Source organism: Carassius gibelio, chromosome A21 (genome assembly GCF_023724105.1).
Source record: "Carassius gibelio isolate Cgi1373 ecotype wild population from Czech Republic chromosome A21, carGib1.2-hapl.c, whole genome shotgun sequence".
NCBI lineage: Eukaryota > Metazoa > Chordata > Actinopteri > Cypriniformes > Cyprinidae > Carassius > Carassius gibelio.
The window spans coordinates 2,051,339-2,195,517 of NC_068391.1; the positions used below are offsets into that span (position 1 = coordinate 2,051,339).

The window sequence follows — 144,179 nt, forward strand, 5'->3', positions numbered from 1 at the left end:
TTTTGTTAGACATTTTTCACATCAAATGATCTAACTTTTTTTTTCTGTTATGTAAAGGTTGAATGTTAACCCTGACAACAGCAAGTGCTCCTCAAAGTTCCAGGTCATCAAAAGAAGTGGGAAGATGGTGCAAAGGAAGAACTCTGGTCTGAACCCTCATGTATCCTCCTTCATTAAAGGGATAGTTCACCCAAAAAATTAGTTCACCCATTAATAACTCACCCTCATGTCGTTCCAAACCCGTGAGACCTCCATTTATCTCCTCAGTCCCTCCATTGAAGCTGTGTGTACGGTATACTGTCCATGTCCAGAAAGGTAAGAAAAACATCATCAAAGTAGTCCATGTGACATCAGAGGGTCAGTTAGAGTTTGTTGAAGCATCGAAATCACATTTTGGTCCAAAAACTACGACTTTATTCAGCATTGTCTTCTCTTCTGTGTCTGTTGTGAGAGAGAGTTCAAAACAAAGCAGTTTGTGATATCCGGTTCGCGAAAGAATCACTCGATGTAACCAGATCTTTTTGAAGCAGTTCACCAAATCGAACTGAATCGTTTAAAACGGTTCGTGTCTCCAATACGCATTAATCCACAAATGACTTAAGCTGTTCACTTTTTTAATGTGGCTGACACTTCTTCTGAGTTCAAACAAACCAATATCCCGGAGTAATTCATTTACTCAAACAGTACACTGACTGAACTGCTGCGAAGAGAGAACTGAAGATGAACACCGAGCCGAGCCAGATAACAAACAAAAGACTGACTCGTTCTCGAGTCAGCCACATTAAAAAAGTTAACAGCTTAAGTAATTTGTGAATTAATGTGTATTGGAGACGCGAACCGTTTAGAACGATTCAGTTTGATTTGGTGAACTGGTTTAAAAAGTGAATCAGATATACAGACTGCTTTGTTTTGAACTGTCTCAAAGCAGACCCGGAAGAGAAGACAATGCTGAATAAAGTCATAGTTTTTGCTATTTTTGGACCAAAATGTATTTTCAGCGCTTCAACAAATTCTAACTGACCCTCTGATGTCACATGGACTACTTTGATGATGTTTTTCTTACCTTTCTGGACATGGACAGTATACCGTACACACAGCTTCAATGGAGGGACTGAGAGCCCTCGGACTAAATCTAAAATATCTTAAACTGTGTTCAGAAGAAAAACTGAGGTCTCACGGGTTTGGAACGACATGAGGGCGAGTTATTAATGACCTAATTCTGATTTTTGGGTGAACTATCCCTTTAAGGAGTTTCTGGATTTCAGCTGGCAAAACTATTAAGCTACTAAGAGCAAATACATTCTACACAGGAGTTTTCTGAATTAGTAAATTTTTAAGATTGTTCTTATGACTGAATCTGTTCATGTCTGTTGTTTTAAAATGCTCTTAATATGAAACTTTTATGTATAAATGAAATGTATTCAAGTTTTTGGAAAACTGAAAGTACAATCTGCAAGAATATTAAAATGTTATTTCAAGTATTACAATGTAACTATTAAACCAATAAAAGAAGTTAAACAGTCTTTTGTTTCTTTTTATAGTTTTTACTACTGAGACATGAGACCTGTTGAAATACAATAATTTGTAAAGTTTTACAATACATAATAAAAGTGAACCAATTACAGTAAATTTCACAGTGTAAAGTAATATTTTATTGTATTAAAATATATAAAAGGAGAAAAAAAACATAATTGTGTTTTACAGTAAAAAAATATATTACTGCAAATACATTTACAGCAAGTTAAAAGGTACTGTAAATATGAATACAGTATTTTTACTGTAAGTTTAATTTACAGTAAGTTACTGGCAAACTGCTGCCAGTAAGTTACTGTAATTTCTACAGGAAATTTTTTACAGTGTACATAACGATGGTCACGGATGTAGTTTCTTCAGGCATCGGAGCAAACGGCTGAAACACCACAGAAGATGAGATGAATGATCGTCCAAGGCAAAATGTGTGAACTCCACAAGCTCTCCAGAAATGTAGATGTTTTTGAAGGGATGCTCTTTTCTAAATCATACCCTATGTATTGCATCAGAATTTTAAGTAGCCTACTTTACTATATTTATGGGTTGGATAATTGTATAAGTTGTTTATATTCATGCAACCGTACATATTGCTGTTATTGTTTTTATTTATAACCGTTATATAGCTGATAACATTGTCTGGTGCTCTTATGAATGTTTATAGCATGATTTGTGAAAGTTTAACTACTATACTGAATGACGTAGCATTTACTTCTTAATGGCCAGTGTTTGTGTATTTCATTTCATGTACCCTGTTCTATGTCTGCACTAGTGTTAGACAGCATTTTGATAGCGTTTTATTTTTATCTATTTTTATTACCGAATATCATAGCTTGTCAGCAATACCCTGTCACTGGACTTTTTCCAGACTATTGCTGATTGCCGTCTCTAGTGGCTTGGTAGATCAACCGCGTGTAATAAATATTTTGAAGGGATCGGGTTCGAATCTGCCTTTTGGACAACTTTTTTCTCCCTTTTCAAATCACATCAGAAAAGCATTTATTTTCAATGAAAATGAATTAAATAATCAAAAAGTAGGGTAGGTGTAGGGAGGGCTTTATTGTCCCAATAAGGTGGCATCCATTTAATAATTTGAATTAAAATTTACAGTCATTAATTATTGCATACTGTTTTATAATGTACTACAATACTTAGGTGCAAATAATAGCCTATTTGCAATCTTTGTGTAAATAGCCGCTGCCTTTTTTGATAACTGCCAGACTTATGCCAGCGATGCAATGTTGCCAGATATTGCTATTAAAATAAACACAAAACTATAAATAAATAAAATAAACCGAATTATTTCAAATATTTTGGAAATTAGATAAGATGATAAACTGACCCCAATCCGCAAATTCCTACTTTATTAACTTCCTAAAGTGTCAAATTAAGTGGAAAAACTAGTCAAAAACAGATGCTGCATTTCACGCTTTTGCTCACAACTCTCTGTAGACTCGTTCACTTCGGAAGCGTCTCGCAGAGATCATTTTCGTACGGACGCTTAACATTCTGAATTATACATGCAGGCATTCATATGAGGAGTTTAGCAGCAAATTAGTCAATCAGAGAACTAATTTTATTTTTGAACATGAACAATTTACTGAGGTCCGGACCTCTGTGACCTCAGCTGGCTACGGCCATGATATTATTTGTTTATTTTTTCCTATATGGAAGTAGTGGCAGCTCCAGACAATTTTGATTGGGGGGGCAATGGGGGGTCCTGGTCATTTTAAGGGGGTCTCATGAAAACCAACAAAAAATACATTTTGGTCCAAAAATAGCAAAAACTATGACTTAATTCAGCATTGTCTTCTCTTCAGTGTCTGTTGTGTGAGATTTTAAAACACTGAAGTGTAGTGATATCCGGTTCAGGAACGAATAATTCGATGTAACCGGATCTTCTTGAACCAGTTCACCAAATCGAACTGAATCATTTGAAAAGTTTTGCGCCTCCAATAAGCATTAATCCACAAATGACTTAAGTGGTTAACTTTTTTACCGTGGTTGAACCTCCCTCTGAACAGGGCAATGCAGAGACCTTTGGTTGGGCAGGTGCTCAAAGTATAGAAGGGGCACATTGGACAAGGTTTTAAATGGCACTGTTCAAAATATCAATACAGCAATATATTGTGATGCATTCCTTGCTGATTCGCGTATCGATATGGATGGTTATATATTGATACAGCAGCAAATGCTTTGATGCAGTTTTGAAAAAGAAACAATAGAGAAGTCAATTTTACGTTTAAAATAATAATAGCTCTGGGATTAGAAACTGAAATGTCTTAAATTGTCCCAACCTGATGGCTTTTTCTTCTCTGTTCTACAGAATAATTAAGAACAGCGGTTATAGTAAAAACTATAGGAAACACTTGTGCCTCTACATTTTCCTCTTTCTCACCAGCCTCTGTTTCCTGGCTTGCCTTTCCCTGCTCTCTTTCTGTCACTTGTGCCTCTACATCTCCCTCTTTTTCTTCCTCTATCTCCATCTCCTCATCTGGTCTATTACTTTCCACTCCCTGTCCATCTAGGAACAAGGCTCAATTTACTATTTCAGCATTAATCTATTATTTTAACCATCTCTACTACTCTTGCACCTAATTAATAAATCCACCTTAAATATTGATACAAAACATAAAAAAATTGATACCTAGGGATGCTCATATTGACCGTTTAACCGTTAACCGAAAGTACAAATTTTGACCGATTAATACTATCAGTTAAATTGTTTAAAACGTTTTTTAAGTTTTTTTTGTTATATTTATTAACTCACAGAGCGCGTTGGCACGCCAACCACACCCGTGACACATGCCTGCAGTATTTTTTTTTCTGAGCAAGGGAAGCAAAATGAAGCGAGCGAAAAGAAGCACTGTGTAGGATCATTTTAACAGAAAGGGTCACAAAGTTACCTGTAAATTATGCGGCGTCGTATTAAAATACAGCAGTAGCACAAGTATCATTTACGAAGTAAACACCCACAAGCTTCGAGTGATGGAGGGCAACACAGTCTGCCCTCCATGTTATCAGGGAGAAGATGCGATGCACGATGATCTGAGGAGATTACGCACTGATTATCCAGAAGAAGAGGTTGACATCTACATGAGAGACGATCCTCCTCCTCTGGATATTAATCCTCTTGATTGGTGGAAAGCAAATGAAAGGCGCTTCCCGTGGCTGGCCACTCTAGCGAGACATTACCTGTGTATTCCCGGTACATCTGTCCCATCGGAGACCGCGGGTCTAACTGTCAACAGGTTGCGCTCCAGACTGACCCCACATCACGCTGATATATTGCTTTTTTAAAATAAAAATTAGACAAGGCATTGAGGTAGGGCTGCTATTTTTATTTAACAAAAAATCTTAGTCTAACGAAAAAAAATTCCGGTTTTTGAAAGCTTCCTTCAAACGGATTCAGTGTTTTCTTTTTGTCATCTTAATTTGTTAATTATTTAAGTTTAAAAAATATATTTAGTGTAGGCCTATTTTGTTTTTTATTTGTATTATTTTATTCTATTTCTCTCTCACTGTCAGAAATGCTGCAGGTGCGTGGAAATTTAAACTGAATCCAGGTTCTGTTGTTGATCTGTTCTGTATGCTGCTGTTTGCACTTTGCACATTAAAATAAAAAATTTTTTGTATTTTTTTAAAGGGTCACAGATACACGTCAATTTTATTTGTATTAAATGCCAATTCAATATTATAATATTATCAGTTAAAGGTTAATAATCGATTAAGGAGCGGCTGTTATCGGTTGGGAAAATTAATCGAAATGAGCATCCCTAACTGGAATATAGTGATTAATATTATTATTACTGTTGTAGTTGTCTAAAATTGAACACCTTTGCGATGTAAACAAATAACAGGCGACATTTGTTATTCATATCCTTCACACTGCATTTTGATGTCAGGTATATTATGCATTTTTTATTGACATAGATATTTTTACATTTATTTCCAGAGAGATATAATTGAGTTTACAGGCTAAAGTGGTCTTGCTGTTGTAAACACTGTTGCTATTGTAGAAAAATATTTGCTTAACATTTAAAATATAATTATTTTTTAATTCATTTCAGATTTTTTTGTATTTTTATAATGATAATTTAGAGAAAGAGAAAATCTGAATAAGCCTTACCAATGTTGTGATAATTATTTTTAAGGCACTCAACATGTTAAAAAATAAATAAGTATTGTAATATAATGAAAGTTTAGTCAAATAACATAAAAAGACCAGACCCCTCGATGCCTGTGAAACTTTTCTCCCTCAACGTTACTTCTACACTACAGGCTACACACATATCTGCATGTTCTCACATCACATCGTTCTTGTAAAATAATAATAAGTAAATAAACATCAGAATCACTTCGCTGAGAATGAAACACCACTTACCAGCTGCCACGGTGTTGAAAATATCCTCTAACAATTAAAAAATGCACGTGCAGTGTGAGGAATCGTCGTCATCAGGTGAAAGGTCATCATGTTGTTCATTTTATTTATGGCTAAATTAATATGATTTTTTAAAATAATATTATGATAGGGCGTGGGCAGGCATTCACAAAAGGGTATGTTATTACAAAAAAAAAATAATCGAGGAAATTTTGCTTTGACAAAAGGGCACTTAAGGGGCAAAGGAGCAGAGTGAACTGGTCCTTTTGGACAATTGGATCAAATAAACCAGTTTAAAAAAAAAAGGTTCACTGGTTCTTTTGCGCTGGAAGTAATGTCATTGGCGATTACTACCCTTCATTCAAGCCTTCTGTTTACCCGCCCTCATAACACTAGCACAGAATCAGTTCAGAATCAATCACCAAAAGAATCAGTTCAGACGCGCTGTGTGTCGGTCTGCTTCACGCTTTATCACGCATGCGCAGTATCATCAACTCCGCGGTTCTCGAATCGGACGCGTCTGACAGAAACGGTTCTCGGTTCAGTGTACGAATAAATGTCGAAATAATTATTATTTATTATTGTTCTGAGTAGTTTGAAGAGAAACATTTTTTAATCTTTATCCCGGGTATATATTTTTTAATCAGGAAAAGTGTTTTTTTGACCCCCCAAGACCTACAATTTCCTAAATTTCAAGGTCACTGGTTAACATATAACACATTTGAATAAATGCAGCCAGGAACACACTTTACAATGTTTTCAAAAATTACCAAAAAATAAAAACAATGTTTTGCTTCACTGTTTAAAACTTTGCAGAAAAAGTTTTCCATGGAATGCATGAACTATAAAAATATACAATTTACATGCAACGTAAATGCATGCATAACATAAGCAGACTGAACATAGTATTTCTGATGACAATTACAGTTTTTCAAAGAATTCAGAAAACATCAAGTCAAGTTCAAACTCGCTGCATGACGTCAGATCAGGAGTAAACATAGAAAGGTAAGCCAGGGACACTCAGACTGATGCCAGAAAGGCAGGGTTTTATGCGTTTTGTAATGTATAAGTGTGCATTCATACATCTTGTATGTTTATTATGTCTAGTTCTTCTGAACTGAAGTTCTAAAGGAAACGTGAAGTGTAACTCAGAAAGATGAGCAGAGTAAAGACTGTGAGAAATAGAGAAGAGACAGAAAGTGATGAAACTAATTGGAATAGCAGAGAAAAGTGTACGGCGCTCACCAGGAGAAACAGTATGAATGGACCGAGACCCTGTCGTGAGTATTATCATCTCCATAGTGTCGTATTAGTTGTGGTCATTTCTTTTACAAACACAGATCAGACAGAGTTTTATATTAATGCATTAAACGAGCTGCACATGAACAGATTTAGTTTGTTTTATTTCCAGTGGCTCATGATGATGCAGACAGACCTGTGAAGTGTCATTCTGATTTATTTAGAGAAGATCAAATATAAGGTGAGATCTTCACCAAAGAGAACAGAAGAGAAAAAAAACAATCGTCTTCAGTTATGACAATATATCCCTTTCTACTCATTAATATGAAGTAGTATTTTGAAATAATGATGAAAGAGCATCCCTGCACAGTTTTAACCCATTTTTTTCCTTTTCTTCTATTTCTTTATATATATATATATATATTATAATTCTTAGCTTTGAACGCTGATTTCTAAATATAATGGCTGATTCTTTGTACTTATGGATGTTATTTAGTGAAATAATTTTAATGTATTTTTCATATTGTTGACAGAGCTTGTCTAATTAATTAGATCATATTTTACATGTTAGTTCATATTTTAATCACTAGATGAAACTGTAAAACATGTTTTTTTCCACTGCAGTTTTCTTCCCAGTGTTCTGAATTTCTGTTTATTTTTGTGAAAGCCCATATTTTGAGGAGATAAATAAATAACACCTGGTGCATTCACACTATTTATACAAATATATTTTATAGCTTTCGATTTTCGCGTACATTACACCTGTGTGGATGCGCCACTGTGTGGTGAACATGAAAAATACATATGGATAAACAAGAATAAACATGGATGTTTAAAAAGACATAAGACATGTATCAATCTATTTTTTTTTTAGAAATATATAATTTAATTTTAATTGACATAAAACATGTCCCGTGAGTCCTGTTTAAAGAGGATCGGGTTTTTATCTGATGTAGGTTCCTCTTTTAACCACGAGAGGGCGCCAGCAGAATATATTTCTTCTTTTAGAATAAATAAGCGTTACGTCATTGGCCAAGGAATGTTCTTTGCATTGTTTTTTTTTTTTTTTTTTTTTTTTTGGATCTATGCAATTTTTTTAACAACTTGATTAGACAACTTAATAGAAAACAAAATGATACAAATATCAAATAATTCAATGACAAAATAACATAAAAAAACAAGATAAGAAATACAATAATAAATACAATATTATAAATATAAGTAAATTTAATAAAAATAAAGAATGACAAAAAATATATTAAATAACTTCAGATATTTCAAAATAGTGCTTGTTTAAAATGCTCACCGATTGCATTCCTTAAAGGGATAGTTCACTTTAATTTGATGGTCCCCATTAACATCCATGGGAAAAGAAAAAAAAGAAAACACTATGCAAGTCAATGGGTACCAGCAACTTTAAGTCTAGCTCTAAGGAAGTTGGTCATCATGTAATCTGCCAAATAAGAAGAAGTAGAGGAAGAAAAAGCGTGCCTCATGCAAAATTAATGCATTATGATGATGTATTTACATGGTGCAGAAAGTGTTTAAATTAGTCCAACATGGCATGTTGATGTTAATATTATTTTATTCTAACATTATTATCAGTTCGATGATCGATCATTACTAAAATTATGTAACTGACAGAAATTATTTTTCTCAATAAATGGGTGTAGGAGCGCACGATGGTCACTTCCGACCAAAAAAATGCCTATGCCTATGTTTAAGTGAAATTTAATTTAAAATGCAATATTCAAAATAGCAATGTATTTCTGTATTTAAATGTAAATTTTCCAATACTCATACCTGCAAATTTTGGTGCAAAAGGAAAATGAAATTTCCAGCTGTAGTCGTAATATGTAAATTGCATGCAAATTTGAACGCTTTATAAGTTGCAAAATGAAAATGAAAATGTATTACACAAAGTGATTTGATATGTGTAACATGTCCAAGCAGAAATGGTAGAAAATGATCATTTTAATTCTGTGTGACCCTGCGGCAAAAAAAAGTCTCTGGGGTATGTTTGTAGCAAAATACATTGCATGGGTCAAAATTATTCATTTGTGTGTGTGCATTACATTTTTCTTTTATGCCAAAAGTCATTAGGATATTAAATAAAAATTATGTTCCATTAAGATATTTTGTACATTTTCTACTGTAAACATATTAAAACTTATTTAATATGAACTATTTTTGATTACTAATATGCATTATCAAAAACTTAATTTGTACAACTTTTTTAAAGCAGTATTTTTATTTTTATTTTGCCTCAGATTCCAGATTTTCAAACATTGTCCTCCTAACAAACCAGACATCAATGGATAGCTTATTACTTCAGTTTTTAAATACGTCTCAATTTAAAAACATGGACTGGTTTTGTGCTCCATTTAGGACAAATAGAATTAAAATGATCATATTGATACCATTTCTGCATGCTACATGCTACACATATCAGATCAGTTTGTGTAACATATTTTCATTTAACAACTTATAAAGCGTTAAAATGTGTATGCAATTTACATATTAAGACTACAGTTGGAAAAGGCAAATGTAAATTAGAAATTTTCATTCTACTAAACTTTGCATGTATGTATGGGTTTTGTCAAATGAGCATTTAAATAAAGAAATACAATGCCATTTTGAATATTGCATTTTAAATTTAATTTCGAAACCAGAACGAAAAAGTACACGGACCTAAATTGCATTGTTTATTTAACAAAATATAAAGAAAGTAAAATAATATCATAGAATGTATGTGTGACAGCAAAATAATGCTAATTCAAAAATATACTTGCATCTGATGAGATAATGCATCCCACAAGCTGCATGGGTGATATATATATACATATATATATATATATATATATATATATATATATATATATATATATATATATATATATATATATATATATATATATATAGGGCCGATATACAACAACAACAACATGCATTTAGTGAACTTTTGATCATTTAGCATGTCATCCTTTTCCTCTTTGCTGCACTTGAGTCGACATGCAAACAAAACTTTGCACTTTGGGACCCACAATAACGGAACGGAACAAGGAAACTGAAGAGAACTTTAGAACCCTGAATAGAAATACAGAACAATAAATAGAATGTTTCCCAAAATACATTTGCAAACGGTCTCAAAGGTCACCAGGAAGTATTAAAGGCAAACAGGAGGGAGACACAAATAAACGTAACCAGGAAGAAGTCTGCAGCGCTGTTATGTAAAATTGTATAAAAGATCTTCTGTTTGCATACAGCTTCCTTGTTCCTTGTTTAGTAATCCAGCAGTTTTTCAGCAGCTGTTTTATTCTCAAGGTCATATATGACTCTAGTTATTTAAGAAGGGTTTGACATCTTTCTCATAAACAGGACGTTAATCTCCCTCATAAAGAAAATGTGTTTGAGATTCTTTTAGAGAAAGTGAGCTCTGCTGGGAAACGTTTACTTTCATTACCAAAGTATGACTAGACGGCTGTGTGTTTGTATGCATCCCCTATTATGTGTGTGTGTGTGTGCATGTGTATATTGGCTCACTTCCCACAACTGAAACTATATCCAAAGAGGAAAGATCAGATATTATTTTTCAGTCCAAGAAGTGTCTCAAGAACAAGTCCTTCAGGTTCATCAGAGTCCAGACTTAACCCTTATCTGGTCTCAAGTTAAAAACATTGAAGCTGTGTGAAGCCATCAGTATAGACACTGTCCATGAAGCATGACAAAAGGGCAATGACTTCTCTTTCACGGACAAAAACCAAGCAGAGTTATGTCAAAATGCCTGTTTTTAGCGAGTGACCTTGTAAATAGTCTTAAATGCACTTAAAGAGTCACAGCTCTGCTCACTCATTAACTTTTGTTCCTTGAATAAAGATGAATTAATATATTTTTATTAGTGCATATACAATTCTAAGTTTATGTTCTCTTAAAAGTTATATTTTCCTAACGTTAAATGTTGAATGGTTATAATCAGTGTCTATGGGGAAATGTATTTAACAGCAGCATTGGTTTTAATGATACTGGCCTTCATTAAAAAGATGCTGTTAAACACTTATATAAAATATACCTTTACTGTATGTTGTTTCTGGATTTATTTGAAGAAATTATGACAACATGAATATATTATGTAGAAAATAGTTAATACAAATGTTGCTAAAATGTAATTTCCTCCACCTGATAATGGTGAAAATGTGTCCGAAAATGCAAAAATAATTTTTTATGTGATGCATGTCTGTCCACTGTTGGTCAGTTGACTAATTTAACCAATGCAAACTAGGGAAAAGTGTTTTAAACTTTTATTTCTAAAAGCCTAAAAGTGGCTATATATTGGAAGAAACAATTATAAATGTGTATTTTTATTCCTCTGCTAAAAGTGTCTGTGTTTCCTGATGTCCAGAGGTTAAGAGAGGTCAGATATGAGTCGGCTGGAAAGCACCGATGAGTCCCGTCTGACCGTAAACACGCTTGAGGTTACATGTGTTGTCCACTACACACTTTTTAACATGCAAACCTGGACATTAATCAACACAATCAGCTGGTAATCTGATGCATTGTTTCAAATGGGGAACTCAGTGGCATTCATGGACAACACTGCATTACAAAATAACTGATATACTGTGTCTAAAACAGTGCAGTGACACATTGGTGGTAAAAACCATGTCTAAATTAAAGCGTAGCTGTGAAGAGACAAGAAAGGTGGGAATATAGCACATTGTTATCTGCAAATAAATCAACAACAATTAATTATACTAAGTAACATCGAATATGAAAGTGTAAGCTTATCTATTAAAGAAATGTGAAAATAAAATTTGTTGAACATGTCCTCACCCTCTGGCTATCCAAGATGTGGATTAGTTTGCTTCTTCATCAGGTTTGGAGAATTAGCATTGCATCACTTGCTCATCAATAGATCCTCTGCAGTGAATGGGTGCCGTGAGAGTCCAAACATCTGATAAAAACATCACAATAATCCACAGCACTCCAGTCCATCAGTTAATGTCTTGTAAAGCCAAAATACAAGTCCTCTCTCCAAAATATAGATTTTAAGTCATCTCATCTGAATCAGGAGAAACATCTGCACAGATCAAGCTCTGTTTACAAGGCAAAAGAGATCTTATAAAAGATGTGGGTGGATTTTGATGTGAGAGACTACAGGAGATTGACTTTTTCACTGGAGGAAGCGATATTAAGGACTCGTATTTTGGCAGGAAGAAATGGTTTGAAGTTAAAGCGTCTTAATTCTGGATTTGTTTCTTGTAAACAGTAGCTTGTAGCTGGACTGGAGTGGTGTAGATTACTTGTGATGTTTTTATAGCTGTTTAGACTCTCATTCTGACGGCACCCATTGACTGCAGAGCAAGTGATGCAATGCAACATTTCCCCAAATCGGACAAACCCTTCCACACCTTGGATGGCCTGAGGGTGATTATTTCATAAAACTGACGGTTGCATTTAGACAATTAACAGCGGAAAATTTGATTTAGTTTACCAAATAATCCCGGGAGTGTGGGGGTTTTATCCCTCCTAAACCTCTCCAGCATTTATGTGTTTTTAATGCCATAGTTTAAATCAGAAAGCACAACAAAAGCTCAATTTGTTCCTTTTTTTTAAAAGTCTTGTTGAAGTAGGAATTAGGAATTATCAGCGGTTCGAGACTTGGGGAATCCCTCCATGCCAACACACTTCTGTCCTGCTAAACCAAATCTGCTTGCATCGCGGTTCGTTGTTTGTTGACTAACCTCAAATGGTGTAACACTGGGTTGCACACACACACCAAAAACTCATTTTTAAGATTCAGATTAGGCAAGAATTACACTTTAACCCTCTGATGCTGGTGTTGTCTATGGTGAACGCACTTAAAAACATATATTTTTCTTATTGTGGATGTGATGTAACATGCAAAACATCACGGGCAAATTTTTTTTTAACCCAATTATTAAGCTTTGTGTTTTTTATTTATTATCTGCTATTTCAGTGGATAGAGATGAACTCATAATTTAGTAAAAAAAGGGATATATTCATAAATCTTCTTACTTTGCTATTTAACATCACATGCATCAAAGTGGAGGGATGCACCGGGATCGGGATCCTGACGCAAATCTCATGGAAATAAAAAAAGAGGAGAGTAAGGAGAGATGACTGACAGGAAGCTGGAGGATTTAGTGCTCAACGGATCCTGAGCTCATTGGTTAATATCTGAACCTGTAAGATATCTGCAGTCTAGTGCTCTAGATCAAAGGGTTAAAGCCTAATGTTTAATTATAGGTAACGTCATTTCCCCTCAGTGATGCTTTAAACCTTGCAACCTTTACATCTGTTTGATCTCCAGCATTCGTTTCTTTTTTTAATGCTTTCATAATAGTCAAAAAGGCATGCTACACAAGTGCAACCGCTCACTACATGTGTCCAGATAACACTCAGGCATTTTTAATTTTTTTGTGGCTTCCCTTTGCGGGAAACCTTGACTTCCTTTTTTTGTCTCACTGCCAGTTAAAGCAGCGTGTGTTTTCTCAGAAATGGAAGTTAATCTTGTTGAGAGTCAAAGCAAAATGAAAGTGAAACAAACGTCTCTTTACACTTGTGCAACGCTCGTGCATCCATCAAACATGTCAAACTGAAGCTGGAGCCGAACGCTTCTGAAAGAGTCTACAATGACCAAACTAAACCTTTTCACTTTCATTGGTTTTTTTATGAAAATAAATCACATTTGACATGAATAAACAAAACGAAAGTACGTCGTTGTTACAGAAAGTTTGAAGTAAATCTAAAAGAGAAGTTGCTTTTGGCACGATTAGTCTCTGAGTTAATGATCTGTCGGATAAAACAGTAGTTATAGTTAGTTTGGTACTATGTTATGCAGAAAACATGCACATCTGGAACAGTTAAACACATATGCATTGAACAATAAGAAGTGCAGATGATTCTGTAAATAAAACGTTTTACAAGAAAAGTCACAATCAAGTCAATGTGTTGCTAGCAGTTTCTCTGTAACATTTACTACTGATTTCTGAGTGCAACACTTTTTTCTTCAGTGTTCGCAGAAATAAGGTTTAAGAGCTGTGATCTCATTTCTCTTTTCCTGTACTTGGTCTTTGAAGAAAAAAACTGAATTCAAGTATTGTGAAACGGTTTGGTCTCCTGCCAGATGTGTCCGGTTTTACCAAAAGTCAGAACTTAAAAATTCCCAAGAAGCATAAGGCAGATCCATCATCTAAACCCGCTGAATTTGCACATTGCTGCAACATGAGATTGCAAAAGCGTAGTCCGTGCAAATATGAAATGTGTCCGATCTCACGATGCAGGTTTCTGAATTAGGCGGAGTACTGTCCCGGTGTTGTTCTCCAAGGCTGGACATTTTCCTGGAAGTGATGTCACTAACACCCTGCACGTCTGCCGCATTTTTAGAAACCATTCGAGTGTTTCATCCAGGTCCTTGTTTGGCTCTTGATATCCATCCAGGATGAGCAAACAGTCCGTCGGGCCCAGAAGCATCTCTCTGAGCTCAGACACGTCTACTGGTTTCTCATGATAAATGCTGGACTTTACCAGCTGGAAAAAGTCTCCTTTCGCTCGGCTACAGTCCACGTGGAAAACCAGATGGAGCCGGCGGATGTTGAAGGGGTCTGTCGTGGTACTTCCAGCCCAGCAGGACGCCAGGATTTGGGCCACGCTGGTTTTCCCGCTGCCTGGATCTCCAAGCAGAAGGATGGTTTCTTTCTTATCAGGCAGGACTGAGGTGATGTTTAGAGATTGTCCTTCTCTGGAATCAGGAGGGAAAGATGACACGGTTAAACATGGAAATCAATGAGGAATGTGTGTTTATTGTGGTTTGATAACCTCGCAATTAGCCAGAGCTGTGTTTATCAGCAGTTCACTGGAAACCCACTTTCATATATATACATATACATATACATATATTTAGCACATGAAAAAATAATTAAATTTAAAGAGTAAATTAAATTTTAATACATGTAAAAGAAAAAACAAACAAATAAATAAATGCACAGTTTAAATATATTTACAACTGAAATAATTATTTTTAAAAATACTTAAATATAAACAAAACAAAATTAATAAAATAAAAATAAAATAACAAATGTATTTAAAAAAAAATAATAAAATAAATATAAATATATATTACATTTATAGAAAAAAATTGGTAATAACAAACAAACAAATAATTAAATACATAAATATTTAAATAATACAAAATTGTTGAATACTTATAAAATAATACAATAACATAATTATGTAAACATAATTATGTAAAGCAATAAAGAAAGATAAAATGTATGACATGTGCTCGTTAGGGATCCATTTAAAAGCTCAGAATTATTTAGATTTAGAATTATGACTTTTCTTAATGGACATCTCAGAGATGAAACATTAAAGATTTTATTTATTTATTAAATTGTTTTTTACTTAGCATTTTCTTTAAGATTTCCATAAATTTTTTTATGAATTTATAAATAAATAAATATCTTAAATCAATATAAATTTACTTAAGAAAGAAAATTATGCAAATCTTGTCTTCTGGAAATTTATTTATTTATATAAATAAATAAATAAATAAAATTATTACTATGGAGTGTGTCAAAAAAAGCATTTTTTAAATAAAGATAATTAAGTGTGGAATGTAAATGTCAATATATATATATATATATATATATATATATTAGGGGAATATTGCTTTAAATAAAAAGTATATATTATCTTAATCTTGTTTCCCCTTGGAACTTTATTCTTCTTTCCCAACCAATGTTTCCAAAAACTCACTTAATTTTTATCATTTTCCAAAAAGACTCAATATCTTAAAACTTCAAGTAAATGTGTCCTGATTTAATAATGTTTCGATATTTGTACTGGAAAACAACATCAGGGTGTGTGTGTGTGTAGGTGTGTGTGTTTAGGTGTAGGTGTGTGTGTGTGTGTGTGTTTAGGTGTAGGTGTGTGTGTGTGTGTGTGTGTGTGTGTACACTGTTCTTCCTGACAGTAATTAATCTTTATTTAAGGAAGTTCCCTGTCATGTGCCAGTGTGTGTGTGATTCAACACATGAGTGATTCTTAACATGTTAAAGTGTTTGTGTCACATTCATATCAATCTGTTTCTTACTTGCTGAGAAGTGCATGTGACACAAGTGTGTGTTTCATCTGAGCGTTTGTGTCGAGCTGTGAATACTGTCGTATAAGCACGTTCCTCAGGGATTGAGGTTTTTCTGTAGCTTCTGCACAAATTAAAGACACGCAGGAGTCACAAGAGCAACAATATGCAGAATCATTTGACTAATGCTCACATCAAATAACTTCATGACAGGCTTCAGTGATTCAGGATCACATGAAACCTCCAGGTGCTTCACAGCGTGCTATAGATACCAGACGAATTACAGTACAGACACGGTCTGGGCCTCAGGGTAATAGTTCTACTGTACTGAACGTCTGCAGGTTAATCTGTAACTTCTCATAATTCATTTTCAGAACGTGCTTTACCTTCTGAGATCACGTCACATATTTGCAGCTTGTTCTCGTTCACGGTCAATAAAGCTGTGGATGAAAGAGAAGTATGATCAATAAAGTGTAAAATATATAGAGTTAATTGTGTTGAAGTCAGGGTAATCATTAACTAAAGCAATTTTTTTTTACTTATTTAGTTACTTGAAATAAAATAAACATTAACTCAAAAAAAAAAAAAAAAAAAAAAAAAAAAAAAAAAAAACAATATATATACAAAATTTTAAATAATATTTTTCAGGTAGTTGCCAAAGCAATATTTCAATTTTTTTTATTTTGTTTTACTTGATGTACTAAAATAACTAAAAGTGAGATAAAAACTAGAGACATATGATTGAATGGATGAATGATTAAAATAAAAACAAAAATAAAAATACTAATTAATTCAAAATATTCATAAAACTGTAATATCTTCTCAGTGATACTAAAATTAAAAAGTAAAAAAAAAAAAAAATAAATAAATAAATGTACTTAATACATGAATGTTAACAGTCTGAATAATATATATATATATATATATATATATATATAACATATATATGCTGGAAATGAGGTGAATGTGTTTGGAAAAAAACTCACAATCAGTGGTGGCAGAGGATGCTTGTGGGAGGAAGAAAGCACAATTAGATGATTCACTCAGTCTGGTTTTATGACCTGGAAACAGATAAAGGTGATAGAGACAGAGGTCAAGCACAAATTTGATCACTTTTCATTGGAATTCACCCATGGCTGCACACAAAAAGAGGATGTGAAACAGCTTTTTTTGCATTGTAATGATTTTATAATCTGATTATCAGCTGTTGACAGACTAAAAGCCTCTTCTTCTAAGCTTTCAGCTCATGTTCAGGCGATGGACTAATGTTTGGTCACTGTCAGGATTGTTTCTGTAACACGTCCAGTCAGGAAAAGGTCAGATCATGTGTGAAGCTTACAGTAGGAACAGCACACGTATGTTTGGTTTTTGACATAAACATCATACTAAAGCCACTCCACACGTGAATAAGAGATGTGGTATTTACCCCATGACAAAACCTGTTTTTTTCCCTGTAGATAGGCTACTGAAGATTAAACTGGGGACTTTTCTTGGTCACGTGCTTCTTCTTTCTAATCAATGGAGGAATTGTATGGAAGTTTATTTGTGACTTTATGACCTGGTTTCAGATTAGGGCTTAGACTAAGCCAGGTTTAGTCCGTAGTTATCTTTTATAAACATTTCTTAGGAAAGAAACACATTACTGGTGTGCATCTGGAGAATAAACAATGACGCTGATGTATTTAAAAACAAGTCTCATTCAGTTAAAACAGTTCAGACATGCGTTTTAATCTAGGACTAGATTTATGAGTATGTATCGCACAATTGCAAGTTATAAAGTTATAATAGCAAGTTGTATTGTTTCTCACTATTATGAGACTATATCGCATAATTCATGCATTTTTCTGAAGATGTACAAGTTTTTCCTCTGGATTGCGTGGTTGTATTTCACAATTCAGACTCACAATTGCAAATGTATATCCTAAAATTTAGGCATTTGCAAAATATGAACTCATTTAGGCCTTTTTTCTGACAATTGCAGCTCTACATCTCACAGTTGAGACGTTCTATTGTGAGTTTACATCTCATGATTTACATTTTTTCTCAAAATTTCAAGTGTACATCTTGCAATTCTCATTATATATATCATAATTAATCGGAATTAAGCCTCCATCATTTTGGGACGGAATACTTCAAAAAGTAGTATATGAAATAGTACACATTTTTTATTAGATAAACGTTTTAAAATAGTAGTATGCTACATTGTTGTCAAATGAACACTTACCATACAGTTACACACACTGTATAAATAATTTGTGGCGAGTGGGGCGGGGCCGAGAGGCGTGGGAACGAGGAGTGAGGCCAGGTGTAGTGATTGGAGATGAGCTACACCTGAGCCCCACCGCTAGTATCGAGTCCCACGTAGGAGATGGAAGGATATAAAACTGGAGTGACGACCGTGGAGGACGAGAGAGGACCAGGCCTGGGACATTATTTTATGTTTTGGTTTTTATTTGTGCGCGTCAGTCGCCGTGAGGGGCTGACGCGCTGTTTTGTTTATTTTGAATATTAAAATGATTTTGATTGTGCGCCGGTTCCCGCCTCCTTCTTCCCGATGAATATGGAGATTTGCATATCGTTACAGTGGTGCCGAAACCCGGGAGAAGGAGGGACGCGCTGCTGAAGATCCCTCGCCGCTGTGGTGAATCCGCGGTGCCCTCGAGCTGGCGAGGTACGTGCCGCCATTGACGCTCGAGGCGGTGGGCTGGAGCGAGTTGCCGGGGACGGGCGAGCTCGCTGCCGACCGCCCACGACAAGGAGGGGCGGCTGCCGTCCGTGAGGGAGCGGAGGAGTCGGCGCCGTTCGCCAGGGGGCCGGAGCCTGCCGCCTCCGTGACGGAATCCGGAGGGGCAGGGAACGGGGGACTCCTGCCGCTGCCCAAAATCGGAGGAGCCGTCGCCGTCCACCGGGCGGCGGAGGAGTGTCGTGCCGTCCGCCGAGGGCCGTCCAGTGCCACCGCCGGGCACCGCGGAGGAGATCACCCAGCCGGTGGAGGGCCGAGCAGCAGTGCGTCTGGGAACCGGATTTTTTTTTTTTTTTTTTCCTCTCTCCCCTCTCTCGTCCCTGTCGCTCCTCCTTCCATCTCCTTTTCTCTCGCCTCGTCTGTCCTACCCCCAGGTTCCCGCAGGTCCCCGTGAGCGGTCTCCCCCGGAGGGAAGGGGGGGGGGGGGGGGAGTAGAGCGCAGTCTCGGGAGTACCCCCCGGCCTGCGAGGGGCGATGGGGGTATGTGGCGAGTGGGGCGGGGCCGAGAGGCGTGGGAACGAGGAGTGAGGCCAGGTGTAGTGATTGGAGATGAGCTACACCTGAGCCCCACCGCTAGTATCGAGTCCCACGTAGGAGATGGAAGGATATAAAACTGGAGTGACGACCGTGGAGGACGAGAGAGGACCAGGCCTGGGACATTATTTTATGTTTTGGTTTTTATTTGTGCGCGTCAGTCGCCGTGAGGGGCTGACGCGCTGTTTTGTTTATTTTGAATATTAAAATGATTTTGATTGTGCGCCGGTTCCCGCCTCCTTCTTCCCGATGAATATGGAGATTTGCATATCGTTACATAATTATTGATTATTGTATAATAGTGTTGTTGTATAATATTTTGTATATCAAATTTGATCTTAAAAGTTTTATTCAATACGTTTTATTTTTAATGCATAATCATTGCAATACTTTTCTGCATTTGTTCTTATATGCATGTTACTTTTGACTGCTTTCTCTTCTTGTTTTTAATGCATAGTCATTCTGTGTGTGTAAAAGTGTTTTTTAAATGAACAAGATTTGTAGGTTTAATGTACTGTCTTTTAAAACATAAAAAAGCAACCCAGCATGCTAGGTCAAACATATAACCCAACTTGTTGGGTCAAAACAACCCAGTGCTGGGTTGTCAAAATAATAGTGATGTGTCGTTCGTGAACGAATCGTTCTTTTTGAACGAATCTTTTAGGTGAACGAATCGTTCTCGTTCACGTAATCCACTGACTCATATTTCTCGTTCAGTGAAGTTCCTCCCTCCACAGCAGCGCGGCGCTATAAGCAGCGCATGCGCAGCTCAGTGAACCGGGTAACAACTGTTTCATCCTGTCAAAGAATTACTCAACCTCGAGCCAATAGCCTTCGAGTATGAGATGTGACAGAGTATTTGATTTGTTGAATGTAGTGAACGAATACGCCCTTCAATGAACGAGTTTCATATGAGTCTGAACTAGATCTAGAGATCTTATCGTTCGTGAACGAAATGACTGAACTGGTACCCATATCGTTCGTGAATGAGTTGAATGAGCTGATACATATCGTTCGTGAATGAAATGACTGAACTGGCACACATGTCGTTCGTGCACGAGTTGAATGATACATCTCGTTCGTGAATGAAATGACTGACCTGATGGTCAGGGTATATTCTGGCAAACCGTTTACCAATCACGTTTCTCAATCGGCAAAGCACATGTCGTTCGTGCACGAGTTGAATGATTTAGTAAATCTCGTTCGTGAATGAAATGACTGAACTGGCACACATGTCATTCGTGAACGAGCTGAATGAACGGATACATGTCGTTCGTGAATGAAATGAACTGGTACATAGCTTATCTCGTTCGTGAACGAAATGAATGAGAGTAAACCGGGTCAGTCTGCCATTTAGCATGTCAATCTCGCAAAAATGCAAAGCGCAGTTATAGGTACTGTACTGTGCACATACGCTTGTTTTGATATTTAGCAACTCCACGTTTAATCCACGATTGATGAATGTGAATATATAATATACAAACTGTCTGACCAAACAATTAAAATGCTATTTAGGCAAGAAAACCTTGTGCTTTGTTCATCTGAACAACTTAATTAGACTTTATATATTGAATGCGATTATACACACATTTTAATAAAGCCAGATCAGTTTTTGCAACAACTGAATACGTTCGTTGACTTAAGACATAACAACATAATACACTTTTTTTTGCCATCTGCTGGCTTATTTTGTGTAATACGAAGAAATGGTCACTGAACGAATCAGTGAACGATTCTGAACGAATCATTTTGGTGAACGAACTGAAAATGAACGAATCACTAGAAAGAATCATAATTTCCACCACTACAAAATAACCCAAACTGGGTTGTTTTTAACCCAGCAGTTAGTAGAGTGCAGTAACCAGGTTAAAGAAGGGTAATTCACTGGGTCATTCCTGTTTCTGCATGTTCTAGTTTCACATTACCACAGAGACAGAAGCTCAAATCTATGCATGTTCAACTTAACTAATAGCTTTTTCTGAATTTTTAAGCTCAAACCTTTTCAAAAGTGCCTAGTCACACATAGCATCCGAATGACTCATGAGGTTTTCACCTGTGTCAGCTGACAAATCCCAGTTTCCATTTCCTGAAGAAACTGGGGATTCCTCTACAAGCTGTTTATCATCGTGATGTTGACTCACAAGACTAATCTTTAAAAGAATCAACAAATCTCTCAAGCAGATCTAAAACAGGTTCACCGTATCTGATGTAGACGCTTCGTGAACAAACACATGGACTGTAACCAACAGTAAAACGAGTGACCGATGAATGTTAAATACCAGATGCATGCTACTCCAAGTAATATAACGATCCAAAACCCACAGTATTACTATGGAGTGTCAAAAAAAGTATTTTTTAAATAAAGATAAATAAGTGTGGAATGAAAATGTCAAAGTACCGTTTTTTCTCATACGGACAATGATGGAGATGAAGACAATGGCTAAAAGCACGACCAAAACAGCGACAATCCACGCGTATGGAGTAGAACAGTGAGGAGGGATTTCATCTGTAAAAAGAGAAAAATGTGGGCATTAAATATCTGTTGCTTAACATATTCACATAATGTATTTTCCTGCAGGACAGAAGATGGACAAAAAAAAAATAAATAAATAATAATAATAAATTATATATATATATATATATATATATCTGTTGTGATTGTAATTTTAAAGTTTTTTTTAAATATATATTTTTTTATATTTTTATAAAGTTTTTTGCTGCCTTTGCAACTTGCTGGAGTTTTTTTTATTTTAATCTTATTTTTAAGTATTTCAACATTTTTATTATTATAATCCTGCTTCGAACATGGCTAAACCAATCAGATATTAGAGCTATGAAACAATAATTTAATTAAAGCTAATTGCACTTATACACTCAATAAATGTGTGAAATTCTCTGTTATGTAACAGAAAAAAATGACCTTCTTGCTTTAGGTTGAAACAAACATCATCTGAATAAATCTGCATCAGACATGAGCTAAATGTCTGCTGGAAAAAAATAGTATCAAAGGCACTCCCCCACATTTATCTGAAAGCGATGTGTTTTCCCTTCGTGCATGCCTTTATCTACGCATTTCATATCTCACGCCCTCACATCCGGGGAAAACCATCAAGAAAATCTGTCTCACACAAACCATGAGCCATGAAAAACAAATGCAATGATCAAATCTGTAGGCTGATATCAATTCCTACAGAGATGAACTGAAAGATCTTATTTCCCGAAAGTGCTAGAAAAAGCTTTACGCCCATGTTTTACACCAACTGCATATAAAATGTCAATTCATTTGGATCACACAGTTTTTAGTTAAATTCCATCACATGTTCACCAGTGCTTTGTAGTGAATGGGTGCCGTCGGAATGAGAGTGCATAAAAACATCACAATAATCCACACCACTTCAATCCATCAGTTAACATCTGGAGAAGACAAAAGATGAATGTTTTTAAGAAACAAATCCATCATTAAATGAGCCTGAATAAGTGGTCTGGTCTGAATAAGAAGAACAATCACTGGAGGAAGCATTGGATTATGGACTCATATTTTTGTCGGAAGCAACAGTTAGAAACAGTTTTTCACTTCATAAGACATTAACTGATGGACTGGAGTGCTGTGGATTATTGTGATGTTTTTATCAGCTGTTTGAACTCTCATTCTGACGGCACCCATTCACTGCAGAGCATCCATTGATGAGACAGTTCTCCAACTATTTAATAAACCTTTCCTACATCAGACTCACCCGGGATGCTGAAGGTGGCCGTCTGCTGGGTGCCACCCTTCACGAGGAACGAGCAGGTGTAGTTGTTCACCAGGTCTCGTCTGACCGTCAGCTTGCTGATGATGTGGACGAGATCTTCATCTGTAGACCGTGTGGTGCTGTTGGACATCTCTGTGAGGTTTGTGTTCTGGCCATCGCTCCAGATGACCTGAGCGGACGGGAATCCCTGAGACTCACAGGAGAGCTCGACCTCGTCCTGACCCGTCTTCACGATGGCCTTCTTAATGAGAGTATAAGGAGCTGGAAACCATAAACATAACATATAGCTAAAGTCATAAGCATGACAATCGGGTTCAAGTTTGGATATAAAAAACTTGTAAAGTTACTGTATACACTGCACTCAAAATCAAAACCCTAACTGGATGATCTACTAGATTTGCCAAAATAAATAAAACAATGCAATACAATGCAATATGCTCAAGAAAATGCACCTCAGAAATTAAAGAATGCAATTCACTGAAATACAGTACAATTAAATACATTTCTTTAAATATATATTAATATATAAGCTGCATCCTTGCAATATAAACAGCAATTCCTACTTACAGGAATGTAAAAATATGCATACAGCAGAAATATTTTTTTATTGATTTATTGCCGTTTTAATGCAATGCAGCTATGCATTATGGGACTCTTTCTCCTGTTTATGTTCAGTATTGAATATTGAGCATTGACTATTTCTCTCCATATATAACCATAACACATTGCAGGAGTTAATTAAGCCATGCAAACCAACTGCAAATCAACTAATATCTTAAAAGTGTTTTGTAAGTCAAACGCACCTGTAACACTGAGCACGAGTTGCTTGTAGTCTCCATCATCTTTATCTTTTACGATACAGCGGTATGTGCCTGAATCTTTTATCTGGAGCTTTTTCAAGTGCAGCACCGCTCGGTTGTCCTTCAGCTGTTCGTGGATGAGCTGTGCACGCTTTATGAACATTGCACTGGTGTAATTGTGATTCTCTATTCCTCTCTCCAGCCGATACACATCCACGAACGGCTTCGGCTCGACTCGGCTCCATATGACAGTGAGGTCAGAAGGACTTTTAACCGAGGAGAACAAACACTCTAGATTGACGTCCTCATGTAGCTTTGCTTCATAGGTGCTCTCCTGTAAACTGACTGTAAACAAGGCTGGAGGAAGACAGAGGGAGATCTTCATCATCATTTCAGAGATATACACAGTTCAATGTCAAGAGAATTATGAGAAAGCTTCAGCGTTCTCAATCAAGAACTAAAATCATCTCCTATGAGCATAAGAGCTATCATTGCAACTATTATTTTACCAATAGAAAAATTCATTTACAGTAATCTACTATTAAATTTATATTAAAAATGGCCCCCTACAAAACTGAAAGAAATCTGGTGTAGAATTAACTTTTTTTAAAGAATTATTTTACAATTAATAGTAATTTTCACAAATAATTACAAATAATAAAGTAATGAATTAAAAGTAAAAACTGGAAGTAGAATGACTAAAATAGCATTAAAAAAATAATAATAAATTTATATATATATATATATATATATATATATATATATATATATATAATTTATTATTATTATTATCTAATTTATGTATTATTTATTTAATTATTATTTATTTATATATTATGGACAATATAAATGTACATACACTGTAAATGTTATTTTTAAATATGCGAGAATATTTATTGAAAATACATTTATATAAAATATTACTGAATATTGTTATATTATACTTAAAAAAATATCTTTTACAGTGTATTTTGGGCTTAAAATTTATTTATCATAAAATATTAATATAAGAGTCACTTTATGAATTACTTATTCAAAACTGGAAGTGAAATGGAATTTTTTTTTTTATCACTCAAATGTTGCTCTTTCATAGCGGATGAGATTTAAGGAGTTCTCAGTAATGTTTTAAGTATCAAACTAGTCTCAAATGAGTAACAGGTCTTCATCCAGTAAGAGTCTAAAGCTGTTAAGAGAGTGATTCAGATCATTTGATGAGAAATGTGATGAGTTCATACTGAGATCTCCGGCAAACATGAGCACAGTATGAGACAACACTGAGATCTAAACTCAAACTCTTAAGCATTGTTTGCTTCATTGAATCCAAATAAAGAGTGGGATGAACCACTGATTAATGTTTTATCATCTGAAACAGAGAACAGACAGATAAATGTAATGGATATCAGTCATACCTGATGCTGAGACAGGCCACAGCAGAGCCTGAAATATGACGACCAGCATCCCCCTCATGACCCCTACACATAAACACAACACATCAGTCTGATCTCAAGCCTGTTTGCATGCATTTCAGCTAATGTCACTGATGTCATGAACCACAATGAATCAGCAGTGCAGTACTTCTTAAATTAACAAATGCCACCAGACCAACAAAGTCTACCTTAATAACAGTTACAAAGCAGATTTATTTTAACATCAGGCATGTAGATGATTCATGAACTGATTCGGACGCGGGACAAAACCTAAAGAGCCCCAGGTAGAAAATCTCACAAAGGCAGAGAAATAAAGGAACTGTTCTTCTTCAGGAAGGTCCACCTGTTTCTAAATGAAGCTCATCCTTTTACTCTAACAAATATTTCCCAACCAACAGCAATTTCCATAACTGTGAAGCTCTGATGTATATGTTAAGCATGAGAAATGTTCATTAAAGTAATGTGTATCATAATGATACCTGTGTGTTCATGTTTAGTCAAAAGTTTGGACCTCTAACAATTTATTTGTTTCTTGGTTCCTAGCAACCTTAATTTTTGAGTTGAGTCACTACATTTTTGAGCAGTATGCAAAAGCATAAATAGACATTTATCTGAGACTGAGAGGGATGATATTATCAGAAGCACTTTACTTGACTTTTAACACTGTAGGAAACTAGTGGCTTTTTTTTTTACAGTTGCTTTTCCTGTGTTACCACAGTTTATGTCACAGGAACAAAAAAGAGAGAGAGAAAAAAAAAACATTTTCTAATTTTTCATTTCAGAAAATTGGCGTGCAGTGACTAACCCTTGGGCAACCCGGGATTAAGTGGTTGGCAAGCTAACCTTTCAGTTTTTAGGTTTCAACCAACAACCTTTGTGATATCAGCCCTAATCTACCAATAATGTGTTACATCCAGTTCAGAACACGCAGATGGGTTTTCTAAAGATCATCCACTGTAGCCTAAATGAGGAAATTCACACTTAAACACTTTCAGAAACAAGCTACAATGTTGCCACTGGGGCATTACCAGGACATAAGGTAAAAGATAGATTTATGCTACTTATCACCCTTTAAAATAGTACATTAAAGGTACATAGTATGTAAAAGTAAAAGGTAAAGGAAAAAAAAGGTAAAAATGTTACCTTTTTAAATGTCTTTTTTTTCCCTGAGAGTGTAGATCTTAACTAGAAGTATAAACCAGCTAACTAATACTGTGTAGGTTACTGTATGCCTGTATATCTGAACAGCATTATATTTAAAGTAACTGAAGATTTACATAGTGAAATTTGAATAGAATGTCACTGTCCATTGAAAAAAAAAAAAAAAAAAAAAAAAAAATTTTTAAACAAATTAAAACACCTTGTGGTATGCATAGAAACAACAGAAAACATAAATAAATTAATTAATAAATAAAGGATTAAATTAACAAAATTTTAATTACTAAATGATTGTAAAATGCTTTATCGACAATACACAATAAAAAGGGCTATATAAATGCATCATTCATTAATTTATTCTTTCAAATAAATGTGAATTTCAGCTTTCTGAGCCTGCAGATACAGCATAACACACACACACAAAAATTTTAATAAATTTTTTTAAAAAATTATATTCACCAAAGATATTACCATTAACATCTATAGCAAGACTAACATTTCGGGCACAAAAACTGCCTCTTTTTAAGGTGCACCAATGTTGCAAAAATACATCAAAAGACGCAGTAAACACAGGATGTTAAACCTGTGTGTTATCACTGTTTTTATACAGTCTAAGGTTATCACACACTCACTGTCAACAGCACTGCAGGCTGAAAATGAACATGGTGAAACTATAAAATGACAAAACAAACACAGTAGTCAAACTCTATTTCTCAAATCATGACTTTTGATTTGCTATGTAACTACTGGTAAAGTTCAGATTGTGTATGAAATGTTGACTTACTTAATGAAGACTGTCGCACATGAGAAGTGCCTGTGAGCTGCTGATCTTTGTTTTGATTCTGCGGAGAGCAGCAGATGGAAACGCTTTTCAAGCGCGTGCGCTCGCTGCTCATTGGCCGCCCGCAAGATCGGTGACGCGTCAGAGAAGCTCGTGGGCTTTTGACAAGAAAAGCGAGTCTCGCGGGAGAAAATCCTGATTTGAGCTTCCTTTCATCTACGGATAACGGGAACTTAATGACAGCACCGTTAAATCATCGCACTATCCGGTAAACCATCACTGGAATGAACATGTCAGCTGACATCATTAAGTCTCGATTCCAGTCTGAATCAAATCAAAAAACAAAACAAAAAAACAAACGGAATTCAATAATAAATCAGCGAGTGTAGCCTATCTATAAACGCTGAACCGAGGAGAGAAACAAGCGCTTTTAGTGATGCAACAGGATAGATCTTACAAAAAATACATTACAGACAGAGAGATAGAGAGATAGAGATAAGGCTTTCTTCCCATTTTTTTTTCCTTTGTGTGTTTCACAAGACGTTCAAGTTTTATTTTGACAAGCAGAGACATGACAGTAATTTTGAGGAATTCCGTTTCATTTCCCAGCATCTCCTCAGATAAAACATCTGAAAACACTTCACAACATCTTGCTCCTGGATAGAAATGAAAAACCTGTCATCGTTGACTCACATACGTCCAGTATGAATATGTGTTCTTCCTTCCCTTTCATGTAAATGACCAAATAATCTCTATAAAACATCATAAGAGTCAATAAGGCTCATAAAGAACAGACTGAGAGTTGAATAACTTTCACTTGATCTGTGGATTATGCATTAATGTAATGCTACGTGTTTTTGACTTGGATGAAGCATATTGTTACAGGAAATAATATCAGGGGATTTGTTTACAAGGCTCGAGGTGAAAAATAACAAATCATGTTATTTCAATAGCACTGAAAGGCGCTCATGTAACTTCACTAAAAGGGTTAACTTCCTGCTGGTGTCAGAGAAACTGACTGCCATCAACACAGTATGAACCAGATATTCTGGGTTCCCCATTTAGATCAGATTTACAGATATGATGGGGTGCCAAACTCTGATTTCAAGGATGTGATTTTTAATATTTTTTTATTGTGATTTCCTTGTCCTTCCTGGAAACACACATAATATGGTGAAGATCCCCATGTCTAGCAGGGTTTTTTTTAGGCTAGACTCGTTTGGTGGGATCATGTTACTACCTGTAGATTACAGAGTGACACGGGAAAAAACTCAGGGATTTGACAGACACACACACACACACACACACACACACACACACACACACACGTTGGTTACATAATGATATTTTAAAATTAAAAACAAAAAGAAAACAGGAATGCCCTGAATAGCATCATGGTAAAACAGTGAAGAAGAGCTGAGCAAGTCATGCACAAGTATTTCTTGGTCTGAGAGTGACTTCCTGCTTAAACAGGAAGTAATGGATTCCAAAAAAAAAAGGTGGAAATGCATGTATGTGAAAGGAGAATGTAAGTGTGTGACAGGTATGTGTGTGAAATCCCTCTGTGCTTTTCATGGCATGAAGTAATTTCCAAATCTAACATGTGTTGCAATCATCGGTTTCATCATCCAGGGAAGAAAACCGCTTTGAGAATCTAAGCGAGAGGTTTTTGGTGACTGATTCTCAGAGATGCGATGAAAAAAAATAATAAAAAAAAGGAAGCTCTATATATCACACTAATGTGATGACTAAGATTTACTGTTAAGAAAGTAGAGTAACCCCCTCTTAAAAAAAAGTCAGAATGACAAACGCTGTATCTATAAACTGAACGACTGCTGCTTGTGTGATTGTAGTCAAGGTGAAGATGTTTGGTTTGAGCTTTGTTTGACTCGGTCATTTGATCCTGTTTTGATGAAGCGGTTTACTTTTCCTGGTAACTGATCATCATTTGACTTGTTTTCTGTCAGCTCAGTGTTTATTTAACTCATTCTTTCATTCTTCTTGAGAGTGGTTTCACACTATGTTGACCACTAGATGAGGTGCTTTAATGAAAATGAGCTTTCATTGCAGATGAGGAACAGACAAACCACTGGATAAATACACTTTAAGAGACAACAAAACATACAGATTGTGGAGACTCAAAAATAAGAACATGAGATTTGACATTCATTTGTTTACCAGACTAACCAGTCTTGGAAATGAAGAAAAACTGAAGTCATTTATCCTAAAGGAGCCAACAATATTAACAGTGCCACAAAAGCCAGAATATTGCACAACTAGAGAAGCGAAACTGCAGAACAGAAGAGGACAATAAGAAAGTGTCGTTTTTTTAATGCATGTCGTTATTTTGTAATAAAAGTACCTTTATTTAAAAAAAAAAAATGTTTTTGTTAAAGGGGTAGTTCACTCAAAAATGAAACTTCTATGTCATTAACTTCACCCTCCATGAAGCCATGAAGTGAAACAAAATAAAGAACATTGAAGCCAAAAAAAAAAAATATTTCCAAAAATGAATTTCTTTTTGTTTGTTCTTTAGTGGAAAAGAAACTCAGGTTTGTACCATGAAGGTGAGTAAATGATGACATAACTTTCATTAAAGGGTGAACTATCCCTTTAAATATGCAGCGTGTAATACTACTCGTTTTCACTAGATGGTGCTATTACACCATTAGACTAATACAGCATATTTTCCAGCAGGTGGCGACACTCCATTACATAGTTTTTAACCTTCCAGGACTTAAATACTTATTCTTTATTATGCAGTATTTTAAGATTGTCTTGCCAGCTATTAAACAGAACTATATATTTACGTATTATATCAGAATCTAGCTCTACCTGTCATTTTAATGATTTTAGTAGCACTTGTACAACACAAAGGTTAAATATGAGCATTGATATTTTTGGGTGTAATTGCTGTAAAAAGACAGTTTTTAACAAATCAATGCGACTGGGAATCATATGCCCCCCCACCCCCATTTTAGTTGCCAACTGCATCAACTACTCTTTTGAGGAAGTCTGTTTAATCATCTGAGGAACTTTTATTTATAACATTTACTCATAAAGCAGATGCATTTATAATAATTATGGAGCTTCTCCTTGACTCTTCAACACTATAGAAACATAAATAGCAGATTTAAATATTCTTAAATGCTTGTACATATACAACAATGTAAAAGATGATGAAATGTTTCAAAATGACATGACATCTTCATCTTTCTCTTAATAAGCATGTTTTCATAGTTGTTGTTTCCTCCAGCTTGTGTTCTGTGTTGTGTTTCACACATGCATGTATTCTTGATATTTGACCTCTTGGACATTTTGATCCATTTGTTGAATATTTTTTAAATGAAGTGAGAAATCAATGGAAACTGAAAGCTCATCAGTTGAAGTCTCTTCATTCAGAGTGTGTCTAGAGGTCCATGTTCACTTTCAGTCACTAGGGGGCAAACACAATTTTAAGTACATACGTTTAAAGCAGTTGTTCTCTATTAATACACAACTTGATTCTGATGAACATAGCTACAGTATATCACCTGGATCAGGGAACAGTGCTTTAACGAATTCGTGTAGAGTTAGTAATTGTGTATTAACTCTCTTACACACACACACACACACACACACACGTCAGCTCAGTGCAGTGTAAAAGTATAACCCAGCTAAGTTATAACTACATTTGTGATAAAGTGATTTTAGATATCTTTATGTTAGAATCTTGTATAATACCATTATTGTAGTATAAAGTATAACTTCTGCTTTCAAAAATAAAGGTGTTTTTTTGGTTTTGAACTAAAAAAAATTGGTTTCCCTTAAAAGAACAATTTCTCTTAGTGTGAAGAACCTTTTTTTCATTAAGAATAACCTTTGTACAATGGAAAGATTTCATAGATTCTATAAATAACTTTTATTTGCTTTTCTTGACCCACATCTTGCTAAAAATAAACCACTGAATAAATAATTTGACATGTCAGTTGAAATTGATAGGAGATTTGTTTTAATTAGCTATGTATCTGTCCCTGCTTTCAGTTCATTTCAAATAAAGAAGAGTTTTAAACTTAAAGTCAAAAGAGCACTTGAAATATACTAACGTGTGGACCTTTATGATATCTTTAAGCCTGAGTGTGCATTTACAGTAACTGCATGGAAAACAGCAACAAATACAGTCTTACATGTTTTGAACATTATGTTAGTAAATGATGATGGAATGTTTATTTTGGGGTAAACTAAACAGTATATACCTTTATCAGTCATTTTCTTCCACACATTAATTATGATCTACAGCTAGCAGAGCTTGCAATGCTTCAGTCTCGTGGAAAAGTTTTTTTTAAATATCAGTTTCAAAATCATTTTGATGATATAATGACTTCCAAAAAGGTGAATGGATTCTTGTTTTTCTTTCCAAAAGTCTGTTCTGTGAGTTTGTAAGTTTAGTGTGTATGAAATTCTGCCTAAAGGGTGGATTGCTTTTACAACAGTGAATTACACTCACTTAACGGCAAGGATCTCCAAAGTCAGAAAAATACATAAAACGACATGCATTTGCTTTAAAAGCCAAATGCAAACCTTCTTTGTCAAAATATAGATTAACGATATACTTACTATTAGGTAGTGCGAATGGGTTACTGTTGCGTCTCACAGGTTTTCCAAACTCAAGTGATTCACTGTCACGTGAATCTTCAGCTTTGCTCAACTCTCCTTCTCTTTCATCTAGAGATCTGTGATGTTCTTGAGATACTAAGAGTATAGAGGAACAAAGCAATGTTAACAAAAAACTAAGTCTTCGTTTGTTTAAATCTCAATGAAAAATATTCCCAAAACAATATATGAAATAAGTTCCTTTCAAAACTCTATCAATAGCATTTGTGGAATACAGTCAATTATGTGAGAAGTGAATTATGTGACCCTGGAGCACAAAACCAGTCATTAGGGTCAGTTAATTAGGAGATAATGACTAAATCATCTTTGTTAGGAGGAAAATATTTGGCTGAGATACAACTATTTGAAAATCTGGAATCTGACGATGCAAAAAAAAGTCTGAATATTGAGAAAATCATCTTCAAAGTTGTCCAAATGTAGTTCTCAGCAATGGATATTACTAATCAAAAATGAAGTTTTGATATATTTACAGTAGGAAATTTACAAAATCTCTTCATGCAACATGATCTTTAATTAATATCCTAATGACTTTTGGCATAAAAGAAAAAACAATAATTTTGACCCATGCAATGTATTTCTGGTTATTGCTACAAATATACACCAGAGACTTCAGACTGTCTTTGTGCTCCAGGGACATATATGTAAAGATGTACTTTTGTTGTGCAAATACTGAATGTATTTTCATTAAAAATGCATTATTGTAACCGGGTCATCAAGCTTGTGGTAAACCTACAACATTACGTATAGCAGTACTTACAGCGAGGAGAAGTTAGCTCTACGTTGCGGTGTAGATGATGCTCTTCTCCAGTAGTCTGGATATCTTGCTCTTTCTTTGTCGTTCCTCTCTCTTTGGACTCTAGTTCCTTCTCTCTTCTCCTCAAATCTGTCTCCAGTCTTAATCTGTCCTCCACTTCCTTGAGTTTTTGTTCCCACTCTCTTTCTTTGAGTTTGTGTTGCTCAAGTTCTCTCTGAAGCTTCTCATTTTCACTCTTCATCTGACTTTCATGATGAATATAATCATCAGTCAAGGATGAATACATGTTCTTCAAGGTGCTCACTTTCTCTTTACAATCCACAAGCTGTTCTTTCAGTGCATTCTCACGTTCAGTAAAATCATTAATGATGGATGAAAATGTGTTTTTTAAGGTAGCGTCGCTACATTCATTGTACAGCAGATCTTCTTGAGCTCCTGAAGCCTCTTGCTGGTTCTGCTCCTCGCTGTCTTTGTCTTTCTGTAACCGTTTTATAGTTGCCAGGATTAACTCTCTCAAAGTGTCAATTTCTTTCTTTAAATTACTTTCAGTGATAACTTTTATTTGCTTTTCTTGACCCACATCTTGCTAAAAATAAACCACTGAATAAATAGTTTGACATGTCAGTTGAAATTGATAGGAGATTTGTTTTAATTAGCTATGTATCTGTCCCTGCTTTCAGTTCATTTCAAATAAAGAAGAGTTTTAAACTTAAAGTCAAAAGGGCACTTGAAATATACTAACGTGTGGACTTTTATGATATCTTTAAGACTGAGTGTGCATTTACAGTAACTGCATGGTTAACAGCAACAAATACAGTCTTACATGTTTTGAACATTATGTTAGTAAATGATGATGGAATGTTTATTTTGGGGTAAACTAAACAGTATATACCTTTATCAGTCATTTTCTTCCACACATTAATTATGATCTACAGCTAGCAGAGCTTGCAATGCTTCAGTCTCGTGGGTCAGCTGGTTGCTGTAAGTTTTTTTTTAACCTTGAAATTTCAGTTTCAAAATCATTTTGATGATATAATGACTTCCAAAAAGGTGAATGGATTCTTGTTTTTCTTTCCAAAAGTCTGTTCTGTGAGTTTGTAAGTTTAGTGTGTATGAAATTCTGCCTAAAGGGTGGATTGCTTTTACAACAGTGAATTCCTCTCACTTAATGGCAAGGATCTTCAAAGTCAGAAAAATACATAAAACGACATGCATTTGCTTTAAAAGCCAAATGAAACCTTCTTTGTCAAAATATAGATTAACGATATACTTACTATTAGGTAGTGCGAATGGGTTGCTGTTGCGTCTCACAGGTTTTCCAAACTCAAGTGATTCACTGTCACGTGAATCTTCAGCTTTGCTCAACTCTCCTTCTCCTTCATCTAGAGATCTGTGTTGTTCTTGAGATACTAAGAGTATAGAGGAACAAAGCAATGTTAACAAAAAACTAAGTCTTCGTTTGTTTAAATCTCAATGAAAAATATTCCCAAAACAATATATGAAATAAGTTCCTTTCAAAACTCTATCAATAGCATTTGTGGAATACAGTCAATTATGTGAGAAGTGAATTATGTGACCCTGGAGCACAAAACCAGTCATTAGGGTCAGTTAGTTAGGAGATAATGACTAAATCATCTTTGTTAGGAGGAAAATATTTGGCTGAGATACAACTATTTAAAAAAATCTGGAATCTGACGATGCAAAAAAATCTGAATATTGAGAAAATCATCTTCAAAGTTGTCCAAATGTAGTTCTCAGCAATGGATATTACTAATCAAAAATGAAGTTTTGATATATTTACAGTAGGAAATTTACAAAATCTCTTCATGCAACATGATCTTTAATTAATATCCTAATGACTTTTGGCATAAAAGAAAAAACAATAATTTTGACCCATGCAATGTATTTCTGGTTATTGCTACAAATATACCCCAGAGACTTCAGAGTGTCTTTGTGCTCCAGGGACATATATGTAAAGATGTACTTTTGTTGTGCAAATACTGAATGTATTTTCATTAAAAGTGCATTATTGTAACTGGGTCATCAAGCTTGTGGTAAACCTACAACATTACGTATAGCAGTACTTACAGCGAGGAGAAGTTAGCTCTAGGTTGCGGTGTAGATGATGCTCTTCTCCAGTAGTCTGTATTTCTTGCTCTTTCTTTGTCGTTCCTTCTCTCTTCTCCTCAAATCTGTCTCCTGTCTTAATCTGTCCTCCACTTCCTTGAGTTTTTGTTCCCACTCTCTTTCTTTGAGTTTGTGTTGCTCCAGTTCTCTTTGGAGCTTCTCATTTTCACTCTTCATCTGACTTTCATGATGAATATAATCATCAGTCAAGGATGAATACATGTCCTTCCATGTGCTCACTTTCTCTTTACAATCCACAAGCTGTTCTTTCAGTGCATTCTCACGTTCAGTAAAATCATTAATGATGGATGAAAATGTGTTTTTTAAGGTAGCGTCGCTACATTCATTGTACAGCAGATCTTCTTGAGCTCCTGAAGCCTCTTGCTGATTCTGCTCCTCGCTGTCTTTGTCTTTCTGTAACCGTTTTATAGTTGCCAGGATTAACTCTCTCAAAGTGTCAATTTCTTTCTTTAAATTACTTTCAGTGAGTCTGAATCTCTCTTTTAAAACAGTCATCTCTTGTGCATGCTGTTCTTGTGTTTCAGCATCTCTTTCCTTTTCCCATGATAAAAATGCTTTTTTCATGAGGTTTTCATATGATGGCTGGATAAAGAATGTGGACTCATTGTTTTGTGTCATTATTTCAGTTTCTCTGAACAGACTTTGAACACTTTGCTCAGAGTTCTCTAACGTATAAAACTTTCTCACGTACTTCCTGACACTGTCGATCCCTTCCGGTTCAGTTCTTCCAATAAACAGTAACATAACATAGTCTAAGGCTTTTTTGCCAAATACTTTAGCGATTGCTTTTAAAAGGTATTTTTCCTTCCCAGTCACTTTCCTGTGGTCAGTAACTAATAGAAATGCATGAGGTCCAGGAAAGACCAGAGATGCACAATCTTCCATCTCATCTTTGATAGATTCGACTCTTGAGGAGAAGGGACAGCGTGTTGCCATATGGCTCATCCAGGTGGAAGGTGTTTTCACCACAGTGACCTTTTTGCCAAAGACATGGCCTTTTCTGTGGCGTTTTACAGTTTTTCCTGCTCTTTCCTTAAGAATGATGTCACATGCATCATCCATAAGATCTTCATCACCGCTGAGCATAATAAATCTAAGCTCTGTAGTGGAGCCAGTGGATCCAGTGACTGTGCCATCTTTCAGAAAGAAGTGAAAAGTAAACAGATTTCTATGAAGCCTAAAATATTTTATGTATGTATTTAATTAACATAATTGTACATAATTTTAAAATATATGCCTTTGATTTTGATCACAGAAAAAAAACTCTATCACACTAGAGGTATCCTAATATAAATCTCAAATTTAATTTAACATTTTATATTTTTTTACAGCTTATTGCATGTTAAATTTATGCTTGTTTTGTAATAGCTTCATAAATTTATATGGATTTAATGAAAAAAAAAGGATTGTAGTGCAAAGTAACAGAAAATTAAATTAAATTGACTAAAATCTGGAATATTACTTACACTGTTGTGTATTTCTGTGTTGATCTGTTGGAAAAAGATGTTAAAACTAATTTTACTAAACACTATTGTTTGTTGTTGTTTCTTTACTGAGTACATAGTAAAATACTTAATTACTGGAATAACAAAACACTTACCGTGACTAATAAGTGGGACTGCACAGAAAAAAATAAGAAACAGATATATGAATGCTCTTTATTAGAGTACCAAATGAAAATAGTGTGCTTTTGTTTTATACTTACGCCTATCTGAATCTTCACTTTGCTCTAAAAAACACACAATAACATTTGTTACTCGTGCCTGATACATAACAAGAACTGAGCTGAACAGTTTGTAATAGAAACTCATTTTCAGGAATTACTAAATATGCAAAACAGAACCTGAAAAGCATCAGAACCATAAACTAATTTAAACTCAGAAATATTCAGAAGTAGAATGCAGATCAATAATACTGATTACTGATTGATAATATTGAAAGTGTTACCTCCTCTTGATATCGACGCCATCTTGTTGTTTATTTGGTATAGTAAGAAAGATGAAGACCAAGTGATTATGAGAAAATTAAAACTGAAACTGTCATGGACCCAGACAAAATATATTCCTGCAAAACAGCATTTGAGTCCGATTCACGATTAATTCAGATCTGTATAGAAAAATCAGTATAACCCAACTGTATGCAGGCAGCAGACCTGTTATGAACAGGAAACATGTTTACATGCAAATGAGATTGAGAACGGAAGAGCTAACCACAGAATGAAGAAAAGAAAGTCTGTATCATGTGAAATATGATAATAGAGATTAGGTGGTTGAAGTAGCAAGAATCAATATAAGCATAAGATGTTGTATGTTTAAACTGTAAAAAATGCTATTTACATTTCCTGCACAAATACGAGTTGTTAATTTGGCATCCCCGGTGTTCAGCGGCTCACAAACCACAGAAGATTAAATCTGATATTTTCTTGCTTGGAGTCTGTGGTATATTTTCCTTATGCAGGTGTTTTGGGTATTTGGTCGGTCACTTTCAACAGTTGGGCTTCACTGTAAACCTGTAAAATCTTCTAAATGAGGTCTGTCATAAGGGTTAATAAACAATGATGAAAATGATAATAATTTTTCATTTTTGAGTGACCTATCCCTTATTTTATGTCATTTAAATACCAACATCATCCTTCAGGAAGTGACATAATTTTGGTGGAAAACCACAACACAAACCCCAGTAAGTTAGCAATGGACTTGATTTCTGTGATGTTTGTGCTATTAGTTGGTGTGTGTCAAAGTGTTTACAAATAAATAAATACATAGAGAAGAAAATACTGTTCTGAGTTTAAATTACTTTATTATTGTACAGCTGTTGACAAGACAAATAATCCACTGTAACGTAGAAAACATCAGAAACAAAACCCTCAAAGTTGTTTGGTGTGCGGTGTCTGAAGAATTTAAGACCAGCTGTTGGCAGTCATCCTCACGATTGTCCTATTTTGTTTACATATATGTAATTAACTGCACCTGTTTCCTTATTTGAAGACCATTAAAATAACAAATTGAATAATAATAGTAATAATAATAAAAAAAAATCACAAACAAGACATTTCTATGCCACTGGTTTGGTGTTTCTGAAATCACTTTGAAGGAATGTAGCATGAAAGAAGCACGGAATCCCATTCATTGTATTCAAATAGAATTTCTATTGATTGGAAGATTTAAATGACATAACATTTTTTTGTTGTTCATAGAAATTCTGTTGAAAACTGCTGGTGTTAAAAATAAAATGCAAAGAAAACACAAATCTTATCACTTTTATTTAGAGTTGGAAAGCATAAAAACAAGACATCCAGTTAATATGTTCCTCTGTGTGTTTTAAATCATTCTTAAATATTAAGATTAATTTACTAAACCTGAATAATCTAAGGACATGCATCACTGATTACTTTTTAAAGCTTGTATTTTGTAGTATGTAGTGAAATACATTATAACCTTCCCAGCCCTGCTTACAAGTTACATTTCTATTGAATTGTTTGATAAATAAATAAATAATTTAAACCAGAACAGATGCAAATAAATATTAAATACATTTAAAATAAAACATTAATAGATGCAAAAAAATATATATATAAATAAAAAATAATAATAATATTCGCAATGGATTGAAGAAAACTTCATGAATATGTCATATTCATTATATAGCCTAGGCTAAGTGAACTGTACTGCAAATCCACCACTTTAGACTGAACTTATGAAAATTATGATTTCATCTACTTTTACAAAACTTGAATTCACATTTTACATTTAGCTAGCAGATGGTTTCATTTAAAGCAACTCAGCTGATCAATTGTACTCGCCCTTCACCGGAAAACTGGAAAATGCTTCAACTCGCTTCAATTTCCATTCAGAATGGCTGGAGATTTGTCCTCACTTTCAGACACTAATGAAAACAGACAGACAGAAAATTTAAATGTCATATCTTAAGGTTAGCATTTCTTTTATTAGGAACAAATTCAAAAAACAGTGCCATCGCTCCCTACACGCAGAGTACGCAATCTGCGTAGGGCACCAACTCCCAGAGGGGGCACCATCCCCGCCATTCTCCCATCCGTGCTCGCGACCGCTCGCACCTCATGTTTTCAGCTGAATGTTCATAATTGATGGATGAACATCTATGCCCAGGTAAAGGACATCAACAATCCGGCGCAGAGAAAAGAAAACTAAAAAAAAAAAAAAGAAAAAAAACGGGCATAAAGTTGGCTTGACGTTGGACGTTCGAGAGTCTCAAATTTAGGGACCGTCTCTAAAGTTACATGTGATATTGGTATACACTTTTCTAACGTCAGTAGCATTTGAGGAGAATGGCTTACAGCAATAAAAACAACTGTAATTGTTAATTTGGGTGTCAGCTATAATGCCCAATTGAATTGAATGTTTGATATTTATTAAAATAAACTGTAAATCATATGTAAATTATGCTACTTTTTCACATGGGCTCAAACAGGCACATTTCTGTGAAAGTTTTTTTTTTTTTTTTTTCAGGTTCCCTTAAAAAAATTACCCATGGTTTTAACAATAACACCACAAATCATCCTTAATATTTTTTTTTTATGTTTTTGTTGCTATAAAAACAGACCTAAGACATCAATAGCTTTTAAAATGAATTAAAATGCATTATATACAAAACAATGAGGCAATAATTATTGGTTAATAATAAAACTGTTAAAATACATAATGTAGGCAAATACAAAATAATCAGTTTATGTACACTATTACAAATGCCTGCAAAGGGAGCCAAATGCCATGTGATTGCTGCTGTTACACTTACATGACAATCAAATCCTTGTTTAGGCTACTGACCAAACATTTCATTCAAATATTCACTTAATCTTTCATTTTTGACCACCTTTTTGCTATAGATGACACAGCCTTTAGAATTTCTTCAACAAAAAACGTGCATATCACAACCCTTAAAAAAATAAACCATGGTTTTATCATAGTAAAACTGCTTAATTTCCTTTTGCATGATTTCTGAATGCTTGAGACTATCAAATAAATTAGAGTCATAATAAAGTTACAGCCATAGGTAAATGTCGAGAGCTACAATTATAATTTGTAAATAATCAGATTTATTCATTAACTTTTTTATTTGATTAAAGTTCTATTTTCACCCCTATACTAGGTGTTTTTTTTCCCGTCATCATATTTGAGGAAGGGGGGCACAACAATACAATCCTGCTTAGGGCACACATTAAAGGGGTCATGAACTGCCTTTGTTTTTTATTTTGTTCTGTTCTCTGAGGTTTACTTATCAAGATTTTAACATAAGAAAACATAATAATTCAGAAGTAATGGGATATTTTCTGTCTTCTTTTGAAGCCTCTCATCAGAAAGCTCTGTTTGAATAGACATGGCAGATTGTAGACGTAAACGTTCACTGTATGTTTGACAACTACATCCTTCATAGATAGACACTGCTTGTGATTTAGATAAAAAAAAAACGCATAAATACTCATATCAACAATCTGTAATAACAGAAAAGAAATAGTGAGCAGGTAATGAAAACAGTTCCTCAAACTGGTGTGAGGCGACATCGGATCCAATATAGTCGCACAGCTCCATCTTTTCGTTTAAATCTTTCTGAAAATCCTGCGTAGAACTGTGCTTTGTTTGTAAATGGATCAGCAGTGAAATAAAGTGAACAAAGGTCCGAGTTCTTACTGACGCACTCTGGGTCTTCATTAAAAATAAAGTTCATCCACTCTTTCCTAATGTTGGGATGCAAAGACTGTTTTTCCACAACTTGACTCTGCACAGCATCTTGTTGTGTTCAGACAAACTTTATCATTTTATCTTTACCCTTTTGAGCTAATTTGCTACATTTGATTTCAGTGTAATCCTGTGTTCACTTCTTCTTTTTATTTACACACTACATGCACAATTTAGTGGGCGGGGCTAAACAGGCAGTGCTGTAGAAGCAGGCATTGATCTTCTTCTGCAGAGGCGGAGTTTACCCACACTATTACATCATAGATAGGACAAGGGTCTCCAACACTTCCCGAGCCCTAAAGGCTGGATGATTGGTTTCTCGTGGTGGCTCGTACTGGTTCTAAGCACACAACCCCAGTACCTTTCTTCTCGGAAGTACATGATGAGCTCACCAGGTCATGGACGGCACCTTTTACTGCCAGAAACCAGGTCGGTGGGCTCCTTCTCCCTCACTTCCCTCAATGGTGGTGCAGTGAAGTGGTATTCGGCAATCCACCCCAGTGGAGCGGGCGGTAGCGATGTAATTGTGTCCTACATTCTGTCCCAGGGGGCAGCTGCTGCCTCCAGCTGTCTGCCAGCTGCAGGGCCCCAATCTGCTTGTTGCCAAGGTCGGGCCCCCAAATCTGCCCCCGCCTCCTGTGCCACAGCAGCCACCAGCAAAGCAGTATTGTGGAGCCTGGCGTGGGCAGGCAACCCCGCCTGTCCAGGCCCCCACCAAACCTGGTGGCAAACAGAAGAGCAAGTGGCCCAGAGATGAAGGGATGAAGGGATCCCCTTCCCGTATCACGAGATTTACAAACATAACTATATCCTGGGGGAACACACTCGTTTAGATGGAAAAAGTCGTCTGGTTTCTGCCATGTCTCAGTTAGACAGAGAAAGTCAAACTCACGGTCAGACAGTAGATCGTACACCAGGGGTCCTTTAGTGGAAAGTGATCGTATGTTAAGTAATCCAAAGAAAAAATTGTTTTTACCAGAATCATTGCCAACCCATCTGGCCGGGTTGATTAATACCCTGCGATTGACCCGCGATGTATACATTTCCGATGTGGAATGTACACAATATCCAAGGGAAGATGTGGAGCTGACAGAAGATTAAAAGGACGCAAACAGAGCTGAGTAAGTTCCGCCGCTGAATACTGGAGCATCGCCCATGCTACCGAGTGGTATACTGCAGAAAGAACGACCCAGATGTAGTTCATCCACATCAGTAGCTCAGTGATCATCATAGTTGAACCGCGTGCCGGCGAAAGAACACTTAGTAACCGGCACTTAGTAACCGGCAATCGGCTGGAGATGTGACCGTCAGTCAATCGGCAACCGCATAGAGCATCAACAGTCATAGGTACGCAGGTAGATCAACCAGCGTACAAACCCGCCGAATCAGCGTGGAAACAGAGGTCAGATTCCTTAAAATGATTTAAAAACAGTTCATAGATGCATCCATGCATTCATAAGTGCAGGACGATTTTGAAGCGCTAAAAGGTTTAAAATTCCCTCCCTGAGCAGTGGCAGCTAACAGCGCCAGCGTTCACCCGGAAGTCTCAATCAGCACTGAGACTGCTCTTGTCAGAATAACCAATGATCTACTGTTGGCAGCTGACTCTGGGCTTTTAACTATACTTGTCCTTCTTGACTTGAGCGCTGCCTTTATACTGTCTCACATAACGTACTTCTTGACAGATTAGTCTCCATTGGTATTACTGGCACTGCTCTGTCTTGGTTTAGTTCATATCTATCTGGACGCAGTCAGCGTATTCAATTAAAAGGTTTTAGTTCAAGAATATCTACAGTCACCACTGGTGTTCCCCAAGGTTCTGTTTTGGGCCCGCTTCTCTTCATTATATATATGCTCCCTCTTAGTAATATTTTAAGGAAATATGGTATTAATTTTCACTGTTATGCGGATGACACCCAGCTTTACCTGTCTGCCAAACCTACCGGTTCTTTTCCTCCGCCATCTTTGTCAAGCTGTTTAGCTGAAATTAAAGACTGACTTTCAGCGAACTTCTTGAAATTAAATGGCAATAAAACTGAGGCTCTGCTTGTTGGCACTAGATCTGTTGTGTCTAAATCTAATTGTTTCTCTTTACACATTGATAATACTGCAATCTGTCCTTCCTCTCAGGTTAAAAGTTTGGGTGTCATCATGGATAGCACACTATCTTTTAAAGCTCAGATTAATAATATCACACGGATTGCATACTTCCATTTGCGCAATATTAATCGTCTACGTCCATTTCTTTCAAATAATAATACTGCAGTTCTCATTCACGCACTAGTCACCTCACGTATAGACTACTGCAATGCTCTTCTCACAGGTATTCCCTCCAAATTGCTGCATAAGCTTCAATTGGTTCAGAGTTCTGCAACTCGTGTTCTCTCTAGAACACCTTATACTGATCACATTTCTCCGGTTCTCCAGCAATTGCACTGGCTTCCAGTAAAATATAGAGTTGAATTCAAAATCTTGCTACTCACTTATGAAGCACTTCATAATCTTGCACCACAATACCTTACTCTACTTCTCCAGGTTTATACTCCTTCACGTGCACTTAGATCTTCATCTTCAATTTCTCTTGTGGTACCTCGGATTCGACTTACTACTATGGGTGCCAGATCTTTTAGTTATGTTGCCCCCTGCCTATGGAACTCTCTTCCCCTCGATGTTCGCAATAGCGACTGCTTGTTGACTTTTACAAAGCGTCTTAAGACATATCTTTTTATACAGGCTTTTTTATAACATTTTTTATTGAGACTTAAATCCACTTTATATGTATATGCTGTTTGTTTGTTTTGTCTTATGCAGTGACCTGTATATTGCTTGTAAGGTGACCTTGGGTGTTCTGAAAGGCGCCATGAAATAAAATGCATTATTATTATTATTATTATTATTATTATCTGCTCTTTGGGAGATGGTGAACATTCCACTCCCTCCCCCGGAGGAGGGCCAGATGGAGAATCTTTTGTTTCATTTTTCCCACTAAAAGAGCAGTTTCCTTTATCTCTGGGTTCCAGGAAGGACCTCATTCATCCTCCTCCTTTGCTAGTAGCCGAAGCCTGAGTGTTGCCTTCCGAAGAGAGTACAATCACCTCCAATGCTATATGTCTATTTGCTTCCGAAAACTCCTTTGGGAAGGATGGGGCTTCAAACAGTAAATGTTACGTGACATTCAGCCAAGTATGGTGACCCATACTCAGAATTTGTACCCTGCGTTTAACCCATCCGAAGTGCACACACACAGAGCAGTGAACACACACACACACACACTGTGAACACACACACCGAGCAATGGGCAGCCATTTATGCTGCGGCGCCCGGGGAGCAGTTGGGGGTTCGATGCCTTGCTCAAGGGCAACTAAGTCATGGTATTGAAGGTGGAGAGAGAACTGTACATGCACTCCCCCCACCTACAATTCCTGCCGGCCCGAGACTAGAACCCACAACCTTTCGATTGCGAGTCCGAGTCGCTAACCGTTAGGCCACGACTTCCCCTAAAATAGGAAATTTTCCCCCTAAAACAGAGTCCCTGTTCCAAGCAGAATGATTGTACTTTGGAATGAATGTACTTTTTCCCATTTTTATCCAGTCTCACCCAGTAAGGTAATGCTTTGACATTGGTGAGTGGAACTATTTGTTCCAACCCTCGGTCTACACCAAATAGTGGCACAGGTGGCTCACACAAAGCACTGGAAGGGGCAGAACCCATGGCGTTTTGGTAGGGATCCCAATTCATCGGTTACCAATGTGACGTCTCTGTTCCTTCATTCAGGGAACTAGGATTACCATACGGAACCAAGATGTTTCTCAGTGTATGACCCCTTTAAATGTAATGTTGCATTATTGTGCTACTATTAATTTGCATTCAAATGTGTATATAGCACCATATAGTGTTTACAATTACTTTTTTTTCATCATGAGAAAATTATTACTGTAGAATGGAAACAGAAGAGAAAATTTTCCTATTTGTCTCAAAGCATGCATTGAATATGTCTACGTAACAGTGAAGTGGTTATATGAATGTTTAATGAATGTGTACTACTATTTTATTATTTATTAAATTATTAGGCATTATAGTGTAAGTTTAAAATGATCTTCTATCATCACATGCATAAATCAAACTGTGCATAAATAACATAATTCTTACTGTTAGGATGGTATAACTCATTGCTGCTACTTCGAACAGGTTTCATTCCTTCAGGCCTTCTATCCAGTTCGCTCATTCTTCTCTCCATTTCACTCTCTCTTCTCTCCATTTCGTTCTCTCTTCTATCCAGTTCGCTCTCTCTAATATCCAGTCCTCTCTCTTTAATATCTGGTTCCATTTCTTTTCTCTCCATTTCTCTATGTCTCATGTCTGGGTCCATCACTCCTTTCTTTAGTTCTATCTCTCTTACATCCAGATTCATTTCTTCTCTGTCTCTCATATACAGATTATATTGCCTTCCATGCAGGTCCATCAGTCTTTTATCCAGTTCGGTTGGTCTTCTCTCTGCTCTTTTCTCAGTTTCTCTCTGTCTTATATCCATTTCCATCCCTCTTCTGTTCAGTTCCACATGCAAGTCTATCGCTCTTCTATCCAGTTCTATCGCTCTTCTATCCAGTTCTATCGCTCTTCTATCCAGTTCAATCGCTCTTCTATCCAGTTCTCTCTGTGTAATAATAGGTTCAATTGCTCTTTTCTCTGGTTGTCTCACTTTAATATCTCGATCCATTGCTGTTTTCTCAAGTTCTGTCTCTAAAAAATCTTGTTCCATCTCTCTTTTCCCCAGTATTTGACGTATACACCAGCCCGCTTGCGTTTTCTGTTGGTTCATCAGTCTTTTATCCAGTTCTTTTTCTTTTTGCTTCAGTTCTTTCTCTCTTCTCTCCAGGTCTCCCTCTCTAATATCTGGATCCGTTTCACTTTTATATAGTTCAATTTCTCCTCTTTCTGGTTCCATTTCTTTTCTATCTGGTTCTATCGCTCTTCTATCTGGTTCCATCACTGTTTTGTTCAGTTCTCTCTCTCTTCTCTCTGGCTCCATCTCTCTTGCCTCGGATTGAGCTCTTGCATGTGACTGTATGATTTGAAATTAAAATAGTATTTTTACAAGTTTTTTATACTTTGCTTCTCACAGATTCTTTAAGATTTACATTTAATTATTTATTGGAAAAGGTCATGCTTTTATCCCAAGTCACTTCAAGGTATACAGTATATTCATCTTTGTGTGTTCACGGGAATAGACATTGTCACTGAACACATGACCTTGTGTAATGCTCTATTTGAGCTAAAGGAATGCAAATATATTTCCAATGCTTGAGAGATGATAATGATTCACATTATCATCTCTCTAGCTTTGGAAATATATAGCTTCATTTTTATATCTTCTGTCCATTTTTTTCAGTTTATTATTTTCCTCACATTCAGCATCAAAATCTTATACTATGTTTTAGATTCTCTCAAACAGTCTAAATGTTTTGTGGAAAATAAGTTATATTTGCGATGTAGTTTTAGGCTCATATATTATGCATTTAAATATGCATTCATAATTTAATATGAATCAAAAACTGCAGCAATGAAGGATGAATTAAGGTAAACTGAGCTACTTTTTGACATTGAAAAGACTGTCAAAAGTTTCTCAATTTACCTGAATTCACACATGAGTAATTTTAAACGTTTAATAATATATTTACACATATTCCTCATTTGTAAGTCACACTGGATCAAAACATGAACAAATGCAAATAAATAAAACTGAAGAATAACTGTCTCACAAGCTTTTATTATTATAAACAACGGCATCATCTATGAATGTGAATTACTTATGATGGCCATAAAATTTAATATGGTAAACTGTATTAAAATTATTATAAATTTAAAGGGATTTTTCACCTGGTCCCCATTGACTTGCACAGTGTTTTTTCCCCCATGGAAGTCAGTGGGGACCAGCAATTGAAGGTGAACTATCCATTTAATTATTGTAAATAATATAACATTATTACATTAATATATTATTAGAATTACTATAAATAACATGACTCACCTCTGATGCCCCCATTTTCTCCTGCAAGTAAAAACACAGTCATGTCACAATGATCAGTGATTTTTGTATTACATTTACAAGTTTTCTAAAAGTTCATGTTTAGATACAAATTAGATACAATCCTATTAAATATGCACTTATTAGCATACATTTGCGGAATAAATCTGAACATTGGGAAAAAAGACAGGTTTAAAATTCTTGATTTATTTTGTTACATTTTAGTTTTACATTTTTTTACAAATGGAATTATGGATATCTCCTTTCGTCAATCCGTAAATCATAATATATCACCATGTTTTTAGGAATAAAATCTCATATAAATCACATATAAATCAGAGTGTAGGATATGCATATATGTTAAAAATCTCATAATTGACTAATGCATAAAAAAACGTATTAGCCTGTAGTGTCTTACCTTAATAATAATTATTAAAATACATAATTTGCCTATGATTTAAAACTCTGACTCATGCAAAATCTGGCAACACTGCGCATCCTGTGACAAAATCAACAAAACAATCAATAATAAACAAAAATGGTTAATTAGGAATAAATAAAAAAATATCGGTGAAACAACACGACCATAACAAGCCCTATACAAACATCAGAATCCTTTTTATATCGCAAGTACAAGGAAAAGCTGTTCTTAGTTTGTGACGCACAACAGAATCTAAGGCGTCACTCAATCTGTCATGGCTGTGAGCGGTCGAGTGACAGGCGCGTATAGCTGTGAGCGGTTCAGTGACAGGCGCGTATAGCCATGACAGGTCGAGTGACAGGCGCGTATAGCCATGACAGGTCGAGTGACAGGCGCGTATAGCCATGAGCGGTCGAGTGACAGGCGCGTATAGCCATGACAGGTCGAGTGACAGGCGCGTATAGCCGTGAGCGGTCGAGTGACAGGCGCGTATAGCCGTGAGCGGTCAAATGACAGGCGCGTATAGCAGTGACAGGTCGAGTGACAGGCGCGTATAGAAGTGAGCGGTCGAGTGACAGGCGCGTATACCCGTGAGCGGTCGAGTGACAGGTGCGTATAGCCGTGAGCGGTCGAGTGACATGCGCGTATAGCTGTGAACGGTCAAGTGACAGGCGCATATAGCCGTGACAGATCGAGTGGCAGGCGCGTATAGCTAGGGGTGTGCCGGTTTCAGAATTGGTGATGACGGTTATTCCTGTCATGAATCACTTAGCAATTCTTTCTATGATTTAAAACTCTGACTCATGCAAAATCTGGCAACACTGCGCACCCTGTGACAAAATCAACAAAAGAATCAAGAATAAACAAAAATGGTTAATTAGGAATAAATAAAACAAAATATCGGTGAAACAACACGACCATAACAAGCCCTATACAAACATCAGAATCCTTTTTATATCACAAGTACAAGGAAAAGCTGTTCTTAGTTTGTGACGCACACCAGAATCTAAGGCGTCACTCGATCTGTCATGGCTGTGAGCGGTCGAGTGACAGGCGCGTATAGCTGTGAGCGGTTCAGTGACAGGCGCGTATAGCCATGACAGGTCGAGTGACAGGCGCGTATAGCCATGACAGGTCGAGTGACAGGCGCGTATAGCCATGACAGGTCGAGTGACAGGCGCGTATAGCCATGACAGGTCGAGTGACAGGCGCGTATAGCCATGACAGGTCGAGTGACAGGCGCGTATAGCCATGACAGGTTGAGTGACAGACGCGTATAGCTGTGAGCGGTCGAGTGACAGGCGCGTATAGCTGTGAGCGGTCGAGTGACAGGCGCGTATAGCTGTGAGCGGTCGAGTGACAGGCGCGTATAGCTGTGAGCGGTTGAGTGACAGGCGCGTATAGCCATGACAGGTTGAGTGACAGGAGCGTATAGCCATGACAGGTTGAGTGACAGGCGCGTATAGCTGTGAGCGGTCGAGTGACAGGCGCGTATAGCTGTGAGCGGTCGAGTGACAGGCGCGTATAGCTGTGAGCGGTCGAGTGACAGGCGCGTATAGCCATGACAGGTTGAGTGACAGGAGCGTATAGCCATGACAGGTTGAGTGACAGGCGCGTGTAGCTTCGACAGGTTGAGTGACAGGCGCGTATAGCTGTGAGCGGTCGAGTGACAGGCGCGTATAGCTGTGAGCGGTTGAGTGACAGGCGCGTATAGCCATGACAGGTCGAGTGACAGGCGCGTATAGTCATGACAGGTTGAGTGACAGGCGCGTGTAGCTTCGACAGGTTGAGTGTCAGGCGCGTATAGCTGTGAGCGGTTGAGTGACAGGCGCGTATAGCCATGACAGGTCGAGTGACAGGCGTGTATAGCCATGACAGGTCGAGTGACAGGCGCGTGTAGCTTCGACAGGTTGAGTGACAGGCGCGTATAGCTGTGAGCGGTTGAGTGACAGGCGCGTATAGTCATGACAGGTTGAGTGACAGGCGCGTATAGCCGTGAGCGGTCGAGTGACAGGCGTTTATAGCCATGACAGGTTGAGTGACAGGAGCGTATAGCTGTGAGCGGTCTAGTGACAGGCGCGTATAGCCGTGACAGATCGAGTGGCAGGGGCGTATAGCCATGACAGGTTGAGTGACAGGCGTTTATAGCCATGACAGCTTGAGTGACAGGCGCGTATAGCTGTGAGCGGTCGAGTGACAGGCGTGTATAGCCATGACAGATCGAGTGGCAGGTGCGTATAGCCGTGACAGATCGAGTGGCAGACAGGTCGAGTGACAGGCACGTATAGCCGTGAGCAATCGAGTGACAGGCGCGTATAGCCGTGAGCGGTCAAATGACAGGCGCGTATAGCAGTGACAGGTCGAGTGACAGGCGCGTATAGAAGTGAGCGGTCGAGTGACAGGCGCGTATACCCGTGAGCGGTCGAGTGACAGGCGCGTATAGCCGTGAGCGGTCGAGTGACATGCGCGTATAGCTGTGAACGGTCAAGTGACAGGCGCATATAGCCGTGACAGATCGAGTGGCAGGCGCGTATAGCTAGGGGTGTGCCGGTTTCAGAATTGGTGATGACGGTTATTCCTGTCATGAATCACTTAGCAATTCTTTCTATGATTTAAAACTCTGACTCATGCAAAATCTGGCAACACTGCGCATCCTGTGACAAAATCAACAAAAGAATCAAGAATAAACAAAAATGGTTAATTAGGAATAAATAAAACAAAATATCGGTGAAACAACACGACCATAACAAGCCCTATACAAACATCAGAATCCTTTTTATATCACAAGTACAAGGAAAAGCTGTTCTTAGTTTGTGAGGCACACCAGAATCTAAGGCGTCACTCGATCTGTCATGGCTGTGAGCGGTCGAGTGACAGGCGCGTATAGCTGTGAGCGGTTCAGTGACAGGCGCGTATAGCCATGACAGGTCGAGTGACAGGCGCGTATAGCCATGACAGGTCGAGTGACAGGCGCGTATAGCCATGACAGGTCGAGTGACAGGCGCGTATAGCTGTGAGCGGTTGAGTGACAGGCGCGTATAGCTGTGAGCGGTCGAGTGACAGGCGCGTATAGCTGTGAGCGGTTGAGTGACAGGCGCGTATAGCCATGACAGGTCGAGTGACAGGCGCGTATAGTCATGACAGGTCGAGTGACAGGCGCGTGTAGCTTCGACAGGTTGAGTGACAGGCGCGTATAGCTGTGAGCGGTTGAGTGACAGGCGCGTATAGTCATGACAGGTTGAGTGACAGGCGCGTATAGCCGTGAGCGGTCGAGTGACAGGCGTTTATAGCCATGACAGGTTGAGTGACAGGAGCGTATAGCTGTGAGCGGTCTAGTGACAGGCGCGTATAGCCGTGACAGATCGAGTGGCAGGGGCGTATAGCCATGACAGGTTGAGTGACAGGCGTTTATAGCCATGACAGCTTGAGTGACAGGCGCGTATAGCTGTGAGCGGTCGAGTGACAGGCGTGTATAGCCATGACAGATCGAGTGGCAGGTGCGTATAGCCGTGACAGATCGAGTGGCAGACAGGTCGAGTGACAGGCACGTATAGCCGTGAGCAATCGAGTGACAGGCGCGTATAGCCGTGAGCGGTCAAATGACAGGCGCGTATAGCAGTGACAGGTCGAGTGACAGGCGCGTATAGAAGTGAGCGGTCGAGTGACAGGCGCGTATACCCGTGAGCGGTCGAGTGACAGGTGCGTATAGCCGTGAGCGGTCGAGTGACATGCGCGTATAGCTGTGAACGGTCAAGTGACAGGCGCATATAGCCGTGACAGATCGAGTGGCAGGCGCGTATAGCTAGGGGTGTGCCGGTTTCAGAATTGGTGATGACGGTTATTCCTGTCATGAATCACTTAGCAATTCTTTCTATGATTTAAAACTCTGACTCATGCAAAATCTGGCAACACTGCGCATCCTGTGACAAAATCAACAAAAGAATCAAGAATAAACAAAAATGGTTAATTAGGAATAAATAAAACAAAATATCGGTGAAACAACACGACCATAACAAGCCCTATACAAACATCAGAATCCTTTTTATATCACAAGTACAAGGAAAAGCTGTTCTTAGTTTGTGAGGCACACCAGAATCTAAGGCGTCACTCGATCTGTCATGGCTGTGAGCGGTCGAGTGACAGGCGCGTATAGCTGTGAGCGGTTCAGTGACAGGCGCGTATAGCCATGACAGGTCGAGTGACAGGCGCGTATAGCCATGACAGGTCGAGTGACAGGCGCGTATAGCCATGACAGGTCGAGTGACAGGCGCGTATAGCTGTGAGCGGTTGAGTGACAGGCGCGTATAGCTGTGAGCGGTCGAGTGACAGGCGCGTATAGCTGTGAGCGGTTGAGTGACAGGCGCGTATAGCCATGACAGGTTGAGTGACAGGCGCGTGTAGCTTCGACAGGTTGAGTGTCAGGCGCGTATAGCTGTGAGCGGTCGAGTGACAGGCGCGTATAGCTGGGAGCGGTTGAGTGACAGGCGCGTATAGCCATGACAGGTCGAGTGACAGGCGCGTATAGCTATGAGCGGTTGAGTGACAGGCGCGTATAGCTGTGAGCGGTTCAGTGACAGGCGCGTATAGCCATGACAGGTTGAGTGACAGGCGCGTGTAGCTTTGACAGGTTGAGTGACAGGCGCGTATAGCCATGACAGGTTGAGTGACAGGCGCGTGTAGCTTCGACAGGTTGAGTGACAGGCGCGTATAGCTGTGAGCGGTTGAGTGACAGGCGCGTATAGCTGTGAGCGGTTGAGTGACAGGCGCGTATAGCCGTGAGCGGTCAAGTGACAGGCGCGTATAGCCGTGACAGATCGAGTGGCAGGCGCGTACAGCCGTGAGCGGTCGAGTGACAGGCGTTTATAACCATGAAAGGTTGAGTGACAGGCGCGTATAGCCATGAGCGGTGGAGTGACAGGCGCGTATAGCCGTGACAGATCGAGTGGCAGGTGTGTATAGCCATGACAGGTTGAGTGACAGGCGCGTATAGCTGTGAGCGGTCGAGTGACAGGCGCGTATAGCTGTGAGCGGTTGAGTGACAGGCGCGTGTAGCCATGACAGGTTGAGTGACAGGCGCGTATAGCTGTGAGCGGTCTAGTTACAGGCGCGTATAGCTGTGAGCGGTTGAGTGACAGGCGCGTGTAGCCATGACAGGTCGAGTGACATGCGCGTATAGCTGTGAGCGGTCTAGTTACAGGCGCGTATAGCCATGACAGATCGAGTGGCAGGCGCGTATAGCCGTGTCTGCCGTAGAGTCAATTGGTTGTTCTTGGAGATAGCGGGTTAACTCCGTGTCAGCGCGCGCTCTGATCGTTAAAGGGGCAGAGATTTCAGACCTCCGTTTATTAAGGAGATCTGTCACAAAACTCATCATCCGCGCCAAAGTTTTTTGAGCAGTGCAGTGCAAGTGAACGCGGCGCGCTGGTGCTTCCATGTCACGGTTATCATTGTCTGCTATATTTGCTTTTTATATATTAAAATACATGCAATTGGTTGATGAAACATTTATTAAAATTAAGATAAAATTTGTACAAAATGAAATTCGTTTTTAAGAAAGGTTTTCTACAAAGCAAAATTTTATGAAGTGGTAAATATCATGTCTGACGATTTACAAAACTTCATTAAGTGGTAAAAACCATGTCTCCTGATATATTGTGCATCTTATGATCCTATCTAAAAAATGAAAATAATTTTTGATAAAAAATGTTTGTAAAAAATATTTTAATGACACGGTTTTGGCTGGTCTTGGTTATATACTAACCGTCACACCCCTAAGTATAAGCCATGACAGGTCGAGTGACAGGCGCGAATAGCCGTGAGCAATCGAGTGACAGGCGCGTATAGCAGTGATAGGTCGAGTGGCAGGCGCGTATAGCCGTGACAGATCGAGTGACAGGCGTGTATAGCAGTGATAGGTTGAGTGACAGGCGCGTATAGCCATGACAGGTTGAGTGACAGGCGCGTATAGCCATGACAGGTTGAGTGACAGGAGCGTATAGCCATGACAGGTTGAGTGACAGGCGCGTGTAGCTTCGACAGGTTGAGTGACAGGCGCGTGTAGCTTCGACAGGTTGAGTGACAGGCGCGTATAGCTGTGAGCGGTTGAGTGACAGGCGCGTATAGCTGTGAGCGGTTGAGTGACAGGCGCGTATAGCCGTGAGCGGTCAAGTGACAGGCGCGTATAGCCGTGACAGATTGAGTGGCAGGCGCGTACAGCCGTGAGCGGTCGAGTGACAGGCGTTTATAACCATGACAGGTTGAGTGACAGGCGCGTATAGCCGTGAGCGGTCGAGTGACAGGCGCGTATAGCCGTGACAGATCGAGTGGCAGGTGTGTATAGCCATGACAGGTCAAGTGGCAGGCACGTATAGCCGTGATAGGTCGAGTAGCAGGCGCGTATAGCTGTGACAAATCAAGTGACAGGCGCGTATAGCCGTGAGCGGTCGAGTGACAGGCGCGTATAGCCGTGACAGGTCAAGTGACAGGCGCGTATAGCCGTGACAGGTCGAGTGGCAGGCGCGTATAATACACTTTTAATAGGACTAACTACTGAGTTAAAATATCTATATAGTTCTATAATCTTCCTTTGTGTAGTTGTAAAGATGTGAAAACATCAGGGGAATGATGCTCATGTTTTGATCTACTGGACTGGACGTCTCTCTCCTCAGACAATTCTCTCTCTGACCTCAACTAACTTCTCTCTTTTCTCTCTTTCTCTCATGCAAATGGTTTGCAGTTGTTGTTCATCACATCTTAACGCAGCCATTTTTTATTGAATCATGGACATCAACCTTGAGCATGAACAATATCATTTAATAATCTGAAGCCTCCTTCCCAAATACATTCATGAGAGCCCATTTGTGCGCCCATGGGTGTGCTGACGTCAAATTTATTGTAACAAAAAGGTGAAAACTTGGAAACAAAAATCTTAATTCAAAAACAAACAGTGTGGTGTTATGTAGGTCAAAAAACGGTCTCCCTTCCCCCTTCCTCCTTGCCACATCACTTCCTGTTTAAGATGGCTACCTTCAGGAAGTCCCCAAAAGGGGTGCAATTCTTTCCCTTTACCACAGGGGGAAGTACAGACCCTAGCTACATACAGCTGTGACATTAAAGGTGCCATCTGTCATGTCTGGCAAAAAAAATCAAGTCATACTCCACATTCCATACCAGATGGGGGCAGTATGCCTTAATAAAGTGAATTGGTCTACTCTAGAGTAACAAACGAGAAACGGCATAGTCTCTATGCTCCGCCCCTACTTTCACAACAACACTACAGCCATAGCCGAAGCCTAAGAGGACGTTTTGCCTCCAGAGAAACGTTGGGTGATGTCAAGTGATATTGAAACATAACATCTTCAAGCTACTCCCCTTCACCTTTACCTGTCAATATGTTCCTATTCGTTTTGTTCATATTACATTTTGAGTTGTATATACACATTATTTTAATTAAATTAATTTGACAGACAGCATTCTGTCAACATCATTGGTAAACATCAGACAGCCGATCAAAGCTAGCGCCAACCAACGTAACCAGTGCTGCCAACTCTCAAGCATTCACCGTGAGACACACGCAATTGACTCTTTTCACACGTTGTTCTCACTAGGCTACTACCTTAATGTAATGAGTCATTTCTTACGACTTCCTATGATAAGCAAGCATATTAAATCACATAATATTTAAGTTTCCATTCTGTTTTATTTCAGACCTTAAATAACACATGGCTCAAACTTACAAAACATTGATTCAAACAAGTTCTCTAGCTTTACAAAAGGAATATTCAACAACTTCTGTAAAAATGAATACAAATAAAATATACACACAAATATACAAATGCTGTTTTACAGGAATTGCAAAGTGCAATCTCTTAATGCAACGTAAATTATTTTACATACTACTAATATACTTACAACTGTAAGGTTTTGGTACTATTCTGTAACAAAAAAGTACAATCTTACAACTGTAGAGGTGCATCAACTTCTGAATGAAACTACAACAGTCCACTGAGAAAATGAAAACTAACTGTGTAGCCTTTAACACTGGCCTATCATTCGCCATCCTCATCCTCATCCCTCTCTCAAAATAATTTGCCCCCACTGTCATGTAACTCACCGGGTAACTGCTTCGCGCGGTCTTTTGCGTTTATTTTTGTTGGCAGATGAGAATGATTTGCGTCCTTCACCCTGGTTTCACCGCGGGCTTCACAAATGATGTTCACGTCGCGCAATTACGTCACTTCATAAGGTTCCCATTGGAAAATAATGGCGATTTACTTGTGTGAAGTAAACGCAACATTTTTCAACTTTCTGCTAAGATAAATGTGACGCTCTCTTCCCTGAACTGAAATGAAGTAGTGGGCTGTACTTTCCACACGATTGACATCAGGTTCAAGTACACGCCCACAAGCCGTGCGAGTTACTCGTGTATTGCAGGTTGGCTGGTGGTTATGTTGCCCGCATACCGCCTCCCATGGCCGAGACTGGTATTATGACACCTGTCGGGCCGGGGCTAGTAATGCTAATGCTAATTAAGGTTGATATCTCTGCAGCATTATAACCTGACATTTTTTTAATGACATCATCGCCCTTATTTCTTCTCATTCTTTTGATGTGTGTAGGTCATGTTATGGATATTTTTACCTCAATTTTTGCATATGGCACCTTTAAGTAACATTATTAATAGCCTTATGGCTCCTACAAAGGCCATAAAGCTGAATATGGTCAAAACTCAGGTTAAAAATTCTTGTTTCATTTTGTTCATATGAAATAATATTTTACAAAGGGATTTTGGATATCTCCATGGATATAGAATATATCACCGTTTTTTTAGGAATAAAATATTATGTTAAGGTAAGACACTGCAGGCTATATATATATATATATATATATATATATATATATATATATATATATATAATCATAATGACTTGGCATTTCTTTGCATGACTCATGCAAAATCTGGCAACACTGCACTTCCTGTGACAAAATCAACAAAAGAATCAAGAATCAACAAAAATGGTTATTTAGGAATAAAGTAAAAATATATATTTATATTGTCAAACATGCACAAAGTCACCACCATAAGCTACTACTAAATATTCTAAATATTGTAGAAACATAATTTTCTGTAAAGTTGCTTTGTAACGATTTGCATTGTAAAAAGCGCTATACAAATAAACTTGAATTGAATTGAATTGAATACATATATCGGTGAAACAGGGTACACGACCATAACAAACCCTATACAAAAATCATAATCCTTTTTATATCGCAAGTGCAAGGAAAAGCTGTTCTTGCCTGTTAGTTTGTGACGCACACCAGGATCTGGAGCCGCAGTCTGGATCAATGTAATATATTTAAAATATACACAGTCTAAGTTGTGTGTGTGTTCAACGCCCGTCTGCACTGCGCCGGTTCTGAATTTCGTCTGCGTGCGCGCACATGACGTCAGTTCGTTACATGCGCCTAAATACATATAATTATGTTTGTGATGCCCTCCCATTTTCATTTATTTTATTTATTATTATGTAGTTATTGCATGCTCATATAAATAAAATAGCACAGTCACAGAGATCTTTCCTTTAATGTTCCACAGAAGTCATAAGGGTTTGGAACAGTGAGTAACTATATAGTGCTTTCACTAGATGGTGATATTAGACAATATAACTTTACTTGAGATTTACCCTCCCAGCTTTTATCACAGGTATTTCACACATTGATTACAAAATAATAATCAACCTTACCTGCAGGTACATCACTAGATTAGTTCCATTAACTCTATTATTTGACATTGTCACTCTATAGATGAGCAGCCTACAGATGTGTGCTGATCCAGTGAACAGAAGTCATTTGAAAAAAGAGCTACTCATTGTAGCTATATAAAATAAAACAAGGCATTCTATCTAATAATGCCATTCAAAAGTATAAAAAACAAGAAATTGTTTAATGTAAACCGTCTTTCAAAATAAATGAAGAAAAAATGCCTAGATGTTTATCATTCTTAATAATTCTTTGCCATCTCAATGCAATTATTAGCATGAATAAGCATGAATTCATTAATGCTGCTAAATATCTAAAAAAGCTTTAATGTAAAGAACAAAGAAGTGTGTAAAGATCTGCCAGTAGGCTACTTTTTGTCAGGCTTATTTAATACCTTGCATTATTGATCAAAGTCACTTCTTCAAGTTAAACTATTTGCAAGCTGTAAGTGAAAATAAAATTGGGTGGATCTGATTTCATGCTGTCCTGTCTCACATATTTAAAGTCATCATCCTGTTGTGATCCACTTGTGTAAAGTCCTGTGCTTCTCGTTATTTTTCCTCGTTGTGCTCTGATGCTATGATAAAAATGAAGCATATCAGCTTTTTTATGAAGGGTCTAACAGTAAATGTGTATATTCAGTTGTAGCCTAATTTAATCTGCACTTTTAATAGGACTAACTAAAATATCTATATATTTCTATAATCTTCCTTTGTGTAGTTGTAAATATGTGAAAACATCAGGGGAATGATGCTCAAGTTTTGATCCACTGGACTGGACGTCTCTCTCCTCACACAATTCTGACCTCAACTAACTTCTCTCTTTTCTCTCTTTCTCTCATGCAAATGTTGTTCTATGGTTTGCAGTTGTTATTCATCGCATCTTAACACAGCTATTTTTTTTTCTTGAATCATGGACATCAACCTTGAGCATGAACAATATCATTTAATAATCTGAAGCCTCCTTCCCAAAGACATTCATGAGAGCATTATGCAAAGGATAATTTTCTTCACCAGTGTTACACATCTCCAGCAGAAAGGCATGAGGTCCAGGAAAGAGAAAGTGACACTTAATAACAAAAAAGTATTTACCTTTGTCATTATCTCTAGAATATAGATATAAGAATTATGTGATAATCAATGAAAAAGACTTACATTTACAGACTTTACATTTCTTCATATAGCAGAAATACTCATTTATACTCTTAACTTATTTAATCTTCTCCACATCAATGCAATAAAACATAAGTGGAAGATATGTTTCTGCATTGCATTGTTTTAACCTGTTTTGAAATATGTGAGGTATTTTACAAACCGATGAAAGGATATGGAATTTCACATCATGATTATAGCGACCAAATGATCATAGTTATCAATATGTTACAATAGACTGGACATGTTCAATAAGAGTTTTATTTTGAAAATCATCAAACAAAAAATTAACACCACAATACACATTTTTATGTGCTCATGAATACATTATTGACATTAAAGGGGGGGTGAAATGTTAGTTTTCACTCAATATCCTGTTAATCTTGAGTACCTATAGAGTAGTACTGCATCCTTCATAACTCCAAAAAGTTTTTAGTTTTATTATATTCATGAGAGAAAGATAGTCTGTACGGATTTTTCCCAGAAAAAAACGAGCGCCTAGAGGCGTGACGTGTGGGCGGAGCTAAAGAATCACGAGCGCGAGTAAGCTTTTGCGTTGAGCGCGTCTGGGAGCTGTGACATTACCGTGAGGAAAAGAACATCCAAAACAAACCACGGCTAACAGTCAGATTCAGCGTATATTTATGATCCAGAATCAGATCCAGAAGCTGAAATTTAACAAGAGCAGCATCAGCAACGTCGTCTCTATGTGGTATGTACTGAAACTGTATATATTTGCTTAGCGGTTTTGGAAAATGACTAAGTTCCACTTTATGTCGTCTTTTTTTCATTTTTTTTTAAGGTGTAAATGTGGAAAGTGCAGTTTGATGACAACATCGCATGTTGTTTACTTGATGTGCTTACGCACCGATAGCTAAGTTAACAACACAGAGATATTTGAAGCAGTTTTACTCACCGCCTGCGGTTCCAACAGAATCAGAATCAGAATCAGACGTTCGTGACCCTTTTTCGTTGGGACTGCATCATCCTTAAGAAATAAACGATACGCGAATCCGTCGTCAAACTGGGCCTTGTTTGTAAAACAAGCATCTTCAAATTATTATTATATTTTTTTTTGGTAATCTGTGCAGGGTTGTCTTGCCCTGGCAACCAAATACACACTCCTTTTGTGAAATTTCGCTCTCGCTCTGATCAGTGAAGTCTGTTGTGCTCTCAGTGCTCTGCTATACGGGAGCGCGCTCTTCCGGCAGAAGTGCCTCAGGACCCATATAAGGGAATTCCGCTCCATCTAACATCACACAGAGCCATACTCGAAAAAAAAACTTTATGAAACTTGTGACAAACCGGAAGGAGTATTTTTGGAACAAAAATACTCCTTCAAACGTACAACTTAATTTTTGAAACTTTGTCCATGTTTAGCATGGGAATCCAACTCTTTAACAGTGTAAAAAACTCAGTATGCATGAAATAGCATTTCACCCCCCCCCCCCCCCTTTAAATATTATGGATAGATTTAAAAAATGCAAAAATATGTTACAACATAACATGTTATCTACTAACATTTACTACATGTTTGAATAAAGATTTTATGAATACAAATGTTATTAATAAATTGTAAACCTCACATTTCAGCCGTTAAATGATGAGAAAAAAATTTAATGATGAGAAAAATTATATACATTTTATCTGCTCCATGAACAATATAAACTGCCTTCTCCTGAAGAGTTTTTGAATGTACATTGGCTCATTTTCCATCTACAGATTAAGGTTTACAATAAAAAAAATTGGTTTGCAGGCGTTCATTAATGAGATAATTTTTTCATTTTGGGCCTAAATACCCCTACAATAATGACCTCCTCCTCCAGCAGATTACTTAATTTTGTTGAAAAGAACAACAGTTGAAACTTCAGTATATTAGCAACGGACATTATGAATTCTGTGACGTTGGGTTATGTCAATCTAAAAAGACAACATCCAAAGTCAGATCACAATACTGTTAAAATCTCCAAAACAATATAAAGAAACAGTAAGTTCAATGAAAGAAAGTTAGAGATATACTGGCCAAAAAAAAAAGAAAAGAAAACCTCTTTGGTTCTTTCTTTTTTTTTTTTTTTTTACATATTGGTAAGCAAAAAATGTTTTGAAGCATGTCGTCAAACATGTATCATAGAAAACACCACTATACTACACATAATAAAACACAGTAATCACAATAAAACATATAATAATATTGTTTCTGACCTGACAAGTTAGACCTATAACACATCACAGAATTGAATTGAATATGAAAAATCTAAATACCACTAACCTTTTGTATTTTTTAAGAGTTTATAAAGATCTGGTGATCCCTGTGGTAGTAATTGTGAATGAACATACTATCATGCAAGAAAAAAAATTGTCTTTGTCTAACAATAAAGTTCTATATATCACATCATATATATATCAACTGATTAATCAATTGATCATTCGTACTCAACCTTCACTGGAAAAGTGGAAAATCCTTCAACATGCTCCTGTGTAATCATGGTCTGTTCAGGGAGAAGATGAAGGTTTGTCTCCACTTTCAGACACTGATGAAAAATAGACAGTTTAGTTAGTTGTAACAGCAGTGTTGTGAAATATTACTTTTAAATGTAATTCTACATTAATCTGTTACTATTACTTTGCATCTAAATGTGACCCTAACACTGAAATGTGTTTCCACTATCTTTTTTTTTTTTTTTTTTTTACAGTTAAACAGGACAGTAAAGAACTTAAAGCAAGGTGGATCAAGAGAGGGCAAAACCTTTAGATTTAGTAGCAAACAACATATTTCATGCAGATATTTGCCCAACTCATGCATTGCATAGGTCTGTGTAACAACGCTGTGGGGAAGAGAGAAGTTTCAACCCATTCTCACACACAAAGGTGTCAAATACCGAATGTGGTGTGTGTTTCTTGTAACGTGTTGCTTGCAACAATGAGAAAAATTGCATGTGTACTTTAAATGTATGTTGGATTTTTTTTATGGACTCCATTGTGTAGAGTTGTGATTTGATAACATTATTCAGTATCTTTTCACTGGAGGCCCAGTGTGTGATCTGGCATCAAAAGTGAAAGTTTAGTGTATCCTATGAAATTATAATTATTTCATGATCCTCTGTCATCATGTCTATTGAAATATGCATTGATAAAATAATTCTTACTGTTAGGGGGCTTAAATTTTTTGCTGTTTCGTCGCACAGGTTTCAGTTCTTCAGTCGGCATCTTCTTTGATTCGTCTGTCAGTTGTGTTCCATCCACATGGAGAAAACAGTAAAACACATATCTTGATTTCTTCGCTTGTGATTAATGTAATTCTCTAAACTGTGGTTGATGTACAAGATTAAATTATTCAGGATGAATGTGACCCAATCAAGTATTCAAAAAATTTTCTTAAACTGTAGTTCCCAGCATACTTTGCTTTGGACACAATGAGGAGAGGAAAACTGATGTTGTTTTATGTGACTTGAGGAGTAGACTTGATAGTGTTAAATGTTCACTGTTGGCATTATTATTATGACTGTTTAAATTACCACCATTATGGAGAAAAGTGGAGCATTTGCTTATGACTGTGGGCTGGTTCAGGGCATGTTGTGACTGCTCAAGGAGCGGTCAATGCTTAGCATTTAGCATTATATGTGCTTTTGTACAATTTTATAATTCAGTCATGTGATGCAAAAATATATGAAACTGGACAAATTCATTCTGTCAGGGAACCACACACAGTAAAATCAATTTGAGATTACTTAACCAGGTCACTTTAAATGACTTTATTCCAACATGTTGAATTTACGTGAACAAATTATTTTTGTTAAACCTCAGAGATTCATGTGGGACCAATGTACTTGATGTAAACATGTAAATCCAACACACTTTTATCAGTGTATAGTGTCATCTCACCTGAGCTCATGCCCGGTCGGTCTTCTGCTGACGCTGACATTTCACCACCTTCTTGATGTTCATCCATTTCTTTCTCTCTTCTAACCAGTTCCATCGCTCTTCTTTCCAGTTCTCTCTCTCTTCTATCCATTTCTTCCTCTCTTTCATCCAGTTCCATCGCTCTTCTTTCTAGTTCGTTCTCTTTTCTCTCCATTTCTTTCTCTCTTCTAACCAGTTCCATTAATTCTAAATGTGTCCTTCTTGCCTCCTCTAGTAGCTTGTTTCTTGTTTCTAGCTGTCCTGAAAATTTAGTTCTTTCCTCCTAGGCATCATTGGAGAAAAATGGTGGATATTAGTGACATAATTTGTTAATATACCATAATTTTCAAAGTGCAGCGTAAATTTCACTTTTTTTTTTTTTTTTCTCAATTTTCTAGTTTAAATGTAAAAATCTACAGTGAATTTAGTTTTATTATGATGTGATGTATATACAGTACAGACCAAAAGTTTGGACACACCTTCTCATTCAAAGAGTTTTCTTTATTTTCGTGACTATGAAGATTGTTGATTCACACTGAAGGCATCAAAACTCTGAATTAACACATGTGGAATTATATACATAACCAAAAAGTGTGAAACAACTGAAAATATGTCATATTGTAGGTTCTTCAAAGTAGCCACCTTTTGCTTTGATTACTGCTTTGATGAGCTTCAAGAGGTAGTCACCTGAAATGGTCTTCCAACAGTCTTGAAGGAGTTCCCCGAGAGATGCTTAGCACTTGTTGGCCCTTTTGCCTTCTGTCTGCGGTCCAGCTCACCCCTAACCATCTGGATTGGGTTCAGGTCCGGTGACTGTGGAGGCCAGGTCTTCTGGCGCAGCACCCCATCACTCTCCTTCTTGGTCAAATAGCCCTTGATGCCTTCAGTGTGACTCTACAATTTTCATAGTCATGAAAATAAAGAAAACTCTTTGAATGAGAAGGTGTGTCCAAACTTTTGGTCTGTACTGTAGATATATAATATAGAGATTTTTTAGTTCAGATAGCGAACGCTGCCATTCTTCTGGAAAACTGCTGGTCTTCAAAGAACAGTCATCAATCAGGTAAAGAGTTTCTGAATAACATTCAGTTACCCAAGGTATCTTATATTTTATTCAGTTACTAAATCTGCAAGATAACACTTTGACTAGCTTTGAATTTTTTCCAATTCTTAATGAAGTCATGGCAAATCTCAGAGGGATTGGCATGGTAATGTACATGAAAATGTTAATGTATTTGGTCTTGGCAGAATATATCTGCTACACTGCTGCTGCAGCAGAGCAAGTACAGAGACTTGCTCTGCCAATACTGTATATCATGACATGCTGACATCATGACAACACAACATGCTGCTGTGAGCATGTGAGAAATATTGCTGCTGCAGATATAACATACAACGAAAAGTATGTCAAAGGTGTCTCAATTTACCTGAATTCAACAGTTGCTTTAAAAGTTTAAAAATATCAAAGCATCTGCTAAATGAATTAATGTAAACGTATAGTACAGGAGACTGTTTATACAGTTTTGGATAGCAGACAAACTAACTTCTTGTTCTGTTACCAGACAAAACGATTATTTTCTGACAGGATCTGGCATCTGGGACTGTGTGGAGAAATCAAGAATATGTATCGATAGATTAATTTTTGTATAAAAGCTAGCACCCATATATATATTTTTTTTCTTTGTAATGTCTGTTTAATAGTTACTAATTGTTTTATTTATGTTAAAATATTCAGTACATGCATCCATTTTTTGCATACTCACAGCTAGGCAAATGGATAAATTTTACAGAGCCCTTAAAGAGACATGGTGGTGAATAAAATATGGGGTGAGAGGAATAAATATTTTTAAAGCTTTTGTGTTCCCCCGAGAAACTTTAGCATTCTCTCACAAAGATATTTTCGTTCTCTTGCAAAAGTTGAGTTCCAACAAGCACTTCCTGTTTACGCTACTTTACAGCATGCAGTGGTTCATACAGTTCCATATGTTCTCAAAGGAACAGTTCATAGAGTTTTATTTTGAACTTGGCCCCAAGTATAAGGAAATACAGTCAGTGCTCAGTTCAAGGCACAATCTTGGGATTTTCAGTATTAATAATTACTATGAATACTAATAACACTATTGATATTAATAACTTTATTAATAATATTACTATTACTGAAGAAGAATATGAACACAACATGCTAGTGCACGTTAAGTTATTTTCTCCCCTTATTCAAAATGCTTCAGGGTAGATTAAAGGATGAAGACGATGATATATAAAAAAATGTATCAGGTATAAAAATGAGCCCAGAATATGAACGGAATGTGCAAAGTTTCACGTGTTTTATAAAAATACATTATAAAGAAAACTGTGGCTTAATTGATTGCTTGCCTATATATTTTTTTAATAAAGCATAACATTTGGGCAATTCAACTCATAATTTGAGTTCATCTGCTTGTGTGTACACATAATATATTTAATAATGTCTATAGCATATTTGTTTTTTTTTATCACTTTCTTCATTAAAGCCCAATATCCGCACATACATACTAACACAATCTCAAGGCAAGACATAACTGTTTTACATTCTGGTGAATTAGTAGGTAATTTATATTAATTTATATTTGTAAGTCACATTTGATCAAAGTATCCGCTAAATTAACGAATGTAAATGTATAATATCACATTAGTAGAATTACTTTATCACAACATTTTGTTGTTAAACAGCTCCATCATCTATTAATTTACATTACACATTGACGTCATAATCCCTTCCATTCAATCACAACAGTGAGTCTGCCCCCCATAGACATCACCAGATTCTTGGTTTCAATGCTTTTTGGAAATGCTTTTCCCAGCCTTAAATACAGTGTGCAGCCTTAAATACAGCCAGTTTCAACCATTGCTTGTTTTTCTGGAGTTTCTGCCTTTAGTCTTCTCTTTAACTGTTGAAATTCATGTTCTCTAGGATTTAAATCTGGAGACTGACCTGAGCAATACAATCTTCCATTTCTTTGACCTGATAAACTCCTGTGTCATTGTCTTATTGCAATATGAAGCACTTTCTGATAAGTATTGTGGCATTTTCTTGAACATTGGTAACCAAGATGTTTTTGTATACTTCTGGATTAATTCTGCTATCCCCATCATTCGTTAAGTCGTCAATAATGTTGAGAGAGCCTGTTACAGAGGCAGCCATGCCATGATCCAAAATATTGATTACATTAAGAATTGCAAACAAGTTTTCTGAAGTGTTATGTTTAGCAGTGCAAATGAGGCATTACTCTGGCATGAGTTTGGTGTATTTAAGTGGAGGAAAAAAAAATATTGATCTCTAAAATATATGAATTTAATATGAATAAATGTTTCATGCCTCCAATTTTGGGTGATGCTCCGATTCTTGTTGCTTCTTCAACACAAGCCCTTTGCGTTTCATCCACTCTGAGAAAAGAGGAAAACACATATCATTCAATTTACTCAGTCATATTACTTGCAATTTCTGCAACAAAATTGTGTTTCTCGTCTACACTTGATTGCTTCACCTGTGATTAATGTAATTCTCTAAAATGTGCTTAACGTCCTAGATTAAATTATTTAGGACAAATATGACCCAATCGAGTATTCAAAAATGATTTCTCCTGAAACTGTAGTGCCCAGCACGCTTTGTTTGTGGCCTAACAGCTTATCTACTTTATTCAATATTATAATTCATGTGATGCAAAAATATATGAAACTGAACTAATTCATTGTCAGGGAACCATACACAGTAAAATCAATTTGAGATTACTTAACCAGGTCACTTTAAATGACTTTATTCCAACATGTTGAATTTACGTGAACAAATTATTTTTGTTAAACCTCAGAGATTCATGTGGGACCAATGTACTTGATGTAAACATGTAAATCCAACACACTTTTATCAGTGTATAGTGTCATCTCACTTGAGCTCATGCCCGGTCGGTCTTCTGCTGACGCTGACAATTCATCACCTTCTTGATGAGCAACCATTTCTTTCTCTCTTCTAACCAGTTCCATTAATTCTAAATGTGTCCTTCTTGCCTCCTCTAGTAGCTTGTTTCTTGTTTCTAGCTGTCCTGAAAATTTAGTTCTTTCCTCCTAGGCATCATTGGAGAAAAATGGTGGATATTAGTGACATAATTTGTTAATATACCATAATTTTCAAAGTGCAGCGTAAATTTCACTTTTTTTTTTTTTTTCTCAATGTTCTAGTTTAAATGTAGAAATCTACAGTGAATTTAGTTTTATTATGATGTGATGTATATACAGTACAGACCAAAAGTTTGGACACACCTTCTCATTCAAAGAGTTTTCTTTATTTTCGTGACTATGAAAATTGTTGATTCACACTGAAGGCATCAAAACTCTGAATTAACACATGTGGAATTATATACATAACCAAAAAGTGTGAAACAACTGAAAATATGTCATATTGTAGGTTCTTCAAAGTAGCCACCTTTTGCTTTGATTACTGCTTTGATGAGCTTCAAGAGGTAGTCACCTGAAATGGTCTTCCAACAGTCTTGAAGGAGTTCCCAGAGAGATGCTTAGCACTTGTTGGCCCTTTTGCCTTCTGTCTGCGGTCCAGCTCACCCCTAACCATCTGGATTGGGTTCAGGTCCGGTGACTGTGGAGGCCAGGTCTTCTGGCGCAGCACCCCATCACTCTCCTTCTTGGTCAAATAGCCCTTGATGCCTTCAGTGTGACTCTACAATTTTCATAGTCATGAAAATAAAGAAAACTCTTTGAATGAGAAGGTGTGTCCAAACTTTTGGTCTGTACTGTAGATATATAATATAGAGATTTTTTAGTTCAGATAGCGAACGCTGCCATTCTTCTGGAAAACTGCTGGTCTTCAAAGAACAGTCATCAATCAGGTAAAGAGTTTCTGAATAACATTCAGTTACCCAAGGTATCTTATATTTTATTCAGTTACTAAATCTGCAAGATAACACTTTGACTAGCTTTGAATTTTTTCCAATTCTTAATGAAGTCATGGCAAATCTCAGAGGGATTGGCATGGTAATGTACATGAAAATGTTAATGTATTTGGTCTTGGCAGAATATATCTGCTACACTGCTGCTGCAGCAGAGCAAGTACAGAGACTTGCTCTGCCAATACTGTATATCATGACATGCTGACATCATGACAACACAACATGCTGCTGTGAGCATGTGAGAAATATTGCTGCTGCAGATATAACATACAACGAAAAGTATGTCAAAGGTGTCTCAATTTACCTGAATTCAACAGTTGCTTTAAAAGTTTAAAAATATCAAAGCATCTGCTAAATGAATTAATGTAAACGTATAGTACAGGAGACTGTTTATACAGTTTTGGATAGCAGACAAACTAACTTCTTGTTCTGTTACCAGACAAAACGATTATTTTCTGACAGGATCTGGCATCTGGGACTGTGTGGAGAAATCAAGAATATGTATCGATAGATTAATTTTTGTATAAAAGCTAGCACCCATATATATATATTTTTTTTTCTTTGTAATGTCTGTTTAATAGTTACTAATTGTTTTATTTATGTTAAAATATTCAGTACATGCATCCATTTTTTGCATACTCACAGCTAGGCAAATGGATAAATTTTACAGAGCCCTTAAAGAGACATGGTGGTGAATAAAATATGGGGTGAGAGGAATAAATATTTTTTAAAGCTTTTGTGTTCCCCCGAGAAACTTTAGCATTCTCTCACAAAGATATTTTCGTTCTCTTGCAAAAGTTGAGTTCCAACAAGCACTTCCTGTTTACGCTACTTTACAGCATGCAGTGGTTCATACAGTTCCATATGTTATCAAAGGAACAGTTCATAGAGTTTTATTTTGAACTTGGCCCCAAGTATAAGGAAATACAGTCAGTGCTCAGTTCAAGGCACAATCTTGGGATTTTCAGTATTAATAATTACTATGAATACTAATAACACTATTGATATTAATAACTTTATTAATAATATTACTATTACTGAAGAAGAATATGAACACAACATGCTAGTGCACGTTAAGTTATTTTCTCCCCTTATTCAAAATGCTTCAGGGTAGATTAAAGGATGAAGACGATGATATATAAAAAAATGTATCAGGTATAAAAATGAGCCCAGAATATGAACGGAATGTGCAAAGTTTCACGTGTTTTATAAAAATACATTATAAAGAAAACTGTGGCTTAATTGATTGCTTGCCTACATATTTTTTTAATAAAGCATAACATTTGGGCAATTCAACTCATAATTTGGGTTCATCTGCTTGTGTGTACACATAATATATTTAATAATGTCTATAGCATATTTGTTTTTTATCACTTTCTTCATTAAAGCCCAATATCCGCACATACATACTAACACAATCTCAAGGCAAGACATAACTGTTTTACATTCTGGTGAATTAGTAGGTAATTTATATTAATTTATATTTGTAAGTCACATTTGATCAAAGTATCCGCTAAATTAACGAATGTAAATGTATAATATCACATTAGTAGAATTACTTTATCACAACATTTTGTTGTTAAACAGCTCCATCATCTATTAATTTACATTACACATTGACGTCATAATCCCTTCCATTCAATCACAACAGTGAGTCTGCCCCCCATAGACATCACCAGATTCTTGGTTTCAATGCTTTTTGGAAATGCTTTTCCCAGCCTTAAATACAGCCAGTTTCAACCATTGCTTGTTTTTCTGGAGTTTCTGCCTTTAGTCTTCTCTTTAACTGTTGAAATTCATGTTCTCTAGGATTTAAATCTGGAGACTGACCTGAGCAATACAATCTTCCATTTCTTTGACCTGATAAACTCCTGTGTCATTGTCTTATTGCAATATGAAGCACTTTCTGATAAGTATTGTGGCATTTTCTTGAACATTGGTAACCAAGATGTTTTTGTATACTTCTGGATTAATTCTGCTATCCCCATCATTCGTTAAGTCGTCAATAATGTTGAGAGAGCCTGTTACAGAGGCAGCCATGCCATGATCCAAAATATTGATTACATTAAGAATTGCAAACAAGTTTTCTGAAGTGTTATGTTTAGCAGTGCAAATGAGGCATTACTCTGGCATGAGTTTGGTGTATTTAAGTGGAGGAAAAAAAAATATTGATCTCTAAAATATATGAATTTAATATGAATAAATGTTTCATGCCTCCAATTTTGGGTGATGCTCCGATTCTTGTTGCTCCTCCAACACAAGCCCTTTGCGTTTCATCCACTCTGAGAAAAGAGGAAAACACATATCATTCAATTTACTCAGTCATATTACTTGCAATTTCTGCAACAAAATTGTGTTTCTCGTCTACACTTGATTGCTTCACCTGTGATTAATGTAATTCTCTAAAATGTGCTTAACGTCCTAGATTAAATTATTTAGGACAAATATGACCCAATCGAGTATTCAAAAATGATTTCTCCTGAAACTGTAGTGCCCAGCACGCTTTGTTTGTGGCCTAACAGCTTATCTACTTTATTCAATATTATAATTCATGTGATGCAAAAATATATGAAACTGAACTAATTCATTGTCAGGGAACCATACACAGTAAAATCAATTTGAGATTACTTAACCAGGTCACTTTAAATGACTTTATTCCAACATGTTGAATTTACGTGAACAAATTATTTTTGTTAAACCTCAGAGATTCATGTGGGACCAATGTACTTGATGTAAACATGTAAATCCAACACACTTTTATCAGTGTATAGTGTCATCTCACTTGAGCTCATGCCCGGTCGGTCTTCTGCTGACGCTGACAATTCATCACCTTCTTGATGAGCAACCATTTCTTTCTCTCTTCTAACCAGTTCCATTAATTCTAAATGTGTCCTTCTTGCCTCCTCTAGTAGCTTGTTTCTTGTTTCTAGCTGTCCTGAAAATTTAGTTCTTTCCTCCTAGGCATCATTAGAGAAAAATGGTGGATATTAGTGACATAATTTGTTAATATACCATAATTTTCAAAGTGCAGCGTAAATTTCACTTTTTTTCTTTTTTTTTTTTTTTTCTCAATTTTCTAGTTTAAATGTAGAAATCTACAGTGAATTTAGTTTTATTATGATGTGATGTATATACAGTACAGACCAAAAGTTTGGACACACCTTCTCATTCAAAGAGTTTTCTTTATTTTCGTGACTTTGAAAATTGTTGATTCACACTGAAGGCATCAAAACTCTGAATTAACACATGTGGAATTATATACATAACCAAAAAGTGTGAAACAACTGAAAATATGTCATATTGTAGGTTCTTCAAAGTAGCCTCCTTTTGCTTTGATTACTGCTTTGATGAGCTTCAAGAGGTAGTCACCTGAAATGGTCTTCCAACAGTCTTGAAGGAGTTCCCCGAGAGATGCTTAGCACTTGTTGGTCCTTTTGCCTTCTGTCTGCGGTCCAGCTCACCCCTAACCATCTGGATTGGGTTCAGGTCCGGTGACTGTGGAGGCCAGGTCTTCTGGCGCAGCACCCCATCACTCTCCTTCTTGGTCAAATAGCCCTTGATGCCTTCAGTGTGACTCTACAATTTTCATAGTCATGAAAATAAAGAAAACTCTTTGAATGAGAAGGTGTGTCCAAACTTTTGGTCTGTACTGTAGATATATAATATAGAGATTTTTTAGTTCAGATAGCGAACGCTGCCATTCTTCTGGAAAACTGCTGGTCTTCAAAGAACAGTCATCAATCAGGTAAAGAGTTTCTGAATAACATTCAGTTACCCAAGGTATCTTATATTTTATTCAGTTACTAAATCTGCAAGATAACACTTTGACTAGCTTTGAATTTTTTCCAATTCTTAATGAAGTCATGGCAAATCTCAGAGGGATTGGCATGGTAATGTACATGAAAATGTTAATGTATTTGGTCTTGGCAGAATATATCTGCTACACTGCTGCTGCAGCAGAGCAAGTACAGAGACTTGCTCTGCCAATACTGTATATCATGACATGCTGACATCATGACAACACAACATGCTGCTGTGAGCATGTGAGAAATATTGCTGCTGCAGATATAACATACAACGAAAAGTATGTCAAAGGTGTCTCAATTTACCTGAATTCAACAGTTGCTTTAAAAGTTTAAAAATATCAAAGCATCTGCTAAATGAATTAATGTAAACGTATAGTACAGGAGACTGTTTATACAGTTTTGGATAGCAGACAAACTAACTTCTTGTTCTGTTACCAGACAAAACGATTATTTTCTGACAGGATCTGGCATCTGGGACTGTGTGGAGAAATCAAGAATATGTATCGATAGATTAATTTTTGTATAAAAGCTAGCACCCATATATATATATTTTTTTTTCTTTGTAATGTCTGTTTAATAGTTACTAATTGTTTTATTTATGTTAAAATATTCAGTACATGCATCCATTTTTTGCATACTCACAGCTAGGCAAATGGATACATTTTACAGAGCCCTTAAAGAGACATGGTGGTGAATAAAATATGGGGTGAGAGGAATAAATATTTTTTAAAGCTTTTGTGTTCCCCCGAGAAACTTTAGCATTCTCTCACAAAGATATTTTCGTTCTCTTGCAAAAGTTGAGTTCCAACAAGCACTTCCTGTTTACGCTACTTTACAGCATGCAGTGGTTCATACAGTTCCATATTTTCTCAAAGGAACAGTTCATAGAGTTTTATTTTGAACTTGGCCTCAAGTATAAGGAAATACAGTCAGTGCTCAGTTCAAGGCACAATCTTGGGATTTTCAGTATTAATAATTACTATGAATACTAATAACACTATTGATATTAATAACTTTATTAATAATATTACTATTACTGAAGAAGAATATGAACACAACATGCTAGTGCACGTTAAGTTATTTTCTCCCCTTATTCAAAATGCTTCAGGGTAGATTAAAGGATGAAGACGATGATATATAAAAAAATGTATCAGGTATAAAAATGAGCCCAGAATATGAACGGAATGTGCAAAGTTTCACGTGTTTTATAAAAATACATTATAAAGAAAACTGTGGCTTAATTGATTGCTTGCCTATATATTTTTTTAACAAAGCATAACATTTGGGCAATTCAACTCATAATTTGGGTTCATCTGCTTGTGTGTACACATAATATATTTAATAATGTCTATAGCATATTTGTTTTTTATCACTTTCTTCATTAAAGCCCAATATCCGCACATACATACTAACACAATCTCAAGGCAAGACATAACTGTTTTACATTCTGGTGAATTAGTAGGTAATTTATATTAATTTATATTTGTAAGTCACATTTGATCAAAGTATCCGCTAAATTAACGAATGTAAATGTATAATATCACATTAGTAGAATTACTTTATCACAACATTTTGTTGTTAAACAGCTCCATCATCTATTAATTTACATTACACATTGACGTCATAATCCCTTCCATTCAATCACAACAGTGAGTCTGCCCCCCATAGACATCACCAGATTCTTGGTTTCAATGCTTTTTGGAAATGCTTTTCCCAGCCTTAAATACAGTGTGCAGCCTTAAATACAGCCAGTTTCAACCATTGCTTGTTTTTCTGGAGTTTCTGCCTTTAGTCTTCTCTTTAACTGTTGAAATTCATGTTCTCTAGGATTTAAATCTGGAGACTGACCTGAGCAATACAATCTTCCATTTCTTTGACCTGATAAACTCCTGTGTCATTGTCTTATTGCAATATGAAGCACTTTCTGATAAGTATTGTGGCATTTTCTTGAACATTGGTAACCAAGATGTTTTTGTATACTTCTGGATTAATTCTGCTATCCCCATCATTCGTTAAGTCGTCAATAATGTTGAGAGAGCCTGTTACAGAGGCAGCCATGCCATGATCCAAAATATTGATTACATTAAGAATTGCAAACAAGTTTTCTGAAGTGTTATGTTTAGCAGTGCAAATGAGGCATTACTCTGGCATGAGTTTGGTGTATTTAAGTGGAGGAAAAAAAAATATTGATCTCTAAAATATATGAATTTAATATGAATAAATGTTTCATGCCTCCAATTTTGGGTGATGCTCCGATTCTTGTTGCTTCTTCAACACAAGCCCTTTGCGTTTCATCCACTCTGAGAAAAGAGGAAAACACATATCATTCAATTTACTCAGTCATATTACTTGCAATTTCTGCAACAAAATTGTGTTTCTCGTCTACACTTGATTGCTTCACCTGTGATTAATGTAATTCTCTAAAATGTGCTTAACGTCCTAGATTAAATTATTTAGGACAAATATGACCCAATCGAGTATTCAAAAATGATTTCTCCTGAAACTGTAGTGCCCAGCACGCTTTGTTTGTGGCCTAACAGCTTATCTACTTTATTCAATATTATAATTCATGTGATGCAAAAATATATGAAACTGAACTAATTCATTGTCAGGGAACCATACACAGTAAAATCAATTTGAGATTACTTAACCAGGTCACTTTAAATGACTTTATTCCAACATGTTGAATTTACGTGAACAAATTATTTTTGTTAAACCTCAGAGATTCATGTGGGACCAATGTACTTGATGTAAACATGTAAATCCAACACACTTTTATCAGTGTATAGTGTCATCTCACTTGAGCTCATGCCCGGTCGGTCTTCTGCTGACGCTGACATTTCACCACCTTCTTGATGTTCATCCATTTCTTTCTCTCTTCTAACCAGTTCTCTCTTCCTCTCCTCAGGTGGAGATCTTGGAGGTGATGGACGTGACTGTATGATGCAACATTACACATTTGCTTATCACAGATTATTTTGCATTCACACTTGTTCATTAATTGGGAAAATCTTTCTATTATTCAAAGTGTCTTACAGTGAATTCAATAAATTTGTATTTGTTTAGCTCTTGTTGAGCTAAAGGAACGTTACTCATCCTGTCATCTCTCTACCTTCGGCAACATACAGCTTCGGTTTTATTTATATATATTTAAATGTTTAATTTGTTTTGCAGATTACACCCAGATAATATAAACATCACAAGTGCATGCAAATAACAAGGGTTAGAAATGAAACCGTTATATTGATAAGGCATTGTGTTGCTATATTTTTTACTCAAGCACAAGTCAGAACTGTGGTGTCAAACCTCACTGACTTCATCTGAAAGCTTCTTTCCTGCTTCATTGGGTTTGTCATAAAAGAAACATTCAGATGTGTACTGTGGGGGCTCCAGAACCCTCAAGAACAGATGGGAACCTGGATTTCTCTTTGTAGTAACCTGTGTGTGTAGCTTAAGGAGAGCAACCATACATTTCTGTTGTGTTTTACTTTCTTTCTTTTATTCTTCATTATTTAATTTATAGTAATTTATCACTGAATCATTTTATTATTTGATTTAAACGAATAATCGTATATAATAATCATTTAAACCATTTATATACTAATTGCATTCATTCATAATAATTAAATCTCAAAATAATAATTTAGCCATAAATAGATTTATCCACATGATGACCTTTCACCTGATGATCGCATTCAGGACGATTCCTCATGTTCATACACCTTTTTCTGCATCTCAATGAGCCTATTTATACTACGTCCTTAAATGTGTAATTTTTGGTGAAGAAAAACTACACACATGCATCTTTAGCGGTCTGCTCTAAGTAGCGATTGTAATTGCTTTTGATAACGTGCTTTTCACAAGGATCATGTGATCTGTATCAGCGGCAAACTCACATTTTGAAACCGAGTGTCTTAAAGCTGCAACATAACGTAGAACCGATACACTGGGTGCTTGAGTATGTTTGCGAAATGCATGTCTCTCCACTACCACATTGATTTTAGGATTAAATTGTGTCTGTAATGCAGCAATTTCTGAGTCCAGTCAGTGTGTCACTTGTGTCAGGAAGAGTGAAGAAAATTCGTTGCCCCTCCTTGTTCCACAACCCAGTCTCACGGCAGTTCGTCATTGAGTACACGAATTTTAATCTATTGAATCGTGAACCATGTGGACACGAATAAATACATTCATTTTGAGTAGCCTATCGAATATAAAGCAATACAAAAGGCTTAAAATCTCCTGATTAAATGTTGGGTAGTGTAGCCCTTAAAGTTTGCAAAATGAATAACAATTGAGAAAAAAACAATACTGTGCTCTCCAAAGAAAAACGAGGTGCAGCCGCGAAAAAAAACGTCCCATTGAAATACATTAGATTGAAGGTCGTTCTGTATGACACGAAAAAAAGGGAAATTCGTGTCTATAAAGACGATTCAATAGATTAAATTCCGTGTCCTCAATTACGAACTGCCGTGAGACTGGGTTGTCACACCATCGGTGCTCGGTCCCTAAAATAAGCACAACATTTTCTTCTTCACCAATACCTGCTGCAAATTCGAGCGCTGTGAACAAACCCTGAATAAGAATCAGTAAACTAGCCCATTACAAACATCAACATTCTATCTAAATCGAAAGTGAAAGGAAAAACTTTTTCTTGCCTGTTCTGACGCAGGAGCAACAGTCTCGGTTTTTGTAGTATAATGTTTATTCTGTTTTAACTATAGGCTACAGAGTGTAAGCATATGTGTTAAATCAATGCCCATCAGTCTTTCTCCCGGTGTAAATGCCAGGGTATACTTCACTTTGCGAGATCTATTTCGACCTCACTCAGACCGTCACCACGGTCTTACCTTGAATGACGCCATTCCTCCGCCTATCCTCGAGACCAAATATCAACAATGTCAGGTGACTGACCTTAGGGGTTGGCTATATAACATCCAGGTGAACCAACCACTTCCTCTTGCCTTTCTCGCCTCATCTGAGACCGACGCGGTAGAGCGCATTGTTTTTGATTACAGGAGAGATTAGTTTCAATCCGTCACGTTTTGTGCAGGTGCTTCAAGTCCCTGAGGATTGCAGTGGTTTTTCTCCTCATTTAAATATTTCGACGTGTCGTCGGAACGCATGTCGGTGAGTATTTCTTTATTTTTCTCTGTTTGTTTTCAGGCATTTATTGATGGTTCTCAGGTCAGCTGTTCGCAGCAGACGAGAGTTTTCTTTTCCATTTACTGCGTGTGCGCACGTAGAATGATGGATATATAATTTTCTAAGGAGTTCTGTTCGCAGACGTATTCTGAATGATGAGTATGAAGAGTGATTCGTCACAATCTTTATATTAAATTGTACCTGGTTAATTGTGTTTAACTAATACCAGACATATATTTTTTGTGGATTAAGGAAGTGTTCAATTTGATTATCATCTAGTGATTCGTCACAGTCTATTTGTTAATGGCATTTTTGCTTGTTTTTTTCAATTAAATGCTGAGTTATTTTGGAGTCTCGCAGTTCAACTTCCAGAATTAGTTAAATACTGTGATTCATTACAGTTTATTTCCCTTTTCATGCACTATCATTATATGAGTGACCTGACCTCGGACTTGTTGTCATGAGTCACTCAAGGTGTCGTTTTTGCCAAACTAGCATACACCCAAGAGATGGGCATCGCGAATGTCCCTCCTGTTTGGGTATGCAACATGTACTAGATGATATTGAGGATCCCTGTGCAGCTGCGTTGGAGCTATCTTTGCGGGAAAGAGTGCAAAGAGCTAAACTGTTAACTGGTGGTAATAAAGAAATTATTCCCAGTAGTTCCTCTCATAAACGTAAGAGGCCAGATGCAGGTCCTGACATGCCTCCAGATAAAATAAAGAAGGACACAGTAGTCCGAGATCCCAAGGATGACACTCCGTTGCAAATCTTAGCAGCATTGCGTGACTTAGCTGGTAAGCTTGAAACACGTAATTCTTCAGTAAACACACAGCCATCTGCACTCCGGGCTGGGGATGAGTTGACATCACGTCAGAAAGAGGGGGATGATTATACGGATGCCGTCTCACTGCATGCAAATAACTCCCTTTATGGTAGTGAGGAGAATGCAGATGAAAACGAGGGAGAGGAATCCAGGTCTGAGGTTTCAGAAGGAAGCCTGCATTCTGATGTTCTTTCGCGCATTTTAAGTGCAGCAAGGATCCTGGGCCTTAATGCACAGGAAGAAGCTACAGCTCCAGCCCCCACACAAGGTGTATGGGCGAGTATTTCCCCTGCACAGCCTACTGTGTCAATCCCTGTAGCTGAGGATTATTCCCAGATGTTGAGGAAAGCCTGGAATAATCCAAAAGCGGCACCCCAGTTTAATGCAGGATGTAGACGGTTTGTTAAATTGGATTATCCCGCTGAGAGTGGTATGGGGAACATGCCATCAGTGGAGCGAGAGATCGCAGCCTTAACCACTTTGGGACCTGATAAGGTTACTGACAATCCTCGTTGTCCCGGTAGGGAGTGCCAAAAGACAGACCGGTTAATTAGCCAGGCATATAATGCAGCTACTCGGGCAGCCCGTTCAGGAAATGCTCTAGCAATAGTTTTGGCTGCGTTAAGAAAGGTTGTTAATAAGGAAGAGCGTGATGTGATGAGCTTGATTGACACAGCACTCATCACACACTCACAGCTTACCAGGGACATAGGGGCATCTATGTCGTCTGCAATTTTAGCCAGAAGACAAATCTGGTTGGCTCAAACATCTTTACCTGACGCAATCAGGAAGGATTTGACTAATATGCCAGTGGTTCCAGGACGGATATTTCACACTGATGCACAGGCTTTGCTGGATAATGCTGATCAGGCAAGACGCAGAAGGGAGTCAGTTCAGCAAACATTTGCTGGCCCTACCAAATGTGGCCATAGGGCTGCTCATTCTTTTCAGCCCCCACACTTTCCTCGTTCAGAAACTTGGGGGTATGACAGAAGACGATCTAGGGGTTACCAGTCCCATGATCGAGGAACCAGACCTTTTTATCAGGCTCCCCAGACCGACCAGGCCCATAATCCAGTCAGGGGAGGACCACTTAAGAGGCGTCCTTCCAGGGGTTTCAAACCCCGGGGAGGCCAGGCATAGCGGTCTCTGTGTCGTCGGAGAATGCTCCCAACTGTGCCTGGACAGTTGGGAGAAGGTAACATCAGATCCCTGGGTCCTAGATACCATCAAGACAGGATACAGGATACAGTTCCGGCGGCGCCCTCCTACTTTTTCAGGCGATCATATGACCGTAGTCAGAGACCCAGTCCAGGCACAAATTTTGGCCAAAGAGATCACAGTTTTACTTCAGAAAAAGGCGATTGTACAGATAGACACCAGCAAACAGCTCACTGGGTTCTATTCAAAGTATTTCCTGGTGCCAAAGAGAGACGGGGGACTTCGACCCATTCTAGACTTACGAAAGTTGAACGAATTCATAAAGGTATTGCCCTTCAAAATGCTGACTACAGCACAAATTCTGGAATCCATAGAACTGGGAGAATGGTTCACTTCCATAGACTTGAAGGATGCCTATTTCCACATACCCATCTGTCAGGATCACTGCCCGTTTCTTCGCTTTGCCTTTCAAGATCGGGTTTATCAGTTCAGGGTCCTTCCATTTGGCCTGTCTCTGTCTCCAAGGGTCTTCACCAGGGTGGTGTCAGCAGCCCTTCGTCCCCTTCAGTGTGCAGGTTTGAAGATTGTCATACCTGGACGACTGGCTAATTTGTGCTCCTTCACGCAGTCAAGCCATGAGGGACACCGAAGTGGTGCTCCAACATGTCCAGTCTCTCGGGTTCAAAGTGAACTGGGAAAAGAGCAATCTAAGTCCCAGACAACAGACCGTGTTTGTAGGAGTTTCGCTAGATTCCCAACTGATGACGGCAACTTTATCACCCCAGAGAGTGGTACAGTTGATCAGTCTAACTCAATCATTCCATCTGAACAAGAAGGTGAAGTTAATTCAGTTTCAGCGATTGTTGGGCATGATTGCAGCAGCAGCAGCTGTGGTCCCACTCGGCCTTCTCAAAGCCCGTCCACTACAACGTTGGTTGAACAGCTTTCACTTGCATCCCAAATTACACAGACATGTAAGGATAAAGGTTACACGAAGGTGTGTCCAAATGTTACACCCTTGGAAGTCGTTACCGTCACAAGGGGTTCCTCTAGGCAACATCCCAGCGAGGCGGTCTGTGATAACGACAGATGCCTCTCTAACAGGGTGGGGAGCAGTTTGGGAAGGCAGGTCCATCAGGGGACACTGGAAATTCCCCTGGACCACAGAGCACATCAACGTGCTGGAACTCAGGGCAGTCCATCTCTCCCTGAGGGTTTTTCTCCCGTTGTTACAGAACAAACATGTTTTAGTGAGAACAGACAACATGTCGGCAGTGTACCACATCAATCACCAGGGTGGCACCAGATCAGCGCGGTGTCTCCAGGTGACACAGGAACTACTTTCTTGGGCATTTCCAAAGCTCTCATCACTCAGAGCAGTATACATACCGGGAGTGGCGAACAGAGCGGCAGACCTGCTGTCACGAACTGGACCACTCCCGGGAGAGTGGCGCCTCCATCCCGAAGTGGTGAGATTGATATGGAGGCGTTTCGGTATGGCGAAGGTCGATTTGTTTGCGACCACGGAGACAACTCATTGCGATCTATGGTATTCCCTGAACAGCCAGGGAGGCCCTTTAGGGATCGATGCACTATCTCAAGAATGGCCGGAAGAATTGTTGTACGCTTTTCCACCCCTACCCTTGATCCACCTTGTGATCAACAGGGTAGCTTTGGGCCGTCACAAGATTTTACTTGTGGCCCCACGTTGGCCAAAGAAACTTTGGTTTCCGACCCTTGTACGTTTGGTCCAAGGTTACCCTTGGCAGTTACCACAGAGAGCAGATCTCCTCTCTCAAGTGGAAGGCCAAATCTGGCACCCCAGTCCAGAGACACTTCAACTATGGGTATGGCCCTTGCTCAGTCCCTCTCTGAAGGCTTAGATGAAGCTGTATTAAGGACAATAAATAGTTCTAAGGCACCGTCTACGTGGAGTAACTATTTTAGCAAGTGGCGAATATTCTCAACATGGTGTCATGACCGACAACTAGATCCGGCCAAGTGTGACACCAGTTTGGTTCTTCGTTTTCTTCAAACATTGATTGATTCTGGGAAATCAGTTAATACCATAAAAGTCTACATTGCAGCCATCTCACACTTCCATGTGTCAGTGGATGGTGCAAATATTGGCAAACAACGTTTGGTGTCTCAATTTCTTAAGGGTGCAAAACGCTTGCGACCAGGGAGAATTATGAGATCACCTGTTTGGGACCTTTCTATTGTCTTACAGTCACTGGCCAAAGCACCTTTTGAACCTTTGGAGCAAGCAGATCTCAAGTTCTTGACATGGAAAACAGTTTTCCTACTAGCGATGTGTTCAGCCAAGAGAGTTGGTGAGTTGCACGCTTTATCAGTCAGTGAAGACTGCTTGAGATGGAAGGCAGAAAAAACGGGGGTTTTTCTCTGGCCAAACCCATCATTCTTGCCCAAGGTCCTTAAGCCTAGCACAATAAATCAGGTAATTGAGCTTGATGCTTTCCGTCCAGATCCCCTTTGTTCAGGTGAAGAGTTGGATCATTGTTCTCTATGTCCTGTTAGGGCATTGCACACATATATTGAGCAAACTCATCAACTACGACAGTCACACACACAACTATTTGTATGTTTTGACAAGAAGTGTGCAGGCAAACCTGTGTCTAAGCAACGGTTATCTCATTGGATAGTGGATACCATTTCACAAGCTTATGTCAGCCAAAATCTACCTATCCCTGGTGGTCTGGTTGCTCACTCTACCAGGAGCATGGCCACTTCCTGGGCGGCACTGAAGGGGGTAGCACTATCGGACATCTGTGCCGCAGCCTCTTGGAGCAGCTTGTGCACGTTTACGAGGTTTTATAGGATTAATGTGGCAAAGCCAAATCCTTTTGGGTCTGCGGTTTTATCTGCGGCTAAATAAACAGGGGAAGGAAAACATGCTAGTCCCTCGTGACCCTGGGGGTATAAGTCATCCAAGGTAAGACCGTGGTGACGGTCTGAGTGAGGTCGAAATAGATCGTAAGTTATGACTATAACTATGGATCTATGAGACCGAACGATGACCGTCACCATCCCTTGTCACTCGGGATGAACTGGGGCGTTCCAGGCAAGAGGAAGTGGTTGGTTCACCTGGATGTTATATAGCCAACCCCTAAGGTCAGTCACCTGACATTGTTGATATTTGGTCTCGAGGATAGGCGGAGGAATGGCGTCATTCAAGGTAAGACCGTGGTGACGGTCATCGTTCGGTCTCATAGATCCATAGTTATAGTCATAACTTACGTTCCCTTCCGTTCCGTATCATACACCGTCGCGTCTAGAGCCAAGAGAGAGTTGCGTAAACGGAAATCTAAAACGCTCGATCGTTGCATGATGGGAAATGTAGTCTGTGATCTGAGCCTGGTTTCTCCAGAGGTTTTTTCTCAATTTCTGTCACCGATTGAGGTTCGGTCCCTTAACTATGGGATTATTTTCCCGCCAAATGTATTGCAGTCGCAGATCGAAAAATAATGCGCATAAATTAAATATTTAAAAACACGTGTAAAATAATAACGCACAAAACCGAAAAACAAATGCAATTTTTTTAAAATAACAAACAGCGCCGTCATGGATTACACAAATCTGAAACATGAATTCAACATTTTCCAAATCGCAAACAAAATCAGGTTTCCTGCTCATATGTTATTTTTTTGTGTGCTTGTGGTCTTTTCCCCTTTGTTCTTGTTTCCACGTTCTGCGCTTGCGTTTCTAAAAGTTGCAGTTTGAGTTTCATGTAAATCAGGGGAGGCTTCAGCATCACCATTGGCCGCAAGTTCTAGATTGACAGCTGCGCCTCTAGCCAATCAGTTCAAGGGGGAGTTGAAATCCCCACTTTAAGCACTGTTAAAGGTGATCTGAGCGAAGCTCCTCATTTCACAGATTTAAGGCGTTCTTATGTGTTACATATCATTGTATTCATAGTGACCCGCTCATGTGAAACATTTACGTAAAATTAATGGTGCTATTCTAGCATGGCTAACTATGAATTCATCATTGCCTCTGAAGTGAATGTGCTGTTTAGATTTGTGAATTAGTTGCATGTGACGTCATGACTGAGCCCACCTCATCTGACCACATATGAGTTTCCGGTAACACTTTAGTATAGGGTCCAATTCACACTAATAACTACTTGCTTATTAGCATGTCTATTATTAACATATTGGCTGTTTATTAGTGTTTATAAACTACATATAATGCATGACATCCATAATCCTACCCAATACCCTAAACTTAACAACTACCTTATAAACTATTAATAAGCAGCAAATAAGGGGTTAATTGAGGCAAAAGTCATAATTAATGGTTAGTTAATAGTGAGAATTGGACCCTAAAATAAAGTGTGACCGAGTTTCCTATGAACACTGACAGTACAGATCAATTGCTGCTCCGCTTGGCCTGTGATGTGAGTTTGCATTGGTCTCCTAGCAGCATGTGACCCCTGAAGTGTGAGCAGACTCTTCTGGGTTAATCTGATAACAGCACTCACTTCACAGACCTTAAACAAGCACAAGGCCTCCATTAAAATGTGTGTAAGACCCCACTGATTCTGAACTACACATCCCAGAATCCAAAGCAGGCACCAGAAGGCACCCAGCATCACCATAATGCAAGGCCCTTCTCCAGAAAGACCTCTAGCCAGCGGAGAACATAGCCATCATCATGACAACAGACCCAGGTTCCAGACCAACCACTGGGAGAAGCCATGGACAAGGGCTTTCTCATCCTGCAAACACCACAGGATGTCCAACAGCAGTCCAACACAACATCCTCCTCCACACCCTTCACAAAAGAGCTCTTTGAACAAAACTCAACTGAGGAGTACTGAGACGGACAAACTTCTGACTCCTTGCCTGACGCAACACAGCATCAGACCCATCCAAGGGAGGAGCATCCATTAAAACCAGTCGGCACCCCAGAAGTAGCCAGACAACATTGGATGGATCAATGGGCCCACATTCCCAAAAGCTTAACCTCTACCAACACAACTCAGGCAAGCTCAAGTCGGTGCCACCACAAGATCCAAGCGACACCACAAACATCAGATTTCCAGTGACGTTCGAGCAAAACAGAGGGCTAACAACCACCTGCTGCTCTCCTGACATCATCACTAGGTCAGTCTGAAATTCTCTGCACACTAGAGAATCTCAATAGCAGTTGCCTGCCATCCCTGGAATCACCGGCACTCTCACCAGTGAGAGTATAAACCGACTGTTCCACATCTCAGGTACCACTGATGGCCTACTGGCTAACAGCATCGACAAACAACCATCTTACCTAGACCAACTCTCTTCAGAATGACAGGTGAGACAGCCTTGACACCTACTGCATAGGCTCAAGCACCCACACCTTTGACATTGCTCGCTGTTGTCTATGGGTCGGACAACAACGTTTGAAAGGGGGGAATTATGTAGAATTTGGACCAATCAGACACACAACTATTTTGATACATTTAACAAATAATATGTAAAGCTTCCTCATCTAACCAAAGGGTCTATGGACCTTTCCCCCAGAGGGCGCCTATTACCTCCAAATGGACAGAACAGCCCTCTGGTTCTCTAGCAACCAAAGTCCCACCATCTGATAACACTAGGTTTACGACGCCCCCTTAATGCTGCTGAGCAACTCTTAACTCAAGTCTCTCAGAAACAGACACATAATGCACATCAAAAGGGACTCTTCTCTAATTAATTCATAGAAAAACCTTTCTTTGAATTAATTCAAATGTACTTTAGGGCATTGTGTATACTGTTACTGTTCTTGTATATTGTGTTTTGTGTATTGTATATGTTTTATACATGATTATGATGATGGATCACTAGTTAATATAACCTCATCTATATGATGTTTGGTATCTATGAGTTCTTTTTCTCTAAGAATGATGTCACATGCATCATCCATAAGATCTTCATTGCCACCAAGCATAATAAGGAGCAAGTGATTACGTCATCTGTTAAAAAAAAGGTGAAATGTAATAAGGCTCATATCTTTAGTACATATTTCATTGAACATAATTTTATATTATTTACAAATATACACATTTGCTTTTGTTCCCAGCATTTCTTACCACTTATGCTAAGGTGTAGTCAAAATAATTTTAAAAACTATCACACCGGAGGTCTCGTAATGTAAATTCAGATTTAATTCCAAATTTAGTATTTGTTAGCAGCTTATTGTATGTTAAATTTAATTATTGTTTTGTAAAAGCTTCATAAATGTATATGGATTTAAAGGACAGTAGTGCAAAGTAACATTAAATTGCAAAACTATATTAAAGACATTTAGTCACAACATCTAAAATATTATTTACACTGTTGTGTATCTCTGTTCTAAAAAAGATTTTAAAACTAATTTTACAAAAACCTATTGTTTTGTTTCTTTGCTGAGTGCATCGTAAAATACTAAATTACTGGAAAATGAGTGGACTTGCACAGAAAAAAATAAGAAACAAATATATTAATGCTTTTTATTAGAGTACCAATGAAAATAGTGTGATTTTTTTAAAATACTTATTTAAATCTGAATCGTCAAGTTGCACTAAAAACACACAATAACATTTGTTATTTGTAAACATAACAAAAACTGAGCTGCACCATTTATAATGGGAATTACTAAATAAAACCAGTAAAGCATCAAAACCATAAACTAAATTCTACTCTAGAAATATACAGAAATAGAATGCAGATCTATAATATTGATTATTGTTTGATAATATTGAAAGTGTTACCTCCTCTTGATATCGACGCCATCTTGTTGTTTGTTTGGTATAGTAAGAAAGATGAAGTCCATTAAATGATTATGATGAGGTTAAAACTGAAACAGTCATGGACACAGATATCATATATTCCTGCAAAACAGGATTAGAGTCTTATTCACGATTAATTCAGATAGAAAAATCTGTATAACCTTATTCTGTGAAAAATGTTTTTACATTTCCTGCACAAACACGAGTTGTTAATTTGGCTTCCCTGGTGTTCAGCTGCTCACAAACCACAGACGATTTAATCTGATATTTTCCCGCTTGGAGGCTGTGGTATATTTTCCTTATGAAGGTATTTTATTTATATTTCCTTTATGTCACTTTCAACAGTTGGGCTTAACTGTAAACCTGTAAAATCTTCCAAATGAGGTCTGTCATAAGGGTTAATAAACAATGATGAAAATGATTATCATTTTTATTTTTTGAGTGGCCTGTCCCTTATTTTATCTAATTTCAATACCAACATCATCCTTCAGGAAGTGACATCATTTTGGTGGAAAACCACAACACATAACTCAGTAAGTTAGCAATGGACTTGATGATTTCTCTGATGATTGTGCTGTTAGTTGGTTTGTGTCAAAGTGTTTACAAATAAATAAATACATAGAGACGAAAATACGGCTCTGAGTTTAAATGACTTTATTATCATAGAGCTGTTGAAAAGACAAATAATCCACTGTAACGATCAGAAACAAAACACTGCAACAAATACTTCCCAGTTCAATAGTATCACAGTGATGTAAGAACTACAGAACGTCAGACACTTTGATCATCTGAGACACACAAAAGACAGAGAGTACACTAACATACAGACATCTGTTTCCACATTCACTGAGATTGATTCCTCCTATATGTAATTGGCATGATACATATTTACCTGACTAATTAATTGTAACATTTTATTTTATTTTGACTTACTCTGAAATAATTTTCTCAAGTAGATTAAGTGTAGGCGTGTATTACCGTGAATCTGCGTCTAGGGTTAGTAAACACTATATCTCAGGTTAGATGGAGCATGGGGCACATCAGGTGAGATTAGAGATTTCTGACTAACTGCTTGACTTTAGTTAAGTTGTTATGGAATTGCATTAACTATGGGGGGATAGACAAAATACTGTTGGAGTATTAGCATGGTTTAGGCATACTTCATAGCATTGACCATAACCTCTGATTATTGTCTCAGCTTTAATTAACTTGTACGTAGTAATATTAACTATTGGGGGCTAGGCAAATAGTACTAGCATTAGTGCTGATTATTGAGCTGCAGCTAAGTTGTTACATATGTGACTATAGGGGGCTAAAGAACCACTGTTTAAAGAGTGACATTTCTATTAAATAGTTTGTCATAACCTCTGAATAATGATCAGACTGGAGAGTTTGTGATCATGGGGTACATGTACATCGACACGCATGATACATCCTGAGCGACAGAGACTCCTAAAGAACAAGAAAATATAAAGTAAAGAGTTAACTAGAATAATCAAAGGTCATAATAATAATAATAACTGGATAAAAAAATGGTCAAGACAAACTTTAGGTTGGCTTGAGAGAGCCGCGTGAGAAAGTTTGTAAAAGTTTGAAAAGTTTCAAGTTAGATTGTTTTTAGTTCTGAAATAGTTTGAAGTTTAAAGTAGTTTTAAAAGCTTAAAGTTTGGGTACCCGAGGTGGGTATTAGGATATTACTATGCGGTTGCTAGGTTAGTTTGGATAGTTTCTAGAGATCAAATGCAAGATCATTATAAAAAACGAGTCAGATTAGAATTGAATTTTAATAACTTTCAGCTAGCACTGGATACCTTCATGGAGTAACGAAATACATGTACTGTAACAGCATTACATATTTTAAATACAAAATATGAGTAACTGTTTTTCATTATAATTACATTTTAAATCGGGTGATCAGATTACAGTTACATCTGAAACGTATTTTAGATGACCAAAGTGATTGCTTTTCACTTTAATGTCACATTTTAACCAATACCGCAATTGATTCTCCGTTAAAACAAAAAAACTGTATGCAGCAGCTGTTCATTTAGCAACTCGTAGTGAGCATGCATACATTCAGGTCAATTCAATTCAATTCAATTCAAGTTTATTTGTATAGAGCTTTTTTACAATACAAATCATTACAAAGAAACTTTACAGAAAATTATGTTTCTACAATACATGTAATCATCCATGCTCATCATTCACACTTTGCATTCAGTTAACAGATCCATACGAATCATGCATGAAATATACATTTATAAAGTCTTTATTCATTCGAAATATTCAAGAATAGATCATCTTTGGCTCGGTAATGTGAGTTCATGATCCGAATCGTGAACAGATGATTCTTTTGAATCAATCTTTTAAAAGAATCATTTATTTTGTTTAATGAAACCAGTGTGGAAACCAATGGTTCACAAACTGGATAGATCTGAGGTGTGTTTCCTAAAAGCATGCAAGCAATGAGCCCTGTCAATTTTGACTCAGCGATCACTTATCCATAGAGAGGATTATCATTACTTAAAGTTTGGTTCATTGATTACACCAATGTATTGTATAACTTGGACAACTGTGCCAGTTGTTTTGGCTACTTTTATTATGTGTTGGTCGTAGGCAGCTGAGGGCCTGACAGGCACAGGCCCGTTCACTCTGTTGACAGAACTATTATACATCTCAAATAACTAAAATAAATAAAATGTGTTTTTGCATAGTTCTTGATGAGTTTGAGTGACAACAGTGTTAGCCAGTTGTTATCCAGGCTGTTTCGGGCATGCCGTGCATGTAAATTCGTGCGTGTTCACCCATTCATTTGGACTGTAATTTTCAGCTGCGTGTTAGGAAATGTTAGAAAAACATCAGCAATGCATAAATTCTCAAAAAAAAAAAAAAAAGACTCCCTCTTACTGATGAGGGAGAAAGTCCCTCCGTCAGTCCGCAAGTAACTTAGACAGTTTACCATGCGTACTTTCCATTAGTTAGCCTAGTGTCGCTCGTTTTTGCACAGGCCCACCCAAAAATTTAATTCTGGCTACGCCACTGGTTTGGTGTGTCTGAAATCGCTTTGAAGCTTGGAATGCAGCATGAAACAGCACGGAATCCCATTCATTGTATTCAAATAAAATTTCTATTGATTGGAAGATTTAAATGACATAACATTTTTTTTGATGTTCATAGAAATTATGTGAAAAACTGCTGTTATTAAAAATTTAATTCAAAGAAAACACAAATCTTATCACTTTTGGAAAACATAAAAACAAGACATCCAGTTAAAGCTGCAGTCGGTAACTTTTGACGCTCTAGCGGTTAATAAACAGAACTGCTTGCGTCTTGCGGAAGAACATCGTAGCCGGAACTACTTCTCTCTGTTTATGTCTATGAAGAATCACAAAGGTACTGGGTTACTCCGCCGCGGTACCCCCGAAGCAATATAAAATAGTCCGAATATAAACACTTATTATAGGTGCACCCTAGTGATTCAGGACAAGCCAAAAACAAGGTTTGGAACATGGATTCATGGTGTACTCGCTTATTATGTTCATTTTGTAAATTTTGAACACATTTATTCCTGCAAAAGGCGATAGGACCACTGATTTTTTTCACAGATTATCTGTCTCATATTCTACTGTCAGGACATAATGACAGGTTTAACAAATATGTAAAAAAATAGATTTTTACAAAAGTTACCTACTGCAGCTTTAATATGTTCCTTTGTGTGTTTCATAGCTTAAGTATTTTAAATTATTCTAAAGTATTAATCTTAAGTTACTAACCTGAGTAATCTAACTAAATACATTACTGATTATATTTTAAAGATTTTGCATTTTGTAATATGTAGTGAAATACATTTTTTTAAAACCTTCCCAGTCCTGCTTACAAGCGACATTTCTATTGAATTGTTTGATAAATAAATAAATGAATGAATGAATGAATGAATGAATGAATGAATGAATTAATTAATTAAACCAGAACAGATGCCTGTGACTGTGATGTCATATTCATTAAATAGTCTATAAGTGAACTGTACAGTAAATCAACCACTTTAGACTGAACTTGTGAAAATGATGATTTCATCCACTTTTACAAAACTTTTATTCACATTTTACATTTAGCTAGTAGATGGTTTCCTTTAACGCAACTCAGTTGATCAGTTGTACTTGCCCTTCACCGGAAAACTGCAAAATGCTTCAACTCACTTCAATTTCCATTCAGATCGGCTGTAGATTTGACCTCACTTTCAGACACTAATGAAAACAGACATACAGACAATTTAAATGTCATATCTTACAAGGTTAGCATTTCTTTTATCAGGAACAAATTCAACAAACATAAGTTCAAAGGAAATTACATTTAAAGGGGTCATGAGATGCCTTTGTTTTTTATTTTGTTCTGTTCTCTGAGGTCTACTTATCAATATTTTACATCAGAAAACATCACAGTTCAGAAGTAATGGTATATTTTCTGTATATGTAAACGCTCACTGTATGTTTTACAACTACATCCTTCATGGATAGACACTGCTTGTAATTTAGATTAAAAAAAAGAAATAGTGAGCAGGTAAGAAAACAGTTCTTCACATTGGTGTGGGGTGACATCGGATCCAATATAGTCGCACAGCTTCATCTTTTAGTTTAAATTTTCTGAAAATCCTCCGTCAAATTGAGCTTTGTTTGTAAGTGAAGTGAAGTGACGTGACATTCAGCCAAGTATGGTGACCCATACTCAGAATTTGTGCTCTACATTTAACCCATCCGAAGTGCACACACACAGAGCAGTGAACACACACACACTGTGGACACACACCCGGAGCAGTGGGCATCATTTATGCTGCGGCGCCCGGGGAGCAGTTGGGGGTTCGATGCCTTGCTCAAGGGCACCTAAGTCGTGGTATTGAAGGTGGAGAGAGAACTGTACATGCACACCCCCCACCTACAATTCCTGCCGACCCGAGACTTGAACTCACAACCTTTCGATTGGGAGTCCGACTCTCTAACCATTAGGCCACGACTTCCCCTAAAGGAGAGGGCTCGTCCGGGATCAAGGAATCCGGGATAAAGGAATCAGCGGGGAAATAAAGTGAACAAAGTTCTTACTGACGCGGTCTGGGACTTCATTAAAAATAAAGTTCAACCACTATTTCGTAATGATGGGATGCAAAGACTGTTTTTCACAACTTGACTCTGCACAGTGTTTTGTTGTGTTCAGAGCATTGTTTTATCTTTAACCTTTTGAGCTAATTTGCTACATTTAATTTCAGCGTAATCCTGCATTCACTTCTCTTTTTATTTACACACTACATGCACAATATGGTGGCCGGGGGTAAACAGGCAGTGCTGTAGAAGCAGGCGTTGATCTTCTTCTGCGGAGGCGGAGTTTAGTCACACTATTACATCATATATAGAACAAGGGGTCTCCAACACTTCCCAAGCCCTCAAGGCTGGATTATTGGTTTCTCGGGGTGGCTCGTGCTGGTTTCAGGAAGTGCTTGATGAGCTCACCAGGTCGTGGACGGCAAACCGGCCGGTGGGCTCCTCCTCCCTCACTACCCTCAATGGCGGTGCAATGAAGTGGTATTCGGCAATCCACCCGAGTGGAGCGGGCGGTAGCGATGTAATTGTGTCCTAAGTCTGCCTTCTCCTGGCCTATTTGCATTCGTCTGGTCTAACTGGTAGTGCTTATATGGCTTGCGGAGAAGCTGCTTCCGCCTTACACACTATGGCATTACTGCAGTTGCACCAGGCCAAGCCACTGAAGGACCTGCACAAGGGTGAACATGACCTGGAAGTTCTGAAAGAACTCCGAACCGCCACTGACCTCACGCTCCAAGCTCTGGGTCGTGCAATGTCCACGCTTTTGGTCCAGAATTGCCATCTCTGGCTGTGTCTAACATACATGTGTCATGGTTGGTAAACCATGGTCTCAGGTTTTGCACTATGTGGGTGGAGTTGTGTGTGCCTTGTGTCAGCACTGATTGTTTCGTGTGGGCGTCTCCGCTAATTGTTCATGATCACCAGCTGCTACTCATTACCCTTTCCCTACATATTGCCCTGTCTTTTGTCTTGTGTTTGTCAGAGCGTTGTTTGTCGATCTCCTTGTTTCTCATGTTTGTATCATTCCTGTTTATGTGCTTCTCCCCAGATCTCACCACTCACCCTCACGGCTCTTCCCCCGCAGTTCCTGTGTCACAATCTCATGCTGCCAATGCACCATCGCACCTTGGATCATCCGTGAGCTCTGCCTCTTCCTTGACATCTCCCTTACCTTCAAGATTCCCCGTACCACCTGTCTTCGTGTTCATTGTTTGTTTTATTATTCATTAAATGCTCTAAACTCACACTTGCTTCCTCACCTTCTTGACCAATCATTACAGGAAGATCTATCCGTGGCTGACTATTCCATCAAGTTTCGCACCTTGGCAGCTGTGTGCAAGTGAGGCGCAGTGGGATAGATTCCTGCATGGGCTGGCCGACCACGTTCATAAGGAGATCTACCTCCTCGAGTAACCAACCAGTCTCAACGGGCTCCTTCTCAGCATCCCAGAGAGTGATAACTCGAGTCGAGAGAACATGGTCAGTACCGTCATCGATCACGAACGCAGGTGGGTAGAGCTCGACTGTCCCGGGAGGAGAGAGAGAGGCGGAGGTCCCGAGGACTATGTCTATACTGCGGTGGCTCGGGACATCTCCTACACACGTGTCCGGTAAAAGAGCCAGCCCAGTAGTAAGTTTGAGCCTACTATCGGATGGGATCTCTGCCGGGAAGTCCTCAACTACATTGTCAACTCTCCTTCAGGTGAAACTGCGGTGGGGCAACAACACTCACACCTGTCACGCTCTTCTGGATTCTGGAGCCGAAGGTAATTTAATTGACACTGTCCTTGCACATCACCTGAACCTTCCTGTCCTTCCCCTGTCCTGTCAGATCCATGTCAGCGCACTCAATGGCCAGGAACTGCTGCACGTCACCCACACCACTGAACCCGTAATTCTCCTCACATCTGGCAACCACACCGAAACCCTATCCCTGCTCCTCATGGACTCCCCTGTGGCACCCATTGTATTAGGTCATCCCTGGCTGGTCAAGCACAATCCACGAGTGGATTGGTGTTCCAACACAGTAAGTCCCGTGCTGCTCCTCTCCCTCCACATCGTCCCCATGACTGTGCCATATATTTAGTTCCAGGTAAGTCTCCACCTAAGGGCAAACTTTACTCTCTTTCCATTCCGGAGAGGCCATGGAGAAATATATTTCTGTTTCTTTGGCATCGAGGTTCATCGGCCCTTCCTCTTCTCCAGCCGGGGCGGGATTCTTTTTTGCTGGTAAGAAGGATGGTTCCCTGCGACCTTGTATTGATTACCAAGAGCTGAACAACATCACGGTAAAGAATACCTATCTTTTGCCGTTGATGTCTTCAGTGTTTGAGAGGTTACAGGGAGCATCCGTCTTTACAAAATTGGATTTACGTAACGCTTATCATTTGGTCCGCATCAGGAAGGGGGATGAATGGAAAACCACCTTTAACACCCCTAGAGGGCACTTTGAATACTTGGTGATGCCATTAAGGCTCTCCAACTCGCCAGGGGTTTTCCAAGCATTCGTGAATGATGTGTTGAGAGACATGGTAGATCAGTTTATATATGTTTACCTGGATGACATACTGATTTTTTTTCATCTCTCCAGGAACATGTGCAACATGTCAGATGAGTGCTCCAGAGATTACTAGAGAATGGTCTTTTTGTCAAGGTGGAGAAATGCGTATTAAATGCACAGTCTGTTCCCTTCCTAGGGTACATAGTCTCGTCTGAGGAAATACATATGGATCCTGACAAGGTTAAGGCTGTGATAGATTAGCTAAATCCAGATTCGTAATTTCAGCCAACTAGTCTCACCTCTGACTGCCTTGACCTCCCCCAGTACTACGTTCAGGTGGTCTTATACAGCTGAAACTGTATTTTCCAACCTCAAGAGCCGCTTCATTTCTGCTCCCATCTTAATAGCCCCTGATCCCTAAGTGGAACTACTTGTTCCGAGCCCCGGTCTACACCAAATAGGAGCACAGACAGCTCTGGAAGGGGCAGCACCTATGGTGCTTTGGTAGGGATCCCAATCCCGATGTGACATCTCCGTTCCCTCCTTCAGGGAATGAGGGTTACCATACGTAACAAAGATGTTTCTCAGTGTATGACCCCTTTAAATGTAATGTTACATTATTTTTCTACTATTACTTTGCATTCAAATATGTATATAGCACCATATAGTGTTTACAAATACTTTTTATTTCATTAGATTAAATTATTAGTCTAGAATGGAAACAGAGGGGAAAATCCTCACTATTTGTCTCAAAGCATGCATTGCATATGTCTACGTAACAGCACAGTGGTTATATGAATGTGTAATGTATGTGTGCTACTTATCTATTCAATAATTAGGTATTATAGTGTAAATTTAAAATGCATGTTAGTTTACATATTACTTCAAAAATAGAAATCTGATGACATAATGCATGTTGCTCCCAACAATGAGTAAGTCTTCTTGAGATGTAGTCATCATTATGCAGATTAATGATTTGATAAAACTGTTCATTATCTCATTTTAGGAGGTCCTGTCTGTGGTCTGACCTCAAAATAAATGTCAAGTTTGGTGTATCAAATTAAATTATAATAATTTCATGATCTTCTATCATCACATGCATAAATCAAACTGTGCATAAATAACATAGTTCTTACTGTTAGGAAGGTCTAACTCATTGCTGCTACTTCGAACAGGTTCCATTCCGTCAGGCCTTCTCTCCAGTTCACTCTCTCTTCTATCCAGTTCACACTTTCTTTTCTCCAGTTCGGTGTTTCTTCTCTCCATTTCGCTCTCCCTTCTATCCAGTTCTCTCTCTCTAATATACAGTACTCTTTCTCTAATATCCAGTTCCATCTCTTTCCTCTCCATTTCTATCTCTGTTATATCTGGTTCCATCACTCTTTTCTTCAGTCCTATCTCTCTTCCATCCAGTTCCATGGCTTCTTGGTCTCTTATATACTCTTTATATTGCCTTAGATGCAGGTCCATCAGTCTTTTATCCAGTTCAGTCTGTCTTCTCTCTGCACTTTTCTCCATTTCTCTCTGTCTAATATCCATTTCCATCACTCTTCTTTTCAGTTCCCAATGGAGATCCATTTCTCTTCTTTCCAGTTGCATTGCTCTTTTCTCCAGTTCTCTCATTCTTCCCTCCATTTCGCTCTGTTTTCCCTCCATTTCGCTCTCTCTTCTCTCCATTTCACTCTCTCTTCTATCCATTTCACACTTTCTTTTCTCCATTTCATTCTCTCTTCTATCCAGTTCTGTCTCTCTAATATCCAGTCCTCTCTCTTTAAAATCTAATTTCATCTCCTTTCTCTCCATTTCGATCACTTTAATATCTGGTTCCATCTCTTTTCTCTCCATTTCTATCTCTCTAATATCTGGTTCCGTCACTCTTTTCTTCAGTCCTATCTCTGTTCCATCCAGTTCCATTGCTTCTCTGTCTCTTTTATACAAGTTATATTGCCTTACATGCAGTTCCGTCAGTCTTTTATCCAGTTCAGTCTGTCTTTTCTCTGCTCTTTTCTCAATTTCTCTCTGTCTAATATCCATTTCCATCGCTCTTCTGTTCAGTTCCGCATGCAAGTCTATCACTTTTCTATCCAGTTCTATCGCTCTTCTATCCAGTTCCATCGCTCTTCTATCCAGTTCTATCTGTGTAATAATAGGTTCAATTGCTCTTTTCTCTGGTTGTCTCACTTTAATATCTGGATCCATTGCTGTTTTCTCCTGTTCCGGCTCTAAAAAATCTTGTTCCATCTCTCTTTTCCCCAGTATTTGACGTATAAACCAGCACATCTGTGTTCTCTGCTGGTCCATCAGTCTTTTATCCAGTTCTGTTTCTCTTTGCTTCAGTTCTTTCTCTCTTCTCTCCAGGTCTCTCTCTCTAATATCTGGATCGGATTGAGCTCTTGCATGTGACTGTATGATGCAACATTAAAATTTTATTTGTACAATTTTTTATACTTTGCTTCTCTGAGATTCTTTAACATTAACATTTATTTATTCATTGACAAAAAAACATTCTTTTATCCAAAGGCACTTGGTACAAGTTATACAAGGTATATATTCATCTCTGTGTGTTCGCGGGAATAGACATTGGCACTGAACCTGTGACCTTGTGTAATGCCCTATTTGAGTTAAAGCAATGCAAATATATTTCCAAAGCTTATGAGAGATGATAATGATTCACATTTTCATCTATCTAGCTTTTGGAATACATAGCTTAATTTTTATATTTTTTGTCAATTGAATGATGAATTAAGGTAAACTGAGCTATTTTTGGCATTGAAAAGACTGTCAAAAATGGCTCAATTTACCTGAATTCACACATGAGTAATGAGTAAAAGTTTAATAATATATTTACACATATTCCTCATTTGTAAGTCACATTGGATCAAAGCATGAACAAATGTAAATAAGTAAAACAGAAGAATAACTGTCTCACAAGCTTTTATTATTATAAACAACGGCATCATCTATGAATGTGAATTACTTATGAAGGCCATAAAGCTGAATGTGGTAAACTGTATCAAAATTATTATAAATTTAAAGAGATTTTTCACCTTCTGTTGCTGGTCCCCATTGATTTGCATAGTGTTTTCCCCCCATGGAAGTCAGTGGGGACCAGCAACTGAAGGTGAACTATCCATTTAATTATTGTAAATACTATAACATTATTATATTAATTTATTATTAGAATAACATGACTCACCTCTGATGCCCCCATTTTCTCCTGCAAGTAAAAACACAGTCAATGATCAATGATTTTTGCATGAAATTTCAAGTCTATTTAGTTGATCAGGATAATCATTATAATAAAATAACATTTATTTTTTTCCTATTAAAAGTTTTCTTAAAGTTCATGTTTAGCTATGCAATTTAGATATAATCCTATTAAATATTAAATATAAAAATTAGAATCAATGTGAATGTTGAAGACAAAAAACTGGTTAAAAATTCTTGTTTCATTTTGTTCATTTGAATTAAAGATTTTTACAAAAGGTATTTTGGATATCTCCTTTTATCAATCCATAAATCAGAATTTATCACCATGTTTTTTAGGAATAAAATTTCATATACATCACATATAAATCAGTGGATATGCATTTATGTAAAACTCATGCCCTTTAAAGGTATGAAGTGAAACTGAAATCTACAGCTGCAGATCGACTAAAGGAACAACACTTTATTATAAGCCAAATATCCTAAATTTCCCGACCACCCCAACCTGTCCCAACTCTGTCCAAAGTGTATTCACATAAACAGTTGTGCTGGAAAAATTCATTTAATACTGCTTCTGTATGCCTATATATGCATGTGTTTTCTAAGAATGGCTGTGTGGTTCAAAAGGGCGACCCCTGGGGGGGAAACAGATGTCTGAGAATGACCTGAGAGGGTCATTAATTTTGCCAGGACACAGTATAACATAATATTAAGATATTACAGGAGAGAACCATATTTGACGAAGCCACCAAAACAAACAAATATATAACCTACATATACATACATATACAAAAATAAATACCTAAATACACTTACATACACATATGCACACAAACATGCATGCATACATACACATGTACTGTACACATACACATACATGCACATATGCTCTCAAACATACATGCATACATAATCTCTTACATACAGGTCATACATCAGGGAAACATTTACATTGGTCACAGGATTGCAAGTAAGTTAGAAGGGCTGACTTAAAGAGTGGAAAGGAAGAGATGGACCTTATGGAACAAGGTGAGCTGTTCCAATCAGAGGGGGCTTTAAATTTAAAAGCACGTCTTCCGTTTTCTTAAGATATATTTGGACTATATAAATGGGATTAGGACTAGGACTAAATGTTGCTTCAAATAAAGAGGATAATTAAAAAAAGATACATTTATAGACAAACTGAAACCAGTGTAGCTGTCATCTGGCCTTTGGTGATAAGAGATTCAATTGTTGATACATATGACAATGATGGGTTAGAAACGGACATCTCAACACAAATCTACAGAGACTGTTGTAGACAACATTTAAGGATTTAAGGTGTGATTCTGTTGTACTCATATAGACAAAGTCATCATAATAAATAATAGGAAATAAAAGCTGTGTTATGCTGTGTTCACACCAAACGCGAATAGAGCGTCTGGCGCGAATGATTTCAATGTTAAGTCAATGCAAAGGCGCGTTTACGCGCGTCTGGAGGTCTCGCGGCGCGAATGGGGCGTTAAGCGCGGCGCGGAAGACGCGAATTCGCCTCATTCGCGCGTCTAGTTCGCGCGAATCACGCGAATTGAACGCGAAACGCGTGTTAAGCGCGAAGGTGCTTTTTGTGCATTTAGCGTTTGACGCGAATTCGCGTCTGCCGCCCGAGTTGAAAAATTTGAACTTTGGCGTCAATTCGCGCCGCGTTAACCAATCAGGAGCCTGCTAGGAGTCACTCATTCAACAGTATGTTCCTGCAGCCTCCGGTTGTGCAGGAATACCCTTCTCCACTCATTCAACAAGGAGGAACGACAGATGTTGTCAGTGAGCAGTCAACCGGAGCTATATGACAAAAGTTCATATTTCTATAGAGACAGGAATAAAAAGGACATATATGTATATAAAAAACATATTAATAGATAAATTGAATAAAGGCCAAAGATAAGAAATGTTTCATTTTACCCCAAACGAATTATATTTTATCTTGAACCACTAAAAACACATCAGAGCCAACGGCAAATGTTAGAAGATCTAGCCGAGGTAAGGCTACTCTCGGCGGATACATGATGACGGAGCTCCCGCTGATCGCATGGAGCTCATCTCCGAGATCGGCGAAACACATTTTTTAAATAGACGTTGTCATTATAAATAAACCGCATATTTGAGTTTAAAACAACTACATTCTCGCCTGAAATACTTTTAAAACTACATTTCATGACACAATAACAGTAATATTTTGAAATTTATCCGAATAAAAATGGCGGTTGAAAATGCTGTGAAGTTAATTTCACGCGCGAATGAAGCGAATGATCTCAAAATGGTCAAGCGGCAAACTAGGCGCGGTAGACGCGAATTTGACGCTCTATTCGCGTTTGGTGTGAACCAGGCGCGTAGCCAGTAATGGGCCAGGGCGGCACTGGCCCGCCCACATTACTCACTGGCCCGCCTAGGCAAGTTTGATTAAAATACATTTTTAGTTTATTTTTATTATTCAAATGTATTTAAGAAAATATATTAATATAAACCTGATTTATTGTTGACTGGTGTGTGTGTGTTTAATTTGTTTTCCGAATAAAATGGAATTGTTGAAGCAAGTTGTAGAAAGCGTCCCTCCTGAACCTAGGCCTAATTGGTTGCTATGGTTGCTAGGGCGACAGGAAGACTCTCTGAGCGGCGGGCTCTGGTGGCCTTTAGCCAATGTATTAACATCGCCATAATAATGGCTAAACATTTTCTTTAATGTTTTATTTAAATAAAAAAAAAAGAGTTGAGGAAGAAGACACGCCACTGCCTCCATCTGTCGAGTCCACCCAGCCCAGCTCTTCAGACTCATTAACCCACAAGAAGGCTAGTCAGGCGCTGGTGGTGGCCGCCGCGTGCTCCCTGGCGGCAGTGCCAGTGCTCTCTCCCGGTCAGCCTGACGCGGGTTTACCCGCCGATCTAACTGCAATAGACGAACCACCTTCACAACCCAATCTGAAAGTATTTCCCTGCACTTTCAAAAATGGAAAATCAAGGAGCTTCTCATCAAAGTGGTATGGACAGTTTTCTTGGTTGGAGTACAGTGTAATTAAGGACGCGATTTTCTGTAAAATGTGCAGACATTTTCCCAGCGGAGCTGACAGCCCATTTGCGAGAGAGGGGTTTGTGGACTGGAAGCACCTGCGGCAGGCATGTGAAAAACACCAGATGAGCAAACCCCACTCCGTTTCACTGGATAAATTTCAAGGCTACAGGGCCAACCAAACTGCAGGTCGGGGAAATGTGTTAAATCAAATGAACCGTGATGCCATGGACTATTCATTTATTGAAAGGAATCGGGACCATCTAAAAGTTGTTTTAGACATTGTGCTGTTTTGTGCCAAGCAGGATATCCCCCTACGTGGACACAGGGAAAATGAAGATGCTTTAAATAAAGGAAACTTTATAGAATTGTTCAAGTTCATGTGCAAATATGATCCACGGATCGGAAATCGTCTAGAGCAGCTGCCCAGAAACGGAACTTTGATGAGCCCAGATATACAAAATGACCTACTGGAGTCCGCAGCCTCATTGCTGTTGCGTAAAATCAAAGCAGAGGTCTGTGAAACACCGGGCACCTATTATGCTCTTATGGCAGATGAATACAAGGATGAGTCAAACCGTGAACTGGTGGCTGTTTGTGTGAGATATGTTCACGCAGGGAAAATAAAAGAACGGGCAATCGGGTTCATGGACACAAGTGACCTGAGCGCAAGTGGTATTTCAGAAAAGATACTACAGGTGATTGAACCACTGCAACTTGACCCATCGCTGTGTGTTGGCTTCGGTTTCGACGGAGCCTCTGTTATGTCAGGAAACAAGGGAGGTGTGCATGTGATTTTGAAACGAACTTTTCCTCAAGCGTTGTATGTCCACTGCAATTCTCACCGATTGAATCTGGTACTCTGTGCAACATCAAAGGTGTCTGGGCACGTCAGCACATTTTTTGATACACTCAACAATATTCACAGTTTCATGACAGGCAGCAGCAGACACGCAAAGTTTGTGGCAGCGCAAAAGGAGCTTCATCCAGGACGCCGGTGCTTGGAACTTGAGCGATCCACAGACACGCGCTGGAGCTCCAAATCCGGAGCAGTGAGCAAAGTACTGACGTTACTCGACGTAATATTAGAAGTGCTTGCTGAGTATGCGGAAAGCAGCGGCCAATCGAAGGTTGAGGCGCAGTCCCTGCTGCAACAAATACAAACAAAAAAGTTCTTATTTTTACTCGTCACATTTGGAAAATTATTTCAGACAAGCGATTTTGCCACACAAGGTTTACAAAGCTTAACATTGTCAGTTCCTGAGTGCATCGACCTAATTGAGGGACTAAAAGAGAGCTTTGCTCGGTTTAGAGACAATTCAGTTTGTGATTTTGAGCAAGTAATGAAGCTAACAGAAGAGTTGATGCAGAAAAATGAAATCACGAGCTGGGACATCACACCTCGGACCAGAGTGAGAAAAGTCCCTGCAAGGCTTGCAGGATCAGTGGTTACAACTAGTTTGGGGAAAGCAACAAGTGTGAGAAATGATGATGACCTAAGACATATATGGAACGACATCCTTGACAGACAGCTGACAGAGCTGGACAATCGTTTCCAAGAGGATCAGTATGGAATAATGAGGGCAGCAGCGACTTTTCTCCCACAGTCTAAGACTTTTGCAGAGAAGGATTCTCTGCGGGCCCCGTGTGATCACTTTCATATATTGGTTGAGGATGCTGAACCAACAGTATTCATTGAGCAACTGCGTCGGAAAGTAGCCAATAGCCTGGAATTTCCGTCCCTCATGGAAGTATTGGACATTTGTGCTCCTGACATATTTCCAAACCTCAACAAACTTCTTCAAGTCATCATCACCCTTCCCATGACTTCTTGTAGTGTTGAGAGACTGTTCTCCACTGCAGGTAGGATAAAAACAGACCTCAGAGCATCCATGAGTACTACCCGCCTCAATAACCTGTGCCTTTTGTCCTTTGAAAAAGAACTCTGTGACTCTTTGGACTATGATGAGATCATTTCTGTTTTCAACACTAAACCCAGGCGCTTGCGTCTTGTTTTGTAGAATGAAAACAACAAAGGTAGGCCCTGTTGTTTAACCGTGAAGTGATTTAACTTAGTGGTGTGTTGTGTATAGCTGTATGCCCTTATAGGCTACATTGTTTAAATGAGTTGCTATTTTTTTGGCACAAAAGTTTAATTTCCACCAGGGTGATTGCATTGTATATGGTTGATTTAACAGAAATTAGGGAGCGTGTTGTTATTTATTTTAAACCATGCTCTGCTGAGAGTTTTCATTATTTTAATTTCTTTTACTTTTAGCCTATATTTTCGGGTGAACTGTCTGCACTGCTGAGTAACTTGAATGAAATAGACAGGTTATTGTCTATGCTGGTGGTTTGTCCAGCCTTTATTGAGCTCTGTTGGTTGAACATGATGATTAGACAGTGTTTTGTTATTGCCTTTGCCGAATATTGCAAAATAAAGGTGTAACTGTTTTTGCAGTTTTTCTATTCTTTTTTCCACTCTCTAAGGTTATTTAAGTCATATTTTTTTCTAGGAAAAACTATAGGCCCACCCACTTTTTTAATGGCCCGCCCAAAATACAATTTCTGCCTACCACTGGTGTGAACACAGCATTACAATTCTTAATCTAATCAATAGTGTGAAGCAATTAATTGAACAGTATAATAGTCTTAAAAATTATAATTTACTTTTTTCACTATATCCTTGCTTTCGCTAATCTTAGCTCCGTGTAGCCCTTGTTTTTTCTCTCAAATCTTTATCTTACTATCACTCTCTCATCAACATAAGGAATTAATTCCATCCTGTTTCAATTGATACATAACAAATCTTGAATAAATGCATCATTATCCATATTTTTTAATTGTCTTACCTTGATTATTTTAGGTGGTAGACGAAGTAGCCTTATTTTCCAGATACAAAAGATAACTGAATGGTCACTAAAGCAATCAGATAAAACACCTGAATCAACAATTGGAGATGCGTGACCAGGATCCAGTCTAAGAGAGACCTGGAATTCCCCTCCACTCTGGGCTCTCGTATTAACTGAGTAAGATTTAGGCTTTCAAACTGATTCCTCTCTTTCAAAGAGGACCTATCAAGCCAATTTCGATTGAAATCTCCCAATACTATAATTTTGCTAACTTGATGCTGTCTTTTTTTCTGTTTCCTATCGTGAATGACTAGCCATTCTTTCTATGATTCAAAACTCTTGACTCATGCAAAATCTGGCAACACTGCGCTTCCTGTGACAAAATTAACCAAGATAATATAATCAAGAATAAACAAAAATGGTTATTTAGGAATAAAGTAAAAAAAAAATATCAGCGAAACAAGCCCGAAACAAACGTGAGCACCATTTTTATATCGAAAGTTCAAGGAAAAGCTGTTCTTGCCTGTTAAGTTTGTGACGCACACCAGGATCTGGAGCCGCAGTCTGGATCAAAGTAATATATTTGAACTACACAGTCTAAGTTGTGTGTGTGTGTGTGTGTGTGTGTGTGTTCAAGACTCATCAGCGTTTCAGTCTGCACTGCGACGATGCTGAATTTCGTCTGCGTGCGCTCGCATGACGTCATTAATTACATGCGCCAAAATACATTTAATTATGTTTGAAAAAAAAAAAAAATCATTATGTTTGTGATGCCCTTCCATTTTCATTTATTTTGTTTATTATTATGTAGTTATTGCATGCTCATATAAATAAAATAGCACAGTCACAGAGATCTTTCCTTTAATGTTCCACAGAAGTCATAAGGGTTTGGAACAGCTTTAGAGTGAGTAACTAGTGCTTTCACTAGATGGTGATATCAGACAATATAACTTTACTTGAGATTTACCCTCCCAGCTTTTATCACAGGTATAAAAAACCAAGACGTTTTTCATGTAAACAGGCTTTCAAAATAAATGAACAAAACAAAACAAAACAAAAAAAAAATCATTCTTTGCCATTTCAACACAATTTTGAACATTAATAGGAATTAATTAATGCTGCTTAATATCTAAAATGCTTTAAAGTCATCATCCTGTTGTGATTTACTTGTGAAAAGTCCAATGCTTATCCTATACGTCTCTCTCCTCAGACAATTCTCTCTCTGACCTCAACTAACTTTTCTCTTCGCTCTCTTTCTCTCATGCAAATGTTGTTTTATGATTTGCAGTTGTTATTCATCACATCTTATCACAGCCATTTTTTTCTTGAATCATGGACATCAACCTTGAGCATGAATAATATCATTAATAATCTGAAGCCTCCTTCACATTCATGAGAGCATCATGCAAAAGATCATTTTCTTCATCAGTGTTACACATCTCCAGCAGAAAGGCATGAGGTCCAGGAAAGAGAAAGTGACACTTAATAACAAAAAGTCTTTATTTATGTCATTATCTCTAGAATATAAATATAAGAATAATGTGATAATCAATGAAAAAAATGACTTATTTGAATATTTACATTTCTTCATATAGCAGAAATTCTCATTTATACTGTTTCCTTTTTAATCTTCTCATCATCAGTGAAATAAAAACATAAGTAGAAAATATTATGTTTCTGCATTGTCTTCAAACATTCACAAATGTTATTTACATTTCCTCCACTGAGTTACTATTGACATTACATCCTTGATGTTCAGCTGTCCAAAAACCACAAAAATGAAATGGACACGTTATTTACACCTGTTTGAAAACAAAACGATGAAAGGATAAAAATAATCATCGTTATCAATACGTTACAATAGACTGGACATGTTCAAAAAGAACTCAAAGATGCACTGAAATCATTTCACATCATTTCATGTTACAGAAACATGTACTACATGTTCAAATAAAGATTTTACAAATAAAAGGTTTATTAAAAAATATAAACCTCACACCTCAGCCTTTAAATCATTTTTAGGATGAGAAAAATTATATAAATTTTATCTGCTCCATAAACAATACATAAACTGCTTTATAATCCGAAGAGTTTTTGAATGTACACTGTCTTGTTTTCCATCTACAGATTAAGATTTACGATAAAAAATCTGGTTTGCAGGTGGTTTGGTATTTGGCCTCTGTCAGGCTCAGCTTTTTATTAAAATGATGGCGAATAAATGAGAGAATTTTCTTTTTTGGCCTAAATATCTCTTTCGATAATGACATCATCCTCCAGCAAATTACTTAACAACAGTTGAAACTTGGTATATTAACAATGGACATTATGAATTCTGTTATGTTAATTTGTGTCAATCTAAAAAGGCAACATCAAAAATCAGATCACATTAGAAGGGTCTGGCTGCAGACTTCTGCTAGTGACATAACTTGCAGTCTTTATTTTTTTATTTTGTTCTAATTATTGATAACTTTTTGTCTGAATCTCTCAACATTTTACAACAGTAGCCAGGCGGTGAAGACAAGAAAAAAAAGAAACTAAATTACAATGTCACTTTCAATCGCTACTTGCACTCTCTGCTACCTGTGACGTCACTTGCAATCAACACAAATCATGTGTGTTGCCAAAGGAGAGAAGATGCTGTGATGGTGATGAAATGATTTAAACAAAATTTGTAGGTCTACTACTATAACTTACAGGGTCCTACAAGAAAAAGACAAGACCGGCAAATCCGTGGCCACAGAAGAGCAGAATATGAATGCAATGCACTAAGTCTTTCGTTAATCATTTTCCTTCTGTAGAAAAAACAAACACTTAATATGGCATAATGTATTAAGATGCATTAAGTTCAATTAAAATACCAAATTCGATATATAGTTATTATTTAATCAAGTACAAGGCAAGCAGATGGCTATGAACACAATGTGCAAACTTTGTCCTCCCATACAGAAAAACGTTTACCCTAGTGGGGTCTTCGGTAATTTCTGACCGGAATATCTTACATTTTAATTTTTTTTTTTAATCACAGCTTCATTGGAAGGATATGAAAAAATAGTAACACTCAAGGTCTTTGCGCAAAAATGACCGGCCATAGGAAATGAATGGGAAATATTTGTGTACACAATCTACAAATCAATCACAAAACTGAAAAAAGTGCACAGTAGTGAAGGCAAGACACTATTAAACATCAATAGTCTGATATTGTCACATCCAATCACACACAGATGCACGCACACACACACACACACACACACATAATTACACATAGACACCTAGGAACTACTGTGTCTGTAATACAGAGCAAAGTTTTGAGAATGTGAAATCCATTAAGTAATTTAGTCATAATGCAGAAAAATCTAACAGCACTCTAAATCACACACACACACCTATGACCTGCTGTCTGTAAAACAACAATGAGAAGCAATCGCTGCCTCTTGGGTTTGTAAGTGCAGTGGTCCTTTGCACCATTCCTGGTATTTGAGCTTGTTTGTTATTGATGTTTCCTTTTGATTACTATTCCTTCCTTTTGTTAGTGTTCATTGACATTTTACAATATAGACATGTTCATTGCAAAATGTTTACATAAACTGTTATATTTGTGACGTCACAGGTAGCAGAGAGTGCTAGTGGCGATTGCAAGTGACATTGTAATTTGGTTTCTTTTTTCTAGTCTTCACCACCTGGCTACTTTTATAAAATGTTGGGAAATTCAAACAAAAAGTAATTAAATATTCAAAAAAAAAAAAAAAAGACTGCAAGTGATGTCACTAGTGGAAGTGCAAGTGTCTGAGAGTGCAAGTCTGCAGCAGGACCGTCTTGGATCACATTACAGTTAAAATCTTCAAAACCATATAACGAAACAGACAAATTAAGTTCAATGACATAAACTTAGAGATGTACTCCAACCTTAGGGTCTTCTGGCCAAAATAAAATCTTTCTCTCTTTCTTTTCGATATATACAGGCAACAAAAAATTAAAAACAGAAGTAGCATCAACCATGATTCACTGAAAACCCCACTATATACATAATAAAACACAGTAATCACACTAAAACATCAGATAGGTGGTAACATAAGTATCTAGGAATAATGATAGATAATATGTTATCTCTGGAAGATGATAGAGACTGTGTGTGTAACAAGATCAGGCAGATAATTCATTTTCTTTGTCGACTATGTCCTGTGGAGCAAGAAAACAGATTATTTTATTATTATGATCAGGAGTGTTTTACAGTGCTGTACGTCCATTTGGTGAATGAGTCTGTCATTTAAGTTAAAGACAAAGCTGTTGAACTGAATAAAAATTAGCTCAAAGATCGCAAGACAGCCTCTTGAAAAGGTGCATTAATCATTTTATCAGAAGAGGCTCTTGAGGAATAATGTTTCTGACCTGACCTACAACCTAGACCTAAAACACTCTTTTGTGCATCATTGAATTGAATATGGAAAATCTGAACTCCACTAACTTGAGAAACATTGTATTTTGTTATAAGTCTTTTTGAAGATCTGGTGATCCCTGTGGTAATAATTGTGAATGAACATACTATCATGCAAGAAAAAAAAACTGTCTTTGTCTAACAATAAAGTTATATATCATATCATATATTTCAACTGATTACCGTAATCAATTGATCTTATGTACTCAACTGTTACTGAAGAATATCCTCCAACCTTCCCCAGAGTAATTGTGGTCTGATCAAATGGTTGTCCTCACTTTCAGACACTGATGAAAAAAGACAGACAGACTATTTAGATTTTTTTATTTACCAACAGTTGGTAAACATGACTTTTAAATGTATTTCTACATTAATCTGTTACTATTACTTTGCACCTAAATGTGACTCTAACACTGAAATGTGTTTTCACTGGCTTTTTTCGCTTTTTTTTTTGACAATTAAATACAGTAAAGAACTGAAAGCAAAGTGGATCAAGAGAGGAGAAAACCTAGATTTAGTAGCAGATATTTGCTCAACTCATGCATTTCTTAGGTCTGTTTGACAACGCTTTGGGGAAGAGAGAAGTTTTCAAATGATTTTATTAGTAAATATATGAAACTAAAACAACATTTTATGATGTGGTCTGTGTTACTTTTAATGTGTTGCTTTCAACAATGAGAAAAAATACAGGTCTATTACAGATGTACTTTAAATTTATTTTAAAGGGATACTATGACATTGCCAATGTGGATTACAAATTTGTACTATGTTCCAATGTAATAGTATGTACTTTGTATTTTTACATTTTGAGGTTAAGATTATGACATTCTGAGATTATCAAGTCAAGCAGACCAGGTTCCTGAGACATTTACCTTTTGTCTTCATGCACTTCCTGACTATATGTCCCAACAAAAAGGCGCCTGCTAAACTCAAGGCACAGCTGTGCCTTTGTTTCTATGATAATGTGAAGGTATGGGTGATACTATCAGGCACCTCTGTATTTAAATGACACTGTTATGCTGATGAGATCAATGCTGGGAAAATGGCAATGTCTGGCACTTTCCTGATTCCATTTGCATGCTTAGTTTAAATGGTCTCCACCTCCATGTATCCCTCCTTCTAGAAATGTATATAAGTTACAATGTATTAATGACTAGTTAGACTTTTGATGACTACAGAGCAACGCAGAGCGTTCTCAATAAAGAATACTGCTGAAGATTACCCAAGAGTTCCCAACACTAAAATAACATTATTTTGTGTATTTGGTGTATTGCGATGTGTTTATATGGTTTAAGGTAAAAACAATAAAAAAAAAAAAACATTATTTTTCACATACTGTACAGTATTGTTTCTCCTCTATGCCCCACCTTCTGAAACGCATAGATTTTTACAAAGCTTATCATTCTGAAAAGCAAGGTGTGCTCTGATTGGCCAGCTATCCAGTGTGTTGTGATTGGCTGAATACATCTGTCACGGTTGGTAGAACAGTTGTCTCATTTTGATCTTGTGTGGGTTGGGTCAGGTGTGTGTCTCGTTTTCACTGATTATTGTATGTGGGTGTGACCGTGAGAGATCAGGCCCGTATTCCTCGTGTGACTTTGTTTATTCTCTGTGAACTAGTTCATTAAACTTCATTGCACTTGCATTTGCTTCCGCTCCTTTTTGCCGTTACACATCAATCGTGTGACAAAAATGTTACACCACTTAACATATTGTGATGTGTGTTCAGTAGCGATGAGACAAAACAAATAAAACTCATTACAAATGAGGCATTTGTTGCAGCAAGTAGGGACATAATTACGGATTATAATGACTCTTTTTACGCATTGTGTTGCGTATCACGCTGCGTAAACAAAACCATGACTGCATTTGTGATCTGAGAAACAACAAGCCTACTCTACACTGCACAAAACTTGTGTCTGATTCATCAGTGGCAAATTCTGTAAATATAAAACGTGTACTGACAGACTGTGAGTCAGAAGCGCCAGATTGTCCTTGCAAAGTTGGAATTGCCCCACTATATAGAAACAGACACCGGCAACATAGGCAACTCTTTCAGGAAAGCCCTGTTCCTTCATAAAATGTGCTGCACACATCTGACTATTTGGATTGAACTGTTCTGGAAGAGTGTTGTAAATACAACTTAACCACTGATCTCTATTCGTGCTATCTCTTGGAAGAGGAAACAAAGTAGTTTTGCTTTCACAACAGTGTCTCCACAATATGTCGCTGGCGGCAACAGCGAGAATAAAAGGTACACATTCTTTCTTTGCATGAACATTTGGGCAGCATGGTGCAAATCTTCCCACAAAGTGGCATAGAGATGTGGGGGCGTGTTCGAACCATGCATTTTAAGGGGGGCATGGCAGAGTCTTAACTAAAGAATACCTTTTTGGATTTGAGACTTTAGTCTTTGCAACTCATGCACCAAGAGCTTGTAACACTCCAAAGAGAAAGGAAAAACTGAAATTGCATCATATGACCCCTTTTAATGGTCTCCAGTGTGCAGAGTTTTGATTTGATAACATTATTCAGTATCTTTTCACTGGAGGCCCAGTAGTGATCTGATATCAAGAGTAAAAGTTAGGTGTATCCTATGAAATTATAATTATTTCATGATCCTCTGTCATAATGTTCATTTAAATGTGCATCGATAAAATAATTCTTACTTTCAGGGGGGGTGAATTCTTTGCTGTTACATCGCACAGGTTTCAGTTCTCCAAACGAGATCCATGGGTCACTGAAATGGTACTCTAAAGATTCGTCTGCCAGATCCGTTCCATCCACATGGAGAAAACAGGAAAACACATATCGTCTCATTTACTCATCAAATCATATTATTTGCAATCCACACACCAAAATTATGTTTTACTTCTAAATTTAATTTCTTTGCTTTTGAATAATATATTTTATATATTATTATATATTATTTAATTATTCAGGATAATTGTGACCAAATCAAGTATTCAAAAAGTATTTTTTACTGAAACTGTAGTTCCCAGAATGCTTTGTTTGGGACTTAATGAGGAGAGTAAAACAGTTTTGTTTTATTTAAATGTTATTTTATATATTTTTGAGTAAGATGAAAAAAGAGGGAAAACTTGATAGTATTTAATATTCAATTATGTTGGCATTATTAAAATGGTTTAAATTACACTGGGTTCCCATTGAAGAGTGCCGCATTTGCTAATTTGTGGGCTGGTACATTTGCATGTTGTGACTGCCCACTTCAAGGAATGATTAATGCTTAGCATTTAGCATGTTGATATGTGCTATTGTTAAGAAATAGCTTGTTAGCTGCTTTGTACAATCATATAATTTAGTCAAGTGACAATAAATACATACATACATACATACATATATACAAATATATAATAAAATTATATATAAAATTGAATTAATTAATTCTGTCAGAGAACCATACACAGTAAAATCAATTTGAGATTACTTAATTCTTAAGACTTAATTCCGTTATGTTGAAATTATGTGAACAAATTATTTTTGTAAACGCACAGGTGCATTTTTTGTTATTTTCGCCTAAATTTGACATACTCAAATTCAAATGTTTACCCTACACACATACAATGGAGGAAATGAAAAAATGTAAATGTGAAGAACACTCCTTTGAACTACAGAATATTAATGTAATTCTTTATAAATAACATTATCTAAATTTCAAATATTACAACAAACACAAATAAAATACAGGCGCTTTTTGAAAAACTTTTTTTTAAAATCTGTAATTCAGCTTCTATTATGGGTAGCTCTTTGGATTTAACTTTTTTTTGATGCCACTAGATGCCAAAATGTACCAGAAAAAAATAATCTTTCAAATAACTGCTTCTAAAAAGGAGTTATTTCATTATAACCAAAGGCACTTTTCTTGATTATTGATTGAATTATGTTTCATACTTATGTTTTACTAAGTAGTATTATACAAAATGGCATAAACGAATTGGACCAAATTTCACATTTTGTGTTTTCTACAATCAGTTATACTATTTCAGGATACAAAAGATTGGATACATTATAAAATAGCTCTTGTCTATCACAATGTGAAATAGAATCCACTTTCTCCAGCTTTATATTATTTAATTTATGTGCATTCTGTATTGGTATACTGATTCAAAGCATCAAAAGTACCTGGTCCGCCGTGTTTATCTAGCCTAATTGATTCATGTGGGACCAGAGTACATAAAGTACACATGTAAATCAAACACACTTTTTTTTTCTTAAATGCATTGTGTCACCTCACCTGAGTGTATCCGCGATAGGCCAAGAAATGCTGGAACACTTTGACGTTCACAATGACCAACCATTTCTTCCTCTCTTCTAGCCATTTCTCTCATCAGTTCTATTCTCTCTTCTCTCCTTCTTCTAGCCATTTCTCTCATCAGTTCGCTCTCTCTTCTATCAATTTCTTCCTCTTTTCTTTTCAGTTCTCTCTCTCTTCTATCCATTTCTCTTCTCAGTTCTCTCTCTCTTCTATCAATTTCTTTCTCTCTTCTATCCATTTCTCTTCTCAGTTCTCTCTCTCTTCTATCCAATTCTTCATTTCTTCTTTGCAGTTCTCTCTGCATCTCCAAATATCTTGGATCTTGTTCTGGATGTGACTGTATGATGAAACATTACAATATTATTATTATGTGTTTTGTTTATACTTTGCTTGTCACAGATGATTTTGCATTCACATTCATTCATTAATTGGGAAAATCTTTCTTTTCATCAAAGTGTCTTACAGTGAATTCAATAAATGTGTATTTGTTTAGCTCTGGTTGAGTTAAAGGAACGTTACTCATCCTGTCATCAGTCACCTTTGGAAATGTACAGCTTTGTTTTTATATCTTCTAAATTCTGTCATTTTTTTCATCAGCATATTAATAATTGTTTCTCACATTAACAATTTCATGGCAATTTATAACTGTTTAAGTGGCTAATTCATATGAATTTATATGATGTCATTCATAAGTCTTTGTACAATTTGATCACGCTGCAGTGATGGCTATGTTTAGAAGTGATGTTAGAGGCAGGCCATCACTCACTTTTTTTTTTCTTCTAAAATGTTTTTAGATTTACATAAAATTCACATGAAATCGCCACCTAAAATAGTTACATTTTCTTGTGAGTTTTTTTCTAAAACACTCCAAATGTTTTTGGATCTTGTTTTAATGATTAGTTACTGTGCTGGTTCTATCAGAGATCTCTGATACAAGTCTCTGATCCACGAGTACAGCATTCTTCATCAAGTAACTAAAATCTCAAATGTAGCAGTTATTTCATCAGCAATAAAGGATGAATTCAGTGAGCTACTTTTTAAGACTGTCAAAAGAGTCTCAATTTACCTGAATTCAACATACATGAGTAACATTAAATGTTTAATAATATATTTACACCTATTCCTCATTTGTAAGACACATTGGATCAAAGCATCCACTAAATGAACAAATGTAATGATAAAGTAACACAGAGCAGAATTACTATATAACGTTTTGTTGTTATAAACAACTGCATCTATGAATCATCTATGAATTAAAGCTGAATATATATAGTAAACTGTATCAAATGTTTAAATTATAAATAAATTATATATAAAAATAACATGACTCACCCCTGCCGCCCCCATTTTCACCTGCAAGTAAAAATACAGTCAAGTCAGAATGATCAATCATTTTTGCCTGACATTTCAAATCCATTCAGTTGAAAAGTATAACCCTACCAACAAAAGATCCTTGCTTTTTCTAAGATTTTCTGAAAAAAAAAAAAAAAACTTGCCTAGTTTAGTATTTCAATATATTTAAATGTTCCTTTTTTTTTGCAGATTACACCCAAATAATATAAACATCACAAGTGCATGCAATTATCAAAAGGTAAAAATGAATAATGAAGCAGTTTTATTGATAAGGTTTTGTGGTGCTGTTTTTTTTTCTTCTTCTCAGAACTGTGGTGTCACTGACTGCATCTGAAAGCTGCTTTACTGATCCTCTGGGTTTGTCAGATAAAAGAAACATTCAGATGTGTACGGAGTTGAATTATGGAGGATCTAAAGATTCTTTGTTGCAAACATACATTTATGTTGTGTTTTACTTTCTTTTATTCATTTATTCATTCATTAATTCATTCATTTATTATGATTCATCATTTAATTATTTTATTATTGTAAAATATATTAATTGTTTAAACCATTTATATACTCATTTCATTGATTAATTAATTGATTAGTCATTTATGTTATGCTATTTTATTTTTTTATATAATTTTTCTATTGGTGTTTAGTCTTATGACTGTGTGTTTTCAAGGGATGAATTAGTGCTGTGCAAAAAATCGAATGCGATTTTCAAGCACATCTCATCAGTAAAGACGCTCCTGTAATTAGAAGTACAGTACATCTCCAGCACATGCGTTCAGATCAGGGTTGCCAGGTTTTCAAAATAAATCCTGCCCACTTGCTTCTCAAAACTGACCTAATACTAGCCCAATCGCATTTCCAAGAGGTTCCCCGATAAAAATTGCGTCCCGGGGTTAAAATAAACTTTTATTGGCAGGGTTGCCTTGGTAAAATTTGCATTTTAGGGAATAAACATCATTATTCAAAATTATTGGTATTGGGGTCGCTTCAACCTTCGGGCATGAAAAACAACCGCAGACTTGGCAACACTGGTTCAGGCGGAGCGGCATTTACTACACAGAGCCGTAGTCCACCGACAAGCTACACAAAATCACTTTCAAAATCAACAAAGAATCGCCTGCGATTTTAAAATCGATTTTGTGTGGATTTTCTGTAAACTATGGCTCTGTGTAGTAAAGGCCAACCAGTGTTGCCAGATGCAAATTTTAAAAGTTATTTTATCGCCCGGAACGAAACGTGATTGGGCTAGTTTTGAGAAGCAATTGGGCAGGTTTTGTTTTAAAAACCTGGCAATCCTGATCTGAACACATGTGAGGGAGATATAATACTAATTACAGGAGTGCCTTTACTGAAAATATGCACATGAAAATCGCATTCGATTTTTTGCACAGCCCTAGAAATCTCCATTTCAATGTGTTTAGAAGACTGTTAATACAGTTTTGGGTAACAGACAGCTCTGCTGACCAGTGTTAATTTCGTTAACGAAGATGACGACGAAAAATATTCGTTAACGAACATTTTTTCTGTGACTAAGATGAGACGTTGACGAGCTAAAAATAATATCTGATGACGAAATGATGACGAAATTTATACTGCATCTTCGTTAACTAGAAAAGACTGGACTATGTTATTTGAGGACTACCAGACGTTCAAAATGCATCCTATAGGCTATTGTGTTTCAAAATGTGCGTCCCTGTCATTGGATTGCGATCGGATGAGGGCCGTTCGTATATCTAGTCAGTATAACAGCTGCAGTGGATGGATACGCTAATTAAACGCAAACTAGCGATCTAAAACAATGGTCTCAGCACCCGAACGGGTAGAGATAAGGTAACCAGATGTCCCGTTTTTCCTGGGAGTCACAATTCGTTGTCATTTAACTTAGTTAGTTAAAAGTAAGTTAAAGTTAGTTAATGCAGGATAGGCGAAATCACGCTGATAAAAGTATGTCTCTCTCTCTCGATCAGTTCTCAGCGCTCAAATGTGTGTGTGTGTGTGTTCCTGTAGCTCAATTGGTTATCGCATTGCGATATTAAGCGCAAGGTTGGGGGTTCAATTCCCCGGGAACACGTGATAGGTAAAAATTGATAGCCTGAATGCACTGTAAGTCGCTTTGGATAAAAGCATCTGCTAAATGCATAAATTAATATATATATATATATATATATATATATATATATATATATATATATATATATATATATATATATATATATGCTCCTTTTTCACTTCTGTTAAAGGGATAGTTGACCCAAAAATGAAAATTGTCATAATTTATTCAAGATTTCCCAAATTCAGTCCTTGATTCCAATTATCTCATAAGCTTAATTGATTTGGTCTAAAGAGAGAAGAATTAATGATTATTTTAATTTGAAAACTACATATAAAAAAATCAGTAATAGAGTATTTGAATGAATATTTGCCTTTAGATGTGTTCAGGCCAGAATTTTTATAATACATGTGAAGTTTGGGGCAGATTGGGCATTGTATGCATGAGCTGATGCATGAACAACTTCCTGTTTCATAGTATCAATAGCATGCTTTAGCACTTTAGCATGTTTGAATATATTTCTAGCATGTTTAGCACACAATTGCATATTTTACTTTGTTGCAAATAGTGCATTGATGGAGCAGTTCCCTCTTTGTCTGGAGAAGGCGTTGTTTATGGACCACAACCGGTAAGTGTATTTTATTATTTAAGTTGGTGCATTTAACAGTTTCTGTAACTTATTACACAAAGGGCAACTCTGTTTAGCTTTGTTAAGTAGATGTTAGAGCTGTGCAAAAAAATCGAATACGATTTTCATGCGCATCTCGTCAGTAAATACGCTCCTGTGATTATAAGTACATCTCCAGCATGCTCAGAATTGCCAGGTTTTCAAAACAAATTCTGCCCACTTGCTTCTCAAAACTAATCCAAAACTAGTCCAATTGCGTTTCCAGGAGGGCAGCGCGCACTCAGCTGCTGTCAAAACACAACACAGGAACCGCTGGCACAATCAGAACTCGTTACGTATTTCTGAAGGAGGGACTTCATAGAACGAGGAAGTCATCAGCCCGTTTTGGTATACAGATAGGTGAATTGTGTGAAAAATACTGTGTTTTTTTGCACACGAAACATGAACACATGTTATATTGCACACTGTAAACACAATCAAAGCTTCAAAAAAAAAAAAACAGGACCTTTAAACATGTCACTTTCTGTAGCCAGCAGGTGGCACTATGACTATAAACAAATACGGGCATATAGATGTGTTCAGGACAGGACTCTTATCAAACCAATATTTGGGGCAGATTGGACACTGAGTTATTATTACAGAGTAGCATGTTTTGTGTTGCTAGAATGTTTTAGTATGCTTCTAGCATAATGCCAGTCTACTTAAACCCCCTGTGGTAAAATACATTTTTATGTTGTTTATTTGTCTATGACAAACCATGTGCCACAAAATCGTCAAGTAAGTAAGTGATAATCAACAGCTAGCTGAGCATTAAGCGATTTGAATATTTAATAATATTTGCACTGCAATATTTGACCGGAACAATAAAAATGATGGTCATTATCATCAGCTACAACTTGTTAGATGCTACTATGGTTACCAATGTTTATAGGAAGCACATTAATATAGAACATGATTAAACTGACCTGGGACTACCTGTGCAGTTAAACAAATTTAAATCAACACTTGCCAGCCAATCAGATTAGAGTATTCAGACAGACCATGGCGTAAGTAAATTTAACGATTGTTACAGTATCCACTGTAGTTGTCCGCTAGTAAAAACTGATTTATTAGTTATTAAAAGTGTACAAACCAGCGCAAACAGATAATGTTACCTCACAAAGTTAGCCGTCAGTCTCCTTACTTATGTTGAGCACACAATCTTATTTCTGGTTCAAACATATATGGCTTAATTAAACTAAAATTTCCACATGCCATTGCCACTGTATCGCGTTTACTTCAGTTCAGTACAGTTTAGGAGGCGCTGGCTCATGGCTGGTTGGTGTGTGTCTGAGTGGAGGCGGGGCTAATGTGCATATTCATTGATCTGCACATAGTAAATGAGGCAAGGGTGTAGAGTTGAATTCAAGTAGGAATGTAACGATTAACTGCGAGCCAGGTGAAAATAGATTCAAATATTTGATTATTAAAATCAGTTGAGATGCTAAACAAATCGCGATTCATTTAGGTGTAGGAGTTTATATGAATGCATGTCTGAGGGGAACTTATTATCTTTAGAGAAGTTTAGATTTTCTTTTTACTTTTCATCTTGCCTCTGTTTTATGAGTATTAAAGGGTTTATGGGTTTACAGCAGAAATCAAGGAAACACTACAAGCGCCACCTGCTGGCAAATCTGCATCTTGTTCAGCTTGTCTGCTGTTTCATGCAGATATTTTTATGTACAGTATCACAAAACTGAAGTTAAAACATTAAATTTTTGCTTCAAAATTTAAAAATTCTACAATCTAATTTCAATAAAATGTATGCAGCATCTTTGTTTGGATCATGTTTATGCAGTGGTTGCCTCTAATTTTAAATGAAAAGAGCACAGATTAAGCCTTTTTTTGTTTATATGAAGAGCTATTTTGTGTTATTTGATTTGGGGCTTGTTCCAAAATTTCAATTTAGTTTTGTTATTTACATTTACATTATATTTAAATTTAGTAATGCAAAAAGTAACGCAGATGAAAAAACATCAGATGCAAGTTTTCCAAAGCTATGAAAAGAATGAAAGGAAATAGTAAAGATATAATATAGCAAGTACCAAATACTTGTGTTTCAAATAAATGTCACACCATACTCCTGCTGCTGCTGTTGTTGTTCTTTCAATAAGCAAATTCAAAAGCTATACAATAAACGAAATGCTAAAAAGAACATACAATAATAAACTTTTGTTTTTATCAAATCATGACAGCACATAAAATATAAAAAGGTGTAATTATTTATCCAATTTAATCAAATAAATGAACACTGATAAAATAAAGTAACAAACAGGTTTGTGTTATCGAGATGACTCCAATATTTGTTCCACATCATGCTAAAGTTTTCAGACTAGGAGACATTCACACTTCCCGTAAATGACTGATTATGGTTCTTTATATGACAAACATGACACTCAACTGGAACTGCTGGTAATCATTATTCTTTTGTCTATAATATTTTGACCATTGGTGCCCGTCTCACACCTAGATTGGCTACACTTCATTTCATCTTGTGTTTAAGAGAGGCCTAAGCGCGAGCGTCACGAGTCATGTTTACATTAATCTACACCCCGTCTCCAGCAGCGCGGTGCCGTCTGAATATTCGGAAACAGTATACCGTCGCTCAGACTTTTCGTACTCCTTTTTGTCCCCAAACGAAGAATGAAAACGAAATTCTTTGAAATATACCGGGGCCTTTAGTGTTACATGTGTTTAACGATTTTCGTACGTGTAGGCTACGTGAAACTTAGCTCGAGAGGCACTTCGCTGAAATTTTCTTGGCTGCGCTATCGAGCCATTTTGCCACGTCCAATTCTAAAACATATTTGTTACTTTACTAGTGTTTATTTATTTTATTAAACTGGATAAATTATTACACTTTTTTACATACTGTATATATCAAATGTAACTTTTCGCCTGTTATGACGCGTTTGCAAAGTTTCAAGAGTTTTGGAACATGTTTAGGCCCTAAGAAATGCGATTCACTGCAATTCCTATAGGGTCCTCACACCATCGGTGCTGGGTCCCTAAAATAAGCACAACATTTTCTTCTTCACCAATACCTGCTGCAAATTCGAGCGCTGTGAACAAACCCTGAATAAGAATCAGTAAACTAGCCCATTACAAACATCAACATTCTATCTAAATCGAAAGTGAAAGGAAAAAAAATGTCTTGCCTGTTCTGACGCAGGAGCAACAGTCTCGGTTTTTGTAGTATAATGTTTATTCTGTTTTAACTATAAGCTACAGAGTGTAAGCATCTGTGTTAAATCAATGCCCATCATTCTTTCTCCCGGTGTAAATGCCAGGGTATACTTCACTTTGCGAGTTCCCTTCCGTTCCGTATCAAACACCGTCGCGTCTAGAGCCAAGAGAGAGTTGCGTCAACGGAAGTCTAAAACGCTCAATCGTTGCATGATGGGAAATGTAGTCTGTGATCTGAGCCTGGTTTCTCCCGAGGTCTTTTCTCCATTTCTGTCACCGATTGAGGTTCGGTCCCTTGCATTTGGCTTGCTTAGTTGGAGACACTTTACTGATTGCACAGACACTATTGGAAGAGAGCTGAACTGAATGATAAACTTAATTTTCTCGATTAACAGCATTAATCATCAGTGGTGTAGTCCTAAAGAAAAAAGTGGTTTACTGTTAACCAGTCGCCCCCAACCCCCATCCCACCACCACTACAAAATAAATAAAATAAAAATAAAAAACCTGCACACATTTTATTGTTGTTGGTTTATTGGTAATTTAAATAGTAATTTAGTAATATCAATACAGTGCACTCTAAATTTGATCAAAATATTATTTTTCAAGTAGTCTACAGCATGACTTCCAGGGTGTTCCAGCCCATGTCGATGCATTATTACATGTTTCTTTGGAATTATATTTATTGTGAAAAGTGCTTTAGAGGTGTATTTTAATTGAATGGTTTTTTTTTTATCTTAGTTTGATGTTTTATGTTTTATTTTATGATTTTATACACTGATTGTATTATTTAGGAAGGGAGTTATTCTTCCTGCAAGGCAATTTTTCAGCATGTAGGCAGGGCTGGACTGGGGTTAAAATTCGGCCCTGGACATATCCAGCCCACGAGTTCAATCATGAATGTTCTGCTGGGTTATAGGGCCTTCAATTAGAGTAAATAAATGAATAAAAAAACAGGACAGAAACAAATAATGGTAGATATTACTGAAATTCAAAGCAAATGCTTTTTTGTCAGATAGAAATGAACTTGACACTAAAGCAATGATTTTGCGCTATGATGCCAAAAAAAAGGACTACTTCTAATGGATTCTGTCATCCTTTCTTCACCCTCAAGTGATTACAAACCTGTATCACTTACTTTCTTCTGTGGAACACAAAAAGATGATATTTTGTAGAATGTTACCAAACCATTTTGCTTATACCTTAGAATTCTACTGTAAGGACAAAAATTTATTGAATTTTTCAAATTATCGTATTTTTTTATTTTCCACAGAAAAAAAAAAATCATAATCGACCAGTCCAGCAGTCCAGAAATGCCCCAGTGCTCCCGATTTCATTTGAGTGAAGTTCTCTCGCTGCAGGGGACACTCAGTAGATGATGGGCGGGAAAAAGTAGAATGACATATAAGTGATTATGCAACAATTATAACAAGAATCACGAGTTTCACACAACTGTATGGTACAGCATTAAAGGGGAAACTATAGACTACACGATAGTAGACTTGATTACGGACTTGCGAAATCACAAAACAAGTTGGTATATGCAGATATTGATCTGTAGAAGTCGTAATATGCAAATGGCCTGGGGAAAAAAAGTAAGCATATGATGTATACTTGGGTATGGCTCGACTATAGCACTGTTAATCTTGTCGGGCAGCAGCAGCAGCTCATGAGAAAATCTGCTGAAGAGCTTTCCTGAAGCTCAAATTAAAGTGTATAACAAACAGTGCCGTGTACGGGGGGTGGCCTGGTGGCTAGAGCCATTGCCTATTTGCCCTTTATCGGCTATTTATTTGCCCCTACCACCAACCCCACCCCCCCCCCCCCCCCCCCGCTGCTAAGGATTTTGGGCCCCATGAAAAGAATCCCAACACAGCTGAGAGTTTTTTCATATTAATTTACATAAAATTATGCGCTTTTATGGTATTTTGACTATCATTCTCATATATTTAAGTCAATCAAACAATTGAACTCCATCCCATGTCCACACCCGTAATTTGTCCTTTGTAATACTGCACTACTTCAGTGCTGTATATACTGTGCATAGCTGTACATGTGTCATATAGTGTATTCACATATATTTATATTTGTATGAATGTACTGTACATATTTGTACTGTACACTGGCAATGACAATAAATTTAATCTAATCTAAACTAATATTTTTAACATAATGTAACGGAAACACTGAAGTGCGTTTGAGAAAATTGAAATTATAATGCACCTTTAACACTAGAACGACCACCAGCAGTCATTTTAACCGCAACATTTAAACTTATGGTAATTATCTTTAACACTAGAATGAACAAGGCATCATTTTGACTGTTTTGAAATTTGCATAGTCAATAACTTTGTCTAAATAAATGACAAAGCCTTGCTGCTCTCTGACTTTTCCTAAAACTACATGAATTTTCATTAAAACTAGTTTAAATATTTATTGTGTGAATGAAAACAGAAATATAATCCTTTCTACCTATAACGTCCACAGGCAGTCATTTTGCGCTGTTTAAATTGAGTTTTGCTGACGGTCTGGATCAGATAATGTGAAAGTATTAAGTGAAGATGGTTGGCAGAGATGAATCATGCTGTATTTGACAATATAGGGGACATTGTAGTAATACAACTCCACATCATCTTCAAGAGATGCACTGAAACCTCACAAACAGCTGATAGTAGTTTGTACAGTAGCTGGCAGAGGATTTTTATCAGAGTTCATGAAGTTATACTGCTTGCAAGACAGGTGCAACAGCGTGGACCGCAGCAGGGTGCTGAAATTGGGCGCCGCCTCGTACAAAGATGCCGACACCGGCTGCATGTGAGGCAAAGCCGTGCACCCGCTGCACCCTGCTCTATCAAAACATGCTAACTTATCAAAAAATGCTTCCGTAGAGACCTAGGGCCTCATGTACAAGGCGTGCGTAAGCACAGAAAAGTACCGTAGGCTACGATCATTGTCACGGGCGGTCCACTAACAATTTAGGCCTACAAACCCACCTTTTCTTGTGAAATATTGGGTAACATACTGTCGACCCTTTGCCTCTTTCACTCAACTCTTATTTTTTTCTCTTTCCGTTTTTGACTTCCAAATTTTTGAGGCATTTTAATATCCTCTGTCAAGTTGAATCTGCCGGCGCTATAAGTGAAGTCAAGCTGTTTGTGTCGCCTTGGTTACTGGATACAATTTGGGCGGACTGAACCATTTTATGATAATCGAGAGGGGGAGAGGGGCCCACGGACTTTTGTGTTTCCTTAACAAATAAATTTTTTTGACATCAGGAAACATCAAATAGAATATTATAAAGTTAATAATTTTACTATCAAATATTTTTTTTTGGCACCACAATTTTATTGGGGGCTTCTCTGGGCCCCCTCTTAGTCATGGGCCCCGAGAATCGTCATCGTTTACCCCCCCTTTACAGCGCCCCAGCCCCCCCCCCCCATCAACCCCAGTTTAAAGTGGTCTGCTACCGCTCCGCTAAAGATCTGCTGATTCCGCTAATCCGATCCCTGTTTTCCCGCTGCTTTGCAGCAAAAAAATAAAATAAAAATATAGCAAGAGAGAAAGAGCGAAGGGAGGCTGCTAAATGCAGTTCAACATTGTTGCAAACATGAATAGCTACATGTTCCAGCAAGCTAGCAGGTAAATCATCATTTAGAATATTTAGCAGTTTGTTACACTTTAATTCTTGTAATTAATCATATATCCCATTATAATCACTTGCCTTGATACTAGTAATCTATAACACATCATATTTTATTGAAACCATATTAATAGTAGGACTATAAATTGTTAAAAAAATTATATACATTTTCTAAATGAGTTGTTTATTAGTATATCATATAGATTTAGAATATTAAATTAATTTTCTACTTCTAGGGGAGAGTGGGATAAGATCAGGGAACGTTGGGAATGTTACTTTAAAAAAGTAATTAGTTATAGTTACTCACTACTTGTTCCAAAAAGTAACTGAGTTAGTAACTAAATTACTCTATAATAAAAGTAACTTGTTACCAGGGAAAGTAACTATTTGCGTTATATTTCAAAGAATTCGTTTTTTTTTTTTTTAGCAGTTTTCACAAGTCAGTTGAAATGAGTAGAACAGACAGGTGTTCGTACATAACTTTCGATATTTATTGCACGTCAACAGACAGCAAGATTTTTATCCTGCACTTCAAGTATTATCTTTGTAAGAAAAGTGTTTTTGGCCACTAGCTTTATATATATGCGTGTGTCACACATTCATGGGCATAGGTTTGGTCTCAGCTTTGGTGGGGACACCCCGGGAAACACCCCCCCCCCCCAGAATATCACAATACAGAAGTGAATCTACTTCATCTCATTATATTGTATCCTGACCCCGATATACCATCCTGTATACTGTCCCTAAAGAGCTAGTATAACTGTATAATCTCAAAAATGCACTCTCAAAAAATAAAAATAAAAACCTGAGACTGTGTAATGCTGAACAACCAAACGTTTTATTAACATAAATTATAATGTACATCAGTATTTACACTAACAAAAAATACTCTGCCACAAGGATCTAAAAAAATCTAAATAAATAAATATAATAACCCTTTTCTATTATAAACACTATTTACCCTCCAGTACACTCACGTTTATGTTGACTTCAAGATTCCAAATTAAGGTACAGGCTTATTGACATTCTGTTACTTGCTAATTTAGCATTCTATCATCCTGGGTAACACATACTATCAACAGTTAATACTTTTTTCCACAGTAGAATAAAACTGAATTTCATTTTTTTTTTACTGGCCTTTGTATGTGGCACAGAGACAGCCCTGGTAACTTACCGTCGGCAGTCGTCAACATGTGCGCGCATGGGCCACACACCACCCGCTCGCTGCTAGTGCAAGCACAAAAGTAGTCCCGGTCCGCGTGTGTAGCCTGTCAGATACCCCGGTGCCAATCAAATTACAGCGTTTCTTGTACTGTCATCGTGGCCGTTAGAATCGATCCAAATAGCATTGCAAAGATACAAATAGCAGTTCAAAGGAGCTTGCTAAATATTGGTGGGGACAAATTTGTCATCTCAAAATATTGATAGGGACTAGTACCTAGCGTCCCATGCACACATTACATGTAGGCTACACATTACATGCACGTTCTTGCCTTTGACCACAATGAATTTGAAGTAGTGCTTATATCTTCACCTTGAAAATGCCAACTTTTCATCGGATAGCTCCTGCCTCGCCATCTCTGCTGCTGCTGCGAATCTCTGTTTAGCTGGCGGGTGTGCCGGCATGTGTGTAAAAACACTGGCTCTGATTGGCTACCATGAAACACATGACTCTGCCTTAGCCAATCATAATCGCTTATCTCGTTATCAATTAACCCACCTCCTCACTCGCTGTGTGAGCCAGGGGTGCGTTCGGATTACATAGCTTATTAATGCATAGTAACGCACCACATTTAACATCCAGTAATGTTAACAGCGTTGTAACGACGGGAAAAGTAATTAGTTAGATTACCCCGTTACTGAAAAAATAACGTCGTTACCTATTATTCCAAACACTGCTTATGTGGTCCTCAATATAAGTTAATATGATGCAGAAATACAATGAAAGTATATATCCTATCCTATCCTGTCCTATCTTAACCTAATGAAAGTATTCTTATAATTTTAAACTTAAAGTTGACCAGAGTCGAATCAGTGGTGTGACGAGTCAGCTGCCTCCTCCCTGATTGTCACCGGCACCCCGTCCTAAATCGCCGCCCTTCACCAGGCTCCCGACTGGAGTGGGTGTGTGAGAGGAGGGGCGCTGGACGAGTCAGGGCTGGCGGCGTGTGATGGGGCACACCTGATGTGAATGGAGCCTCATCACCGCCGCTGTTTAAAAGCCCAACGCGCCTCTCCTCAGGAGACCGGTCTCTTCCCCGTGCATGCACACTGGGTCCAGGAAGGGTGCGTTGAGGGACTCCTGCGCCACAAGAGACGTGAGCTGAAGGACCCGCGATCCGGAGGAGAACCGCACCCGTTTACACGGCCGGCGGGCCAGGATGCCGGGCCGTCCATCCCCTACCAGCGCCGCGGCCAACGAGAGAGATGCGGCCGCTAGAGGAAGCCGCCGCCCCTCGCGCCCCAGACCGAGGAGGGGAGCGCATGCGGCCGCCGGACTCCGCCCCTTACCTGGACCCTTCCTCGATGAACACTGCCCGACCTACACAAACCCCGCAGCACGACGAGGACACCAGATTCCCTGTTATTTTTGGACACTCTTCCCTTTTGGCCACCTTTATCCCCTGTTTTATATGATTTGATTTCTGTTAATAAAAGCCTCTCCGAGGCCTGACGCCACGCCCACTGTGTCTGTCTTGTGCTCGTCCCGTGACAGTGGGTAGATGCACCATTTGGGTGTGACCATCTGACCAAATCTGATTCAAACCCATGTGAAATAAATAATACAATTAATTTAATAATTTCCTTTTATGCTAAAATTGTACTTTGACAAGCCAAAAAATGTTTTAAAGTAAATGGGTGCCTTCCATTCCCTCCAAATGATGGGTGGTTCCAAAATTGAATGGTCACGGTCACGGTCACATTACAGTAAAAGTGTACAGTTGTTAAGAAACAGGGGGTGGGTCAACTTACCCACTGGCTCACCTTACCCTACTATCCTCTACTTCCATTGTGTCAGGATAGTAACCGGAGGCAGAGGTAAGTGAATCCAACACAGAGTTAATTTTCACAATTTCAAGTGCACGGTGAGTAGTAGGTGATTTCAGGTGCAGATACGGTGCAGATCACTCAGTAAGGGGCTGAAAGCAAGTGAGTAAGTCCGTAGAAGATAAGTCAATGCCACACAATCACCGTTCACCAATGCTTGTCCTTTTCTTTCTGTGAGGTAGACTATTGTGGGTGCTGGTGGAAATTGAGCAGACATAAGTCGTCCGGGTTCACAGACGAAGTGCACTTTAATGGTTTCAGACTTGTAAAGGATTTACAGTTCTTGAATTTAGTTGAGTGGATGATTGTAGTACAGGCAGCAGAGAGTATGGCAGAGAAGTACTTAATATGAGTGAGTGGTTCTAAACAAATAGAAAAAACAAGAACCAATTAGTAATGAAATATGAATTCACTCTGTTACTTATACATAATATCTATACTTAAACATAATAGCAATATAGCCTATTAGCAAATTAGTGATATAACGATCGTTTCAGGCATGTACTGACTAGATTAGCACTTCTGAAAATGGCATCACATTCTCTGGCAATTGAGCTCAGAAGAACCGTTAAATATGGCCTAAATACCACAAACAATCTCAATTATTCAGTAAATAATAACATACACAAACTCAAACTGATTTTAAGTTTACGATATTATACACCAATATCACTATATAACCATATCTCGTATGCATTACTAGCGCCGTATATGGATGATGCAATACACAATGAGTATGGCGCACATAAACAATTAGAATTAGAAACTACAGATAACACAAACTTATGCCTTCAAATACAGCAATTTAAAGAAGAATAACAAACACAATCAATCACTTGTATATGAACGCACTCAGTAGAAACAACAACAGCGAAGAATGTCCGTGCTTTGAACTGCGTCTTGTCAATACTGTTAATACTGTTAAAGATATTGTTAAAGGGGAATACTGAGAAATCAGTGTAATACCTCTTAAAGTCACAAGGGGGCACTAATGGCCCTATACTTAGCTGGCTTTTTCTGCAGCCGCCCCCACATTTGTTGTGGAAATTTGTAATTTCGATAAGGCACTAAGGTAAGGGATCAAGTATGTTAAAGGGGTAGTACTAAAGAGTACTCAATTTGGTAAAGCTGGGAGGCTGATTAGCCGGGTGATGGGACGAAGATAGGTCTTATTCTTGACTTCCACTTCTGCAGTCCTGGCTCTGCCATCTTCCCCAGGAAACACTTTTGTTACTTGTCCAACTGGCCATAGAGCTTGGGGTAATTGATGATCAACAATCATGACAACTGTGCCTGGTTGTAGATTCTCTGCTTCTCTGTACCATTTCTCTCTGACTTGCAGGTCTGGAAGATAGTTACGGAGGAAACATCTCCAGAATTGGTCTGCCAGAAGCTGACTGTGTCTCCATCTCCATTTAATCAGCAACTCTGATTCAGGGTATACTACTTGTGGCAAGGATGAGTCAGGCCGCCCCATGAGCAACATGTTAGGAGTGACTGGATCATGGTCCGCTATGTCTGAGGACGTATATCCGATTGGCTTCGAATTGAGAATACCTTCAATCTCAACAAGCACAGTACGCAGTACTTCTTCGGTCACAATTTGATCCCCTATACTAGAACAGAGAGCTGATTTTAGGGATCTTATTTCTCTCTCCCAACAGCCCCAAAAGTGTGAAGCACCTGGGGGGTTGAACTTAAAACTAATCTGGTGGCTGGCTAATTGCTCATGGAGGGAAGGATGGAGCACAACAAAATCTTCTTGTAGTGCTTTCTTGCCACCTCTGAAGTTTGTACCTTGGTCAGAGATGATCTCAAATGGCTTGCCTCTACGGGAGCTGAATCTTCGGAGGGCCATTATGAATGAATCTGTGTCCATCTGATAGAGCAGGTCCAGGTATACAGCTTTCGTTGTTAGACACTTAACCCTTTAGGCGCCAGATGTTTTTTCCTAAAACTTTCGATTTTGACATCTTAATTTCAAAAGGCTATATGTCACGGGGTGACAAAAGAGAAGCGGAACTAAGTCCCGCCGGAATTGTGTTCCCCCCGGGACGGTGTCGCGGTAACACCGGTCCACTTCCGGGTTGCGCCCGATGTCACAATAACAACGCTAATGACAGATTGACATCTGGTGTGGGGAGTTTGATGTGGCGATCTGTGAGAGGATTATGGAGGCGGAGTAACCACATAAAAAGAGAAGTGCAGAGACCATGGGGAGGGTTGATTCTTATTGGTCGTTCGTTCTCCCGGCTATTCTTCCTGGTTGTCTTTCCCCCGTATGTGGTTCTTCTCTTTGGATGTGTTCCCCTAGGAGAGGTGAATTCCTGGGACGTTTGGGCTGGCGTGTGGAGGTATTTGAGGACTATTGTGGGGTTTCGGCTATCTGGCTGTGCAACAGATATATCAGCGATCGAGTGGAAATATTCAGGACAGAAAGAGTGTGAGTTCTGGAAAGCAAGTGAAGACCAGGCCGCGCCATCACTATCGGAGGGAAGTTAAGAGACCTGATCTGGGACTTCGATCAATTGTATACATCTGGACTGGGAGTGATAACGTTGTGAAGTGGACGGAGCCATCGTTGGGTGAGTGCTGGCTCTATTTGCACTAAGAGTGGGTGTGCCGTGTCTGAAGTGGTGTGTTTGCACAATAAATCGTTTGAAGTGAAGTTACAGAGTGTGGGGAAGATATATAGAGTTAATGCCGGACGCTCACCACCCCGAGAGCCCACCACCGTCACCGTAATCCACACCCAGGCACTCAACTGAAGTATCTCCCAGCCGTAAGTCCATCACCCATTAAAGACTACATACCTGCCGTTGATTGCTTACTCTGCTGTGCAGATCGCAGGATTCTCTGGGCCGAATGCTGCATGCGATGTCCCTATGAAAGGAGGTGGACACAAGAATTATTCCTTTCCCGGTCGCCACCGAAGCATCTCCCAGCCGTAAGCCCCATTACTTATTCAAGAACACATACTTACTGTTGATTACTTACTCTGCTGTGCAGATCGCAGGATCCTCTGGGCCGAACGCTGCATGTGATGTCCCTGTAGAAAGAGGTGGACACACGAATTATTCCTTTCCCGGTCTTAACCGAAGCATCTCCCAACCGTAAGCCCATCACCCATTAAAGACTACATACCTGCTGTCGATTGCTTACTCTGCTGTGCAGATCATGGATCCTCTGGGACGAATGCTGCATGTGATGTCCTTATGAAAAGAGATTGTAGGATCCTCTGGGCCGAACGCTGCATGTGATGTCCCTGTAAAAGGAGGTGGACACGAGAAATATTCCTTTCCCGGTCACCACCGAAGCATCTCCCAGCCGTAAGCCCCATTACTTATTCAAGAACACATACTTACTGTTGATTACTTACTCTGCTGTGCAGATCGCAGGATCCTCTGGGCCGAACGCTGCATGTGATGTCCCTGTAAAAGGAGGTGGACACGAGAATTATTCCTTTTCCCGGTCTCGACCGAAACATCCACGAGCTCTTCTTACCCGGATACCCCCCCTCACTCCGGGACGGGTGACAGACTATCCTGGCTCTTGCTGGCCCCGTACAGGCACGAATTGCCGACGACTCCACGCCTTCCCGGCGTCCGAGGTCTGGCTCCGTTCTGGTCGGGAGACACGGAAGGAACACTGAACTTTTAAATTGCTTTTAACCAAATAAAACCTTGTTCATTTTTTATACTTTCGTCCGTCTGGTTCTTCTGGTACGCTCCCCGAGGTGATCCTGGGTTTCAGGGGTGGGTGCAGTTCGGCTTGGCCCCCGACCTGTGACATATATCTTAAAGGGCCGGTTTCCCGTACGGGAATTAAGCCTAGTCGTAGACTAAATGTCATTTTAAACCTGGATTTATTGAAGTAGCTTTCTCACACATGGATTACAATAGTCTCAGACTTGCACTAGTCTAGACTTAAAACAATCGGATTTCTAGAAGTAGGATTAGACCTAATTCAGATCTAAATGAAGTCTTAAATTAAACCTGGTCAGAAGCAGGTTTAACCTCAGATTAAAAACTTCTTGCCTCAAGGCTCACGTTCATAGTAGCAGAAAATGGATTACCTCGACTATTTCAACGACAATCAGAGACCACCACCAAGACCAGAAAGAAGGTTGCTGAAAGACAGGAGCAACCCACTAAATGATTTTGATGATTTACATTTTCTTGACCATTTCTGTATGTCAAAGGAAAATGCAACAGAAATAATTGGTTTGCTGCAGCCCAAGCTTTCAGGTGACTTAGTCAGGGGCACTCCTATTTCTCCTTCCTTACAAATATTAATTACCTTAAGGTTTTTGGCATGTGGAACCTTCCATCGTGAAACTGGGGATTTGTGTGGTGTAGGTGAATCAACAGTGTGCAAAATAGTACACAGAGTCTGCAGTGCTATATGTGAACTGAAAAAGGATTTCATCAAATTCCCAAATGCTGCTGAACAGGCCACCTACAAGGTAGTTTTCTATGAATATGGTAACTTCCCTGGAGTCATTGGTTGTATCGATGGCTGCCACATTCCCATCAAGTGTCCCTCTACAGCAGATGCTGAGGAATTCAGAAATCGTAAAAACTGGTTTTCAATAAATGTACAAGGAGTGTGCACTCCCACTATGCAGTTCTCCAATATTGTTGCACGTTGGAAAGGTTCAACCCATGACTCAAGGATTTTCCACAACTCCTCTTTGTACGGTCAGTTTGAAACAAGACAACACTCTGGAATTCTACTTGGTGATAGTGGGTATGCACAGACAAACTTCTTGTTCACCCCCTATCTCCATCCAGTCAGACCAGAGCAACAGCGCTATAACCAAGCTCACATGCTCACCAGAGGGCTAATAAAGCGCATGTTTGGTGTATGGAAGAATCGTTTCCAGTGTCTCCGAAATACACTGCGGTTTGAACCTAGGAGGTGCTGCATTGTTATTATTGCAACAGCAGTGCTTCATAATTTTCTTAAACAGTGTGGCTGCCCAGACCCTGATATTGCAAATGATGATGACCAACATGTCCCTATCGCTGAGCTAGCCAATGACAGAAATGGACTTGCTTACAGAGATGCTTTTGCTTTGCAGCGCTTCTCATAAATGAGCCTTGAGTGATACATAAATGATTGGCATAGACAGGTAAAAAAAATTCATGAAATTATTTATTTAACTGAGATTTTGTTCCAAAGTCAGTTGACACTGCTGCTGCTTCATGTCTCTCTCTTTCATAGACAACTCAAGATGAAGGATTTTCATTTTGACTTCATGTTCTTCTTTTAAATATTGTAATTTACGTTCATGGAACTCTATGGCAAGTTTCTCATGAATGGTCATCCTTTTCCCTCTTGACCTGCTGCCTTGATTAGAGACTGCTGGATGCTGACTACTGCTACTGCAGGAGACTGGATGCTGCTGCATGTTGGTGCTGGCTGCTGCTGGATTCATTTGAGCATCTTAACTGTTCCCTGCGCCCCCCAAGTCCTGTGTCAAGATCAGGTCATCTTTGTATGAAAAAAATAAATAAATAGCATTACATTTGACTTCAACAATAAAGGTCATTACATAATTTTTGTTACAAGACATGACTTGCATTTAATTATGTTGGATGGGATAGCACGTTACTGTAAATGAGACGTGTTAAATGAGTCTTTGAAAGATTCCTCACCTGAACTGTCCAAATGGTCATCATCTGGAATACCTTCCAGGGGTTGCTGACTTTCAATAATCCCAGCCAACAAGTCCCCCAACTCCTTTGTGTCTGGTGGAACTGGGAGTCCCCCGCCTGTCTTGAAAAGCTCTTGACGCGTAGCAGCAGTTGTTTTTTTTTTCAGGTTTATTTTTATGTTTTTCCACAGGACCTTTACAAGATAATATATACTCTGAAGTAGGACTTCTATATAATATTGTTTTCTTTTTACATTTCATTAATGAAAACATTTATAATTGACTGATTTGTAAGAATGGGGCAACAATAAATCTTACCTGAACTTGTTGGATTGTCCGTTTGGTTACTTTTTCATTTGAGTTGAATTGATTCAATATGGAAATCCATGCCTTCTTCTTCTTGTTTTCTGTACCTGAATCATGCTGTTTGTTTTCAATTACAGGATAATTTGATACAATTTGTTTAAAAAGGGTCTTCTCAATTTCACTGAAGTTTTTTGAGCGTTTTCTTCTGCCTTGATCCATTTTTTGGTTAAGTGTAATGACTCCTGTTCCACACACTCCTTAAGACTAATGAATTACAAGTAGTCCATACCAGGTTTTTATAGCAACCTCTCCTTAGCCACATGTGCATGCCATTAATCTAATCGGGTTTCCAAAAGATGATCTCACTTGTCCTTGATTACCTTAATCTGAGACTCTGTAGTCTAGAACTAGTTAATCCAAATTTAAGCAACATCTCAGAAAGTCAGTTTAGTGTGGATTAATTTAAGTAGAATTAGCCTAGTCCTGGTTTATTTTAAGCCATTAACGGGAAACTGGGCCAAAATGTATAAAAGATAGAGACTTTCTGTCAATTATAAAAATATTAAGGATGACCCAATGTTTATGTAGAGATTACATTTTCCCATCTAATTTGCATATTATGACGTCATATGGGGTGGCCATCTTGAATTCTATAATTTTCATTATATAAAAGTCACATGTTTAAATCATAAAATGCAGCACTTCTTTCCCCCCAAAAAATGTCCCTCACCTTCTGTGTGCTATATTGCACAATACTGAATGCTCAGGTAAATAGTAAGTAGCAAACAAACTGTGTAAATCAATACTAATAAATGGTAGAAACAAACCGAATGCATGTAGCGGTTGGGATTTTCAATTTACTACATGCAGCAGGCACTCTGATTCCATGTATGGGGCACATATATATTATTCATATGACACACAAACACAAGTAGACAAGACCTGTTTAGTTCAAAAGCTATGCCCCGTGTCACATCACCTCTGCTTCTGCTATGAGCAGCGTGGCCAGATCTGCCTCTCGCGCGCGCCGAGTGTGCATAGCTCAGACTCCTGTCACGTGTCATTGCAACTCCCCACCTTGCCTCCTAACTGTCCTATGAATACTTTGACCTCATCTAACATACCCAGTGGCATTAGACAAAGTCTCCACTACAATACTGTCACCGCGATTGCGGAGGGGTGCGGTCAGAAGACAATATACATAGGGCGGTAAAAAATCTCCCGCCTCGTCCCCGCAACAATAACACGCCTGCTAATTTCGCGATGAACACTCCGACCCCTGCAAACGTTGTTCACACCTCTGACATTTGGCAAAGGACCATTTACATTGGGCAAAGGATTCACCGTTTGTGCTTGGTGTAGGGCTATACTTTCACTTTCAGTATCACCGTCATCTTCTGAATGCAGATATTCACCTTCAGAATCAGTGTCCGCGAATAGAAGTCCCAACACTTCATTGCGGCTTTATTGAAGCTTTATTGATGCCATTAGATAATAATAATAATGATAATAATAATAATAATCGAATGCCAATACTCGCTGACGTTGACAATATTGCTCTGATAAAATAGCTCACTCTCACATTTGCTCCGCTTTCAAGATTTTGTATGGGAGCATGACGTTTTTTTGAGTCAGAGATGAAGTATTACATGTCTGCTATCTGGTGCAGGGGAGGTCGCATGAAATGTGACACCCTATTTGACAAAATCGGCCGTTTTATTAAGTGAAGCATCTTGTCGAGTAAACTCGACCGTGGCGCCAAGAGGGTTAAGTATGATACCCCATCGTTTCTCATGTCTGCGCCCAATCTTGATGAGGTAAGGGCCGAAACAATCCTGCAGCTGGGGATGAAGTTGGTTGAAGTAAGCGCAGTCTTGAAGGAGCCAAGTCTGCCATCTCTGGTGATGCCGAATAGCTTCTCGGCATCTCAGTATCCAGTACTTACAACGTATTTCAGCAAACACCCTCTCTGTTCCTGGATGGTGTAGAATTTCATTAAAGTCCTGGATGATGAGTCTGCTCAGGGGATGCTTAGGGTCGAGGACTATAGGGTGTATGGTGGATTTGTCTAGCTGCTCTGTTCTTCTCAAACGACCTACAACTCTGATGAGGTGGGTACTGCTGTCATACTCTGGGGCAAGGGACAAGAGACGACTGCTCAATGGTTGAGGTTTTCCTGACTTAAGATGAGCCATTTCGATTAGAAAACTATGGATTTATGCTTGATGAAGGAGGGTTAGTTTGGCTTTTCTATAATCCTCAGTTGTTAGCACCTCCATAGGGGTAGCCACCCCGTGCAAGGCTCTATTTGTAGCTGCTAGTAGTTCCTTTTAAGATCCAAATTGATTGCAGTCAGGCAAAGCTGGGTTGGTGACAGGAACTGTAAGTCCACAGAATGTGACCTGTTTCAGCTCTGAATCTTCAGTAGGTAGCTGTAGGAGAGGACTCTGAGGCCACTGATCTGCGGCCAGGAGAAGGAATGATGGGCCTTTACTCCATCGGCTTTCCTTGGCTACCTCGGCCAAGGTCTTGCCCCTAGTGATGTCATCAGCAGGATTAGACTTGGAATCAACATAACCAGTCCAGTACTTGAGGGGCATTGCTGGCCCACTGTCTTAGATCAAATACTCCTGTGGCTAGGAGGTCTAGTAACTTAGATGCCAGTGCCCTGGCTTCTTCTTGGGTATGGAAACTCTGGAGGAAGTTGTCTACATAGAAATATTTCTGTATAGTTTCTCGGACATCTTCGCCTGGCTGACTGTGGTCGATGACATGCTTTTGGAGGGCAAAAGTCGTGCAGCAAGGGCTGCATGTTGTCTCAAACGGGAGAACTTGCCACTCATAAACTTGGGGGGACTGATCTTTGTTGAGGTCCCTTGATATTCTGAATAATCACTCATTTCAGAATAGGTATCTACTTTCTGTCTTGACTGTAACCTTCGTTGATGACCAGTGAGCTTGAGATCTGACAGGTAACTAGGGAGCCGCACCACTCGCCTGGGTTTGACTGCAGGCTCAGGAAGGTCAGGTATATGATCTGGATCACTGTGATGCATCTTTCTTTATGACAGCTCTTCAAATCCGTAGACTATAGTGGGTGCTGGTGGAAATTGAGCAGACATAAGTCGTCTGGGTCAGAGATTAAGTACACTTTAATGGTTTCAGACTTGTAGAGGATTTACAGTTCTTGAATTTAGTTGAGTGGATGATTGTAGTACAGGCAGCAGAGAGTATGGCAGAGTAGTACAGAGTAGTTTGGAGTGTAACTTAATATGAGTGAGTGGTTCTAAACAAACAGAAATAACAAGAACCAATTAGTAATGAAATATGATATGCAATATAGCATATTAGCAAATTAGTGATATAAGGATAGTTTCAGACATGTACTGAGTAGATTAGCACTTCTGAAAATGGCATCACGTTCTCTGGCAATTGAGCTCAGAAGAACCATTAAATATGGCCTAAATACCACAAACAATCTCAATTATTCAGTAAATAATAACATACAAAAACTCAAAGTTACTTTAAGTTTACGATATTATACACCAATATCGCTATATAACCGTATCTTATATGCATTACTAGCGCCGTACAGTATATGGATGATGCAATACACAATGTGTATGGCGCACATAAAACAATTAGAATTAGAAACTACAGATAACACAAACTTATGCCTTCAAATACCATACACGCCGTATATGAATGATGCAATACACAATGTGTATGGCGTAGGGCTGTAGTACTCGAGTCCGGTCTTGGACTCGATTCCGGACTCGAGACATTTTTCTGTCGTCTCGGACTTGTCTCGGACTCTTTGCATTTGCACTCGGACTTGTCTCGGACTTGGCCATTGGACTCGCCAAGTCTTCTAGTTGGTCTAGAAGTCCAGCAAAAAATAAAAATAAAAAATTTATCCTTCAAAACAAAACCACATTTGCATGATGTCGGGACTGAAAACGTGTGGAAAACGCTAGGCGCGCCGCTCTCCTTTTTTCCAAAGCACTCTGTAGCCTGCGCTTGCGCTCCAGTGGCATCTGCTGTTGCTGGGCAACCATGACCCGCTCTCCATGATGAAGCAGAAGTTTCAGCAAAGAATAAATGGATTTCCAGCACTAAACATCCCTTGCAGTAGCTCTGCTATTAGATTCATTTAAAAAATGGCTATCCTTGTACAGCTATGATCATCTGTTTCTCCATTTTATCTTTCAGTATTGTTCCTAGAAAGGATGTGCATGACCAGCGGTGCACTTACTGCGACCTGAAAAGTTTAATTGTTTCTAATTTAATTTTCTACCTGTTAGATTGTGTTTTATTTACATCTACACCTAGATAGCCTTAAACGTACCCTTTACAATAATGAAATACTCATTGTTGTACAGTATAGGGGTTGCAAGACTACTGATTTCTACTAGTCGATTTTTTTTAATAAAAAATGCTTGAGTTACTCGGCTACACGTGGTTCATGCTATTGTAAATGAAAACACATTAAATAGTTTGTTTTTTTTTTATCAATAAACGCGTATTAATGTATAGCCTTATGCAACAATTACATATGCAATTTTTTTAAACTTTATAATTATGACATTACATATTTAAATTTTCATGTAACAGCCAGTTATCTGTTATTTGTATCTGTAACAGTCACAACATTTTTCCTATCTGCATTCGGATACAACATCGTTACTTGATAAGACTGTTAAGACTTTTTATATATTTTTCGTAGTTATCACTGAACAAGTATGTCGTGTTAAACTAAAATAATTATTAATTTCTAAAATAATATTTATCATGCAAGCAGAGATATGTCATGAATCCATTTAATGCACACATTTTCATTATGCAGAACACTTTGAGCAAGTCTTAATGTTAATGAACTTCACTAAACAGATGTGTGTGTTCCGCGCAAACCAGCAAAACATAAAGATGCAAACATGTAGGACAAGTAGACAATGTATCCGTATCTAAGCTGATTATTAGCCTACTCTTTAGAGAGAACTGATTTGGTTTTTGAGAGACTGAGACGCGCAGCGCGGCTGTTTGATTGGTGAGCGCGCTGTGCTTATTCCATTCATTCGTATCATGGTAGCCTAAGCTTTAAATATTTGCCTTTTAAATATATACAAATACTATAACGTGTATGATGTATTATTATAGGTCAAATTACTCTTGCAACGCTCTGATTTCTGAGAGATGCACAGAGAGGCGACAACAATGAGGTGTTTGATTTGCGCTCTTTTCACTCATAAAGTTTACATTCATTCACTTCTGGCACTGATGTCCTGGCTCACCTGTTATCACACTGTTATCAAACACCAGACTGTGTCAGCTTCAGACGAGTATTCAGACAGAATTATTCCTTGTCCGTTATTCGTTTTTTTAAGCCATTATCCGTGCCATTCCGAATAAGGCATTCGGCTTCAGGCACAACCCCAATTATTACATTACATATTTTATTTTTTACATGCAACATAGATAAGGTCTAGTAACAGCTCCACGCAATATTGTTATTCTAATATTCCCGTCGTATTTGCAAACACTTTGTATGCATTATGGTTAATGCATGCTGGAGTAGTCGATTGTTTCCGACAGCGCTCGACTAGTCTATGCAAGCACTAGTACAGTATGACAAACATTTTGCTGTATTTATGTGCGCATGTCCAGTAGAGCCAAACGTATCCCTTCTAGCCTTGCTGCATGCATTTTTCATATCCCGAGCTTTGCATGTGTGTGTGCACTGTGCCAAGGCATCAGTCATATACATTTTTGACCACAGACATAATGTCAGCAAAAGCAGCATTATTAAGTAAATAAAATGAAAATAAAGTACATACAAATTATTTGACCTTACAGTTCCAAACTTTGTTCTAGAGGGCCAGTGTCCTTTATAGTTTAGCTCCCAGGATCGGACTGGGGGTAAAACCAGTACTCATTACCAGGGCCCCAAAGAAAGAGAGGGCCTTTGAAAAGTATGAATCTGAAATATATTTTATTTTGCCTGGATATTTTCATGGGTGGGGGCCCATCAGGACTGCCTATGCCTAGGGCCCGGGATCTTGTGTAATGCCCCTGTTAGCTTTAACCCTAATTATACACACTTGAACCAGCTAATCAAGCTCTAACTAGACACACTAATCTTCCAGGCGTTTTAAGGTCAGTTGGAATTAAACTTTTTAGGACATTGGCCATCCAGGATCTAGTTTGGAGACCCCTGTCCTACAGAGTTGTTACTTTGCACATGCTTTTTGATCATTACATATAATAATGTAAAATTATTTTCTTAGAATAGGAAATATGCTCTCTCTCACATCACATACATTATCAGTAATTAAGTATGTGGTCTTGAAGAGGACCCTTTTTTCTCTTATTTGGACTCGGTCTTGACTTGGACTCGAAACATTTGGACTTGGACTTGGACTTGACTTGGACTCGAAACTTTTGGACTTGGACTTGACTCAGTCTCAACTAGTCCTGGACTTGGACTTGACTTGGACTCGACAAAGCTGGACTTGACTACAGCTCTAGTATGGCGCACATAAAACAATTAGAATTAGAAACTAGAGATAACACATCGTATGCCTTCAAATACAGCAATTTAAAGAAGAATAACAAACACAATCACTCACTTGTATACTGCATCCTGTCAATACTGTTAATACGGTTAAAGGGATCGTTAAAGGGGAATACTGAGAAATCTGTGTATTACCACTTAAAGTCACAAGGTGGCACTAATGGCCCTATACTTAGCTGGCCTTTTCTACACTTTCACAGGAGAGGAAACTTTCCAGCGAGCTCGAAGAAAACACGGGAGATTCAGGAGATCTTTGGGATATCAGGTAACAGGATAAGCTTGGGAATCCTGGAAGCAGCAGAACAATGACACAAAGGTTAGTGTATCAAAAGTATGTATACGTTATGTCTTGGAATCCACAGGACATGGGACGAGCAGGGGACTGTAGCATGTGGTCTGTTTCTGTTGGAGTCTTGACATTGAACTGGGGCTGAGGTGAGTGCTTTAGTGCTTTGATGAGGTCGCTGATGGTGAACAGGTGAGGGTGAGGAATACTCAGGGGAGCGTGATCGTTGTAGGCTGGCTGGGACCGGGTTTGACTGGTCCCTGACACATTGAAAATGAGGCAGAAGCAAGCTCAGAGAGTGAGGGAGAGCTCACTCTCATCAAATAATCTACAATAAAGTCTGGAATTATTACAAAGTGTGCTGTCTTCTCTGTTAACTGTATATTTGTAACAACTGGATAATTTGTATTAACAAGCACCCCCACCCCCCAGTGCCCCCTTTTTTTTGGTTTGTGCCACTGCCCCTCAAAATATCTGTGCATGGCCCTGATAACGAGTAACGAGCATGCAGAACTAGTTTATTAAGGTTTAACTGACCAACCTACACTGCACTGTGAATTTTTTCAGATCAGATTAAGTTAATTTATCAAGAAATGGTTAACTGACAAAAGCTATATTGTGAAACTTTCGTAAATCAGAATATTAAAGCCAAGTAGGCTACCCTAGGAAAGGTACAGCAAACCAAAAACATATTAACAAACAATTGTTTATGTGTATAAGCTCATTTACCTAATAAATTGGAATCCGTTATTCATTTGAACAGCACGTATGACATTATTAGGCTATACAAAAATGGTGGGCAGAGCAAAGAGAAACTCTGCCACGTGATGAAATGCAATTGCAAAAGTTTTCACAAATCGAGCTCCCCTAAAATAATGTTTTTGTATACAGCAGTCTGCGTGTTTATTGGTTAATAGACATTAAACATGAAGAATGCCTTTCTTTCACATTCCATACTAGCGGATTGCTGTGAAAAATTCACAAATCTAGCTGGTGAAGATGAAGACGACACCGGTTTCATTCCTCTAAGTGTCCAACTTTTGGAGATAAGCATTATAAAATTAAGAGTCACTATGGAAAAAAAAACACAAATCATGGAGAGTGATATTTGGTATTATATATAGCAGGCCCTTTTTTTTCTTCTCCTCCTCCTCCTCCTCCTTGTCCATCTTCTACATCCCTTCTTCTCATTCTCCTCCTCATTCTCATTCTTCTTTTTCACCTCATTCTCCTTCTCCATCTTCTCCTTCTCCATCTCCTCAATCTCCTTCTCCATCTTCTCATTCGTCTCCTTCTTCACCTTCCCCTTTTGAGGGACTGACGGCTGGCAGTGTACAGCAGTAGTGTTCTCTCCAGCGGGAGAACCATGTAGAGAGCTGCTCAAACTTGCGTTAATAACATCCTGAGGGATAGACCTAATGCATCATTGATACACTGATGATGACCATCAACCCATTGCTTTGAGCATGGGTATGGAGACTGTTGAAGCTGTGGTGGGTGCTGCACCTATGTGGAATGAATGGCTGGTATAAAGTACGGGGTCCATACCACGTGTCGTGAGTTGAAGTGGTCTAAGAGCCGAGACGTGGTGTGGGGAAAACGATGGCTGCATCTGAACTGAAAAAAGCTGCATCCTAAGGTTGGAAGGCATCAAGGTATGCCTGAATTCAACGTTAGCTTCAGATTCTGTCTCCTGAGATCCATTCATCTTGCCGATTTTTTGAAGGCAGCATAGATGTATCCTTGCTGCCTTTGATATCCCACAACCCTGTGCATTCAATTCTGTGACAGTTAAGGCAAAAATAAAAATGGCATCTTAAGTTGTGTAGCAAGGACTTTATCGATACACTAGTTAGAATGAGCAACAGCATGTTGGAAATAGTCGGATAAGTTTAAGGAAAGGATCCCCAATAGATGAGCCTGATGCTGCAGCCTGTTTATATCGACAGCCTTGACAACAGATTAACAAGGCTCGCTGGTATATTTAACTGGTAGTGTTCCCGGTGCGGTATTACTATATTATGCCTAGCGAACATAACTGAACAATTAGCCTTGGACAAAGAGCAATGTCCGAAGCATGTTCGCCAACATAGCACTAGGCAATAAAATGAAAGAAACTTTGCCTAGCTTCGTGAAGATGTCCAGATACTAATTAAAGGTAAAATGGGCAGTTGTTCATGGATGCTTTTATTCTTTTTGAATATCTTGCCTCTTCCAGCAGGGAAGCAGATCTCGTATAAAGTTATTGGGTCAGTTGTATTAGTACAACTTTGGCGATGAATTGTAGGTTACAGTGTCTAAATTAATTGCGAGGAGCCGTGCTCACTTCCAGTCCATCGCTTGTCAAACAACGCAGTGAATTCGCTTAAGTTCACGACTAAAAAATTTGTTGAGATACCCAGTGGGAATCCTGTCAAAAAATCCTGATTTAAGGCTTCCTATGAAGATGGATTCACCGTCTGATTAGATCCTGAGCGAGCGATAGCTCTTGCGAGCAGTTTGAGCCTTGCAAGCCATTTGAGCATACTTACCGAGCAGTAGTGCCACGTATATATATCCCATGTCTAATAGGAGCATGGTAGTGATTGGAGCTATTTGACAGCTGACTGCATCAGCTGCATCAGCCTATGCCTCCGTGGCCTAATTGAGCTGCGCTCAATTTTAATCTAACCAAATTAAAAATGTTATTTAATAGATAAATGCACTAGGATTTTATTGAATAGTACTGTACGTGGAGACATGTTTTTAATGAAAATATTCATATTATCCAAGGTTTTATTGACTTTTAATGCACATTATTTTGAAATGTACAGAAATGTGTGCTTTCATATGTCCTTTAGTAATGATTATTTCATTTACTTACTATACTATTTATTATTAATGTCTCTTTTACATTTTTACATAATTGCATAGCATCTGCTCATATCTAGCTTACATGAACATACCCAGTGATGTACTGGCCAACTGGAGCACCGGGAATTATATTTTTTATGAAATCTGAGCACCTTCTAACCCTCCATAGACAGCAACACAACTACCATGATCAAGGCATAGAAACGTATAAAGGACATTGATAAAATTGTCCATGCGACATCATGGTGGGGGGGAGGGGTGTTGATTGTTGTGCTACTTGTCCCCTTCTATGTCTATGGTGTTTATGGCCCTGAGCTAAAGTGTGGCCTATATTAGATTGTGTCTGCCGGTCCAACACTGGTCCACATCTTTTTATTTTCCGAACTGAACCAAAACAGTGCCATAATCTAACCCATAGTGGGCAAAATAATTAAATCAGAAAAATGGACCATATATGAACCTTATATGTTATTCTTGTATGGCTGAGTTCTGCAGGGCTGATGACCCTTACGTGTCCCACATGTGGCTCATAGACCTAAAAGCCATTAACTACCCATATATACACCACATTTAATTTAAAATACCCATTAAATAGTAAATCAAACCATATTAAACACAAAAATCGATTAAGGCATTTTGTTATAATATAATTTTAATAACAGAAGTAATATTATTAAGTTTTAAAAGTTGTGTCAAATGCGTGAATAAATGTACAATAATTGCTACAATAATGTCTCACCAGTCTTTCTTACTCACAGTTTGCCAGGAAAACAGGAGAAAAATGATAAAAATGATAATGATAAAAAAAATCTATCTCAGCTAATGCTGTAAACTACAAGGAGTCCTTGTTAGCAGAACAAAAGAAGGCAACACAGGAGATATCCAAAATGCACATGAACTTTATTAACAGGATCGGGTAAGCACAATCAGTGATCTCAAGTGAGTAGTAGAAGAACAGAGAATGCTGGCAACACTTAAAGGGGACCTTTTATGCAAAAATCACTTTTATAAAGGTTTGAACACAGTAGTGTGGAAATCTCGTGAAAACAACCAGCATATAATGGTAAAAATCCACTCACTCTTTTATAATCCCAATAAATAATTTATGAACTTTTGTTTCTTAATAACAATTGGATTGGTCTTTGAACTTTTTGCAGTATTTCTATTTCAGAACCAAACAACATGTCACAGACACCACAGAGGGCAAGTAACATTTCTCGATACTTGCTGAAGCACTATGTCCCATAATCTAAAGCAGAGAGGACTGACGATTTGGAAAAGAGAGCGGGAGCGAGCGAGTTTGAATGAGAGATGCAGTTTTTCCAGTATATGTCCTATCTGCCCAGAACGGCTTCCGTATTTATCAGTATAGCAGAAAAGTGGTCATAACATTTTAAATATGGATATATGTCTCACAAAAACACATAGATTCACTACAGGAGGCCTTTTGTTTGCATACAAGCCACACAAACATGGCGGACACGATCACAGGTACAAGTAGTGCCAAAAACTAACTTTTTGCAAGACCTGCCAATGGCCAGTGACGTAAGGAAATTTGCTGGCCAAAAATATTTTTTACCAGCCATGGAAAATAAAAAGACAGGCAGTTATGACACAAAAAATTACAATCATTGATTCCAGTTTCAATACTTGTTAAAATGACTAGCTTTAACAATATACATTTAATAGAATAAGTTTTAAAAAATTAGTAAATAGTTGTATAATAGGAGTAAATGAAAATTCCAAGCAATAGCACAAAATAGCATACTACAACAAAAATACAAATGGAAACATTTCAGGCAGGTCTAACAATGATTTTCATGTATTAATTATATAATTATATATAATAATATATATATAATTATAATTATATAATTTTTATATACATTTGATTTATAAATCAAATAACAGTAGTCTTTATATTTTTTTAAAGTTCAAGAACAGTGAGTGATTTTTTTTTTCAACATGAAAACATTTGCATTTAGATTTATTCATTTAGCAGACACATTTATCCAAACGACTTACTAATGAGGACAATGGAAGCTATCAAAATCAGCAAATGACCAATGATATACAAGTGCTATAACAAGTCTCAGTTAGTTTAATGCAGAACACATAGCAAGGGATTTTAAAATTATAAATAAAAAGAAAACAGATAGAATATAAAAATAATATAGCAAGCTAGTGTTAGAGACATTTTTTGCTTTTGTTAATTGTATTATAAATAAAAAAGAAAACAGATAGAATACAAAAAGATTAGAGATGATAGTGTTAGTTTTCTTTTTTTTATAAAGAAAACAAAATGTTAGTAAATAAATAGATTGCAAAAAGGGACATGTAGAATTAGAATAGAGAGTGCTAGCGTTAGAGGGTCAAATAAAGTGTTTTTAGCTGATTCTTGATGATGATTGAGTTGGGTAGGTCATTTTACCAGGAGGGAAAATTTAATTTAAGGGTCAGTGAAAGTGATTTTATGCCTTTTTGGGATGAACAATGAAGCGACGTTCACTTGCAGAATGCAAGTTTCTAGAGGGCACATAAGTCTGAAGTAATGAATTAGGTAAATGGGTGCAGAGCCAGAGGTGGTTTTGTAGGCAAAACATAATGCCTTGAATTTTATGCGAGCAGCTATTGGTCACCAGTGCAAACTGATAAACAGAGGTGTGATGTCCTTGGCCCGGTTCCCCGATAACTCTCACTCTTAGCGTGCTAAGAAGACTCAAAAAATATATCTTACCAAAGTTGTTTACGTTCCTAAGTGTATTCCCCGAAGTGTCCTTTAGGAAGCTTCTTAACACGCTGCCTCTTACGTTCAACGTTACAAAGGTGCTGTCCCGAGTGAAGGTGCTGAATTAGTTGGCATCGATTGCTCAGGAATTGATTTTCCACTTAATGCGAAGGTGCATTACAGCGTTGAGAAAAACAACATGGGTAAGCATGGTGGTGTCCAGTAAGCGACCAACTATGGCAACGATCCAACGTGTCCTTGTATTTAATCAAAGACGGCCCCGGCCACGGATCCATTTAGTGCATGTCAATTTTTTTTTTATTAGGCAAAACTTAAGCCCTTTTGACATTTTGGCTTGGAAAATAGAAATAGAATGGGGTATTTGTTTACTTTCAGGGATTTGTTGTGTTGCGCCGTGCCGCATTCTGTGAAAAAGTGGTAATTAATATTGCTATTTAAATATGACAGGCTCATAACTCGTAAGACATGGAAAATGAGGTTTGCAAATGGATATTTTAAACCAGGATAAAGAACCGCTGGGTTATGAGAAATGCAGTATAGGATGAGATAGCAATGGATTAAAGAAGAGTCGCCGCCTGCGATGTGGAGGGGCGGCTGCTGTCCGTGAGGGAGCGGATGAGGGAGTTGAGCGATGGGGGTATGTGACGAGTGGGGCGGGGCAGAGAGCCGTGGGAACAGAGCGAGGCTGGTGGAGTGATTGGAAATGAACGACACCTGCTTGGCCCACTGGTCTCGAGGAGATGGAAGGATATCAAACAGGAGCGACGACAGTGAAGGATAAGAGAGGACCAGGCTTGGATTTATTTTGTGTTTTGATTTTGTTTGTGCGTGGCATCGTCCATGAGGGGCTGCCATGCTGTTTTGTGTTTATTTTGATTTTTATAGTCATTTTGATTGTCTGCCGCCTCCTGCCTCCTTCTTCCCGATGATTATGAAGTTTGTACTGCATTACAACTACTTATTAAGGTCATAAAGATATATATGATAAATTTTATCAAAAGTTTAAATTTAAACAATTCATATAACAAAACTCTTTTCCACTCATTTTCACAAGGGACAAGAAAAGGAGTTGACAGAAGCCATTACTGATTATGCATACTCTTCTCACAATTACAAAAATGTTAATCAAAACGAAGGGAAAGGAAAGGACTTGTCGCCATGTATGGTATCCTATACTCGGAATTTGTGCTTTGCATTTCACCCATCCAAGTACACGCACAGCAGTGAGTAGTGAGCACACATCGTGAACACAGCGGAGCAGTGGATAGCCATTTTGCTGCAGATTTTTTTTTTTCAGAGGGAGTTTTTGTCTCTCTCAGAGCTTGACAGATGTGGTTGCTATGAACTGTCACTGTCTGGAAGAAAAAAGCAGAGAAGGTTTGTTCATGTTCCAAGTCACACAAAGGTTTGGAGGACGAGTTAATGACAAAGTTTTTTATCTGAACTATCCCTTTAAGATTAACCTGTAAAATCCTTAAACTCACATCGTGGCAGTCTCAATCACTCAAAGACACTAAAGAAAAGGAACAAATAGCCAACTTTTGGATGTCTTTTTTTAAAAGCATTTAGCTATCAGAGACTTTTCTAGAGACAGATTTATTTTAATTTCTAACAGTATTTAAAAGAGTTCTTACTATAAGGTGGTGAGTTCTTACTCAAATTTCTTGCTGTTCTGTCTCACAGATTTCTGATTCACTGGCTTGTGAATTGTCTCCGCTCTCCAGCTCTCCTTTATGATCTTGTTAAAGTATTAAATGGCAATATTTCAGTAGCCTATACAAACCTCTAATAATACATGGTCTTAACACATTGAA

The 144,179-nt window shown here is 37.9% G+C and overlaps 5 protein-coding genes across 6 annotated transcripts; all 5 read right to left on the reverse strand.

Moving 5' to 3' along the window:
• Positions 1–13,816: 13,816 nt before the first annotated feature.
• Positions 13,817–27,575, reverse strand: LOC127941936 (programmed cell death 1 ligand 2). Of its 2 annotated transcripts, XM_052537432.1 has the most exons (9): positions 27,449–27,575; positions 25,489–25,551; positions 24,083–24,436; positions 23,262–23,540; positions 21,926–22,033; positions 17,237–17,311; positions 16,637–16,690; positions 16,263–16,374; positions 13,817–14,909 (listed from the first exon to the last, which is right to left on the reverse strand). In XM_052537432.1, the coding sequence occupies exons 1-9, from the start codon at positions 27,558–27,560 to the stop codon at positions 14,441–14,443; spliced, it is 1,626 nt and encodes a 541-aa protein (XP_052393392.1). In that variant the 5' UTR covers positions 27,561–27,575; the 3' UTR covers positions 13,817–14,440. The 2 variants fall into 2 exon arrangements, with proteins under 2 accessions (XP_052393392.1, XP_052393393.1); XM_052537433.1 differs by lacking the exon at positions 16,263–16,374 and having other exon boundaries at positions 14,751–14,909.
• A 1,761-nt stretch (positions 27,576–29,336) lies between these two features.
• On the reverse strand, positions 29,337–33,393 carry LOC127941516 (DNA ligase 1). Its single transcript, XM_052536602.1, has 3 exons — positions 32,856–33,393; positions 32,042–32,176; positions 29,337–30,881 (listed from the first exon to the last, which is right to left on the reverse strand). Exons 1-3 carry the CDS (start codon positions 33,136–33,138, stop codon positions 30,844–30,846), a joined length of 456 nt encoding a protein of 151 aa, XP_052392562.1. The 5' UTR covers positions 33,139–33,393; the 3' UTR covers positions 29,337–30,843.
• Positions 33,394–37,774: 4,381 nt separating this feature from the next.
• LOC127942243 (trichohyalin-like) lies at positions 37,775–77,126 on the reverse strand. Its single transcript, XM_052537933.1, has 12 exons — positions 75,562–77,126; positions 73,488–73,650; positions 72,947–73,014; positions 70,278–70,484; positions 69,691–69,865; positions 65,327–65,394; positions 62,659–62,865; positions 61,954–62,254; positions 60,274–60,287; positions 46,744–46,764; positions 44,865–45,777; positions 37,775–38,885 (listed from the first exon to the last, which is right to left on the reverse strand). The coding sequence occupies exons 1-12, from the start codon at positions 75,574–75,576 to the stop codon at positions 38,839–38,841; spliced, it is 2,199 nt and encodes a 732-aa protein (XP_052393893.1). The 5' UTR covers positions 75,577–77,126; the 3' UTR covers positions 37,775–38,838.
• Positions 77,127–85,248: 8,122 nt separating this feature from the next.
• LOC127941737 (uncharacterized) lies at positions 85,249–102,059 on the reverse strand. The gene is made up of 4 exons (XM_052537102.1): positions 101,816–102,059; positions 95,387–95,407; positions 93,327–94,593; positions 85,249–88,844 (listed from the first exon to the last, which is right to left on the reverse strand). The coding sequence occupies exons 2-4, from the start codon at positions 95,399–95,401 to the stop codon at positions 88,798–88,800; spliced, it is 1,329 nt and encodes a 442-aa protein (XP_052393062.1). The 5' UTR covers positions 95,402–95,407; positions 101,816–102,059; the 3' UTR covers positions 85,249–88,797.
• Positions 102,060–102,774: 715 nt separating this feature from the next.
• On the reverse strand, positions 102,775–111,462 carry LOC127941738 (trichohyalin-like). Its single transcript, XM_052537103.1, has 6 exons — positions 111,441–111,462; positions 111,333–111,353; positions 109,980–110,337; positions 108,394–108,489; positions 105,936–106,011; positions 102,775–105,468 (listed from the first exon to the last, which is right to left on the reverse strand). The coding sequence occupies exons 2-5, from the start codon at positions 111,345–111,347 to the stop codon at positions 105,938–105,940; spliced, it is 543 nt and encodes a 180-aa protein (XP_052393063.1). The 5' UTR covers positions 111,348–111,353; positions 111,441–111,462; the 3' UTR covers positions 102,775–105,468; positions 105,936–105,937.
• Between the last annotated feature and the right edge of the window lie 32,717 nt (positions 111,463–144,179).

What these genes read in the sequence shown, in the direction of transcription:
- LOC127941936 (XM_052537432.1), bottom strand. Translation starts at nt 27,560, where the DNA reads ATGAGCAGCGAGCGCACGCGCTTGAAAAGCGTTTCCATCTGCTGCTCT. An exon ending in ATCCTCTGCCACCACTGATT is followed by an intron (nt 16,691 to 17,236) that starts GTGAGTTTTTTT and finishes TTTCATCCACAG; the next exon opens with CTTTATTGACCGTGAACGAG. An exon ending in ATGTGACGTGATCTCAGAAG is followed by an intron (nt 16,375 to 16,636) that starts GTAAAGCACGTT and finishes TAATTTGTGCAG; the next exon opens with AAGCTACAGAAAAACCTCAA.
- LOC127941516 (XM_052536602.1), bottom strand. Translation starts at nt 33,138, where the DNA reads ATGTATTCATCCTTGACTGATGATTATATTCATCATGAAAGTCAGATG. An exon ending in AGAGCTAACTTCTCCTCGCT is followed by an intron (nt 32,177 to 32,855) that starts GTAAGTACTGCT and finishes CTATACTCTTAG; the next exon opens with TATCTCAAGAACATCACAGA. An exon ending in CCCATTCGCACTACCTAATA is followed by an intron (nt 30,882 to 32,041) that starts GTAAGTATATCG and finishes TTTGCCCCCTAG; the next exon opens with TGACTGAAAGTGAACATGGA.
- LOC127942243 (XM_052537933.1), bottom strand. An exon ending in AGCATCACCCAAAATTGGAG is followed by an intron (nt 62,866 to 65,326) that starts GCATGAAACATT and finishes TGAAAATTGTAG; the next exon opens with AGTCACACTGAAGGCATCAA. An exon ending in AGAAAATGGGGGCATCAGAG is followed by an intron (nt 45,778 to 46,743) that starts GTGAGTCATGTT and finishes CAAATCATACAG; the next exon opens with TCACATGCAAGAGCTCAATC.
- LOC127941737 (XM_052537102.1), bottom strand. An exon ending in TGAGTTAGACCTTCCTAACA is followed by an intron (nt 88,845 to 93,326) that starts GTAAGAACTATG and finishes TGTTTTCATTAG; the next exon opens with TGTCTGAAAGTGAGGTCAAA.
- LOC127941738 (XM_052537103.1), bottom strand. An exon ending in CCTATCGCGGATACACTCAG is followed by an intron (nt 108,490 to 109,979) that starts GTGAGGTGACAC and finishes CGGATCTGGCAG; the next exon opens with ACGAATCTTTAGAGTACCAT. An exon ending in AGAATTCACCCCCCCTGAAA is followed by an intron (nt 106,012 to 108,393) that starts GTAAGAATTATT and finishes TTTTTTCATCAG; the next exon opens with TGTCTGAAAGTGAGGACAAC.